This window comes from Lissotriton helveticus, chromosome 6, assembly GCF_964261635.1.
Source record: "Lissotriton helveticus chromosome 6, aLisHel1.1, whole genome shotgun sequence".
Lineage (NCBI taxonomy): Eukaryota > Metazoa > Chordata > Amphibia > Caudata > Salamandridae > Lissotriton > Lissotriton helveticus.
Window position 1 is genome coordinate 1,846,023,749 of NC_136067.1, and position 144,179 is coordinate 1,846,167,927.

Genomic DNA, 144,179 nt, shown 5'->3' on the forward strand with positions numbered 1-144,179 from the left:
ATTTTCCATCATTGGACCCCCCTCTAAGCATTTTAGCTGGAGTGTAATATAAATTAAAAATGGTCTTATAGTGTTGTGCACGTAGGTTAGCTGCCATAAATAATCTTCCAGCCATGTCGATAGAGGTTTCAATCCGCGTCCCAACACGGCCAAGCCGATTGTCCCATTATAAATTGTGGATCTCTAAATCATTGCCCTTAGTATTTAGTAATAATGAATACAAGTGACCAATGCGCAAATTCTTCCCCAGAGCTTCAATAACTGGGTTTTGATCTGTATTCCAGTGATGTTTACACAAATAGTCACGGATTTGAAGATATTTAAAAAACTTCAGAGCGGCGAAGTTGACATTTCTCAACTAGCATTGCAAAAGACATCAAATCCCTGTTACAGTATAGAACTCCTATTTTTGGACCCCTCTAATTCGTCAATTATCTACTATTCGATCCCAAAATATCGACGGGAGAAGTGCCGAAGCAGTTAGGGGAGTGTACCCGGATATTTTCCCAGTGCTATAATATTTTTTTACAGACCTCCACACCTTAAAGGCTGCTATCAAAACCTAAAACCGGGTCCTCTTATAATAATTCATGTCCACAATGATAAACAAGCGATTTTTAGCTTCACTACCCAGTACCATTTGAAAGATAGAAGGAGCTTCAGCTACATTACACGATTCTATCCCTGTTAGCAAGATGTTCATGTGCTGTAAAATACATAAAATGTACTATAGGGTGAAATCAGGGACAGCCCAACCACCTTGTTTGCGCGATAAATCATAAATCGCATAGCTCTCCGCGATTTCCCCTGTGCCCACACAAATCTAGCACAAACAGATTGTAGCAGCGCAAGAGTAGCCCGAGATATCTCACGTGGAACGGCTCTCAGGAAGTAAAGAATTTTAGGTAGGACTAACATTTTCAAGACGTTACATCGCCCTATCATGGATAGATGTAAACATTCAAATCTGTCCAGTTGCTTCTTTACATCACTTAAAAGAGATAGCCAATTAACCTCTACCGATGCATATAGGCAGGCCCGCAATTTGATCCCTAGATACGTCACTTCATTAACTACCCTTTGATCCACGCAGGTTGTTATATTAACACATAATATTTGAGTCTTGGTAGTGTTAAGTTTATAGCCTGAGACGGCTATCAACTGGGATGCCAAACGCTCTATTTCTGGCATAGCAGTAGAAGGATTCGGTGTTACAACGGCCACATCATCTGCATATGCCAGAACCCGATAATGTTCTTGTTGCCATATCATAGGTTCAGTCATAGAGCTGAATTCAAGCATTTTTATGAATGGGTCAACAAAGGGGAACAGGGACACCCCTGCCTTGTTCCACGAGTAATATGCACCGGGCTAGATTCTAAACCCATAATGCAGATTCTTGCTGTGGGTTGACAATAAAGCATTTGTATAGCTAGAATAAAATTAGGCTGAAACCCCCGTCGCTGTAGCACTGCCCACAAGAATCCCCATGCGACCCGGTCAAAAGCCTTTTTCGGCATCGAGTAATATAAGACTGAGCGCACCCCCGTGGTATTAGCAATATTCATTAAGGTCACCACCCTGTCAATATGGTTAGTCATCCCCCTCTGAGGAATAAAACCATGTTGTCTTATAGATACAAACGGAGTTATAACCCCAGCTAACCGGGTCGCAAGGATTTTCGAGTAGATCTTACTATCTGTATTCAACAGAGATATAGGATGGTATGAGGCCGGGTATTCCGCAGGCTTATCTTTTTTTTTTTAAACAATAATGCTCGCCTCATCCCAAGACCGAGGAGGGGAGCCCATCTGCGCCTGCCCGAATGTACTCAGCATATCCAATTTCAAGCAATCGAAAAAGATTTTATATATTTCAAGTGGGAGCTTATCCGGCCTGGCTGCCTTTCCCAGTGCCAAACTATTAATGGCCCGCTCCAACTCCTCCAAAGTTATAGGGGTCTCGAGAAGATCAGCCTCTTGCTTGCTTAGGTTGTTATCGGAAAAGCGCAGGGCCAAAGCCTCCCCCGCTTGTATATCATAATCTTCCCTTTTGTATAGAGTCTCATAAAAATCATGAAATACATCCAGAATCCCCGCCTCTGTTTCGATAAGATCACCCCGCACATCTCTAATTGCATTGATCCGCTGGGCCGCCTCTTTAGATCTTAATTTCTGAGCAAGGCACCGTCCACTTGCCTCCCCATACTCATAATTCAAATGCTTTTTAGTCACATATTGATTAGCGATTTCTGTACTCCAATAAAGATTAATTTTAGCCTTACACCGGGCTACTTCAGTCAGAGAGTCAGTAATATCCAAGCCCCCTTGTATGTCTATCACAAGCTTCTCTTCTGCAAGCGTTAACGCGGCATATAATCCCTGTAATACACTACGTAGTTGCTTTTGCTTATATAAACCATAGCTGAGTACCTCACCCCTAAAAGCAGCTTTAAAGGCATGCCAAACACATCTGATCCCTGCAGTATTCCGATTGATTTAAAAAAAGTGTTTAATCCCAATCTTAATCTTGTTTACAAACAATGTATCACACGACAGTTTCCTATCAAATGAGAAAGTGTATGGTTTGGTTCCCGTTCTAACAAGGGTTAAGCTTAGTCCAAGAGGGCCATGATCCGAGGTAATACGTGGATACACCTGAATTCTAGCCACGATCAACATTGAGCGCGACACCAAAAAATAATCAAGCCTTACTAGTTTTCAATGGGGACAGGAGTAACAGGTATACCCCGGTCCATCGCATTTCAATGTGGCCCATGCATCTACCAGGCCATGATCAGCCAGAAGTGACTGAAGTGCCTTGTAAACTTTAGGTTTCCTCCCGTTATAGCTATAACTATTATCCCGTAACCCGGAAGGCTCAAGATGTATATTTAAGTCACCACAGATTAATAATGGGGTGGGCCACTGGGCTAGCTCTACATTAAGCCCTTCTATTATTAGAGCCTCATCACAATCTGACCCGTATATAGAGCACACAGTGCACTTCTGCTACTGCTTCCCAGTGACACATTCGGCAATGGCCCATCTCCCTTGCTTATCTGCTAGTACCCTGCCCGTCCCTTGAATATGGTTTTTAGCTAAAATTGCAACACCTCTCGTAGTAGTGGACTGCTGTGTACATACCAAAACTTTGAGGCCAAGCTACAAAAGCAGATTTCTTTTAGCCCATGCAATATGGGTTTCCTGAAGACAGATCAGATCACTTTGAAGCATTGCCAATTGCCTTGCAACCCGTCGCCTTTTATTATGATTATTAAGACCTCTGACATTCAGAGAACAACATTGGATACCATTGAATATTGCACTACCCGACATCAAGCCCCAATGTTTATGAATTTACAACCTATACTAAAAAAATTGTTGAATATCCTGCTCAACTTCCCTGCACGATCATGGATTCTTTTTTTTTTTTACCCTCCACCCCAACCCTCCCCAGCCCAACCCCCCTAAAAACCCCCCGCCCTCTACCTCCCATCCCACTAGGGGCGTAAGGACCATGTCCTCAGTGATGGAAAGTGATTGTGAATGCTACCCTCCTGTCACCCCCTTCACTTCACCAACCCTCTTAAAGTGCACACCAACTAATTACAATACCCAACAAGAACAGAAATATAGGAGCCCAGAACTCCATCTTAATTAATCAGAGAGATTTCACATTGTATCCAAAAACTCCTGTGCCTCAATTTCTGACAAAAAGTAGAGGGTCTTTCCTTTGTGGATTACTTTTAGCTTGGCAGGGTTTAATAGAAATGCTTGCGCCCCCCTCCCCTTAGCTTGAAAAGCTGAGATCAACTGACGTAGCCACCACCTATGCTGTACAGTCACCTGGCAAAAATCAGGGTGCACGACAAAGTCACAACCCTTGCCTTTTCGCCGCCTATCTGGCCTAGCCAAATCGTATAATGCTTCCCGAAGCAGATAATTGTTTAGACGTATAAGAATTGCTCTTGGCTTTTCCGCAGCACCCCCAGGTTTCCGTTTCTGCACAAAAGGAAATCTGTGTACCCTCACGATTTCAGTATCTCAGTTCCAGTTCTTCAAGTCCGGGAAGGCCTCGGCAAACAGTTCAACAACAAATCATCGAGTATCTTTCCCCTCACTCCTTTCAGGCACTCCTAAGACTCGGAGGTTATTCCTACGTGCTCGATTTTCGAGATCTATCAGCTTCCAATCAATAGCTTCCTTTGTTTTCTGTAGTGAAGTGATTGAAGATTTTTGTTGTACTAGCTGGTCCTCTACTGCAGAAATCTGCTCCTCTGCTTCACGCACCCTGGTTGCTACCTCCGTGCAAGACTTAGCAATGCGGCACACAGTATTTTCTAGCTTGCGCACCGCCCCCTGGATCCGTAACCCTTCGGCTTTAGTTTCTTCCCTATGTGCCATTATTACCTATAGATTGTCTTCAAAGTAATCTCACCCTCCGGTTCAGAATAGAAATTTCAACTTGGATCTCCTTGATCAGATTGGAGACTGGGTGAATTATCCTATAGGGGTTGATTAACCAGGCTCAGTTTATCCTTTGATGGCGGGTTTCCAGACTCATAGATTTTATGGACTGTTTCATGAGATTCTTGGTTCATCGTGGAGTCTAAGCTCAAAACATCTTCTTCTTGTTGCGAGCTACCATCATCTGCCCAGTCACCAATATTACTCTGTTTTTCAATGTCATTGTCATTCTCGTTCTCCGAGGTAATTGAGACATTGGACATAGAGTAAAACTGCCCCCCTGAACCAGCGGACTCCCCATCATTCTTTAAGTCCATTGCTGAGTCCGTAGCAAGATTTCCAGAGTTCAGGGGAAACTATAAATTTGGCCCTGATGGTATTGCATCTACTCCTCCCGGCACGAGGATCGTTTTTGGCACAGCTAGCACCCCCATATCAGAGCGGACTTCAGAACTGTCAGAAGATACTGTTGGAGAAACTTTTGCTTTACTTACAGCTTTACAAAGTTCAGCAATGTAATCCCCTTCTTCTCCTCCAGGAGCAACAGTTGCTGCTGCTGCAACATTCTTTCTTGTGAGCAAAGACAGAGCCTGCTTAGGAGGCTGAAGATCCGATGATTCTCCAGGATTGCAGCGTAATACAGACTTTTTTCTAAATATGTCTGGTGCTGTACGATCCTTCAGAGTGCTAGCTTGTTGCTGGCCTCCATGACCAGACTGTGCTCCTTCAGCCCTGTTTTCAAGCTCTCCTCTGCGTTGTTCGGAGTGGGCTTGGCATACGATGTTGCTTACGGTGTTGCTTACACTCGCCACCGGGGGGCCCGAGGGTGCCACCACCACTCCTCCTGTCGCCTCTGTCACCGCAGCAGCCGCTGCACCTCTAGTCTTTACCCCCTTTCCGCTCCTTTTTGGGGCCATTTGGACAATAGAATTCGGGGTGAGGAGAAGTTCCCCGACAGCCGTACTGCTCCCAGCAAGGCCGCCTCCTCCAATACAAACAGCGAGTAGCAAACCCAAGTCGTTGCTGCAGAGCGCGGCATGTGGGTGTCTGAGCGGGTTTTTGAGTAGCTGTGTGAGTGTCTTAGTGGGTCTCTCAGTGGGTACGTGAGTGTCTGAGTTGAAGTGTGAGTGGGTGCATGAATCTCTCAGTGGGTCTGTATGTGGGTGCATGAGTCTCTGAGTAGGTGCATGAGTGTTTGAGTGGGTCTGTGAATGGATGCATAAGTATCTTTCTGAGTGTCTGACTATTTTTTTATTATTTTTTGGTAGAATTTGCGAATTTATTGTGAAGTTACACTGGGGATCCATACTGAGCATTGTGGCGAGTTTGCAAATCTTTGCATGTGGGAAAATAAAAATTATGGGGCATTTTCTCCCACCCGGGGTCGCTCACAGACCCTTATATAGCTCCCAGGCCGTCAGGGAACCTTTACCCTGCCTCCTTCCACTACATCTCATAATTGTTTTGCTATTGGAGACCGTTCTTCGGTGTGTAAAATGGTGGCCGCGACTTTCTTCTCATGTTGTGACCAGCCAATCACAGCTGTGCTGTTGGCATGTGGATACACGAAGCGCCGCAAAGGATTCACGAAGGGTCCGTGTCCCTAGAGATACAAATTTGGTTTTCCTTACTACCACTAAAACTACTGAACAGATTTACACAAAATAACAAAAAGTATGCTTTCTGGACCAAAACCCACCTTTCTGCCAAATTTGGTGTAATTCCGTGTAATAGTTCGGGCTGTATTTATTTTCAAAATTCCCATGGGAATTAAAAGGGGAAACACACTTTTTTTTAACCCCCCACTTTTCTCTGACCCTGCTTGACGGATCACCCTGAAATTTCCCATACACAACTAGAATCACCGGAACCCTTTTTTGGGAGAAGTCTGTGAAGAGTCGTCAACCGGCGCCAAAGATATGGCTAAGTCAGAAAATGTATATATATATAGGAGTGCGACAGGCAGGTGCAAGTGGAGCGTGTATATATATATATATATATATATATATATATTGTCCACCAAATTGCCCTGAAGCAGCCCACTCGGGGTGAAAATTGCAAAAAACACAGTTGATGGACAGAATGTAGAACAATGGCATACATTCACCCCAGTACAAGGATCTGGGCCTAAATCCATCGTTTTTTTGCACTCCACACCACCCTGGGTTAGACACTGGCGATATGCAAATCAGCTCTGACCCTGTGCCTCATGGGAACAGTCCTGGCTTGGTAGTTCGGACTGGGGTGAATGTATTACATTGTTCTACATTCTGTCCATCAACTGTGTTTTTTGCAATTTTCACCCCGAGTGGGCTGGGTATGCTCAGACGTGAGTCCCATGCTCTCCACACCACTGGAGTCAAGCTATTCAGGCTGATGAAGGCTGATAGCCAGAAACCGGTCCTTGGATGCTTGATTCCGGTCTGGGAAAGACATGGATTGGTAGTTCGGACTGGACTGTTCCCATGAGGCACAGGGTCAGAGCTGATTTGCATATAGCCAGTGTCTAACCCAGGGTGGTGTGGAGTGCAAAAAAACGATGGATTTAGGCCCAGATCCTTGTACTGGGGGTGAATGTATGACATTGTTCTACATTCTGTCCATCAACTGTGTTTTTTGCAATTTTCACCCCGAGTGGGCTGGGTATGCTCAGACGTGAGTCCCAGGCTCTCCACACCACTGGAGTCAAGCTATTCAGGCTGATGAAGGCTGATAGCCAGAAACCGGTCCTTGGATGCTTGATTCCGGTCTGGGAAAGACATGGCTTGGTAGTTCAGTCTGGACTGTTCCCATGAGGCACAGGGTCAGAGCTGATTTGCATATAGGCAGTGTCTAACCCAGGGTGGTGAGGAGTACAAAAAAACGATGGATTTAGGCCCAGATCCTTGTACTGGGGTGAATGTATGACATTGTTCTACATTCTGTCCATCAACTGTGTTTTTTGCAATTTTCACCCCGAGTGGGCTGGGTATGCTCAGACGTGAGTCCCAGGCTCTCCACACCACTGGAGTCAAGCTATTCAGGCTGATGAAGGCTGATAGCCAGAAACCGGTCCTTGGATGCTTGATTCCGGTCTGGGAAAGACATGGCTTGGAAGTTCGGACTGGACTGTTCCCATGAGGCACAGGGTCAGAGCTGATTTGCATATAGCCAGTGTCTAACCCAGGGTGGTGTGGAGTGCAAAAAATCGATGGATTTAGGCCCAGATCCTTGTACTGGGGTGAATGTATGACATTGTTCTAAATTCTGTCCATCAACTGTGTTTTTTGCAATTTTCACCCCGAGTGGGCTGGGTATGCTCAGACATGAGTCCCAGGCTCTCCACACCACTGGAGTCAAGCTATTCAGGCTGATGAAGGCTGATAGCCAGAAACCGGTCCTTGGATGCTTGATTCCGGTCTGGGAAAGACATGGCTTGGTAGTTCGGACTGGACTGTTCCCATGAGGCACAGGGTCAGAGCTGATTTGCATATAGCCAGTGTCTAACCCAGGGTGGTGTGGAGTGCAAAACAACGATGGATTTAGGCCCAGTTCCTTGTACTGGGGTGAATGTATGACATTGTTCTACATTCTGTCCATCAACTGTGTTTTTTGCAATTTTCACCCCGAGTGGGCTGGGTATGCTCAGACGTGAGTCCCAGGCTCTCCACACCACTGGAGTCAAGCTATTCAGGCTGATGAAGGCTGATAGCCAGAAACCGGTCCTTGGATGCTTGATTCCGGTCTGGGAAAGACATGGCTTGGTAGTTCGGACCGGACTGTTCCCATGAGGCACAGGGTCAGAGCTGATTTGCATATAGCCAGTGTCTAACCCAGGGTGGTTTGGAGTGCAAAAAAACGATGGATTTAGGCCCAGATCCTTGTACTGGGGTGAATGTATGACATTGTTCTACATTCTGTCCATCAACTGTGTTTTTTGCAATGAATTACACTGCGGCGTGGAGGGGTGGGGGGTGAGCGCGGCACTTCCATGCTCGTGACGGAACCACGCCGTCGTGAGTCACGAGCGGCATGTGCTCATGACGGCGTGATTCTGTCACAGCCCCGCCCGCTCGCTAATTCGCCTGCACAGGCTGGGAATTAACCCCGCATGGGCGGAGCAGCAGCCGCCTGACGGAACCACGCCGTCATGAGCACACACTGCCTGTGGCTCATGACGGCGTGGTTCTGTCATGCGTACGCAAGGGGTTAATAAATAATTAAAAAAATAATCTTAATTTTATTTAATATATTTAACTCAAGTAAATATTCAATTCAAAATTAAGTTGATGGTGCTGAAGCATTTTTTATTTTGTTCTAATATTAAATTAAATATATCAAATGAATTTACATTAACATTTTCTTAAAAATATTTTGATTTTTTTTTTAATTAAAGATCTTCACCCTGGTCGCAGAGATCTAAGCCTACACGTGTACTCTGAGCACATCTACCAAACTCTATGCCCATCATTGTCATATCCCCTCTTCAATACAAAAAACATATATGTAAATCAAATAAGTAAATACATTTCATTGAGTGTAAATACATTTCCTTGACTACATTTATTTCCATTTTATTGAATGGAAATAAAGTTTGTATTTCATTATTCGTTTTTCTTTAAACTAGCCTTTGCAGTGAATAAAGTAGGTGCATATTCACTTCTCTTCACCTTGAGAGCTCCCAGTTTGTATTATAAAGCCTGTCCTGGCAGTAGGTCATGGCTAATACCGAATATCAAGACCCAAGAATCAAAAATCAGATTTTTTGTTTTTTGGCACAGTGTGCTCGTGTGCAACTTATTTTATGGACACATCCCCTTGGAGCTGGATACTCGAGCGGCCGTCCTGCCATTGAGTCTGCACCACCCCAGGGCGTGGGGGCCACTAGGTTCCTCAAATAGGAGCTCTAGATGTGGGACACAGGTGATGGATTAATGGCAGCTATGTTTTCCGGGGCTCATGGAGAGCTTTAATCAGCGTTTAATTTTTAGTGAATCCATTCAAGGTAAATCATGTACTTCATTACCCATAAAGCAACGTAATAGTCCAATTCATGGCATACGATATGGTATAAAGGGGGAAAGTAAAGACGGACATTCACTTCTGACTGCCGAGCCCCTGGAAGAAGAGGAACTCGAAACGCGTCGGGCTGTGGTCGAACGTTGCATTTGCTGGGAAATGTAACTGCCTGTGCCGAATAAAGCTTTTGGGGAAAAGCTCACCTGCTCGTGTGCAACTTATTTTATGGACACATCCCCTTGGAGCTGGATATATATATATACCTTCGAGCATTGATTTATACGCGGCCGTCCAGCCGTGGAGTATGCACCACCCCGGTACCCTGGGGGTCACGAAAGCGAAGCAGCAGTCGTACTTGGAATCGAGGACGGGCTCACTTGTGGAGTCCATACAGGACTTGATTGTGTGCTTCCCGGACCACACTTCCAGAATGCACAGTCTCATTTGAGCCTCCCATCGGTGGGTGTGTTACATATAAAATGGAGAAGTGGGTCGGCGGTTGTGCACACCGCTTCCGTTAAAGCCCCTGAAGAGAAGCATATGGAGCTTCGAAACGCGTCGGGCAGATCCCGTACGGAGCGGCGTCTACGAGTGGATCCCCGTCCTCACCTATACATAAACCAAGCTGCTGTTCGCGTGCTACTCAAAGGTGGACACCTTCGAGCATTGATTTATACGCGGCCGTCCAGCCGCGGAGTATGCACCACCCCGGTACCCTGGGGGTCACGAAAGTGAAGCTGCAGTCGTACTTGGAATCGAGGACGGGCCCACTTGTGGAGTCCATACAGGACTTGATTGTGTGCTTCCCGGACCACACTTCCCAGAATGCACAGTCTCATTTGAGCCTCCCATCGGTGGGTGTGTTACATATAAAATGGAGAAGTGGGTCGGCGGTTGCGCACACCGTTTCCGTTAAAGCCCCTGAAGAGAAGCATATGGAGCTTCGAAACGCGTCGGGCAGATCCCGTACGGAGCGGCGTCTACGAGTGGATCCCCGTCCTCACCTATACATAAACCAAGCTGCTGTTCGCGTGCTACTCAAAGGTGGACACCTTCGAGCATTGATAATTTTATATATATATATATATATATATAAAGATGAAGTGGCCTCGGTGAGGGGCCCGCCTCGACTGCAGAGAAGAACACAACGCAGCCAGAGTCGGCGACGGAGACTGTCTCCAAGCCCGTTGTGCTGATAGATGCTTTTTGGAGGACAATTGAAAACAACAGAACATAACGTGGATGGTAGCGAGATAACCTTCGGAACACATCACTGCTGGGAAATACAAGCCACACATGGAATTGTTCCTTTAAAGGCATTTTTTATAAAGCTGCTGATTAACCCGAAGGAGAAAGTCTTGCCAAAAACTACATTGGGGGACATTACTCACGAAGAGACAGCAATGGTGCATTCTGGTCACTGTGGTTCAAAGGACACAGGGAGAAAACAGTAAGGAAAAATAGTATCGGGAAACATGTATAAAGAATACTATATTTCTATGGAACTGTCCAGAGGTAATTGCGGAGTACTTCCCTGCACTATGCCATAAAATGATGAATTACAAGAACCTTGCTGTCACTTTAATTTTGAACTGTTGGGCACTAGTCCCTTCTCGATGTTTAGAGTCACGTTTATTTAAAGAAAGCTAACAAACCCATCCCCTGCAAAGCTGCATATGATTAAGCCTCATGACACAGTGGCTGACCGCCTGCGCCGACGACCTTGCGCCACTAAAGAACGCTCCCAGCAGACCCAGAAGCAAGAAGGCATTCTGGTTCACCGACGACCTCAAGGACTCGAAGAAGATCTGCCGCACCCTCGAGAAAGCCTGGCTCCTCGACCGGACCACCGACAACATGACCGCCCTCAAACACGCTACCCGCAAGCACCACCAGCTCATCCACACCACCAAGAAGAAATCCCTGAAGGAACGACTGGACAACAACGCCCACGACAGCAAAGAGCTCTTCACTATCGTCAAGGAGTTCTCCAACCCCAGCACCGACACCAACGACATCACTCCGTCACAAGACCTCTGCGACTCCCTCGCCTCATTTTTCCACCGCAAGATCGCCGACATTCACAACAGCTTCAGCGCCCCACCCACGCACCCAACCGTCGAACCAACGCCCCCCACCGCCACCCTTCGCACCTGGACCACGGTGACCACCGAAGACACAGCCCGCACGATGAACACCATCCACTCCGGATCACCGACCGACCCCTGCCCACACCACGTCTTCAACAAGGCCGACTCCACCATCGCACCCCAACTCCGGAACATCATCAACGCCTCCTTCAACACCGCCACCTTCCCGGAGAGCTGGAAGCACGCCGAGATCAGCGCCCTCCTGAAGAAACCTACAGCGGACCCCACCGATCTCAAAAACTTCCGCCCCATCTCGCTCCTCCCTTTTCCTGCTAAAGTCATCGAGAAGATCGTCAACAGACAGCTGACCACCTTCCTCGAGACGAACGGATCCCTCGACCCCTCGCAGTCCGGCTTCAGAGCCAACCACAGCACCGAGACCGCCCTCATCGCAGCCACCGACGACATCCGGACCCTGCTCTACAAGGGGGAAACAGTGGCCCTCATCCTCCTGGACCTCTCCGCTGCGTTCGACACGGTCTGCCACCACACCCTAGTCCAGCGCCTCAGCAACATCGGTATCCAAGAGAAGGCACTGGAGTGGATCATCTCGTTCCTCGCCGGAAGAACACAAAGAGTCCGCCTCCCCCCGTTTCGCTCCGAGGCCACCGAAGTCATCTGCGGCGTCCCGCAAGGATCTTCACTCAGCCCCACCCTCTTCAACATCTACATGAAACCTCTCGCAGCCATCGCACGCCAGCACAACCTCAACATCATCTCTTACGCCGACGACACCCAGCTGATCCTCTCCCTCGCCAGAGACCCCGACACCGCAAGAACCTGCCTACACGAAGGGATGAAAGACGTCGCCGAGTGGATGAAGGACAGCCGCCTGAAACTGAACTCGGACAAGACGGAAGTCCTCATCCTGGGATCTTCGCCCTCCGCCTGGGATGACTCCTGGTGGCCCCCAGCCCTGGGCACCGCACCCAAGCCAACCGACCACGCACGCAACCTGGGCTTCATCCTGGACCCTTCCCTCTCGATGACCAGACAAGTCAACGCCGTCTCCTCATCGTGCTTCAACACCCTGCGTATGCTTCGCAAGATCTTCCGCTGGATCCCGACCGAGACCAGGAAGACTGTCACCCAGGCACTCGTCACCAGCCGACTGGACTACGGAAATGCCCTCTACGCCGGAACCACAGCCAAGCTCCAGAAAAGACTCCAGCGCATCCAGAACGCCTCCGCCCGACTCATCCTGGATGTCCCCCGACGCAGCCACATCTCCAGCCACCTGAGGAACCTGCACTGGCTCCCCGTCGACAAGAGGATCACGTTCCGGCTCCTCACCCACGCACACAAGTCTCTCCACGACCTGGGCCCCAAGTACCTCAACGACCGCCTGACCTTCTACACGCCTACCCGCCAGCTACGGTCCACCAGCCTCCCCCTCGCAGCCGTACCACGCATCCGAAGAGCCACCGCCGGAGGAAGATCCTTCTCTTACCTGGCTGCCAAGACTTGGAACTCCCTTCCCATCCACCTTCGGCTGACCCAGGACCATCTCGCCTTCAGGAAACAACGCAAGACCTGGCTGTTCGAGCAGTAGCATACCCATCCCCCAAGCGCCTTGAGACCCTCCCGGGTGAGTAGTGCGCTATACAAATGGCATGATTGATTGATTGATTGATGGAGGCGAAACGCCTCGTGCAATGCTGTCTCCATTAAAGAAACTGCAAACAGCACATTTGGAGTGGCTGTCATTGAGTTACTTTTCGTAACTTACAGGTGGAGATATATATATATATATATATATATATATCAATCCTGTGAACAAAAGGGTCCTTCCGGGATCCTTGCTCCCGTAGTCAGGTGGCGCGTAGTTCGGCGAACCCAGCCGAAAAGATTGATAGTAAATCCACAGTGCGCTTCAAAGCAACACGCGCACTCGGTAGTAAAGATGCTCAGGTTTCTTTATTTCTCAGACAACGTTACGCGTTTCGACACCAAAGTGTGTCTTGGTCACCACGATGCAGGCTTTCCAAGTTGGGTGCTTTGTTTTTTGGATGTTAATTGGGGCCTACCCGGGTCACGGAAAGCCCTCCCGCGGATGAGCGGGTCCTGTCGTCGATGATTCACGGCGCAATACGGAAAGTGGTGTCTTCTGTGAGGATATTACAAGGCTTGCTACACACCCTCTTGTGTCTCAGTAACCCACTGTGGTATGGAAAATTCAATGTGACCTAAGGCAACCGCAAATACTCAATATGTTAAAGATAAAGAACTCATTATACCAGCATGCACTATGCAGAGACACGCCCACTAGATGGAAACAAGAATGCTGGGTATATGAGAAGCGGTATACAGCCAGTCCTCATTGCCAGCACCTGTGAACAAGGGCGCAAGGACGCCCGAAACGCGTAAGGAACTGTTGGCGAGTTGAACTCTGTGCGCATGAAGGCTGTTTACAGGTCTGCCTTACAGATTAAGAAGGACACCACAATGCAGGCTTTCCAAGTTGGGTGCTTTGTTTTTTGGATATATATATAAATATATATATATATATATCTATCTATCTATATATATATATAGATAGATAGATATATATATATATATATAATCCCAAATTGCCTAAGCTTGTGAGAGGCACACTACAGGATTCTTCCCTCCGGGCTGGTAGGCTTTGCGTGACTCGTTGCTTCACTTTTCATTAGTGTGCCCGGCGCGTTTCGGGGAACCACCCCCTTCCTCATGGGCTGCAACAAAAAGCACACGAGATTTGCATCAATTTCATCTGGACTTGATTTTATTCATGACAAGCCCCTCTGTGGGCGTATGCTAAGTGCACTTTGCTTACAGCGTATTATGGGACTTGTGGTCCGTTGATGCAATACAATTTTCAAGTCTTTAAGTAAGTTCATGTGTCCATTTGTAAAATAGTGCATGTCTTTATACTGCCTTGAGTAGGCTGCGTTGCAAACCTGTCACGCTGTGTCATAAGCAGATTCCTGTGCTTTGTGCCTCTCACAAGCTTAGGCAATTTGGGATTATATATATATATATATATATATATATATATATATATATATATATATATATATATATATATATATATATATATATATATGTGTGTGCCACAGAAGATAATTTTGGTAGAAAGAACCGGAGGGATACAGCGGGTATTCCAGGTAAGTTCTTTATTTCATTACAGCATCGGCATGACGCGTTTCGGACTGTACCTTTATCAAATGCCTGCTACAACAACAAATTATCACCAGTTGACTTAAATACTCCCAGTCGTTCTGCTAATTGATGGCCATCGAGGGGGGGCCGGGTCAGAGTCTCTAAACCAGCTGCATTCGCGAACTGCGGATCCCACATGCACCTCTCACGGCATCTCAGGTGAGTCTCTCCCCATGGCTCCAATATATCCCTTCTCGGGTCCTAGATGAAGTTAGGAAAGTGGTAAAGTTTTGGGTAAATGTTGTTGTTGAAACAATCTTCGCTCCTGGATCCCCACAACGCCTCAACCGCATGGGTCCAATTCCAACCAGGTCTAAAACCACAGATACAGTGATCCTGGTTCCTCCGTGCAATCACGAACTGCTGTCTGCAGCAACACTATTGCTAGGCGTGGATGCGGTGGATAAGAGCATTTCCAATACCTTGGAACATTGTATGGTGCCGAAGCTGCCCTTGTGGCTCTGTCCACTTGTGAGGCGGGTCTCTTCCAGGGTGCCCGGGGCGTGTGCGTACAATATGCCACAGAACATTCTTTTGTTAGAAAGAACCGAGGGACACAGCGGGGATTCCAGATAAGTTGCTTATTTCATTACAGCATCGGCATGACGCGTTTCGGACTGTGCCTTTATCAAATGCCTGCTAATTCAACAAATTATTGCCAGTTCACTTAAATACTCCCAGTCATTCTGACTAATATATAGTTTTGGGATGAGTAACGAGGGGTCACGAGATGGGTAGGTAGGGGCTTGCACCCACCCACAAAAGAGTTTATCCATTCCTTCTCACAAGCAGCACTGCTAAAGTTGCTAAAGCCAAAATGAAGAAACTGTACTCCAGCTCAGTACCATGCATGTCAACCACTAGTTGCCATAGAAAATAATGGCTATAGGGATTATAAATAGAACCTCATAGGAACTAATGTTAAAATAAGTGAATTTATGTAGGCTTCTTAAAACATTTACAAATGTAATAACATTTTTAGAAATTATACATAATTAAAAATAAGTTGTTTTATATTTTATCTTATTGTAATATTTTTTAATGCAACTTTCTTGTAGCTACATTTTTTTAATTAATTATATATAACTTTAAATAATTTTAATACCTAATAAATGAATAAAACATGTAACTTTAGATGGGGTTTTGTTAACCTCTTCACCGTGGCACGAATTACACTGCAGCTTGGAGGGGTGGGGGGGTGAGTGCAGTGCTTCCATACTCGTAATGGAACCACGCCGTCGTGAGTCACGAGCGGCGTATGCTCATGACGGCGTGATTCCGTCACGGCCCCGCCGGCATGGGCGGAGCAGCAGCCGCCTGACGGACCCACGCCGTCATGTGGCTCATGACGGCGTGGTTCTGTCATGCGCTCGCAAGGGGTTAATAAATCTTTTTTTAAATAATCTTAATTTTATTTAATATATTTAACTCAAGTAAATATTAAATTCAAAATTAGGTTGATGGTGCTGAAGCATTTTCTTATTTTGTTCTAAAATTAAATAAAATATATCAAATGAATTTACAATAACATTTGTCTTAAAAATATTTTGAACATTTTTTTTTATTTAAGAAACGTTACCCTATGCTTTAGCATAGGGATATCTTCACCCTGGTCGCAGAGATCTAAGCCTACACGTGTACTCTGAGCACATCTACCAAACACAATGCCCATCATTGCCATATCCCCTCTTCAATATAAAAAACATATATGTAAATCAAATAAGTAAATACATTTCATTGAGTGTAAATACATTTCCTTGACTACATTTATTTCCATTTTATTGAATGGAAATAAAGTTTGTATTTCATTATTCGTTTTTCTTTAAACTAGCCTTTGCAGTGATTAATGTAGATGCATATTCACTTCTCTTCACCTTGAGAGCTCCCCGTTTGTATTATAAAGCCTGTCCTGGCAGTAGGTCATTGCTAATACCGAATATCAAGACCCAAGAATCAAAAATCAGATTTTTCAGAAAAGGCTACATTAACTGAAATAGACGCCTTTCCTTTATTTCTCTCGTGTAATTAGAGCGTCTGAGATTAAATGAGTCATTTTACAAGATTGAAGAAGCGGTCCTTTCCCCGCAAGGTAATAGCTAACAACCTGCAGTAATTACATATTAGCTATCATGTAATGACTGAGAGGACTCTGGGCAAGTGCTGTATTTTGCTCTTAAAAGCAGGTTACATGCCTTAGTGAGCCCCGTGCATGTGTAAAGTATAGGTATCATTAGTTAACACCATTTAAATACTTCTGTCATAAAAGGCCATGAATTTCCCTCAGACTTGTAAGGGACTGCTGTAGGAAACTAGCCTCCGGTGTTGCATTGCATGAGCCTTGTACATTCAGAGAAGTTCCAGGATAGCTGGGGAGAGAGAGCGACAGACAGCTGCTGCAAGGATGTCTCTGGTATGTCTGAGGAGCAGAGTGTGTCAGCACAAGACAAAGAGGTCTCCTCTGGCTCCTGGAACTCTACAGCAGGTCAGAATCTTCAGGCAAGTATCCCAGCTTTAGGATTGCCCTGTGTCACAGGAAACTACAAGCACCAGCACTGGCAAAGTAAACAGGTTTTGCTGTCTTATGATACTCACACGCATGAACACTACAGAGACAAATGTGCATAGAGGGATCGTTCTTGCAAACACAAGCAAAGCGTACAGATACATATGCGTATATGCAAACACACATGAGCAATTAACATACACATGGTCATAGATGCACATCGACACCACAAATACCCACACGCAAGCACACAAATGCATGCATTGAAATCAATAGCTATATAACCCAAATGAGGGGTGAAGAGTCGTTTTGCCAACATCTCCTATAAATCATATGGCATCCCAGGCATTTCTGCACTGGCTCACCCTTCCCATGGACGCTCGTGGTGTCGTAATTCCAACACTAATAGTACTTACACTTCTCTGCTATCACAATTTGTATACTCAGTGCGATGCTGTCTGCAGCATCTAGTGTCTTATTTATGATAAGTGAGCAAGGTACTCACTCATCTGTTTTTTCTTCTAGTGGGGCAAGAATAAACAATAACATTCTTTCCGAACACTTAAGAGATTCGGAAATTCTCACATGGTGGTCTGAGAGGTAACAGTAAGAATTTCCAAGTAACTCCAATACAGGGGTGCCAGATATCCCTGGGGCAGAATACGAATGTTCCATAGGCTTTAATGCTGGTTTATGCGATTGACACAGAGTTGCAGAGAGGATTATGTTATTTAATGATTCATTTTTTAAATATCTACATCAGGTAATGTAAAATCCTCATTATGCCATTTGGAATCCCTCCGAGAAGCCGAATACAATACACTTGGAGGCAGAAGAGACAAGGGGACAGACTTTTCAGTGCTTCTCGCCTCTGAACATACAGAGGATACCTCCAGATTACAAGACATTGGGGCAAGCCCACCACATTCCACGTCCTCTTTTTGAAAAAAAATAAAAATAGGGTTCAAGCCCATCATCGCATTTAGGTGCACAGCCTTATTCCTGAGAGGATTAAATGTAGTATTTTTACAAGCACTTATAGGAATCAATCTTCCTGAGTATAACTTCCTTATTGTCATATTACTTGCTCTAAAAAAATCAAAATAACCTGAGCTTTGAACAGGGCTTACAGGTGCAACAGCATTAAGCTGGCAAGCTCTTGCTATAGTCTACAATCACCGTAACCAGTGAGCGCAGGCACTCTAGCTGCTCCACTGTGCTCTGCTCCACTCATGTTGGGTTATGTCCCGGCATCACTCCCTGAACCCTCCATGAAATTGTTATTATCATCTACCACAAATAGTGGTGGCTGATATTGTAAACACACAAGGTACTGGCTAGAGGAGGCAGTAAACCGATATCAAGACTCCAATCCAATCGAGTCCTGACCCTGTTGTTGCCTTACTAGGGAGCTTCCCTTAGACTTTTGCAATTAGATAATGTAATTAATTGTAGGTAATGCATTAGAGTTAAATTGGTTAAGCTAAGTTAATTGCTTGGAAATACAGCCAAAAAGTGGAAGGCTAGTCTGTGGGTGCCGCCTCACCTTCCCTTAGATGGCACTATACGAACCAATTCAGCAACTGGTAAGTGGCAAAAACATGCTAATATATCCCACTTATGGGTTGTCAGGTCCCTATGTATGCGGGCAGCTCTACCATCTTTAAAAGAGTCCTTTAGAGGGGTGGCAGCATAGTGGCAGGGTGGCAGTAATGGTAGTCGCGAGCTGCAGTCTCAATGCTCCCCTGTGTGGTGACAAGTATGCCAACGCGAAAAGATATTATATATAAGAACAGAGGCAAAGCAAAGATACTCAGGTGCAGAGACAATCAGGCAAAAGCAAAAACAGCAGGCCACTATGAGACAATTCGAAGACAAGTGTGGACGGCAAACGGTGGTACCAGGCGAAGGAACAGCCCGGAAGGCTCCTCCGTGTGAACAGGCCCCACCGACCTAATGCTGGTTGCCTCCGCTCTACCACGGAATGCCACCTGGTGCCTATGAACCTACCACTGGTCATCTGGTTGCCCTCCAACCCTGTGACCTTAGCCCCTCTGCTGCTCCACTTCTGCTCCGCTGTCCACTGGGAGCACTTAGGAGGAATGAGGCCCGTCAACACACATGGCAACCACGTGGGCTCCGAGCAGTGCCGCTTGCTCACAGTTGCTGCGTCCCTCGTGCATCCCTGAACTGAATGAGTCTTTGGCGATGCAGTCCCACCAGTGGCTGGTGCTCACCTGTAGGTTGTGAACCAGGTGTTGCTACGTGGCCCTCCCGCATTTTTATCATCCCCGCCATTTTCATTATTAAATCAGTAATTCCATTAGGGTAGATAAGATTATCTCTGGTTGAACCTCTAAACCTTACGACTAGTGGCACCTTCCCACATTTCTAATTATTTATAATATTTGGTAAAAATTGTCCCATGGTCAACACTAACTCAGCAACAGTGGTTTATAGTGTGGCACAAGACAATTACACTCACCAGTAACCAGTGACTACCACAAGTCGTGTATTAACCATTGGTTCAAATGGAAATTCTGCATGGCTTCTCTAGCAACCAAAAGGTGAGAATTCCTAGGAGTTGCGTTGTATAACCAGCCTCCTAGTGTTATTACCATATCTTCTGGTAATTCTGTAAATATTTAATAATGGTGCGAAGCAGAAAAACTGACTGGCATACCTATTAATGGATATTTTTTCCCTCCTGCACATTTACCAACAGGCACATAATTGGGACCTTATCTGTCTTTATCACTTCATCAGAATCCTCTTTATGGACTTATAGTAGCCAATTCTTGTAACAAATATTATTAAAAACGAATGCCTTTTCCTATTACAAAATGCAATCCTCCTATTGTGATTGTGTCAATAATCAGGCTGGAATCTCTCCAAAGTGTATTTTTGGCACCATTAGAGCAAGCTTAAGGATTCGTTCTAAAAGGACGCATCCCACCAAGTCTGTCATAAAGTAAGAGCAGATGGTCCTATCAGACTTGAGCCCTAGATTGAAATGAATTGGACTGGAAGCTCTTTTAACTGGGCCATGTCAACCAATCCATGGGATGTTGCACCCGGAATTACTTCATCTTCCACTTTGTGCATCTATTCTTTAAAACTTCTACAGTCCAGCAAAGCTCAATCTTCAGAAAGAACCAAGAGGATCCCCTACTTACATGTGGACATGTTTGCAGAACTCATTTGCCAACTGTTGAATTTTAGTGACTCAGTTCAAAAATTTGTTCAGAATCACAGAACACAAATGTTGAGATAGTTTACAAGTCTGTCCCTGGCCTGTGGAATGGCTTTACCCAAATAGGTTGACTCACAAAGCTCGAGTTGTATATGATGTCACCTGGAACCCTGAGGTGGAAAATGAGGGGTTCCCTGGCTACGTTCCTGGCTTATTTCCCCCCTGCCGAACCTGAGCACCACCTCTTGTTCTCTACAGCACGATTATTCTCTGAGCTCCATCTGCACCCTTCCCAACAAAATCTAGTTTTTTAGCTGAGCTTAAGAAAACCTCCTTCGCCCCAGCCCCGGCCGCTCCACTGTCCACATCCCTCACTGTAATGAAGGTTGCCGCTCCCACCAACACATAGTCTGAGTTTCATAGGTGGGTCATCCTGCATCTTAAAGTCAACGAAATGTACGTCATTAGCAGGTAAAACTTTGCCTACCGTGACCGAAGGTGACTTTCCCTGATGTCACGAGGGATAGGATGGTAAGATTTTTTAAAGCCAAAAACTGGGACAGTTCATTATTAATAGAATAAGGACTGCAATTTTACATTAAACGAGCACAGGCGGTGCTCTTCAGCATAGAATCATAGAAGTGGTGGTAGGAAAATAAAAAAATAAAACATTTTTAAGCCAGTGTCATGCCTGTTAATGAAATTGCTTTCTTATGTTAGCTGCTAACTATCTCTGCTTGGTAAAATATAAAATTGCACCTCCCACTCTTTAAAGTTGATCCTCTCTAAAAACCGGGACAAAAGCTAAATTTCCTGAATTCTGTCAGGATAGATGGTGAAAAAACAGGACTGTCCCGGCAACTCTGGGACGCCTGGTCACCCTAGAAAGGGAGACCTTTGCCTGCCTACAGCAGTTGACAATAACTGACAAAAGTACGTATTTCTTGTCTACATGGCTTCCAACAAAAGCCATAGGCTCTGTTTATGAGTGGACCGGTAAATTCTGACTCATGTGTAAACACCTGTTTTATGAATTTTCCTGTATTTAACGTATCCCGTAATTAGCGGAAACATTAAATATGTCAGCTGTTGTTAAAATTCTGCTGGTTTAACCAGCTGAAATTTAACAAGGGAAATTGCACGATATTTACAGTACCATGCGGATTTTGGTGCGTTAAACACCATACAATAAACAACGTACCCCGTCGTATTGTTTTTTGTCCTGTGTGATAAATAACACCTAAACCCGTAATCAGGGCCATAGAGAGCAAAATGTTATTTAATGCATAATGTGTTTGCATTCACTCCTCACAGATCACATCTAGTTTTCAGCTGCCTGTGAATTTAATTTCTTGCAAACATTTTTTATCTTTCACAAGCATTTCTATAAAAAAGCTGCCTATCACTCCTGCTGCCATTTTTTTCATGCAGCCGCTAATATTACCACTTGCTGCGGAAGTAGTATATAGTAAAGAGGTCCACGCAGGAAGGTTGTAATTAAAGATAATTTATTCAAGCAGGTAACATGTTGAATAGTTGCATAGAACAGGTAGTTGAGTTGTGAAGGGGAGCCCCACCAGGAGCAGCCTGCCTGCTGCTCAGCCCATGCTCAACTGTCACTTCACCGCTCAGTCTTTCAACATTCCGAGACATATCTTGACTCCAACATTCTATTAAGCACACAGCACAAACACTGGCTGCGCAGTAGGTGTAAAATGACATTACATTAACAAGAGCGGTTTACTACATATCCCCTTTCCTTATACAAGAGAAGCACAAGTCCTGTATTTGAATAATATGCAACGAGAGTAACCTAAGAAAAGAATATATAGGAAGAACAACGATGTAACAAAATAACGTCAAGGAAAGAGCCAGCAAAGCAGAGCGAAGAGATAGGTGGAAGAAGACAAGGAGGAAGCAATGAGAAGAATACAAATGGAATGAACCCATACTCTCCAACAACGAATTACAACGGAACAGAAAAGATTAAAAAGGTGAAAGAAACAACAAGAAGCAGAAAAACATAGATGCACCTGTTAAAATCTAGAGCGTGGCATAAACATTATCGGCGCCATCTTGTCCTTTTCAGATCTATAAGTGCGCGTAAGCAGCAGCCATTTTGAATGCCATGGCTTCCTTGCCCACTGCTGATAGCCAGCGCGTCTCTCCCCCTCCCTCTCCGGCCTCGCAAGCACCCCCGCGCTCTGATAGCCCCCGATCTCTCCTGCCTGGGCCATAAACGCACCTCCAGCGCGACCCTGCCTCAGAGCCACATCCCGTGCGGAGCCCTCACACTCCTTTCATCTCTCTCACGCGAGCAGGCCTTTTGATAACCTCTCCCTCCTCGCCCATTGTCCGAACCGTTCCCAGGCCACCACCTAGCCTTGCAGCTGCAGTTTATTGCCCCTACAGTAGGAACTCACCCCACATCAAAGGATCGGGGGTTAATCAATACCCTCACACCTCCAGATCCGACCGATCGCCCACTTTCCCGTTCCCAGCGGAATGTCCAGCTGCGCGATAACCACCACATGCTGAGATCGGGGTGGGAACTCTACTGTAGATGTGTGTGGGAACGGGCCTGGACCGGGGATTCCGAGGATGTCTTTTCTGGCCTTCAAAGAAACATTATGGATGCAATGTATGTAATAAAGCCATAAACCTGTGTATAAGAGGCCAGGCCTCAGAGATGCGGTTAGAGCACCTCGAGAAGATACCCTGTTGTCTGATTTGACGTGTTCTGCTCCGTCGGAATAAACTCCTGTTTCTTGCCTTCCAGTCTCCAGCGCCTGCCTCTTTGTTTGGTAATATTGAATGGTATGAGAGGCGGCTATCGCAGGGCAAACCTTGAAAAGGGGTAATCGAGCTGACCTTTGCGCCCTTTTTAACAATTGGCGTCCCAAACGTGGGGCCCATCAGCGACACGTGGATCCAGTGGGAGAGGTCCCGACGACAGTGTGAACGACTGCAACGATCGGGAAGAGCTCCTGCCCGATAGACCCTCGTCTGGCAGCCGATCATCCGAACTTCACCGGTTCCGAGCAGACCTCTCTCGAGTGATCTACGGTCCTGACTGGGAACCATCAGGAGTGTCACAGCAATTATGGAGAATAGAGGACGATCGGGCGCTGGAAGCGGAAGACAAGAAACCGTCCATGCGGTCCGGGTAAGGTCGTGTAACACGACGAATTGCGAATTGATTGTTTGATTGTTTGAAAATACTAGTATTACTCATTTGATTGTTTCTGAGAGATTCTCTGTCTGCAAACAGGGAAGAATAGGAGTATTCTCTCTTTGCAGATAGTGAAGGGTAGGTAACGCAGGCCTTTGCCCCCGTTGTAATCCGTCGTGCCTGCTTCCCTCTCCATTTGATTGATTGTTATCCAAGCATTTACTGCTTTGGAATTGGTTCTCTTTGGATCATTCTCTATTTGCAAACAAGCACAGAGTCGCAATACTCTGTTTAGTCTTTGCAGATAGTGAAGGATAGGTAACGCAGGCTTTTGCCCCCCTTGTAATCCGTCGTGCCTATTTTTATCCCTCATTTGATTGATTGTTTATCCGAACATTGATCGTTCGGAATTGGTTCTCTTTGGGTTATTCTCTATTTACAAATAAGCACAGAGTCGCAATACTCTGTTTAGTCTTTGTGAATAGTGAAGGATAGGTAGTGCAGACTTTTGTCCCCATTGTAACCCGTCATGCCTATCTTTGCCCCGTTTGTTGGTAGTTGGTTCAGCTCGGACCGCTTATTAGAGGTGAACCATCCGGCTCCACTGGAGGGCACCCCTAATAAGGACATGTTTACTAAATATGGACTAGTCACCGTGGCTTATAGTAAGCTGTGGCATAAATACACGAGAAAGGATCGGGAAAGTCAGTGGCCACTGATAGGATCCTTTGATAACGATAAAATAAACGCGCTGGGAACAGCCCTTTATAACAATAAGACAACGCCCACTATGCTCGATAGCTTCGGCATGTGGCGCAAAGAAACAGAACAGCGGAAAAAGAGAAATGAGGTCAGGTTAGAAAAGGAATTACGCAAAGCAGCTCACCTAGCCGCTAACAAATTGAAGGAAGAAATAAAAGAAAGAGAGGAAACCAAGATAAAACAAGATTCCCAATCATCGGGCCAGTGTCCCGTCAGGACACCCTCTACACTTTACCCCGAGCTACCTTCGAAACAGCGAACGAACGATGATTTACTACTAGGTCCCCCGATCATCTACATGCCCCCTCCATATGCCCCTTCCCAACCCTTAGCGCAGCGCCCACAACCCCCAACGACAGACGAGAATAGTGCCGGAGCCTCGGTCCTCATGGCCTCTGCGCTGACCGAACCCCTTCGCACTCAGCGCAGCGCGAGCAGCGACTTCAGATGATCCCGAAGCTGGGAGGAAAGACCCTGCTAGGTCGAATAGATTAAGTAAGGATGAACGAGCTGGGATCGATAAGATTGTAAAGACACTGGTGGTGCGAAAGGAAAGTGAGGATTATGTAACGGATATGTACAATACATATGCCAATAGCCACAGACGACACTTTGTCGTACGCCTTTGTTACCATACCCTTAATGCCTATGAAGACCGATACCAAGGAAAAGGCCCTGAAAACCTAACAACTCTGTATAGGAAAGTTGATGTCGGAGATGGAGGCGAGTGTGATGTGACGAACCTCTTCACGCGTACGCTTGAAGTTTTCCGCCACCTCACGGAACAGAAACCAGAGACTAACACCACGACTCCCGTAGCGACTGAAGCCAGAGTAGAAAAAATTGACACGATGATGCCCATAAAGGAGGCCGCTCCCTATTGGGTTCCCCCACGAGGACAGGGAACACACGACGATATTAACCCCCAAGATGCGAAAGGGAGGGTAGTTTACAACTGGGTTTACCAACCATGGGATCGGCAAGACATCCTGACTTTCCGAAAGTCCTTGCCTGATCTGCGAAAGAACCCCACAGCCTTCTATACCGAATTAGCCACCGCTTTAGGTTCAACGATTATGACCCTAGCGGATATCGATTTGTTTTTCGGGCTATGTCTACCAGCTGATGTGTGGAAGCAAATCCGGAAAGTCGACCACCTTGAGCTGTTCGGACATACCTGGATACAACTCGGTGATGTAGACAAACAGCGAGAGCCGGGACAGAAACCTTTGAAAGCCATTCTAGACCTACCAGATAAGATCGTGCAGAAATTAAAAACCCTAGTCCCAGAAAGGAAGGTGGACTGGTCGATAGTAACGGCCTGTCGCCAGAAACCCCAGGAAGACGTATCAGAATACTTCTCCCGGTTTGAAACGGTGTTCTCCGATTACAGCGGCCAGGACATGACCACTGCCACCGGACATCACTTGTTTGTCCAGAACTATGTGAAAGGCCTGACACTAGAAGTCTCACAGAAACTACAGACTAGGGAGAGTAGTTGGGCGGCCTCCAAGCCCGCAGCTATCCTTCAGATGGCTCAATACTATGAGCGACAAAAGAACGAGAACGATCGAGCGACTGAGAAAAAGAAAAAGGACTTGAAAGAGAGGGTGATGATTGCTCAGTTGCAAGGGGTGACTATAGGAAGGGAACAGTATAGAGGAAACTACCAGTCGAATGCTTCTAGAAGCACACCCGCACCTGGCGTTCCACGAACAGACCTCGATGAGAACCAGTGTGCGTTTTGCAAAGGATTTGGCCACTGGAAGTCTCAATGTCCAGTTCTGCAAGAAGCACTCAGAAATAAAGACACGAGAGACGTAGCGGGCGGGCCGAGAAATAGAGGACAGGGACGAGGGCACACAAACGACACCAACAACGACAGACCTGGCAGACCGAACACGTTTGACCGTCCCCGACAGAATCAGTGCCAACAGTGTGACTGCGACAATGCCCACGACTTTGCATAGGACTGCCAAGGGCAAGGAAGGGATCCAGTCGAGCTCTATGTTGACCAGCAAGGTCCTTATGTCACCGCTAAGGTCCTAGGTACGAAGTCTCCATTTCTGGTAGATACTGGTGCAACACGTAGTGCGTTGTCTAAACGATTGATTCCCAGGGCACCCTTGTCTGGCTCACATGTGACATCAATAGGTTTTGATGGAACGCCCTCCACTAATCCCTTGTCCACACCGATCTCTTTTAACTCGGACAATAACACCACTGACACGACGTTGTTGCTCTCCTCCAACACCCCTGACGCCATTATGGGACTTGACTTGTTGAAACATTTTCGAGCCACTATTAGGTGTTCACAAGACGGAGTTCGAGTCATTCTGTACGACAACCCAACGCTGCTCAGATCTTGTCGCACACAACGCATGTTTTCCATCACTGTCGCTGACTTGTCCTTACTCGACACCCTACCTCTGTACCTATGGGCAAAGACTGACTCGGACGTAGGACGCATGATGATAGACCCTGTACACATAACTGTTCGACAGGACGCAGTGCTCCCAAAACTCCCACAGTATCGGATATCGCCCGAAGTCGAGAAGGCATTGGTAAAAATCATCCAGTCCCTGGTAGACGCAGGAGTGGTAGAAGAAGTAGTTAGCAATGTTTGCAACAGCCCTATCCTACCCATTGTGAAGAAGCAGGGTGAGGGAGATGAAAAAGCGTACCGCTTCATCATCGACCTACGAGAAGTCAACAAAGTAGTTGTACCTCAGTACCCTGTAGTCTCGGACATCACCACCATTCTGACCCTGATTCCTTCCACTGCCACCACCTTCACGGTAATCGATCTCAAGAACGCATTCTTCTCCATCCCCATCCACACAGACAGCCGCTACCTTTTCGGCTTCACTTTAAAATCCCGCTCATATAGATTTTGCAGAGCACCCCAGGGCTACACTGAAAGTCCAAGCATCTACAGCCAGGCCCTCAAGAGACAGCTGGATGCAGTCCAGTTACCGGATGGAGTGGTGTTGATACAGTACGTCGATGATATCCTTTTGGCGGCCGACACCACTCCACTTGCAGTCACAGCCACCATCCAACTCCTGCACTTCCTCGCGGAAAATGGCCACAAGGTCTCCAAGAAGAAGTTGCAATTCTGCCAACCTCAAGTCACTTACCTAGGCCACCTCTTGTCCAAAGATGGGAGAAAACTCACACCCGATCGAATTCAGGCTATTCTAGAGACCCCTATCCCTAAAACCCCAAAGCAAGTCCGCTCTTTGGTAGGCCTCGCCTCCTTCTGTCGACAATGGTTGCCAAATTTCAGCCTCATTGTGAAACCACTACTTTCCCTACTGGCTAAAGATGTCCCCTTCCCGCTCCCTTGGACCCCTGAATGCCAATCCGCCTTCAAGGAACTACGAGACGCCCTTTGTTCAGCACCAGTCCTAGGAACCCCTGATTATACTAAACCCTTCTCTCTCTACACTCACGAAAGGGAGGGATGCGCTTTGTCTGTCCTGACTCAAACCATCGGCCCCAAACAACGACCATGTGCCTATTTTTCTGCCACTCTTGACCCTGTAGCAAGAGCTTTGCCTGCCTGCCTTCGAGCATTAGCTGCTGCTGCTGTCTCTATCCGACAAAGTGAGGGGATCGTACTCTCGAATTCCCTCACGGTACTAGTGCCTCATGCTGTTGACACCCTCCTAAACCAGACCAAGACACAACACCTGACCAGCGCACGACTGACTGGGTGCGAACTGACACTGCTCTCACCTCACATCACGTTGAAACGATGCACCACACTGAACCCAGCCACCTTGTTGCCTCTGCCTGAGAATGATCCTGATGTGCCCCCTATACATGACTGTGTGACCCTTACGGACGAACAGACTAGGAGTAGAGTGGACCTTCGAGACACAGCTTTCCCAGATCCTGATGGAGAGCTATGGGTGGATGGCTCTTGCATCAAACTCACCGATGGCACCACCTCAGCTGCGTATGCAGTTACCACAGCCCGAACCATAGTTGAGACTGCCCGCATCACACAGAAATCTGCACAGGCAGCAGAACTGATTGCCCTCACACGAGCATGTATCCTAGCAAAGGGGACGACAGCAAACATTTACACGGACATCCAGTATGCCTTCGGGGTGGTTCATCATTTTGGGCTCTTATGGAAGGAGAGAGGATTTCTGACATCTCATGGCACACCCATCCTGCACGGAGATCTAGTCTCCGCTCTGACTGAAGCGGTTCTCCTCCCCAAACGACTTGCCGTAATCAAATGCCAAGCACACAAAAAGGTGACAGACATCATTGGACAGGGAAATGCACTGGCCGACATCACTGCCCGAACCACAGCTGAGAATAGGATGATGACTCACATGTACGTGACTAGGTCACAAGCAGAAAAATGGACAGACGCTAGGGAAACTATTAGGGACATCCAAATGGCCAGCTCACCACACGAATTGACTGAATGGGCACGGGTGGGATTAAAAGACGATGAAGGCTGCTGGCGGACAAAAGACACGAACAAATGGTTGCTACCCAACTCGTATCTGATCCCCATACTGACTATGGCTCATTCCCCTGCACACATAGGATCTGCCCCTATGACCGAACTTGTCTCCCGAGTTTGGCATAACGATAGAATTGCAGACTCAGCCAAACGATTAGTCCAGCAATGTCTAGTCTGCCTGCAACACAACCCTGGGAAAGGAACTGTCGTACCCCGGGGAGGGTTTGGGGTCCCCAACCATCCATTTGAAGTCCTACAGATGGACTATATTCAGTTAGAGAGATGTCAAGGACTGAAGTATGTACTTGTTGTTGTATGCGCTTTTAGCAAATGGGTGGAAGCCTACCCGACGCGTGACAACACTGCCATTGCCACTGCAAAGGTACTACTGAAAGAGTTCTTCCCTCGCTACGGCCTTTGCCGTATTTTATGGAGTGACAATGGCCCCCATTTCATAGCCGAGGTTATCCAGCTTATCCTGAAAGGACTGGGGGTACGACAGAAATTCCACGCAGTTTTTCACCCCCAATCTTCTGGTCTGGTCGAGCGGCACAATGCCACATTGAAACTAAAACTGGCGAAAATAGTGGCCTCCACAGGCCTAAAATGGCCAGACGATCTTCCCCTGGCATTGCTGTCAATGCGTTCCACCCCCACCAAACACCACTTGACCCCTTACGAGGTCGTTTTCGGCCGACCCATGAGTATCTGGTCTGCACCCAAACCGACATCTATTCACGACGTCCCGGACGTCCTAATGTCAGACTATCTGTATAACCTAACTAAAACACTGTCTGTTATTCATCATCAGGTGTTGCAGGCCATCCCCGATGCTTCCAGGGGCCCCGGACATACCATCCAGCCTGGAGATTTCATCCTAATTCGGAACTTCCAGCGGGAGAAGAGTCTGGAACCCCGCTGGACGGGCCCCTGGCAAGTCTTGATCACCACCCGAACAGCTCTTCGAGTGGAGGGGAAGCGAAATTGGCTGCATGCACATCATTGCAAGAAAATCTCTCCGACCCTGACGTCGACCGAAGACGTGACCACCCAAGAAGAGCTCCTGAACAAAGGCCGACCATCCCTGGGCTGCTACCCTGAAACAGAGACACTTGAATTGGCGAAATTCCCTGATCCCACTGTGCCATCCAGAGAAGGGTATAACCTGCGACGAAAGGAGGGAGCTTCGGCTAAGCAGACCACTGACTAAGTTACAATTCTCAGACCGGTGGCCTAACACTACTAAGGCTGCCAGGAGAGAAGCCCAACGAAGTTTGTGGTTCTGCCCACTACCGAGCACCTTGAAGATGATGGAAGCGCCCGATACGAAGATGATGGAAGCAACCGGACATCCGAAGACCCACTACAGAAACCCAAAAACTGACAGGTTGCACAGCTCAAAGACTATTGCTCTTCTTATCACTCTTCTCTTTTGCCTCCTCCTCATGACTACCTTCTGGATCGTGGAAGAGAACGCAGCAGCTCATAAGACATTTCTAACAACTGCACGGCCTACCACCATGAAAGAACACTACCTGGTCTCTCTTTCACCTCAAATCCAAGAAAGGCGTAAGGAGTTCTGGAACAACTCCTTCGTACAGTTGCTGCACCAACACAACCTTGCTGCCAATGCCATGAATTGCTGGATCTGTGGGTTGATACCACATGCCACCGGACATTCCATCCCCTTCATCCCTTCACCTTTCTCTGTTCATGGCTCCTGCATTGCTTGGCTGATCCTCTTGCAAGAGAGCTACAGAGACAATGCCACTTCCAGCGAAACTATGTCACACTTTTATCATGGAGTCTGGTTGAACAAAACCGGAAGAACTGCGGCTCCCTTTTGCCCTCTATCCTCCAATGCTTCTGTTCACATGGACATCCCCGCCAAAGAAATGGTGGAGATGCAAATATTCAACAATCCAGCCAGACCCACCTTCTCCTACCTCCGGAAACGAACAGCTGCCACCCTGACTGTGGCCCTATCTGTCGTCAATGTCTCGGGCCTTGTATGCATCACAGGCCATAGGACACAAATGGTGGGCCACAGCACTTGCCGCATCACCAGAACTTTGGACTCAACCGACCCACCCTCTTTTGTCACCTCTCCAAACATGTACTTCGTCTGTGGTACAAAAGCCTACACCTGGCTCCCAAAGGGTTGGAGAGGTACCTGCTACATTCCCTTCATCCTTCCTCCAACCTATGTGGCTCCGGTAAACCATCACCGACAGAGACGAGCAAAGGACATTGAGCAGGCCGACTCCACTGGAGCGCAATTCTTGAATGCAATGAAAGGACTTGTTCCGCTTTGGGGTCCGATGGCGAACAGTCGTGCCATTCGACATTTATCCCAGGCAGTCGAGACAACGATGAACATTACAGCTGGTATCCTCACAAACAATACAGCCGAGCTTCAGGCGGTCCGTCTGGTGGCTCTTCAAAACCGCCTTGTTCTAGATGTGGTTCTGGCGGACCGTGGAGGAGCATGTCGTATCATCGGGTCCAGCTGTTGTACCTACATACCAGACAATTCACCCTCAGTCTACAAGGCCATTGAACACCTCCACAGACTCTCCTCAGAAGTTCATCAGGAACAAGAAGGATGGTCGCTTGGGGGTTGGTTCTTGAGTGCTGTAAAGGACTGGGGATGGAGGTTGTTCATGATCATACTGATACCAATCGTCGTAATATGTGGACTCTGCCTGGGTATTCAATGCTTGCCACCTCTGTGTTCACTATTTGCTAACTGTATTTGCCCTAAGACTCCGAACTTCGAAGCTGAGCGCATGAAAGCTTCGTATGATATCGAAATACGTAACATAATGGGGATAGACATAAATTGACAAGCTGGCTAGGTATGTTGAAAAGGGAGGACTGTTAAAATCTAGAGCGTGGCATAAACATTATCGGCGCCATCTTGTCCTTTTCAGATCTATACGTGCGCGTAAGCAGCAGCCATTTTGAATGCCATGGCTTCCTTGCCCACTGCTGATAGCCAGCGCGTCTCTCCCCCTCCCTCTCCGGCCTCGCAAGCACCCCCTGCGCTCTGATAGCCCCCGATCTCTCCTGCCTGGGCCATAAACGCACCTCCAGCGCGACACTGTCTCAGAGCCACATCCCGTGCGGAACCCTCACACTCCTTTCATCTCTCTCACGCGAGCGGGCCTTTTGATAACCTCTCCCTCCTCGCCCATTGTCCGAACCGTTCCCAGGCCACCAATTAGCCTTGCAGCTGCAGTTTATTGCCCCTACAGTAGGAACTCACCCCACATCAAAGGATCGGGGGTTAATCAATACCCTCACACCTCCAGATCCGACCGATCGCCCACTTTCCCGTTCCCAGCGGAATGTCCAGCTGCGCGATAACCACCACATGCTGAGATCGGGGTGGGAACTCTACTGTAGATGTGTGTGGGAACGGGCCTGGACCGGGGGTTCCAAGGATGTCTTTTCTGGCCTTCAAAGAAACATTATGGATTCAATGTATGTAATAAAGCCATAAACCTGTGTATAAGAGGCCAGGCCTCAGAGATGCGGTTAGAGCACCTCGAGAAGATACCCTGTTGTCTGATTTGATGTGTTCTGCTCCGTCGGAATAAACTCCTGTTTCTTGCCTTCCAGTCTCCAGCGCCTGCCTCTTTGTTTGGTAATATTGAATGGTATGAGAGGCGGCTATCGCCGGGCAAACCTTGAAAAGGGGTAATCGAGCTGACCTTTGCGCCCTTTTTAACACACCAAAGACTACCCTGAACGCAGCCACTGGCCAGGCAGGCAAGCAAAGAAGGAAGAACAAGGCACAACACGACCTATACACCAGACTACCCCGAGATACATGAAATGGACATCGAAGAATCTCCTCCAAAACAAGGAAGAAATAGGAGGAAACTACAATGAGGGACAGACTGGAGACAAGGGATGACAACAACCAAATGTAGTCCAGATACCAAGGATGCAAAGAATGTGTAACATCACGAGGAGAACTGAACAGGCGAGAAAACAGAGAAAGAGAGGATAAAATAGAAAACAGTATAATTCTAACTTCCCCCACTTTCATAATGATCAAATGATTAAGAGAATAACGTATTATGTTCAACAATGTAAAATTACATAAGCATGTCATTTTAAGAAAATGACAGCAAATGGGACTAAGACCCATAATGTGATAGCGCGTGTAGGGACAACCCCCGTGGAGAAGTCACATACTGTGAAATGTGGTAATGGGACTATAACCCATAAGACACACCCTGTGTGAGGGTAACGGTGTAAATGTAAATGGGACTGAGACCCATGCACTGGTGCCCTGTGTAAGGGTGAAGACGGTAAGTAGCCCATGTAGGCACATGTATGTGAGCAAATGGGGCAAGAACCCATTGTCATCCCTGTGTAGGGAAGAATAAAGTGTACCGTAGTACACATGTAAAAACAAACAATGAACCCCTGAAGGTGTGCACCCAGAGTCCATTACCATAAAATGTAGCCCATATAGGCAAGTGTATGTAAGCAAACGGGGCTAGAACCCATTGCCATCCCTATGGAGGGAAAGAAACAAAGTGTAAAAACGTACACATGTAAAATGAGCGGTAAACCCATAAATGTGTATGGCATGTGAGGAAGTAGCGAAGAGTTCGAACGGGTGCCACCATACAATACCATGTAGTATATCTGGAGAGCAAACAAAATCCATGATGTAGTGTTCCTTAAACGACAAATGGATGAACGTTAAATTGCTTGGCCGCGATGAACCATTGGCAGTTCTACATGCCGCTGCACAAGTTGTGGATAAGACCAAATGTAAAGCATTCAATAGGCATCAATACTGAACACATTAACATGTGCTGACTGTCCAAGATAAATATGTGCGTGTCACCGAAGACCTGTGTCACACACACTGGAGTTCGTAAGCAGACAGGGTTTCCTGGGGTAGCAAACGGCTGACAAAAACTTGAAAGCCACGGTTAAAGTTTAGGATGTGCTTGTCACCATAATGCTGTGTCACACACCAGCGTTTGTGAGCAAGCACACTTTGCAGAGATAGCCAGGAGCTGACGATGTCTTATAACACCCTCGTGCACTGGCAGAAAGAGCGCAATGTGTCGTTGGAACACTCATGCACTGCCAACTGAAATAAGAGATCCAAAGGGCACGTAGGGTCCTGTGGACGGCATGTAACATGAAATAATGGGATGCACAAAATGTACTTACAGACTACAGCACTCGAGCGTGTAAGTACCATTTTCTTGGTCCTGAGATATGCCAGTGTTCACGACAGTAAACAGAGAACACCCACAAACGTGGATGACCTCCATGGACGAGGACAATCAAAAGGAACTGTGCGTGGGGGTTAGGAGAGAAATGTCTTGAAAGGCCTATAATGTACAGAAAAAAGCTCTCACAATCCGGGCACATGATGCCACGCTAGAAAAATAAATGTTTGGAATCCCAAGTATTATGCCTGCTGCACCGTAGAGATCAGACTTTATAATGCAAGTTTTAAACGCTGATTAATCCTCCGGGGAACTAGAAGCCTTGGCCTGCGTTCAAGTCTATTTTTCAAAGGGCGCAGATCACTTCCATTATTCAGAATATTAATTGAACAACATTATAACGAGGGACACAAAGCAAGACTTAAAGCGTGGTGCATCTGTCACTCGCTTACAACTATATAAGTCGTGGCAAACTCAAGCATAGGGGAAAAACAGTTAAAAATCTCTTTTATGGAAAATCGCAGCTTCTCTCCACCGTGTCTCCCTGTGCACTCAAAGGATGTGCGGCAAGCCGGCTATGTTTAATGTTACAGACCCAAGGCGGGGGTGTGATGCGTATTCACTAACAAACATCTTCCCTCAGAAATGTTGTGCCAGTTCCAGGTATGTTCGGCGCCTTCCCCAAAGGGCCGGATGTGGTATGTGTGTGGAAGACAGAGAAAGTAGAGTTGGTTGAAACTGGGGGAGGCTAAAAGTGCTAGGGCAGTATTAGTATCAAAAGTGAAGAAAACGTGTTCCTATAAATATCACACATAATAAAAACAAAAGTATCACACATAGCAGAAAATCTACACTTCAATAAAGCATTACACAGAGAAAAAATATAACATACAGTTATCTTAAAAGCTGGGGTTTTTGAAACAGGGTTTAATCTAATTATCCACAGGGACATAGATTTTATTAAAAAGAAGCTCCGAGGTAATTTAATGTTGAACTCTGCAAATTGCACACCCTTACATATCATCCACGGTTTTTGATAGAAGGCAATATATTTACCTTTCGTATTCTGAAGTGAATGGGCAATTTAAAGGGCACACATTATAAACTGCAACAACTTTATAGGGAATATGTAAATATACTTGGGAAAAAAACAACTTAATTTAAAGAGACCACTCAAAGTTGCCGTATAGTCCTCCATCCAAATGTGGCACAATTTGCTCTATTTGTGGCCGTTCCGGTGATCACACAGCCCCTGATATCAACACGTTCATGCTGTTTCTTTCCACGCCCAGACATTTCACCAGCTAAAATATAAATCTAAATAAATGATAAGTGTGTGCACATAAAAGACGCATGACGCTGGAGATTATTTGAATTTAGACGTGGTCAATAAAGTCTATGTATCGTCTGTTGTTGTGTTGTTGATGGTGTTTCGATCTGTACCAGGTCATCATCAGGACAGAAGTGTTAGTTGAGCACCGGTTAAGAATCAAAACTCGAGGGCTTCAGCTGGAGGAAAAGAATAATGGGACACACTGGGTAATTCAATATGGGCAGCAGTCATTCAAAACCTCTCAAATGGTAAGGATGAACAGACCAAAGCAAAACACTCACTCCCAGTCAACTGATCTGGGTTTAATCCATCATCATTCTTTAGCTCACTCCGCCATTCAAGTTCAGACATGGCAATATGCAAATCAGTCTGACCCTGTGCCTCATGGGAACGGTCCAGCCCGAACTGCCAAGCCATGTCTTCTCTGGACCGGAAACAAGCATCCTGGGACCAGTTGCTGGCTTTTCATCCGTCATCAGCCAGGCTAGCTTGAATCCACTGGCAAAGTGAGCAAGGGATCTACGTCTGGGCATACCCTGCCAACTTAGGGTGAACAAAGCAAAACCAAAGGGGAAGATGGACTGAGTGTTGAAAATTGCAAGCACTCACCCCCAGTCAACTGATCTGGGTTTAATCCATCATCATTCTTTAGCTCACTCGGCCACCCCAGTTCAGACATGGCCATATGCAAATCAGTCTGACCCTGTGCCGTTTGCGCATGCTAAATACCATCATACATCTGGCCCCTAGTGTGGATCCCTGGATACCTGATGGAGTGGAAATGACATTGGCACTATGCTGGCATCTGATAGGAGAAGGCAGGCCATAAGAGTTGAATGAGGACTGGATATGCAACAGTAACATTTAATAAAGGTTAATTAGAATGCATTTAAAGTAATATTTTTATATTTCAATTCATTTCAATTAATGTTACATTCATTTATAAATTCGAAATAATGGTTAAAGTATTTAATAATTAAATAGGAAATATGTTTCATTTTTAGATTTTTTAACATTAAATTATATTTATTTATATTTTTATTAGTGTCAATAATTTTAATTTTTATTGAATGTAACATTATTTCTTTCCTGTGGTATTTTATTTTAAGTCCCTAACTCTATTATTTTCTATGGAAGGATGTTGCATTATCAGTGGTTGGCCATATAAGATGCTGAACTTACTACTGTTGCTATTTTTTGCAGAAGTAATTTAGACTTGTAAATTTGGCTCCACACCCTTTGCAGGAGATGGTGATCTGTAAGCCTAGCTGTTTTAATAACTTTACACTCAGATTTTGCAAATAGCCAAAAGTATTAAAGTTACCCAAAAGTCTAAGAGTAAATTACACATGTATATTACTCACAAATGTAAGTTACCTTTGTTAACAGCTCCGTCAGTGTTCCCGACATTCTTTTAGTCCAAAGGTCACGGATGCAATCATAGTTTTAGCGTCTGAGTCCAAGACCATCAAAGCTAGACGACTGTAAATCTGGCATCCTCATAATTTGGTGTCCTCTGAAACCTGAAGTCTCATTGCCTGAGGAATCTGTGTTGAACCTCACCACCATTCCTTTACTTTGTAGCTGATATAACATATTTTTACAATGCTTTATACCAGACTACTTCAGAAATGTGTTTCATGGTATTATATTGCAATTGAACACTATTACCAAATATATTTCAGGAATACCCTGATTGACAAAAAACGTCTGGATAAATTTGATAGCTTCACAGGTAATGGAGTCATGAATTTCACTTTGACCCGCTTTACCAAGTGGTTATAATTAATCACATGTAGCTCAGATAGTCTGCCTAAAAGTGAAATGGGCCTAAAAATCAATGCCATAATTCTTTCATGCCCTTTCAAAAAATACACAGTAATTAAGTCTGTCACTAACACTACACTGCACACATCACCTCACTACCCTTTCCTTTCATCATATAGAGAGTTGATCAATAAAACTCTTCCTAACTCTCTTCCTGGTGATAATAATATCCAAGTTACCTACACGTCACAATACCCATTTTATATCTTAATACTATAAACTTTCTACTAACCACAAGTCAATAAAGAACTGACACTAACAATTGATGGTCCCTCCTGACCGATTGATGGCCTTCTAAGGTTTGCATACAAGGGCACCAAGATAGAGAATATTACATGATTCTCAAACAATGGTCACCATACAAATGCAAATGGTGTAAGCATATTATATTAAGATACATAATAACCATGCCCCCTCCAGTTTTGAAAATCTACAGAAATAAACTCTTACATTGTTGGCTTGAAACAACACACAGCTGGACAAGCACTACACTGGACCTGATCATCCTCACCTAAAGCTGAAGACCCTACTGCAAAACTCTTTTCCTTTCATCTCGTTTGTCATCTACTTCGTCTTCTGTGCTCTCATCATTAAAGCCTCACACAATCACCCAAAACATACATATTCTCCACTAAAGACCTGAAAAAATATCCACACAATGATGTTTGAAAACGAAAATTGGCAAAACCTATGGATTTTGCTTTAATGAGATAACACCCGCAAAAACAAGCCTGCACAAAATGCACACAGAATATTTCTGACATGTCTCTGTGCCACATGCCTATCACATGCCTATCACATGCCTATCACCCTCAGCTTGCAGCCATGACTCCCTGAAGATCTTCTGCTTCAAGAACAGTATCTAAGTTCAAAAGCAAATTTAGTAACCATGACAAGCAATCAATTTTTTTCCAGCTGTCGGGCATCACCTGTCAGCTGCAAAGGGTGTCTGAATTACTGGACTCCATAGACCAACTCTGAAGTTTTTTTTATTTTGTTTGTTTTCTACTGCGTTTTTTAATGGAACAGTTGTTTTTACTATCAAGGTGTATCCTCAGGTATGATTTTCTTAATCCTTGTAGCATATTCCACATTATAAGTTAAAATCTCCTCTTTTTGCCTAACTTGGGGGCCGATTAGGATGGCGGACGGATCGCCACCGCCATGCAGGCGGTGGCGATCCGTCCACCATCCGTGCCCGTCGCCACCTATTTCCCCCACCATATTACAATGGAGGGAGGAACCGCGGAGGACAAGAAGACCGTCCGCCGCTTTTCCGCCGCAGTCGCCTTGCGACCACGGCGGAAAAGGTCTAACATGGTGGCGGTGTCTATCAGACAACGCCAGCCATATTAGGATGTGCTGTGGGCAATGCCTTTCTGTGGCGGCAATGCCACCACGAAAAGGCATACGGTCTTTGCTTTGGGGGCCCGTTGCGGGCCCCCAGGGTGAAGGGGTGGGGGTGCACATGGGGGGTACCTATGGTACCCCCCTGCGTTTCAAAATACAACATGGCAGGCACCGCGCGGTGCCTGTCATGTTGTGCTTTGAAACGCACAACATGCATTTTTAGCATTGCGGAGGGCGGTGCTTTCAGCACCGCCCGCCGCAATGTTAAAAATGCGGGATGCACCCACCACTGTGGCGGGTGCATCCTAATTCGAGGCACGGGACCTCCGCCCCTGTGGCGGACGGTCCCGTCCTCCAACAGGATGGCGGTCAGACTTTGTCCGTCCGCCATCCTAATTGACCCCTTGGTTTGGAAGTGCATTTTTTCGAAACTTCATTGCAGTTTTGGTTAGTTTTTGCATTTTTAGCACAGAATTATCTTAGGTCAGCCTTGTTGATTGTGTCAAGAGTGAGTCTAGGAAACGGAACAGAAACTAGTTTACCTTCTCGGATGAGTTTGTTTGAGCCTTGTGGGAGCTCAGTCCCTGCTCACATTAAAGCTACAGCCTCTCGTTGCAGTAGTTCAACAATGTGATTTCTGCACTCACTTGGAGTTGTAGTGTTTTGTATCAGATGAAAACGGTACAAGATGTTAGTGTGTGCTGAATGTTTTTGGATGTTTCATGCAGCACAGACATGCATGCGCAATAACATTTACGCATGTGGTAAGTTACTTCTTTTACAAACACAATGAATGCTTCAGAATTTTTTTTATGGGTTGTATTTTCTATGGGCAATACGCAAAAGACATGAAAAATACGCCTGTTTCAAGTTGACCAGATATTTTGCACAAATCCATAAATGCGTTTTTTAAAGTACAAACAAATGTGTGCTCAAACTGCTGCTCCCTCTCACAAAGCACTTTACATCACAAACTGTCCCTCTCCACCTCATTATCTTCACATTACTCCTACCACACCACACATTGCATCTTCCACTTACCATTACCTGTGACCTAACACCCCCGCATCGCTACGACACTCTGCCTTTGCTGCAATCCATTCATACACCCATCAAGGCACTTTTTTTCATTCTCCTTTCATTCACTCATTTACCTTTGAGCTCATTGCCTCACTAATTCATCCATCAACTTACTTAGTAATCAATCACTTCATCTAATTATCGACTCGTTTTTGTGTTTACATATATGTAGGTAACTAGTCAAAGAAGTATGCAATTAAAAAAGGCCTTTCATTTGTAAAAAAGAAAAAAAGAAAAAGTCAGACTTATTGGCTTTGTCCTTGTTTAAAATCTCGGGGCATATTACCAAGGGTGGCGATAGGCAATTATCGCCTGTTTAGCGGCCGTTTTCGGCCGCTAAGCGGTGATAATTCTATCGCTCTATTAGCAAGCTGTCGCTAACTGATGTTAGCGACAGCTTTTAGGCGATAGTGAGCGGTTTGGGGCCCACTTTGCATGTCAGCGATATTTATCGCTAATGACATGCAAAGTGGGCGTACCCAACCTGTTAGCGACTGAAAGCAAGGCAGGTGCAGCGATGGAAATATTCCCGCTATCGCCAAAAACCAACGCCTGCTCAGACCAGTTCTTAGCCATGTTATCCAATGGGAGGTGGATAACATGGCTAAGAGCATTTTGTCGCTAATAAGTGAATATTGCTGTATTCTCAGCGATATTCACGCATTTCGCCGCTATCGCTGGATATTTTAGCACAATGGAGAAAATCGTTGCTAATAGCATGTTTTCTCCGCTAACATATCCAGCGATAGGCAGCGATAAAAAAATCATCGTTAAGCCTATTTAGCGATAAATATCGCTACTTGTTGGTAATATGCCCCCTCGTCTTCTGTGTGGGTCATGCATGGCCTGTACCATATCTAACACCTTCATTCACCCCCAGTCTTTTGAATTATTTCTTGGCCTGTTAAGGCAATTTAATGAGTGATGGACAGAGCCGAGGTTGACTCAAGTGTTGTGAAACTGCTTTACTAGTCAATTGGGTGTTGGCCAAATACTATTTATACCCAGAGCAAGCATCATCAAGACAAACATATGCATGAATCGTGCAGTTAAAAGGAACATGGGGAAGCTGATTAGTATCTGGTCTTAGGGCATCTCAGTGTGCCTCAGGTATGAGCCTCAGCTGCTATCTCATGCAGCCTACCTAATGGTGTGACAAATAACATCCTTCCAGAAGTGATGTGTGTTAAATAGCATGTAAGAGTCCTGGTTATCTAGTATAGGGAGTCATCCCTGGATGTTAGTAATTGACTGCGAACAAACTAGTTGTGCCTAGTCGTTTCATGGCACTAGTTTTTGGTTTACTCCACTTCAAATTAGTTCCAGCGGAGAGAGTGTGCCACATTTGTTAGTTGCTGGGGGGGTTCTGTTCCTCATCTCGGCTGACCATCAGCTAAACATCCTTCACAATTCTGCCCAACAGTGGTGCCTGTCCAGACCAGAGCGATATGTAACAGTTAATGACACTTACTCTGTATGGTATCAGGGTCACAAATTGCTTTCCTACGGTCGTGTTCTTTCAGCAAAACCAATGCAGCGATTTTTAAGTTGTCTGTCCCTTACCCTCTACTCAGGACATGTTTGGTGGTGTGTGATCGGCTGGCTGAATATCACAGACTGTTTTGTGTGACTCTGAGGCAAATTCTGTGCCGGTTCTGTGTTTTCTAACCCATTAAATTGCCATCTACGTAAGCTGCGGATGCTAGTGTGCAAAATTGTGATGTCACATCATCATGTTTGACATCAGCAGAAAATCCTTATGTTGTTAATAGATGCATTTCTCCTCCAAAAATGCAATTGCTAAAGTTTATACAACGAATATGTATGGACAAAGAGCAGTCAACAAAATAGCAAAACAGATAGATAGGTAGATAAGTAGATAGATAGATAGATAGATAAATAGATAGATAGATAGATAGATAGATAGATAGATAGATAGATAGATAGATAGATAGATAGATAGATAGATAGATAGATAGATAGATAGATAGATAGATAGATAGATAGATAGATAGATAGATAGATAGATAGATAGATAGATAGATAGATAGATAGATAGATAGATAGATAGATAGATAGATATTAAAAAGCACGGGATGCGAGGTCGATGCACAGAGAGAAAACTACACATATGCACGGTTACATTCTGATCGGCAGGAATATATAGGAATGAAGCTTAACCATTACTAAAGTTGAGAAATTTCATTTGCTCGAATGTTATCTATTTGTCTGATATTCTATGCACTGACATGCAGCCAGGCTGTCATTCATCTGGCCACGCATTCTAGCCATCCGATCATTCAAATTAGTCAAACTGCTGTACAAATGGAGAATTAAAAATGTATGGCCCGATTTAGCAAATTTATTTGTCAGCCATAAAAATGCTGCATCTTGCACAACACGAAGGCATTAGGCCCTAATGATGAGAAAGACATAAAGCGATAATGGTGCAATCATAACACATCTCATGGTTTGCGCATCCAGGCTGCAGTTTGGCACCCGCCTTAATTGTGTTGTGCCAAACTGGCAGCAAACCACAATATGTTGTTGAAGAGGGTCCGCAGTTTCGAAGGAAAGTGTTAACTACACACTGTCTAATGATGCAACCTTGCTGTCTCACAGAGCGCCTCCTGCACCGCTCCCGACATATGGGGACGAGGGGAACAGCTGGTCATTAAGGCTTCCTCAAGACTGTTTAGTGGCACTCTTGAATGTGATTAAAGACTGCACCAAACACTGCACTTGTGTACAATGTATTTTTAATAGTTATGACATGTTGTAAAAACAAATCTAGGAAGTGGATGAGACCCCGTGATTCATATTTTGAGCTGCCTGCCACAGGCTGTTCGATGGCTCCCTAAGATGGCTGTCGCAGGGCCATGAAGGAGGGATCTTGCTGCTCGCAGGCAGAGCTGAAGCTGTGGGTAATCCCGGGGCACAGCTCAATTCTTGATCAAGAAATGCCACTTAAGAAGCTGTGCCTCTGAATGATTGCAGCCTGTCCCGCCTCGGTGTCAGGGGAGGGCGCGTGCTCAGAGTTTCATTATGAGTAAAGCACCATCGGCCTAGAAGACGCTGACAATAACACGGATGGAGACTGGCATGTGATGTAAAGCTTAACTACTCGGGAAACTATGCGCACATCTCATTATAGTAAAAAAAACAACAGACCGTCATCTTCGCGGAAAGCATCTCACACAAAAAAAACAGCCGACTCGAGCCCGTTCGAAAGAATCCGAAAATGTTATCAGCATCTCAACCCCTTTTGCATGGGGGAAAATGTTTTTACCACGCTCGCTTCACTGGCAAAGCCCAGAATCAGTACGCGCGCACACATACACACGCATGCACGCACGCACAGGCACTAGCAGCGGTGCAGTTTTCGCATAGGCATACACACAGAACTGATGTGGAAGGCAGAAGTGCAGGTTCTTTAAGGCAAATAACAGGTACAGAATTGGAAGTGGAAGCAATAGTGTACGTTCCCCTCACCATTTTCTCCCCCACACACAGATCTTGTAAAGCATGGACATTGGCAGTGCAAAGTTCCCATGACCCCTCACACACACACTAAGTGCAAGCTTCCCTTTCTTGTAAGCAGAAGAGTGAATCCTACTCTCTACCATTCTAACTTGCCACAAAGTGACAAAATAAATCCTAGGTAGCTCATTTTACTTCTACTCTCAACATCATTTGTTAGAAGTTTTATTTCACACAGAACCTTATCAGATACACTTGTATGGATACTGTTTCCAGAATTATTGTGGGTTCACCACTGTGGGGGGTAGGCACTAAACGAATCACGGTGTTTAGGCACAATCTCTGATCTGACAAATGCTGCTTAGATGAGTAACCACTGTTGTTAGACCTGTCAGCCTTACGGCGGCTTACCTCCAAAATTTGCCTCTATTCCTCCTGTTTTGCTAAATTCCTTATTGTTGGCCTTAGGACACTGCACCCTTTACCACTGCGAATCAGTGCTAGAGTGATTGTCCTCTCTCTTTTAAACATGGTAATATTGGCTTGCAATTAGCCCATTTAATTTACTTGTAAGTCCCTAGTAAAGGGGTACTACAGGTACCCAGAGCATGCCAATTAAATGCTACTAGTGGTCCTGCAGCACCGATTGTGCCACCGACTTAAGTAGCCCTTTAAACATATCTCAGGTTTGCCATTGCAGCCTGAGTGCGTAGCTGTAAAATGTCATTTCGACATGGTTAAATCAAGTTTTTGCCTGATCTAAATTTTCCTTTTAATACATACCCCTAGGGTAGGCCCTGAATAGCCAATAGGGCAGGGGCCAGTGTATTTAAAAAGTTGGACATGTGTTTTAACATTTTATATGTTGTGATAGATAAAAACTCTCACATTTGTTTTTTACTATTGCAACAATTAACTCTAACAATTAATGTTAGGATAACATTGAATTACCTTATTACATTTAATAATTGACAACGATTAATTGGGATCAGGGAAGTATTGTTGGTGTCTGAGGAATTGTACTTTAAAACCCTCTATGATGGTAAAGTCAGATTTTAAGTCACAATTCTTTTAGAAAGTTGGCATTTTCTTGTCCTAACCATTTGGTGCCTGCAACATGTTCCTGGGCTACATGACTGGGTGGTCCAGTTAGAGTCTGTGCATTTCTCCAAGACAGTGTTACAATAGAGGGTCTGCGTGCTGACAGGATGGGACATCTCTAGAAGGATGAGGGGGCGGAGCTGTCACTTACCACATTTGCACTTTAAATGCACTAGCTCTGCTCACACACAAAGGACTACGCACTAGCCCCTTGTGCCCCCAGACAGACTGGGATCAGGGCAGGGAGGCAGGAATTTCCAGACACTTCTGTAGGGGGAGTGGCAATTAATGTATTATATTTTACTCTATTTTTTTAAATTGGTGTGGTATTATTCTTGTGTTTTCACTTTATAACTGTTTGTGTGCTGCATAAATACTTTACACATTGCCTCTAACTTAAGCCTGGTATCAACTTATGAAGTCAATCCAGTAATCCTAAGAACCAGGGTAATTATATAGATCAACTGACTATGGTTCACTTGGGATAGCATCAGCCACCAGGAGTGATGCTATATAATTGAATTAGAACACATATACAATAAAACAGTAAAACCAAAGGTCTAACACACAAGACAAATACAAACTTAAGAAAAACTAATAATGTAATCTAAAAACAAATTCTAATTTTACCAATTAATCCCTACTAAGATAGTATTGACCACTGAAATTTACATACACAATATCAAATGCTGGTCAAAAGTTGTTTTTAACAGAAAAAGCAATTCTAAAGCAACCCACATAATACTGATTTAAAATATACAGGGTAATTGGCTGCCACTGATTCAACAACAAAGTCACCGGGATAGTGGAATCTGATAACAAATCAACTGAGTTACACAACCACAAACCATTCATAGACTTTCAGCAGTCCATATTAGCTGAATATAGGTTTAAATATTCAATTATATAGCATCACTCCTGGGGGCTGATGCTATCCCAAGTGTACCATAGTCATTTGATGTATCTAACGGAAGCCTGACTGTTTTTGTGCAATGCTACAAGAGTGTTAACCACAGATTAAATAAGTGTTAAGTGACTATGGTGATTCACTGTGATAAGGATTGTGGCTATTACTTGAGAAGAGCTCACATCACCCTCAACCAACAACCCAATTTCTCACAACTGTCTTCATGAAAACAGAGCAACAACTATTAGAAATGTCTGTCTTTAAATGTGGGTGTCATATATATCTATCTCGGGGCTATAGCTCTTGTTGTATCACTCAAATGTTTGTTAGGTCAAGCCAAATAAACAGCACAATCAGTCTGGTTACAAAATAATGATAACCCGTAATTTGTAAAGCGCGAGCTAATGACCCCTAAGGGTCTCAAGGCACTGGGGGCTTTTGAGGAGATTAAGTGAGCTATTGCCCAGAGTCACATGAAGCTGAGTCGAGCTGCCTCCGGCACTGGGGATGGCACCATTAACCGCGCGCTCCGGAGACAGACGCCCTGGGTGCTGCTCCACACCTCTCCCTAAAAACCTCCTGTGGGCTTACTATGAACTTCCTGGGGCTTACAGAAAGCCCATTGGATCCTGTTTGTTGCCTTTTTATCACTCTTATTGTTGCTTCTTATTTGATGACTTTCCTTGTACTAGCTTGACCATGTGTTGTTTGTTTCTTCCATGGAACATATCTTCTCTTTACCATCTCTCAGACTGGCTGGCTACTATCCTTTAGCTGCTCACTTTTAGGGAACTGCTTTTTTCTTTTTGCTTAAGTTCTCCATGAGAGTGCATGGGTTTCCAGCTCTCTCCATTGTGTGCCTGTCCACCCTGCCAGGTTCATGTTGCAAGCACTCCCTCATATGATACTTCTACCCTGCCCTTGTGTTTCGATCCCTCATATGCTGCTCCCCCCCCTCGCCCACTACCCATTCCTTCCCCAACCTGCTCTTCCATTGGCCCCCATGGCCAATGTTTTAAAAAAAATAGCCACATCATCCCTACTTTTTTCCCTTTGCTCTTTTTGCCATGCTACACAGCATTTAGTGATTGGCAATAATACACTGCTATGAGTTCTCCACCTGTCAACCTCCCTAATGAAGATTTTCTGTTGGCTGGCATGGCACCGTTAACAGAAACAACGGTACTTCTTTTGTCATATACTTTTCCTAGCATCAAACATCTGAAACCTACTGAAAATGTGCTTAATCTTTCTATTGCTTGAACCTTTTCCCAAGACTGTAATGTTTCATGAAAGGAGATACAGGTCTTCCAGAGGCAAGAGCCAAGCCACTGTTTACTGTTAGAAGGGCACCAAGGTGCAGTAGGGTGCTTAATTTGCACAGGTAGCTGAAGGAGGTGGACATTGGCACTTACTTTTGAGGATTATTTTTTTTATAAAAACACTTTGATTCCGAACAAGAGAGAGAGAGATGTCGAAATGTGGGAAAGAAGGAGGAAGAGAAAAATAGAAAAATAATGGTAACAGGAGATAGCAGAGATGCAAAATTACTAGGGATGGGCAAAACTCGGGTAATTCGGTGTGATGTAACCACACAGAATTACATAAGAATTCTGCTAGATTAAGCTTGATTCACACAAGAAGAAGAATTATGCATGTATCACTTATTTCTGAGCGCAAAAATGATCCTTCACATCCAAAACGGGTATACAGTGCATTTTGTGCTATGAAATAGCGTTAAATTAAACAGAACATAAATAGCAAGTGCAAGCAGCCACTGAAGCTCGCTAATTTGCTCTTGGGGTAGGATTTCTCCTCAATTTACTGCCAGCATTTGTACTATTTTCTTGGCGCAAAATGCTCACTGGTGTCCAAAATGGACGTGAGGATGCATTTTGTGCTAAGAAACTGTGCTGAATGCAGCAGAACACAAATATTGAGCATGAGAAGCCGCTTGCTAAATATTCTCTTGCTGTAGGATTTTTCCACACAATTTACTCTCATTTGCACCAGGAGGAGTAATTGCATGATTATTAGTAATTTTGAGTCAAAGAGTAACGCGGAATTACTGAAATTACTTTGATTACTCCGGTGTAATTGAAATTCCCCACAGACCTAACAATAACCTGTAAAATGTAGTATGTAGGGTGGTGAATGAAAGACCCAGGAGATCCGCTAAAAACTATGCAGCATTTGTATTCTGCAACCCCTCACGTGACAGATCTTTTGGCAGGCTCCCCCAAAAAATGTTTAGGCCACTGCACTTATTTTTTTGCAAATGATGCACTGGCTATGATTTTCTCATCGGTCTTTTTACTAGCTTGAACTGTCTTTGTATCATACTTCTGGATCATTGAATCTTCATTATTATCCTCCCCTTAGTATTCCAATTTATATCATAATGTGGATACTTTGTGGGGATTGTGGTGCGCCTGTATCTGAAAGTTTAACATATATTTTAAAATTGTTTGGCATAACAAGGGTTTAGCTTAGCTGAAAATGGGTAACAAATTTGAAGTTGTTCTGAACAAAGGATCAAAAACACAAGTTGCTTATATGGGCCCAAAAATCCTTAAGATGGCACCTACATAATGTAAAATAGGACATAGCTGTTTTCCCCACATACTCATTATCGCATCTTTGAAGTCGAAGGGCCCCAATTCCACCTCCAACTATAAACCAGTTGTTCCTTACAATAATGGATGATGTAAACCTTCATTCATTTTGCTGACCATATTTTGTACTTTATTTACAGACTAAGGTTTCTTTTTGCTCTCTGGAACAGTCTCCAAGTATTTTACTTGAGTGAGCTATACAGTGCCAGCAAGATGGGTTAGTGAGTTAAGAGCTGGATTCTCACATGCGCTGTGATTTGCAGATCACACCTTCAAATCTCAACAAAGTCATCTCCGCCATCCATCCTTCTAAAGTAAGGAAACTGTGCACCAATCAACTAGGTAACAGTGGCCCTGTTTTTTCAACACTTAGAAATGGCAGAAGTCTAATTTAAATCACTATATACAAAGTTACTTTTCTGAGGTGCAAAGTTGTTTTTTTATTGTTCATAGAGAGGTCAACTCCATTTATGTTGTTTTCGCAGAAAATCTAATTTTTGCCAGCCTTACTGTGTTTTATTTTTCAAGAGTTCACCCTAACTCTCAACACCTTGCAGCTACCAGGGAAAAAGAGGTGGCCCAATTAGCCAACTATCTAGGAACTGGTATAGCAAAGAGTTCAATCAATCAATCAATCATATCATTTGTAAAGCACACTACTCACCCCTGAGGGTCTCAAGGCACTGGGATGGAGAAGCTGCTACTGCTCGAAAAGCCAGGTCTTGAGGAGTTTTCTGAAGGTCAGCAGGTCTTGGGTCTGCCGTAGGTGGATGGGAGGGGGTTCCAGGTCTTGGCGGCGAGGTGGGAGAACGATCTGCTGCCTGAGGTTGCTCTTCAGAAGCGGGGGACTGTAGAGAGGGCGAGGTCAGCGGAGGGAAGCTGGAGGGTGGGGGTGTAGAAGCTGAGTCGTCTGTTGAGGTACGTTGGTCCGGTGTTGTGGAGTGCCTTGTGTGCATGGGTGAGGAGCTTGAAGGTTATCCTCTTGTTGACCGGGAGCCAGTGCAGTTCTCTCAGGTGGGGTGTGATGTGGCTGCGGCGAGGAATGTCGAGGATCAGGCGTGCAGAGGCGTTCTGGATGCATTGGAGCCGTCCCAGGAGTTTGGCCGAGGCTCCGGGGTAGAGGGCGTTTCCATAGTCCAACCTGCTGCTGACAAGGGCCTGGGTGACTGTTTTTCTCGTTTCAGTGGGGATCCACTTGTACATCCTACGGAGCATGCGGAGGGTGTTGAAGCAGGAGGAGGAGACGGCGTTGACCTGTTTAGTCATGGAGAGGGTATAAAATGCTACTCTTTCCATTTTGGGTAAATAAAGTCTGTTTTGGAGGGACCTAAACCACTTCCTCCAAATTTAAAACATCATCTTCATCAACTGCCTTTTCAATAAGCTAAATTTCAAATCCATTCAAGACATTTTGTTTCACTGAAGGTTTCTGCTGTCTTTACAGGATCTGTTTCTGCCTTTCCATCCAGCATCTCTGTGGAAGGCACAGCAAGTTCATCTATTACACTCAACACACGCAAGGTGATGGGAGGAATGCTGGCAATATGTATAACCACTGGCAGTCGCTTGGGGTACCATTCCAACCAACCATTCTTTCGCCGACAATGCCACCTCACGTTTGACCCAGCCATATGCAAATCAATTTTGACTCAGTTTCAATAAGAACAGTCCAACCCTAACTGCCACGTTGGGTCCTCCCTGAACTGGAACAAAAGCAACCCAAGACCAATTTTGCCCTGATTGAAGCTCATCAGTTGGGTGTAGCTTGGTTTCAGTGGCACAGTGAGTACGGGACTCACGTCTGGGCATATCCTTAGGTCCCCTCAAGGTGTAATATCTAGCACAAAAGGTGATGGGAGAAATGCTTGCAATAAGACCAACCACTGGCCGTCACTCTGGGTAGCATTCCAACATATTGTTCTTTTGCCCACAATCCCACATCAACTTTGACCCAGCCATAGGCAAATCAGGCTTGATCCCAATAGGAACAGTCCTGCCCAAACTGTGAGGCCAGGCCCTTACTAAACCGGAACACAAGTAACCCAAGACCAGTTTAATCCTACTTGGGGCTCATCAGCCGAAAGTAGCTTAGTTCCGGTGACACAGTGTGCAATAGACCCTCCTCTGGGCATACTCTTTCTACTCAGAGCTATGCATTAAACACACAAAAGGTGATGGAAGAAGGATTGCAATTAGTCTAGCAACTGAAAGTCACTCTGAGTAGCATTTCAACCCTTTGGTCTTTTGCCCACTAAGCTACCCCCGTTTGGACCCAACCATATGCAAATCAGTGTTGACATTGTTCCAATATTGAACAGTCCACCACAAACTGCCAGTCCGGGTCCTCCATGAACACAAGCAAGCCAAGGCAAATTTCTCCCTAATTGGAACTCATCAGTCAGGTATATCTTTTATACAGGGTCACAGTGAGCCCTGGACCCAAGTCTAGGCATACCCTTGCCATTGAGGGCAGTACATCAAACACACAAAAGGTGATGGGAGGAATGACACCCAACACACTGCAGCTATTGAATCCTGCTATTCCCTCTTAATAAAAGTACCCTGCATTCCCCCTGGCTCATCCTGAAGTTCCCATCCCATTTGGCTGGTAAGTTGCCCCAGCTCCATATTTTAAGATGACAACTTGTTTAGGAGTTCTGTTACCATGCAAGGATGCCATTGCCCCATGCTCCCCTACATTCTCTGCCTCTACTAAGTGACGATAAAGGAGATCAGTTGACCCTCAGCTACCAATTGCATACTTTCACGTCAGTAAACACTGTGTTTAGATTGTTAGTAAGACCCCCTCTCTAGATCTTGCTGGCACATGCATCAACAATGCCATTTGCGATTCCTTATTAGCGAAAAATAAGGATTCGCTAATAAGGAATAGCAAAAGGCTATGCATGTAGAAATCACTTAAAAAGTAGCGATTTCTAAACATTCCTTAATTGAGACTCTGAAATTGCGAGTCGCAATTAAGGAATACCTCCTCATTCATTCCTATGGGCCTGAAGGCCCATAGGAATGAATGAGAAGACATTCTCAATGTGCGATTCTCAATTAGAGAATCACAAAGGGCCTTAGTCACCATCAGATACCTACTGGATGAGCACCATTAACATCTCTCTACACCAAAGAGAATTCCATGCATGTTTTAAAAATGGAGAAGTCACTCCCCTTTTAAAAAGGCAACAGGATTTACCAAAGGCTTATACAACACCCAGTCTCCAGCGCTTGCATTTTCTAGCAAAAATCATGGAAACCTGCCTGGTGCCCAAAATCCTATATTTTGCCTCTTCTCACTACATATCTCACAAACTAAAATCTCCTGCACCCTTTATTCTATCTGTAGCTCAGAAACACTCCTATTTGAACACCCTGTTTTAAAAAATGCTATTCAGAGTCTTAATAGTTCTCTGCCTGCACTCCTAAAATCTCGAATTCTAAACCCCAATCCAGCACAAATATCCATTACTGCTTTCATCTATAAAATCAACAGCGTGTCCCGTCTGGGAGACGTCCCCTAGTCACAGCTCATCCATCCCAAATGGGTAATCCAATTAGTAATGAGTTACAACGTAGTAAAGTTCACATTGATTTTAATTTTTCATTGTTTTCAAGAATTCCTTCATTCTTTATGTTTATCAATCCAAATTGAAAGTATTAAATCTCATTCTTCAAACAAATCCATCATCCAATGCATTTCGGCTAGCAAAAAGCCTTCATGAGGGATATAGGTCTATAATCAAAAGAACATGATACATGAGAAAACAGAAGCTGATGTGACTTATTCAATGAAGTAAGTGAAATGGTGAGAAGGTCAACGCCACAAGATTAAGATGTTCAGAATCGTGAAACTAAGTAAAACAATGGATCGTGAACCTGAATTAAACAAAATCACCCGTGAATACGAGAAAAAAATGTGTTTACACAATTCTAAGCTGTAAGCAATCGTAGGTGATTCCCCTACGTGTGTCATAAAGTAAGAAGTTAAACCCTCATATCTGCATATAATAACGCCTGTACTTCAGAGATGATCAAATTATAATCCAGTGTAACCCCTTCTTAGACATTGCAAACATTTAGAGCTCGAACAAAATAATTACGCGCCATCTTCATTACCGTAATGCGTTTCGAAAACACACAGAGAATCCGTGGTAAACAATAATAAACTAATTTGAAAAAGAGGAACCGAGTGTTCCTGTCATCCTGGTTATACATTACTAAAAGTGAACTTACTTGAGAGCCGAATGATACAACTCCGAGTATACACTCGTCAAGTCACTTGCGTCTAAAGACCGCGGGCAGTGGTGCCGGTTAAATTATCATTGATAAAGATAAACAAAGGACTATGGTTCCATCGTGAAAAGTGGGTGCCACATTGGAACGGTAAACAAAAAACCATCACAGTGTACTAACGAATATAAATAACAGGTCAACACTATAATCGAATTAAAAATAAATGATAAAAAATGAAAATAAAATCATGTTAGGATAAGCGTGAAAAAACATTATCTCAAAATTGATTGGCGGAGAACATTCTTGTGCAGATCAATCAATGGCATACATAGCAAGTACAATATCAATAAGGTAGTTCTATAGGTAACAGCTAAATTCAACCCTATCATTCATCCCGTTGGGCTTAAGAGTATCAAGTTTGTAAATCCAAAAGTTTTCACGTTTCAAGAGGAGCTTATTATTGTCAACTCCCTCTTGTTTTGAGACTCCAGAAGAACAAATAGTAATGTGCAGTATGGATGTCAAATCTTTATACACATCGATACCTCACCAAAAAGGAATAGATGCCATTGAACGTGCCCTTTTGGAAACTGAACTTGAAGATCAATTCAAAGTGTTTCTTATGGAACTTCTTTATTTTACCCTATATCACAGTTATTTTCGTTGGAAAAATCAATTTTACCTTCAACAAACAGGGACAGCCATGGGAAATTCAGCAGCCCCAGTGTATGCTAATATCTTTATGGAATCTTTCGAGACAGAACACATATTGAACCAAGAACCCTGGAAATCACAAGCGAGACTGATACTACGATATATTGATGATATTTTCATCATTTGGACTGGAACTGAAGAAACATTACTGGATGCAATTGCTATTCTCAATTCTAAAGATGAGCAAATTCAATTTACCTCAGAGACAAACAAAGAAACAATCACATTTTTGGATGTGCAGATATCAAGAACACACTCTGGGTTTGAAACTGACATTTACAGGAAAGCCACTGATCGTAATAATCTTCTTCACCACAAAAGTTTCCACCCGGATTCTCTTAAAAAACACTTGCCATATTCTCAAATGCTTAGGGTTAAGCGAATAGTTTCCCCTGTAAATAAATCCAAAATCAGAATTCAAGAAATGGCTACAAGATTCAAAGAAAGAGACTACCCTACGAAAATTTTGGAGGAAGCACAAACACGTTGTGCAACTAAAAGCAGAAGAGAACGTCTTCAAAAAACACACAAGGAAAAAGAAACTACCAAGATGGTTGTGGTGTCAAAATATACTACCAAAAGTAACATCTTTAAAAAAATTGTGAAAAAACACTGGATTTTGTTATCCCAAGAACCGATTTTAATAACATATTCATTGACTTTCCACTTTTTGCTTATCAACGTGCTCCTAACTTAGGCAGTTTAATTAAAACTAGAGAATTAAGCACAACCCAAAACTTCAGAGGAACACTGCCTTGTTTGAACTGCAGTCATTGTAACTGCATAATAAAAGGAAACACCATGACTCATCCAAGTAAAGGATTCAACATAAAATTGAGAGTAACGGCAACATGTGACAGTTCCAACATAATTTATCTCTTGAAATGTCCTTGGGGTCAAGGATATGTGGGTAAAACTGAAAGGAAAATGAAGGTTCACCTAAATGAACATAAGTCGAATATTCGTAACAAATCTACTAAATCCACAGTAGCCACACACTTTCAAGAAGCTTCACATAACATCAGCCAATTGAGGTTTTTAATTTTGGAGTCAGTCTCAAAACAAGAGGGAGTTGACAATAATAAGCTCCTCTTGAAACGTGAAAACGTTTGTATTTACAAACTTGATACTCTTAAGCCCAACGGGATGAATGATAGGGTTGAATTTAGCTGTTACCTATAGAACTACCTTATTGATATTGTACTTGCTATGTATGCCATTGATTGATCTGCACAAGAATGTTCTCCGCCAATCAATTTTGAGATAATGTTTTTTCACGCTTATCCTAACATGATTTTATTTTCATTTTTTATCATTTATTTTTATTTTTAATTCGATTATAGTGTTGACCTGTTATTTATATTCGTTAGTACCTGTGATGGTTTTTTGTTTACCGTTCCAATATGGCACCCACTTTTCACGAGGGAACCATAGTGCTTTGTTTATCTTTATCAATGATAGTTTAACCGGCACCACTGCCCGCGGTCTTTAGACGCAAGTGACTTGTCGAGTATATACTCGGAGTTGTATCATTCCGCTCTCAAGTAAGTTCACTTTTAGTAATGTATAACCAGGATGACAGGAACACTCGGTTCCTCTTTTTCAAATTAGTTTATTATTGTTTACCACGGATTCTCCGTGTGTTTTCGAAACGCATTACGGTAATGAAGATGGCGCGTAATTATTTTGTTCGAGCTCTAAATGTTTGCAATGTCTAAGAAGGGGTTACACTGGATTATAATTTGATCATCTCTGAAGTACAGGCGTTATTATATGCAGATATGAGGGTTTAACTTCTTACTTTATGACACACGTAGGGGAATCACCTACGATTGCTTACAGCTTAGAATTGTGTAAACACATTTTTTTCTCGTATTCACGGGTGATTTTGTTTAATTCAGGTTCACGATCCATTGTTTTACTTAGTTTCACGATTCTGAACATCTTAATCTTGTGGCGTTGACCTTCTCACCATTTCACTTACTTCATTGAATAAGTCACATCAGCTTCTGTTTTCTCATGTATCATGTTCTTTTGATTATAGACCTATATCCCTCATGAAGGCTTTTTGCTAGCCGAAATGCATTGGATGATGGATTTGTTTGAAGAATGAGATTTAATACTTTCAATTTGGATTGATAAACATAAAGAATGAAGGAATTCTTGAAAACAATGAAAAATTAAAATCAATGTGAACTTTACTACGTTGTAACTCATTACTAATTGGATTACCCATTTGGGATGGATGAGCTGTGACTAGGGGACGTCTCCCAGACGGGACACGCTGTTGGTTTATATTTGACGCACCCAAGCACGGAGGGTGCACGCTAGAGCACGCCTGAACTGATAAAATAAGAGGACACAGTGTGGGTGCAAGTGGGATATATACTTGACTTCATCTATAAAATAACACTTCTCCTATCCACTAGGTTTTTTGCATCCTATGCCTAAACCCCTTAACCTCTGTATTTACCCAAATTCCTCCTTTTTCCTTAAAATGAAAATTACTTTTTTCTCTCAACTTCCTAAAAATTTTAGTATTGCCCCCTCCGCTATCGCTCCTCTGGATTTTGAATTTCTCTTTGTATTCTTGCATTACTTTCCTGTATTTATCTATTATTACTGTGCATGTGAACTGTGTTAATGCTATCTGTATTTTGCTTGCATAATGTAATTACCTCTTCATTTGACCTCTAGATGTTTGTATTTATGCCTGTCCTGTTTCTAGGCAAAGTTCTCTGACGGCCTTAAATGCGGTTTATAAAACTTCATAATTAAAGTGAAAAATAAAATGTGTGATTAATTAGTTCCATGTAAGTGCTCATCAGTTTTGTGTGAGAAGATAGGAGAAGAAAGTTTAATAGTATGATAAGAGAATAGATAAGGGCCTAAACACAGAATACTGAGTAATCCTATAGTGAGAGGGGTAGAGCCTTTTAAGGAAAAAGAAAATTGTGAGCAGAAAGGTTGATATTAAACCACTTCAATGCAAAGGCAGAAATAACCATCAAACAATCAGGTCCATGCATCAATGTAGGCTTTTGCGTTTCCTTAATTGCGATTATTAAGGAAACGCAAATAAGGAATTGCAGGTCCATAGGAATGAATGGCCTGCATGCCCATAGGAATGAATGGGAGATTAAATGCGCAATTTGCGAGTACCAATAGGTGCTTGCAAATTGCGCATGCAATTTCAAGGGTGTAAGGGTGTCATAAAGACACCCTGTTGCACCCCTGAAATTGCTCTGTGCACACATGTTGCGCACATAGATGCCCAAAGGGCATATGTGTGTGTAACCTACAACTTTGAAAAAGGCACTTTAGTGTATTTTTCAAAGTTTTTCCAAATTACCATCAAGTTCAACTTGATGGTAATTTGCGCCCCCTAGTAGCAAAATTGCTATTCTAAAGTTTTTCTTGCATTGCATTTAAAGAATCGCAAATTGCGATTCCTTAAATGCAATCGCAATTTGAGAAATCACAATTAATTGCGAATTCTCAAATTGCAAGTGCCTTGAACCTAGATGCATCGCAAATGCCCTTTTTGCAGGCACAAACTGCAGATTTTTGCGAATCGCACTGTTTGCACTCGCAAAAATGCTTGATGCATGTGCCTGTAAGAGTAGAAAGGACTGAATACTTTATTGTGTCTGATAAGTCAAGCAAGATAAGTATTGTAAAATTCTACTCAAAGTGTTAGAAGGAGAAAGTTTGAAACTTGGTTTAGTATTTCAGATGCATACTTTTTAAGAGAATGTGGATAATAGTTTACTAGAAAGTACAGTACTGTCTGCATTTGTGCATATTTAGGTGCCCATCCCCTTGTATTTCACTCTCCAGTGTGGGCGTCCACTCGACAAAAGAGGGTACAGATCCAGAATATTGACTCAAGTATATTAATGGGTTATTGAGTTCAAAATAAAATGGTACTAAAATATCAAAGAATGGAATATAAGAGTAAGTATTTTGTTTTTTGTAACAACGTTTAAAATGTTGAATATTGAAATATTGTTGTATCTTAACTTTTTTGCACTGTTTAGCAAACCTTTTCTATGAGTTAATTGTGGTGAGTAATATTAAATGTTTTTTTTAAATAATTGATAACTGTTTTGAGTTTATTGGTATATTGGCTGGTAGTGTTTTTAAAAAAAGTACGTATTTTTTTCATTTTTCATTAGAACCAATATCAACTTTAACTTATTTTGTACATTTAGGGAACTAAACAAAATTCTAAAATCTGAAAGATGGAAAAAAGTTAGAATCCTAATGTTTGTATATTTTGGAGCCCATCTGCACTCCCTCAAATATGTACTGTTACCACAATGTTTGTAGTTCTAGGGGCTAGAATAATTTAAATGTACTCCCAAAATATTACACTACTTATTATATACCTTGGAGCTAGAGTACTAAATATCTGCCATCAAATATATGTGCACTTACCCCATATGTGTAGGTCTTAGAATTATAATGAAATATTTGCAATAGTTCCAAAGTATGTGGGCCTTGTAGTTAGAAGTGTTTGTAGGATTTGGAACTAGAAGAGTAGATCTTCATGCCCACCAACAATTTTGTGTTACCTCAATCTCTGTAGGTGTATGAGTTAAAAATTGTAAATCTGGACTCCTTCTCAAATATTTTGTGTTAATCCAAAGTTCTTAGGTTTGAAGTTAGAACATGAAATATAAAAATATGTATTAACGCCAATGTTTGTATGCCTATACATATACATGTATATACATGCATATTTGTAGGTTTGGAACTAGTATAGCAAATAGAATAGCAAACATGCACACCCCCTAATATGTTGTGCTCCCCTAATGTTTATAGTCCTTAGAGATTGAATAGTAAATCTACTCTTCAAATACATTTACTAACGCTAATGTGTGGAGGACCTAGAGTTAGAAAACTGTAGCTGTGCAATACCAAATATTTGAAATAACCCCAGTGTTTGTAGGTCTTGGAGGTAGAATAGTGAATCTGCAGTACTACAATAGTCATTGGTGTACTTATAGAGCAAATCATCACTCTACAAAGTATCGAACATGATCAATCATTGTGGTCTTGGTGTTCTAAAAGTAAATGTATAAAACTAACATAAATCATTTTATATATATTTCAAAAGTTTGTATAACATTAAAAGAAAGGCATTTTAAACTTTAATGAAACGTTTAGAAAAAATGTTAAATTTCAATAATCATTAATAACAAAATAAAAACATTGAATTTTATTTTAGCAAAAAGTAGCAGTTGGCATATTATTTTTTATAAGAAACTGGATTATTAGTTGAGAGGGGTGGAAATCCCACTAAAATAATAAACAAAATCCTTGTCATGGTGAACCATAAAAGTGCTGAACCCACTGGTAGCTTGGCACAAAGCAGTCAGTCTTAACTTCGAGGCACAGTATTTATGCAGCACACAGGCAGTAATATAGTGAAATCACAACAGAAGAAAAATTCCAAACACAAAAAAGTAATTTTTAATCAATAAAATGATACCAAATGACAAACCTTCAATCAGTAGAACAGGGGTTATTATTTTTTAACGTTTTATGTGAAGATAGCACCAAGAAGCAAAAAGTTCCACTCATGGTTTCCTGGTTGCTCTGGATCAGGGGAAAGTCACAAGTTTAGGCCTACCCTGATGGAGTGTAGCTCTGATACAGGGAACAGGTTAGTTCAGCTGAAGAGTTACATTCTCAAAGCCCACACAAAGAGTGACAGGGCCCATGGAGAGGAGTGTGTTGGCATGAGGTTTGCGCAGTGTTGTTTTGCGGAGCTCTGTGCCACATGGTTTCAGCCTTCAGCTGCATGGCAAGGTCCTGTGGGAGCTTTGCGGTTTTGCTTCAGAGCTGGGAAAGAGTTCGGTAAGGAACTGAGCAGCTCTGTGGACCTAGTATTGTTCAAAATTGGATCTGGTATAGCTTTCAGATGGGATCGGAATGGCGTGACTCTGCCAGGATTTGAATCGCTCATCATAGGATCTGGTGAAGCCTTCGAGTAGAAGCTGAGAGGCTTGATTTGCATCAGAACTAATGAAGCCTTCAGTTAGACAGGGTGGAGTGCTCTCTGATGTTAGCCAATAGGACGAGGAACTGGGGCAGAGGGACTCCTTGGCGATCAGGACCCCCTCAAGAAAAGGCAAGCAGCAGGGCTCAGGCTGGTTCAGGCAGGGCCAGTTGTTGCTAATCAGATGGGCAGTTTCAGGGAGGCTTCTGGACGCTTGTTGTCTCCCTGTAGCTCACACAGGAGTCAGCCAACTGACACCTTGGAGTCACTCTGGGTCACCTGGATTCAAGGCAAGCAGATCCAATCTTCCTTCTTCATTGGGCAGGGTAGTCCCTTTTCCTCAGACAGCAGGGCAGTCCTTCTTCTGAATCTTTCACAGGTCCAGGAGTGTTCTGATGAGATGTTCTGAAGGTCCCAATTTTATGGTGCCAGTCTTTGTGTGGGGAACTTCCCTGACCTCCCCGCAAAACTGTTTCTGGTCAGTTCTTCCTGTTCCCCTGGGATTGGTTCCAAACTGTCTAGGGTGACAAAGGCACAGGCAGGCTTGGTGTCAGGTTACTTTGTGTGTGCTGCAGTCAGGGCCCTTTGAAGTGTAATTAGATCAGGGTGCAGCTCCCCCAGCCATCCAGTCAGAAAGGCTCACACCTTGGCCTTCTTTGCACTCCTACCTTGAAGCAATACACAACCCACAGCAGCCTTTACAGGGAAAATCAACTTTAGGAGCTTTTCACTACTAGCACAGATACAACTTAAACCCCAGCCATCAAGGGGCCAACTTGGCAGCCGAACCTATTGATTATAAAAGCCTAGTGCAGTCACCTATTATTTATTGATTGTTTTCCCTGAGGTTTGTGTGTACTGGTGGTTTTTCAAGCGCTCCATGTAACCCCTTTTTTGCCACATCAAGGGACCTATTGAAGTGTGGTCACTTTAATGTCGTTTCACCTTGCTTTTTTTATATAGGAAGTTTTCCCTTACCTTACAGAGTTGCATTGCTTCCAACTCATTTACCCCTTTGTATGATATGCCTCCAGCCCTTTGAATATGTTAATTTAACAACAGATTGTTTCCAGTATGTTGGGAACCACCTTGTTTCCTGAGTTGTCCTTTCTACGTTTGTTAGATTTATCCTGCCACTGCGAGGGATCTTTTGACCCACAGGTGGAATACAAAAGCTCATGCGTGCACGTTTGGCCATACTTTTTCCAGAATTTAGTAAGTGTTCTGTGAATACCGGGATAGACATTCATTGTGCCTACTTGACAAAACAGCACGCATTTTGATTCTGTCTCTTCTCTGCATTTAGGAGCTCTGTTGAGCCCACTCTCTTTGACCGCCCAGCCGGAATGGACATGCTGGTGGAATAACTAGGTAATCCTCATCTTCTAATATGAGCATTCACTACTTACCTTTCCTAATCATACCCCCATAACACGGGATATCCAATTGCCTCTAAGTGCTCCTTGTTCACACAGTCCTGATGAAGACCCCACTCTAAGGCTTTAATCACCTTGAACATTTTAGGGGTCAAAACGTTGACTCCTACTACTGCACAAGCCAGACGTCTGAAATTCACTGTCAGTGTCTTCGAAATACTGTGTGTTATAATTGGAACAAATGACCTTTGATAGGCCGGATTGGTCTTACCATGTGAATTTGATGTATATATGTTACATCACCTTTCCCTTGTCTGCCAACCTCACACACTCACTTTGAGCCCATACACCCTGACCTTTCCCTTCCCAACACCAGAGCCCCTTTTTTCAAAAATACTTTAATTGACTCTAAATGAAAGAGCAACTGTGTTGCCAAAACTGAAGTGAATATTGCTTTGAAAATAAATTACATTCACTGCAGACTATGCTACATGGCTATTGTGAATGCTGTTTTCGATTACTTTTGTTTTAAAAATGTTTTGCTACTGTGACCTAGTGTTTATTGTACTGCAATGTTGACCCCGGTCTAGTAGCATTTCGGATAACCTTATTGATACTTAACGCACTTATGTTGTTAGGCAGCGTGACAGTTGTTATTGGTCTTTGGTTACAGTGCAGGCAAAATTATAGCTTGGCATTTCTTCTAGGTATACTGTTTTATTGAATACTAGTTGGTTCTGATTTCTTAACTGTTTTATTTTGAATGTGACTTATTTTCTTGTCCTTTTGTTGCAGTCTTTTCTTTGCCATTTTCCTTTAATGAGAAATGCTCATTTAGATGTAATGTGTTTTTTTGGTGCTGTATGTTTTTAAAAAGTAAGTTAAAGCATTTTACATCTATATGTATATATATATATATATATGTGTCACGAAGGTTTCCTTATAGAAGAGAAACGGAGAGCCACAGCGGGGAATGCCAGGAGGAAGATTTATTATCGCAGGAGAAAAGTGGCATGACGCGTTTCGGCATGTGCCTCATCAGATGCCTGCTCCTTAACAACAGCTCCCAACAGGCATCGCAAAGTAGTCCCATTCGGTCTCCCATTGGTGGATGCTCAGGTGGGTGGAGTGAAGTCTCAAACAGTACTGTAGTTGCGTCGGCAAACTACAAGTACCAGCATGCACCACTCTCGGCCAGCAGGTAAGTGGCTTCATTCCGACCCTGTGTCCTCATGGGGGCCCTGAGCTGAATATGAGCGTGGGTTGCGGTGCTTGGCAGGCAGGTGTTGATGATGTAAACCGTCCTCCCGGGTCCCCAACGCTTCAACCGCATTGAGTCCAATCTCAGTTGCAGCCTGAGACCACGGATGCAGTGGTCCTAATCCCTCCGTGAAGTCACGGACTGCGAATGATGCAGCGGCACTTGGCTGGGACTGGATGCGGCGGGTAAAGAGCTTGTCCAATACCTTGGAAAGTGAAAGTTTTGTCGCCGAAGCTGTCCTTATGGCTCCAACCCAAAACGAAGCGGGACTCTCCAAAGCGCCCAGGACTAGCGCTGTAATGTGTCACGAAGGTTTCCTTATAGAAGAGAAACGGAGAGCCACAGCGGGGAATGCCAGGAGGAAGATTTATTATCGCAGGAGAAAAGTGGCATGACGCGTTTCGGCATGTGCCTCATCAGATGCCTGCTCCTTAACAACAGCTCCCAACAGGCATCGCAAAGTAGTCCCATTCGGTCTCCCATTGGTGGATGCTCAGGTGGGTGGAGTGAAGTCTCAAACAGTACTGTAGTTGCGTCGGCAAACTACAAGTACCAGCATGCACCACTCTCGGCCAGCAGGTAAGTGGCTTCATTCCGACCCTGTGTCCTCATGGGGGCCCTGAGCTGAATATGAGCGTGGGTTGCGGTGCTTGGCAGGCAGGTGTTGATGATGTAAACCGTCCTCCCGGGTCCCCAACGCTTCAACCGCATTGAGTCCAATCTCAGTTGCAGCCTGAGACCACGGATGCAGTGGTCCTAATCCCTCCGTGAAGTCACGGACTGCGAATGATGCAGCGGCACTTGGCTGGGACTGGATGCGGCGGGTAAAGAGCTTGTCCAATACCTTGGAAAGTGAAAGTTTTGTCGCCGAAGCTGTCCTTATGGCTCCAACCCAAAACGAAGCGGGACTCTCCAAAGCGCCCAGGACTAGCGCTGTAATGTGTCACGAAGGTTTCCTTATAGAAGAGAAACGGAGAGCCACAGCGGGGAATGCCAGGAGGAAGATTTATTATCGCAGGAGAAAAGTGGCATGACGCGTTTCGGCATGTGCCTCATCAGATGCCTGCTCCTTAACAACAGCTCCCAACAGGCATCGCAAAGTAGTCCCATTCGGTCTCCCATTGGTGGATGCTCAGGTGGGTGGAGTGAAGTCTCAAACAGTACTGTAGTTGCGTCGGCAAACTACAAGTACCAGCATGCACCACTCTCGGCCAGCAGGTAAGTGGCTTCATTCCGACCCTGTGTCCTCATGGGGGCCCTGAGCTGAATATGAGCGTGGGTTGCGGTGCTTGGCAGGCAGGTGTTGATGATGTAAACCGTCCTCCCGGGTCCCCAACGCTTCAACCGCATTGAGTCCAATCTCAGTTGCAGCCTGAGACCACGGATGCAGTGGTCCTAATCCCTCCGTGAAGTCACGGACTGCGAATGATGCAGCGGCACTTGGCTGGGACTGGATGCGGCGGGTAAAGAGCTTGTCCAATACCTTGGAAAGTGAAAGTTTTGTCGCCGAAGCTGTCCTTATGGCTCCAACCCAAAACGAAGCGGGACTCTCCAAAGCGCCCAGGACTAGCGCAGTAATGTGTCACGAAGGTTTCCTTATAGAAGAGAAACGGAGAGCCACAGCGGGGAATGCCAGGAGGAAGATTTATTATCGCAGGAGAAAAGTGGCATGACGCGTTTCGGCATGTGCCTCATCAGATGCCTGCTCCTTAACAACAGCTCCCAACAGGCATCGCAAAGTAGTCCCATTCGGTCTCCCATTGGTGGATGCTCAGGTGGGTGGAGTGAAGTCTCAAACAATACTGTAGTTGCGTCGGCAAACTACAAGTACCAGCATGCACCACTCTCGGCCAGCAGGTAAGTGGCTTCATTCCGACCCTGTGTCCTCATGGGGGCCCTGAGCTGAATATGAGCGTGGGTTGCGGTGCTTGGCAGGCAGGTGTTGATGATGTAAACCGTCCTCCCGGGTCCCCAACGCTTCAACCGCATTGAGTCCAATCTCAGTTGCAGCCTGAGACCACGGATGCAGTGGTCCTAATCCCTCCGTGAAGTCACGGACTGCGAATGATGCAGCGGCACTTGGCTGGGACTGGATGCGGCGGGTAAAGAGCTTGTCCAATACCTTGGAAAGTGAAAGTTTTGTCGCCGAAGCTGTCCTTATGGCTCCAACCCAAAACGAAGCGGGACTCTCCAAAGCGCCCAGGACTAGCGCTGTAATGTGTCACGAAGGTTTCCTTATAGAAGAGAAACGGAGAGCCACAGCGGGGAATGCCAGGAGGAAGATTTATTATCGCAGGAGAAAAGTGGCATGACGCGTTTCGGCATGTGCCTCATCAGATGCCTGCTCCTTAACAACAGCTCCCAACAGGCATCGCAAAGTAGTCCCATTCGGTCTCCCATTGGTGGATGCTCAGGTGGGTGGAGTGAAGTCTCAAACAGTACTGTAGTTGCGTCGGCAAACTACAAGTACTAGCATGCACCACTCTCGGCCAGCAGGTAAGTGGCTTCATTCCGACCCTGTGTCCTCATGGGGGCCCTGAGCTGAATATGAGCGTGGGTTGCGGTGCTTGGCAGGCAGGTGTTGATGATGTAAACCGTCCTCCCGGGTCCCCAACGCTTCAACCACATTGAGTCCAATCTCAGTTGCAGCCTGAGACCACGGATGCAGTGGTCCTAATCCCTCCGTGAAGTCACGGACTGCGAATGATGCAGCGGCACTTGGCTGGGACTGGATGCGGCGGGTAAAGAGCTTGTCCAATACCTTGGAAAGTGAAAGTTTTGTCGCCGAAGCTGTCCTTATGGCTCCAACCCAAAACGAAGCGGGACTCTCCAAAGCGCCCAGGACTAGCGCTGTAATGTGTCACGAAGGTTTCCTTATAGAAGAGAAACGGAGAGCCACAGCGGGGAATGCCAGGAGGAAGATTTATTATCGCAGGAGAAAAGTGGCATGACGCGTTTCGGCATGTGCCTCATCAGATGCCTGCTCCTTAACAACAGCTCCCAACAGGCATCGCAAAGTAGTCCCATTCGGTCTCCCATTGGTGGATGCTCAGGTGGGTGGAGTGAAGTCTCAAACAGTACTGTAGTTGCGTCGGCAAACTACAAGTACCAGCATGCACCACTCTCGGCCAGCAGGTAAGTGGCTTCATTCCGACCCTGTGTCCTCATGGGGGCCCTGAGCTGAATATGAGCGTGGGTTGCGGTGCTTGGCAGGCAGGTGTTGATGATGTAAACCGTCCTCCCGGGTCCCCAACGCTTCAACCGCATTGAGTCCAATCTCAGTTGCAGCCTGAGACCACGGATGCAGTGGTCCTAATCCCTCCGTGAAGTCACGGACTGCGAATGATGCAGCGGCACTTGGCTGGGACTGGATGCGGCGGGTAAAGAGCTTGTCCAATACCTTGGAAAGTGAAAGTTTTGTCGCCGAAGCTGTCCTTATGGCTCCAACCCAAAACGAAGCGGGACTCTCCAAAGCGCCCAGGACTAGCGCTGTAATGTGTCACGAAGGTTTCCTTATAGAAGAGAAACGGAGAGCCACAGCGGGGAATGCCAGGAGGAAGATTTATTATCGCAGGAGAAAAGTGGCATGACGCGTTTCGGCATGTGCCTCATCAGATGCCTGCTCCTTAACAACAGCTCCCAACAGGCATCGCAAAGTAGTCCCATTCGGTCTCCCATTGGTGGATGCTCAGGTGGGTGGAGTGAAGTCTCAAACAGTACTGTAGTTGCGTCGGCAAACTACAAGTACCAGCATGCACCACTCTCGGCCAGCAGGTAAGTGGCTTCATTCCGACCCTGTGTCCTCATGGGGGCCCTGAGCTGAATATGAGCGTGGGTTGCGGTGCTTGGCAGGCAGGTGTTGATGATGTAAACCGTCCTCCCGGGTCCCCAACGCTTCAACCACATTGAGTCCAATCTCAGTTGCAGCCTGAGACCACGGATGCAGTGGTCCTAATCCCTCCGTGAAGTCACGGACTGCGAATGATGCAGCGGCACTTGGCTGGGACTGGATGCGGCGGGTAAAGAGCTTGTCCAATACCTTGGAAAGTGAAAGTTTTGTCGCCGAAGCTGTCCTTATGGCTCCAACCCAAAACGAAGCGGGACTCTCCAAAGCGCCCAGGACTAGCGCTGTAATGTGTCACGAAGGTTTCCTTATAGAAGAGAAACGGAGAGCCACAGCGGGGAATGCCAGGAGGAAGATTTATTATCGCAGGAGAAAAGTGGCATGACGCGTTTCGGCATGTGCCTCATCAGATGCCTGCTCCTTAACAACAGCTCCCAACAGGCATCGCAAAGTAGTCCCATTCGGTCTCCCATTGGTGGATGCTCAGGTGGGTGGAGTGAAGTCTCAAACAATACTGTAGTTGCGTCGGCAAACTACAAGTACCAGCATGCACCACTCTCGGCCAGCAGGTAAGTGGCTTCATTCCGACCCTGTGTCCTCATGGGGGCCCTGAGCTGAATATGAGCGTGGGTTGCGGTGCTTGGCAGGCAGGTGTTGATGATGTAAACCGTCCTCCCGGGTCCCCAACGCTTCAACCGCATTGAGTCCAATCTCAGTTGCAGCCTGAGACCACGGATGCAGTGGTCCTAATCCCTCCGTGAAGTCACGGACTGCGAATGATGCAGCGGCACTTGGCTGGGACTGGATGCGGCGGGTAAAGAGCTTGTCCAATACCTTGGAAAGTGAAAGTTTTGTCGCCGAAGCTGTCCTTATGTCTCCAACCCAAAACGAAGCGGGACTCTCCAAAGCGCCCAGGACTAGCGCTGTAATGTGTCACGAAGGTTTCCTTATAGAAGAGAAACGGAGAGCCACAGCGGGGAATGCCAGGAGGAAGATTTATTATCGCAGGAGAAAAGTGGCATGACGCGTTTCGGCATGTGCCTCATCAGATGCCTGCTCCTTAACAACAGCTCCCAACAGGCATCGCAAAGTAGTCCCATTCGGTCTCCCATTGGTGGATGCTCAGGTGGGTGGAGTGAAGTCTCAAACAGTACTGTAGTTGCGTCGGCAAACTACAAGTACCAGCATGCACCACTCTCGGCCAGCAGGTAAGTGGCTTCATTCCGACCCTGTGTCCTCATGGGGGCCCTGAGCTGAATATGAGCGTGGGTTGCGGTGCTTGGCAGGCAGGTGTTGATGATGTAAACCGTCCTCCCGGGTCCCCAACGCTTCAACCGCATTGAGTCCAATCTCAGTTGCAGCCTGAGACCACGGATGCAGTGGTCCTAATCCCTCCGTGAAGTCACGGACTGCGAATGATGCAGCGGCACTTGGCTGGGACTGGATGCGGCGGGTAAAGAGCTTGTCCAATACCTTGGAAAGTGAAAGTTTTGTCGCCGAAGCTGTCCTTATGGCTCCAACCCAAAACGAAGCGGGACTCTCCAAAGCGCCCAGGACTAGCGCTGTAATGTGTCACGAAGGTTTCCTTATAGAAGAGAAACGGAGAGCCACAGCGGGGAATGCCAGGAGGAAGATTTATTATCGCAGGAGAAAAGTGGCATGACGCGTTTCGGCATGTGCCTCATCAGATGCCTGCTCCTTAACAACAGCTCCCAACAGGCATCGCAAAGTAGTCCCATTCGGTCTCCCATTGGTGGATGCTCAGGTGGGTGGAGTGAAGTCTCAAACAGTACTGTAGTTGCGTCGGCAAACTACAAGTACCAGCATGCACCACTCTCGGCCAGCAGGTAAGTGGCTTCATTCCGACCCTGTGTCCTCATGGGGGCCCTGAGCTGAATATGAGCGTGGGTTGCGGTGCTTGGCAGGCAGGTGTTGATGATGTAAACCGTCCTCCCGGGTCCCCAACGCTTCAACCGTATTGAGTCCAATCTCAGTTGCAGCCTGAGACCACGGATGCAGTGGTCCTAATCCCTCCGTGAAGTCACGGACTGCGAATGATGCAGCGGCACTTGGCTGGGACTGGATGCGGCGGGTAAAGAGCTTGTCCAATACCTTGGAAAGTGAAAGTTTTGTCACCGAAGCTGTCCTTATGGCTCCAACCCAAAACGAAGCGGGACTCTCCAAAGCGCCCAGGACTAGCGCTGTAATGTGTCACGAAGGTTTCCTTATAGAAGAGAAACGGAGAGCCACAGCGGGGAATGCCAGGAGGAAGATTTATTATCGCAGGAGAAAAGTGGCATGACGCGTTTCGGCATGTGCCTCATCAGATGCCTGCTCCTTAACAACAGCTCCCAACAGGCATCGCAAAGTAGTCCCATTCGGTCTCCCATTGGTGGATGCTCAGGTGGGTGGAGTGAAGTCTCAAACAGTACTGTAGTTGCGTCGGCAAACTACAAGTACCAGCATGCACCACTCTCGGCCAGCAGGTAAGTGGCTTCATTCCGACCCTGTGTCCTCATGGGGGCCCTGAGCTGAATATGAGCGTGGGTTGCGGTGCTTGGCAGGCAGGTGTTGATGATGTAAACCGTCCTCCCGGGTCCCCAACGCTTCAACCACATTGAGTCCAATCTCAGTTGCAGCCTGAGACCACAGATGCAGTGGTCCTAATCCCTCCGTGAAGTCACGGACTGCGAATGATGCAGCGGCACTTGGCTGGGACTGGATGCGGCGGGTAAAGAGCTTGTCCAATACCTTGGAAAGTGAAAGTTTTGTCGCCGAAGCTGTCCTTATGGCTCCAACCCAAAACGAAGCGGGACTCTCCAAAGCGCCCAGGACTAGCGCTGTAATGTGTCACGAAGGTTTCCTTATAGAAGAGAAACGGAGAGCCACAGCGGGGAATGCCAGGAGGAAGATTTATTATCGCAGGAGAAAAGTGGCATGACGCGTTTCGGCATGTGCCTCATCAGATGCCTGCTCCTTAACAACAGCTCCCAACAGGCATCGCAAAGTAGTCCCATTCGGTCTCCCATTGGTGGATGCTCAGGTGGGTGGAGTGAAGTCTCAAACAGTACTGTAGTTGCGTCGGCAAACTACAAGTACCAGCATGCACCACTCTCGGCCAGCAGGTAAGTGGCTTCATTCCGACCCTGTGTCCTCATGGGGGCCCTGAGCTGAATATGAGCGTGGGTTGCGGTGCTTGGCAGGCAGGTGTTGATGATGTAAACCGTCCTCCCGGGTCCCCAACGCTTCAACCGCATTGAGTCCAATCTCAGTTGCAGCCTGAGACCACGGATGCAGTGGTCCTAATCCCTCCGTGAAGTCACGGACTGCGAATGATGCAGCGGCACTTGGCCGGGACTGGATGCGGCGGGTAAAGAGCTTGTCCAATACCTTGGAAAGTGAAAGTTTTGTCGCCGAAGCTGTCCTTATGGCTCCAACCCAAAACGAAGCGGGACTCTCCAAAGCGCCCAGGACTAGCGCTGTAATGTGTCACGAAGGTTTCCTTATAGAAGAGAAACGGAGAGCCACAGCGGGGAATGCCAGGAGGAAGATTTATTATCGCAGGAGAAAAGTGGCATGACGCGTTTCGGCATGTGCCTCATCAGATGCCTGCTCCTTAACAACAGCTCCCAACAGGCATCGCAAAGTAGTCCCATTCGGTCTCCCATTGGTGGATGCTCAGGTGGGTGGAGTGAAGTCTCAAACAGTACTGTAGTTGCGTCGGCAAACTACAAGTACCAGCATGCACCACTCTCGGCCAGCAGGTATATATGCGTGTGACGCTCCCCAGAAGCACCGAACAAACAGCACTGCCAGGCAGAGAAACGGACACCACTCCGGTAATTTCAGCAGCAAATTCTTTTTTATTTTTTCATTTTAATGCAGTGTCAAGGGTATGTAAAATATATATATATATGTAGGTAGTGTAGTGATTTTATTAAATTAAATTAAAATGTTGGCTATTGACGATTTGATATTTTTGTATGTTTTTATAATTTCCATGGAAAATTGATATTGTTTTTACCTATACTTTGCGCTATAATATTTTGTCAAATTTAATATTGTAACAACAATATTTTTGTTGTCAATATTTTGTTATTTGCTTCAACACTATTCAAACTCAATATTTTGCTAGCCAATGGTTTTGAGATGATATTTATCTATGAAGATGTTTTATGGTCAATATTCCACAGTTCAACCCAAAAGACAAACCTATTAGTGTTTTCTATGCAATTGATCAAGGAAATTCTACTAAAGTCATGATGTTGGATAATGTCACTTTCCTATGACTATTGTATCAGTATAGCAAATCTGAGCTAGTGAAGCAGTCACTATGATATTCTGCCATCAATGTATCTGTAAAAGAATGGTTAAAGTAGTTAGTTATATGTGGTAGATGTCAGAGGCCTGCTCTCATCGCCCCAACACACTTCAGCACACAAGTTGCAATATTGTTGCAAAGACTTGGGAGTATAAAATAAGCATGCAATCATTGCTCTCCATGAGCTTTTGTCTGAAATATGGTTATGTTTCTTATGCGTTTAGTATTTTCTCAACTCTGTATCACTAGTTTGGCTCAGTAATTGGTTTTGCATATGCTGGTTGCCCTGTAACTCTGTTTTGCACATGTCATGACCAATGCCCAAGAAACTGCTGAGTAAGGCCATGTGCCAACCACTAACATAGCTATTGGAGATCCTCGTGCTACACATACGCGGATGGCTCCCGCTGGGAGTCGTGTGCCAAACACACGCGGAGATCTCCAATAATGAGTCTGAGGTCTGTCAGCGGTTTTCTATTTAAACCAGGCCTGACTCAAGAAAATTGCTGTGCCTTGAGGAATTCTCCATCAGCGGTTTCCTGCCCATAGCATTTTCTGCTTCTCTGGTTCTGCCCGCTTCATTGGAGCTTCTGAAGATCTCTCAGCCTTCTGAGCACACAGCATCCGACAGAGACCAGCGCAGACACTCATGCTTAATAAGCATTACTCACCTCGCCTGGGATCTGTTCCCTGCCCGCATCACCACAGGTACCTGCAACAATAAAAAAAGGAGAAACAAGAGAGTTTAAGATACATGACAAAATTTAAGTTAAAGACAAAGGCCCCGATTCACAAAGGTAAACTAAGACGAAAGACTAACTTTACGACTTTTGGTATTCACAAAGGGCATTTACCAGTAGTAAAGTTAGACTTTTGTCTCATTTAATTTGAGTTTTGTCTCACTTAGACTTAAGACCAAAACTTAAGTTAAACTGAGAAAAAAGTCTAACTTTATTACTCAAAAATGTCCTTTGTGAATACCGAAAGTCGTAAAAAGTCAGACTTTAATCTCAGTTTCGCTTTGTGAATTGGGCACAAAGAGAAAACGTGTTAAAATGTTTCCATAGAACTGTTTTGCGCTATTGAGTTTAGCATTTGAATTCATCTCTTTAGAACTTTTACAGACAAAAGGCATTCTAACAAAGCCAAGTATACAAAAACTCCATAATGCATCAAGAATACTGTTATGCTTCAAGAGTAATGTGAAGAAACATTAGTAATTGATGTGCCACAAGCTAAAGACTCTTTTCCGGTACTTGAAAGAGTTGTTCAGTGTTACCTGTATGTTATATTTGATACCAAGTACAGTACAGTGTCCTGATGTTTTAATGTTCTGGGTGTAACATCTATTTTGTTTACGCTCGATATGAAGCTACAGATCCTTACGTTGGCCATTCATCTGTGGAAAAGTAAATTTTGTCATGTTCTGTGTCCCTACGTGTCATCCATCATATGTTATGTGTGCATGACCAATATGCATATGTACTCCCCATGTCCGATTAATGACGCAATTATAGTTGTGTCCACCTCCGGTATGTCATTTTCCAGTCCCCGTGAATACTACGAATATCAGGCTTATGTAAAGTAATGTTGCCACGCTTCTCAGTGTGCACGTTATTTCATTATAAAGTCCCCGTTTCCAGGCCTCAACAGGGCCCGGACATCAGATTCAGCTCCTGTCTCCTGAACCCTTGCTGAGGAGCGATTCAGCCCCCACCTGTATCCTCGACCTTTCACTTACTTCCTGCCTCGCAGTGCCCGGTGCAGCTTGGCTCAGTCTCTGAGTCTGCCAAGACTATGTTATGATTCCCGTTATCAGTTTAGTCCTCCTTCTCTGCATTCCTAAGCTACTGAACTGCATCAATAGTTTCCGTCATTGTCTAGCCTATGCGGCTCCATATTAAGAGAAATACTGTATTTAATGGTCATTTAATATTCTTCATCACGCACTACATGTAGAATAAATGCATGCTCTAGTCTTAGAGTCAATTAGCTTTTCCCCTCATGACTTCTAGTTTATATCAACATGTTCCCTAAACATCAGATACTAGATAGGGTTTAGGTACATGTCGCTCCGACCCTCTAGACTTTAGTCTCTGCTCCTAGCACAGAGTTCATAGCCCCCAGCTTCTCCTCGTAACACGTCATTACCAGTTTGCGCGCACCACCAGGTTAGAGGTCCCGGCTCCTTAGGTAGCCCCCTCCTATGTTCCCGCCCATTCATGACATATTCTGTTACGTTTGCATCACATGTCTGAGTTACACCTTCTTTTTACTCTTATCTTTCGCGACTGCTACGCGTCACGCCTTCTGCTCCACCCACTGCTACGCCTACTGCAATGTAATGCTATGTGTTTGCGCTATGTATATATGCTCATGTATTGTTATTAAAAGTCAGCGCGCTCATCCCAGCCCCAGCAGCTGCTGGGCCCTGTCATCCTATTCCTATGCAGGTTGTCCTGTTCCTGTCCTTATGCTGTATTAAACCTGCAAAACTCCTACTACCTCGAATCTTGACTCTTATTTATTGAGCTATCTGTTATGATATATGTCTAGTCTAAAATAGGGTATTATATTATTTATTTACCACATAATGGCGCCCGAACAGGGACTTGCCCTTTCCCCACGCGTCGGTGAAGCCACGCCGACCCCCTGACCCTCTGCAGTCGTGACGGAACTCTTCTGCGCAGTGGCAGATATTTCTGCTCAAGTATCCCTCAGGCCCACGGAGGAGACGGAGGAGGCGGTCCAGCATCCAGACGAGACGGTGGAGGAACGCGGCGAGTCCCGACCAGAGCCCAAGCCAAGAGTCCAAGGTCCGAGGTATCCGGAGGTCCACCCGTAACTGAAGTCCGAAGTCCGAAGTTCGTCGTCGTAGCAGTCCAGTCCAGTCCGAGGCTTTCCGTTCTTGCTGCCCGGTGAGTACCGTTACTGGGGTGGTATCTAGACAGGGTCAATTTGATTGACTCTGGTCTGTGGGTTGGTGGTACACAGTCCCACAAACGAAGTGTCCACTTCGGTGGATGCGGGTCCTGACGTGTCTCTTTAAAGAGACCGGTAAGTTTCGTGCTGTTTCAGCAGTGCATCTAGTTTCTGTTCTAGTCAGTTCTGTTCTCGAGAAATTTCAAGTATTTCCAGGTAGTATTCTGTCCGAACTGTTATTTTAAATGTTTTTCATGTATTCTAATGTCGTGGTATGAATGGGAAATAAGTATCGTGTTTATTGTGTATTGTATTGTGTCTAGATTACAGTTCAGTCATGCCTATATTTTCCAAGTTACGTCAGTTAAAGACTAGAAAGGGTCTGCTGGAAGCAGCAGTTCCCGTCCCGCCCAGCGACAGTCCAGGTCACTTTATGTATCAGAAACATGGCATAAGTGCCATATTGTATCTAGATTTATGGGTAGAGTATACCAAACAGTTAGAAGAAAAGTATAGATGGCCCGTATCGGGTACATGGGATGCCGAATGCATCATGCGAGTAGAGGAGGCATTATGGAAAAAGAAAGCCAGACAATCACAGAAAGATGCCATCGAGTTATGGCGCAAAGAAGCTCATAAAAGAACCGAAAGAGAAATCAGAAAGTCAGAACTAAGTAGAGAATCCCAAGAACGAGCCCAAGAAAGAGAATTAATCGAGATAGGTGAACGAGTTAGAACTGAGCAATCAGACAGACAGAGGAATGCCCTCATTAAGGGTATGTATCCTCTTCTTGCTGAGGGCTTGCCAAAAGCGACCCCAGAGGCATCCAGTAATTTCCCGCCACCATTAGTTCCGACCAAGCTACGTCACAAACCGACCGCAGCTGATATTTTTATTTCGTCCTATCTGGACGACACAGTCCCCGAATATGCAAATCCTGTTCGCACTCCGCCAGTCCCTGTAAACCAGGTAATTCCTGCTCCTCCAGACACCGGGGTGCCCTTAACAGCCCCCCCGGGTCAGCCCGCCATACAAGTCCAGCCCACGTTACAATTACCCACCCTGCCAGGACGAAAAGCATCAGTTGATGATTCCAGTTTAGGGGCCGCAGGAGGAGGTCTTCCTCAAACTCCGCCGCCATACAAGCGTTTATCAGCACTCGAATTACATGCTCAAGCATCACAGCGTACTCCCAAGAGTAATAAGTCTGTTGCAGAGATCAGGCAAACCCTTGGCGAATGTGTCTATGACCCAGTTCCAGGCGAGTTTAATATGGTTTTATATTCCGTACGCGTAAGGAGAGTGACCGAGTATCTAGTCACCCTGCCGAATATGAAAGAAGATCTAGACAGGATATATCGTTTCATCCGTACAGGGGATGACCCACAAAGTATTAGTGATGCCATGTCTCAAAGGAAAGCCGAGATTCAGCGCATGATATTAAAGTTCTTAATTAACTGTCTAATAAGAGAACAGGATTACCCGTCTAAAGACCCGGAAGAAATGAAAACTCTAACAAAGTGGAGTGATAATATAGCCGAAGGAAAGCACAATACCATTGGTGCCATGGAAAGTATGTACAAGAAAATCCGTAGAGAGATAATAAAGATACACGAACAGCGTAAAGCAGCACAAGTAAGCGAGAAAGAAAGTACCTCTGATCCTGAAGAGGAAGACGACGAGAATACTGCCAGAATAGCGTATGTAGGAAAATCTAGATTTCCAGATCGCCATTTACGTCTAGAACACAAGCCAATTTTCCATCATCCAGCACCAGAACAAGGTTCCCTAGAACAAGTATTTCAAGCTACCGATCACATTCTGAAATCACGAATCGGTTATAGTGAGTTAAGTACTATGCATGAACAGGAACTAGCCCGATCGGCAGTCAGATGGATTACTGATTCTACCACTTTTCCAGACGAAATAGTGGCACAAATGTTTCTGAAAATGCCCCCAGCCGAGCAGCGACTGGTGGGTATGTATATGATTCAGCACCTCATTACTCTGTATGAGGGTCAACATTCTGATCCAGGCCCGTTACATGATATCCTGAACGAGTTACTCCAGTACAGATGGAGAGGTCTAGGTACCGATTTAATTAGTGTCATTCTAGAACAACGCCACAAATATAGAACATTCTTGAACCCGCATTTTGTCCATGTCTCACCCCCAGAAAGTAAATCATTCTACATAGACAGACAGAATCCGTTACGAGAAGTCCACCCAGTCAGAGGAGCGGGTGGCGAAATGCAGCGAGTGTTTGTATACACTCCGATCACAAAGATGGAACTCCTCGAAATGAAGAAATTAATTCCCTGTCATGACAAAGATCCAGCAGGGTTCCATAGAGAATTAAAAGACATGCTCCGTATGGGAGAATACACTTACCCAGATATCATTAAAATGTTAAAGGTTCTGCTACCCGCAGGGGTGTATGAAAAGCTAAAGGAAAAAGAATGGGAGGTGGGAGAGAAAAAGATAGATTGGGCAGTCCTAGAAGCAGAAGATAAGATACGTGTACCAGGTACTGGTCTTGGAGAGAAATGTAAAGAATTACCAGAATTATTAATTCAAGTTTTACCCAGATTATTAACAACTAGAAAAGAAGACTGGGATGCAATCTCAGCCTGTAAACAGAAACAAGATGAAGATATTAGTGATTTTTATTCTAGGTTTGAAAAATGCTTTAGTATCAACAGTGGCCTCAAGACAAGTAGTGAATCATACCCTCACCTTTTCGTTACCAAATTAGTCGAGAATTCAAGTCCACCAATTAAAAACCGAGTTCTGAAAGTCGAAAGTACCTGGCAAGCAAATACTCCGTCCCAGATGCTCCAGATGCTCCAGTACCACCAGAATAGAATCAGGGAAGAGCAAGAACACGAGAGAAAACGTATGAAAGACACGAAAATGAAAGTACTAGTTGCACAATCTGTTCCTCAAGACAGTCAGAAGAGGGGTCAGAATCAAGCCAGTCATCCTGCAGCTCCCGTTAAAGGGAACTGCAATTATTGTAAACAGCCAGGTCATTTTATAAATGAGTGTGCAGTTCTGAAACACAACATAGCTACTGGTAAGACTAAAGAAAGACCACGTCCGCCTAGACAGGAACAAGTTTCACAGATTCCTCAGCCACAGAATGCACAACAGACAGTTACAGTACCGCAGCCTATTGCTGCAACACAGCATGTTACATCGCAGATGTACCAGTATGCACAGTCTGAGTATCCAGAGTACCAGCCATATTCATGAAACAGCCTAGAGAGGGAGGTAGGCTTGCCTCTCATCGAGATACCTGTAGATCAAGAAGGTCCCTATGTTCACAGTCAAGTATTAGGGAAAGACAGAAAGTTTTTGATTGATACAGGGGCAAGTAGGACCACAATTAGTCATGCCGAAGTTCCAGGGGCTCCGCTCTCAGGCTCAAGAAATGTTTCCCTTGGATTTTCAGGAAAGCCTATCGTTAATGAGATTTCAAAGCCAGTCACTCTAGAAGTAGGTCCATTGTCCCGCACTACTGATCTGTTACTTACTAAGTCATGTCCAGAAAATCTATTAGGCATTAAAACACTGAAAGAGTTAGGTGCAGTTATATGTTGTTCCCCAGAGGGAATACGATTGTTCCTACGTGACTTTAAGGGTCACTATGTATTACGAGATTTTGATTCCAGACTGTCTAAAGTTCCGCAGCATTTATGGGCGCAAGGTCCAACTGATGTAGGTTATATGCAAATCACACCCCATCGTGTGACTCTCAAACCAGGTGTAGTGTTACCACGAATCAGGCAGTATAGATTGCCACCTGAGGCTGTAGCAGCCTTATCCAAAATTATAGACGAGCTCATGGCTCAAGGAGTAGTTGTAGAAACCGACTCCAATGTATGTAACTCTCCGATCATTCCAGTCATGAAACGTACTGATCCAAATGCACCCCCAGTATATCGATTAGTGATTGATTTACGGGAACTTAACAAATGTATTATTCCTCAGTACCCAGTTGTCCCAGATATCTCTTCCCTATTGACAGCCATTGATTCCGAAGCCACGTTCTTCACTGTCATAGACCTCAAGAACGCATTTTTTAGTGTTCCCATCCATCCAGACAGCCAGTTTCTTTTCGGATTTTGTTTAAATGGAAGGAGCTATATGTTTACACGAGCTCCTCAAGGTTTCACAGAAAGCCCTAGTATTTACAGTCAAGCACTTAAGAGACAACTAGATAATATTCACATGCCAACTGACACTGCGCTGCTCCAGTATGTTGATGATCTACTGATCACAGCCCGTTCTGAACGTGACTGCGAGCGAGCGTCACTGACGGTTCTGTATTTCCTAGCCGAGATGGGGCACAAGGTGTCCCCTTCGAAGCTTCAATTCTGTGTCCAGCAAGTGGTCTACTTAGGACACTTACTGTCCAAGAGGGGTAGGCAGTTGACACCAGACCGTATCCAGTTAATAGCGAGTCTTCCTCAGCCCAGGACCCAGAAGGAGGTACGTGCCTTTATCGGCCTTACTTCTTATTGCAGACAATGGATTCCTCAGTATGCATTTCTAGCCAAGCCACTGATACAGTTAACGACACAGGAGGCAGCCGCATCGACTGTTCTCCCTTGGACATCTGAACATACACTTAGTTTCAACGAGTTAAAGAAAGCTTTATGCCAAGCTCCAGTTCTAGCTACACCGAACTACAGTAAGCCTTTTACACTTTTCGTTACTGAACGTGAAGGTACAGCATTATCTGTTCTTACACAAGATCAAGCAGGACAATACAAGCCGTGTGCTTATTTTTCGAGCACACTAGATCCTGTAGCCCAGGCTCTGCCTGCGTGCCTCAAGTCAGTTGCAGCCACAGCCCTAGCTATCAGACAAAGTGATTCCATAGTTTTAGGACACTCCCTGACAGTACAAGTCCCACACTCCGTGGAAGTTCTTTTAAACCGAACACAAACACAGCACTTGACAATTGCACGTTTAACAGGTTATGAATTGACACTGTTTCAGCCACACATAGAAATTAGACGCTGCAACGTCCTGAATCCTGCTACACTGTTACCATCAGCTAGTTCAAATTCTGCCACACATGATTGTGTGGAAGTAGTCAACATTACGACAAAGCCAAGACAAGACCTGACAGACATTCCGTTACCAGATCCTGACCTGACACTTTATGTGGATGGTTCATGTATGAGAACTAGTACAGGAGAACTAGTCGCCGCGTATGCAGTGACTACTGACACCGAAGTTATTGAAACACACCGTATTGATACCCTGTCCGCTCAAGCAGCAGAGCTAGTTGCTCTGACACAAGCCTGTATACACGCCAAGAACCTGAAAGTTAATGTTTACACAGATTCACGTTACGCATTTGGAGTTGTACACGACTTTGGAGTGCTCTGGCAGGAGAGAGGTTTCATGACTTCTCATGGAACCAAGATTCAGCATGGTATCCTTATCCAAGCTCTGTTAGATGCAATACATTTACCGACATCTATCGCTATCATGAAATGCAAAGCACATACGAAAGCTACTGACATTATTTCCCAAGGTAATGATCTAGCAGATCGCACAGCCAAGCTTACAGCACAGACTCTAGACAGTCCAGTTAACATGACACACACTCCAGATCTGACTACATGTATGACAGTTAAGGACCCTACTCAAGATGTCATAGATATCCAGTTACATGCTACTCCCGATGAAACCAAGAAGTGGTCTGAACAAGGAGGGGTCCAGACAGATCAAGGATGGGTGACGAAGGGTAGGACCGCATGGTTTCTCCCCGACTCTATGGTTCAAGTCATCATTAATACCGCACATAGTCCAGCACATTTAGGAGAAAAAGCAATGTTAGACAGTATCCAGAACATTTGGTTCAACAAGCATTTACGAGCTGCAGCCAAGCAGAAAGTCCGTACCTGTATGATATGTTGTCAGTTTAATCCAGGTAAAAGCGTCCCGGTGGAACAAGGGGGATTCCAGCCCCCTGACCACCCCTTTGAAGTCCTCCAGATGGATTATATTCAGATGGAGCGATGTCGAGGTTTCAAGTATGTCCTTGTAGTTGTATGCGCTTTGTCCAGATGGACAGAAGCATATCCAGTCCCAGATTACACAGCCGCGACCACTGCCAAGCAGTTGGTTCGTGAGTTTTTCCCTCGATATGGACTCCCTAGAGTCGTATATTCTGATAACGGTCAGCCATTCTCATCTGAGTTGATGAAGCACGTTTCCCTGTTGTTAGGGTACCAGTGGAAGTTCCATTGTGTACGCCATCCTGAAGCAGCCGGTCTAGTCGAGAGACATAATCAGACTCTGAAAATTCGAATTGCCAAAATATGTAAAGATAAGGGTGTGGACTGGCTAGTAGCTCTGCCAGTTGCTTTGTTTTATATGCGCATGGTCGCACATTCCAGATCAGGTCTGTCCCCGTATGAGGTCGTATTCGGCCGCCCCCCTAACATGTGGGGTACTCCTAGACCCCGAAGTATTACTGATGTTTCATGTAATATGCTGACAGATTACCTAGCTTCCTTGATGTCTGCCCTCAACTCATGTCGTTCACAGGTTGCCGCCACATTTCCAGACAATACCGAGGTGGCACCGCATGAAATCGTTCCAGGTTCGATGGTGCTCGTACGCAACTTTGACAGATCAAGTCCGCTGGAGCCACGTTGGAAGGAGCCCCGTCAGGTCCTCCTCACCACCCGTACAGCTGTGAAATTGGAAGGACGCCGCGGCTGGGTGCACCTTTCGCACGTCAAGAAATTCTACGGATTAAAACCGGTCTCCAAGAACATTTCCCAGGATATCAAGACTTGTCAAAACATTGTTCCTAAGGACTGTCCCGCAAATGACATTGACACAACCCCTCCCCTGTTAGAGAAAACTCCGCAACAGGAGTATAAACAGAAATTAAGGTCTAGTAAAATAAGTCAGCCAGTTTGATTGTCTAAGTCCTCCCCTAGGTGAAACGGTTAGACTGTTTCTGACATGTATAAAATAGACCCCCATAGTGAGAGAGTTAGTCCAAACTCAATCCGATGTATCGTTTTTCTAAGTTTCATATTATTTCTCAGCCTTTTGATATCCTGCACTAGTTACGCATTTTTCCTGTGTTTTCCAGTTCCTCATGTAAATAAGCCTTCTAATGTTACAGTAGAGCACACGTTTAGTGATCTGCCTCCTCACGAATATTCATACCGCCTCGCTATGCGTAACAATACATTTATCCGCATGTTGCATTATTCACATCAAACCAGCAATGCCACTAATTGCTGGGTGTGTGGTCGACTGCCCCCTTTCCAGACGTCAAAGGGAGTTCTGCCACTTTTTCCTTATCCTTTTTCACATAATGGTTCGTGTGGAGCATGGTCCACGTTAACGTCATCCTTAACAGATATGTCTTTTCTTAACAGCACATGTTTCCCAGACAAGCAAGGTTTCCCCCACAGAACAGGTTTAGATCTAGAAAATGAAGTGTATAATTTAGGTAACTATTCTTCGAATTTCATGGTTCTGAATGTTCAGTCTGATACTACTCCAGACTCACCTGCTATTTCAGTACTACCAGTCAAAGGCGAATTATGTGTCCGTAATTATGGTTCTGTACACGTAGGACATAGTGATTGTACTACTATTATCCAGTATAGTGACAGTGGGAAATCTATTTTTAAAGCTTCACGTCATTCTTATTTTGTTTGTGGTCAAACTGCATATGTTCGTCTGCCCCTCGATTGGGAGGGAACCTGTTACATTGCCTTCCTACTGCCACCTGTTTTCCTAGCCCCACCTGAATACCATAGGAATTCCTTCCTAGTACATACTAGACACAAGAGAAATCTCCCGATTGTCGATTATACTGAAACTGCTGCAGAACAATTCATTGATATTGATAAAGGTGTGTTCCCTTATTTAGGTACAGTTGTAAACAGTAAGCTAATCCGTAGGTTAACAAGAACCCTTGAAGCAGTAGTAGATGAGACTGCCTCCGCTCTAGGTAACTTAACCGAAGAGCAATCCTTTATGAGAATTGTTGTGCTCCAGAATCGTCTCGTCCTTGACGTCATACTGGCCGATAGGGGCGGGGCCTGTAGAGTCATCGGATCCAGTTGTTGCATTTTCATTCCAAATAACGCGCCGTCTGTTTATTCAGCTATAACCAGACTCCATAAAATAGCCCATCTATTACACCAGGATCCAGGCACCTGGACATGGTCCGGTTGGTTCTGGAATATAATTTCCGCCTGGGGTTCGAAAGTCCTGTCCTTTCTAGGTATCGCAGTAGCGATCATATTCAGCTGCTGTCTCTGTATACAATGTGGCCCTGCGATTTGCGGCATGTGTGCTACCTCTTGTATTCCTAGTCCCAAGCCCCGTTCTAAATCCCGTTCCAAGACAATTAGAGATGAACAAATGGTACTGTATGAAATGATAGATGGTATCATGAATATTGATGTTTCCTGATGGAAACGTAGTGACAAGGAGGGAATGTGGAAAAGTAAATTTTGTCATGTTCTGTGTCCCTACGTGTCATCCATCATATGTTATGTGTGCATGACCAATATGCATATGTACTCCCCATGTCCGATTAATGACGCAATTATAGTTGTGTCCACCTCTGGTATGTCATTTTCCAGTCCCCGTGAATACTACGAATATCAGGCTTATGTAAAGTAATGTTGCCACGCTTCTCAGTGTGCACGTTATTTCATTATAAAGTCCCCGTTTCCAGGCCTCAACAGGGCCCGGACATCAGATTCAGCTCCTGTCTCCTGAACCCTTGCTGAGGAGCGATTCAGCCCCCACCTGTATCCTCGACCTTTCACTTACTTCCTGCCTCGCAGTGCCCGGTGCAGCTTGGCTCAGTCTCTGAGTCTGCCAAGACTATGTTATGATTCCCGTTATCAGTTTAGTCCTCCTTCTCTGCATTCCTAAGCTACTGAACTGCATCAATAGTTTCCGTCATTGTCTAGCCTATGCGGCTCCATATTAAGAGAAATACTGTATTTAATGGTCATTTAATATTCTTCATCACGCACTACATGTAGAATAAATGCATGCTCTAGTCTTAGAGTCAATTAGCTTTTCCCCTCATGACTTCTAGTTTATATCAACATGTTCCCTAAACATCAGATACTAGATAGGGTTTAGGTACATGTCGCTCCGACCCTCTAGACTTTAGTCTCTGCTCCTAGCACAGAGTTCATAGCCCCCAGCTTCTCCTCGTAACACGTCATTACCAGTTTGCGCGCACCACCAGGTTAGAGGTCCCGGCTCCTTAGGTAGCCCCCTCCTATGTTCCCGCCCATTCATGACATATTCTGTTACGTTTGCATCACATGTCTGAGTTACACCTTCTTTTTACTCTTATCTTTCGCGACTGCTACGCGTCACGCCTTCTGCTCCACCCACTGCTACGCCTACTGCAATGTAATGCTATGTGTTTGCGCTATGTATATATGCTCATGTATTGTTATTAAAAGTCAGCGCGCTCATCCCAGCCCCAGCAGCTGCTGGGCCCTGTCATCCTATTCCTATGCAGGTTGTCCTGTTCCTGTCCTTATGCTGTATTAAACCTGCAAAACTCCTACTACCTCGAATCTTGACTCTTATTTATTGAGCTATCTGTTATGATATATGTCTAGTCTAAAATAGGGTATTATATTATTTATTTACCACACATCTACCAGATGAACCTTTGCTACCACCTACATTCAGGGTATCACAGCATTCCTTCCAGGTGCACAATTTCCAAGTAGCCTTCCAGGTATTCAGGGAATACTGGGGATCGGGTTGGATCATGGTAAGGGATAGGAAAGATTACTAAGGAGAAATAAAACTCAAAAACAATTTAATATCTTTTATGTCATCATAGGTCAACAACTTGGCAGTGGACAAAGCACCAAACCCCAAGGGTCCACCTCCCCTCTTTTAAGGTCTCTAGTTGTGCGTTCCTAAAAACTGGTACGTAATGTCAGAAGGAGGGATGTGTTTCCATATTGTCTGTGCAAGTCTGTTGCAACTCTTAAAGGTAAGAGACTGAGGGAAACACCATTGTCAGGAGGTAGCTTCTTTAGTTGCTTTCATCACTCAGCTTTAAAACTGTTTGGAACTCACCTCCAAAGAAATTCTGTAGGGAAAGTTAGATTCCGATGCCATTCAGCCTTACATAATACAAACACTGAAGAAGGCCACACAGTCTCACCAACAGCTCATCAGGAAAAAAATAATACAAATAAAATCTATCAAACCAATTCAAGCACTACATCTTCTCTGAGGTTTCAATCTATGCAATCAAGGGCAAGATTTGATATAAAGTGTTTTTCCTCAATTCACAAATCTACCGCTTCATCTAACAAAACAGAATTACAATTACTGCTGAACTTCGAATACCTGCACTTTTCTCAGTCCAGGAGATCTCTGTCTGAATTGCTTTAACCTTGCCAGCCAGCCTCTCTGATGTTAACTACAATCGATAAACAAGGATAGCAAAATCACATTGCGCTGTGGCAAGAAATAGGGATGGATACGTTAAATAAATGATTCTTAAAGATGTAATTTAAAAACATTGAAAAATCAAGCAAATAACTCATAACCTTTTGCAATTAAAAATTATAAAAATGAAAAAAATATGTTTTAGGGCCTGCAACTAAAGCTAAGAGGATGGCATTGAAAGAAAGAAGTGGATGTCATGGCTCAGCTAAGTGTTTGTGTGTGTTGTTACAGATTAATTTCCCAGTGGTCCATTAAATGTTTCATATTTACGAGGCAGCTTGAGTTGGGTCACAAGACCCGTGCCCTAGCAGTCACGGTGAATGACCGCTTTACAGAATCGACTTTTATGTTTGGCAAAACTGCATTGCTATGTCAATAATTAGCAAAATACGACATTTTGTTAAAACAATGTGATTGTATTAGTGTTAAGATGCCTGTTATTGGCACCTTCGTGTTTAATTTTTGTAAACAAGGTACTACAAAGATTAATTTTTTATATTGGCGCTAAAGCAGTGAAGGTGTCATGGATGTCAGAGGCATACTGTGGCTTCTTTCATTTCACTTAGTAGCAAAGGAAAGGTAGGGAGGGCAAAGGAAGGCTACATAACGTAAATATGAAAGTGAAAATTCCACAATACAGTGTTTGCAGTGCTTCATGGGCATAACAAAGCATAGACGTATGTCTGTACTTGTGACAGAACTAGCCTGCATTGCAGTGGTTACCGAGCCTAAGATCCTAGTAGAGGTTCAGTTTCCCTCTAAATTGTGTGAGGTTGGGGGTGTTGGACATGAGTAGCAGGAAACTGTCCCAGAGTGGGGGTTAATTCATTATGATTGCATGATCCTGTGTAACTTTGGGCCAGATGTATCAAGGGTTTTTCCCGTTCGCAAACGGGCCGTTTGCGAACGGGAAAAATCTTTTTGGGATGTATCATCCCAAAAGGCATTCACAAAATAGGGATTTGCAAAAATTTCGATTCCCTATTTTGCAAATGCATTCAAGGAAAAAATTGCGATTCCTTAAATGAAATGCAGGAAGCAAAAGAAAATTCTGATCTGCCTTGAAGGAATCGCAAATTACCAGCAACTTCAAGTTGGTGGTAATATGCAAATTCCATGAAAAATGCACGTTTTTTGCATTTTTCAAGGTGCCATGTGGTGTACATACATGCCCTTAGGGAATGTATGCGCGCCACATGTGCACACATGCATATTCCAGGGGTGCAACAGGGTGTCCATTTCGCACCCTTGCACCTTTGACATTGCTTGCGCAATTTGCGAGTACCTATTGGGTACTCCCAAATTGGGCATGCAATTCCCATTCATTCCTATGGGCCTATAGGCCCATAGGAATGAATGGGAAGCCATTGCTTATTTGCGACTCACAATTTACGAGTCGCAAAAAAGAAATATGACGGAATCGCAATTATTATTGCAAAACCTACATACATTGCATTTTGCGATTCCATAATAGCGAATCGGTAAAATTCGCTATTAAGGAATCGCAAAATCCAATATTGATACATCTGGGCCTTTGATCCTAAAGAATTTTCTATGCTTATCAAAGGTAACCTGACCTTTTCCTAGAAGTATGGGTATAAAGAAAACTGGGCTTTTGTATACGAGGCAACGCTTCTTAAAGATGAATATTCCTGGTGCAAGGCAAAAGCATAACCTTCTTAATTGGGATGCAACGGGTTATCGTTTTATGTAAAAATCTAAGGCCCAGATTTATTAATCTTTCATGCAGTGCAGCAACGGAACTTGTTCTGCTGCGTTGCATAAAAGGGAGGGAGCAGAAATGTCTCATACTGATTAAGATACAGTGCACTTCTGTTTTCTCCTTGCCCTGGAGCACTTATGTCAACACGGGGCTAACGCAGGTACCATAGAGCCATGGTGCAAGGGTTCCTCCATTATGGTCAGGATTATTCTGTGCATGAAGGGCTCCCTTCCTGCACAAAAAACATTTTTAGAGGCTTATTCTTCTTTGCATGCTTGCTGACATAATATCATGAACATTAATATCGAGAGGCAAAAATATTGTGTCAAAAATATTGTCAGTTAGATAATGTGATCCTATACGAATAATTTAAAATACAAATATATTGTGTCAAAAATATCATTGACAAGAATATCGACCAAAAATAAGCAACAATATTGTTTTTTCGAATAAATAGAATCTTTAGTGCAATGTATTTTAGGTAGATTAAAATTTTAAAGTAATATATTGGTTATTTAATACATTTAGGGGGGCATTACAATGTCGGGCGGATGACCCTTGCGGTCTCGGGACAGACAGACCTCCAGTCCACGGTCCCAACACCGCAATTACAATGCAATCGCACATGGTGTGGTCGCAAGCTTTCATTTCTCTATGGGAGCTGCTTGTGTGCGGTTCGAAACCGGACGCAGCACAAGCTACCATGGAGAAATGTGAGGTTCTGGTAATCCTTGCACCGCATGGCAGACACCTCACGGCGCTTGCCACATGGTGTTGGGATAAACAGGAGAGCATCATAGGTGCCCCTCTGCACCCAACAAGAGGCCACTTAGGGATGGGGGCCCTGTTAGGGGCCCCCAAAGATGCTTTACGACAGGCGTTTAATGTCAGAAAGCCCGACATGAAAAGTCTGTCAGAAACCGACATCATAATCCCTTGGGAGGAAGCGCCGTCCATAGGGGATTAATAAAGGTTTCTGACTGCCCGTCGCAAGCCAGTCTGAAAGACCGGCCTGTTTGAACTCAGACCGCCTACATTATAATTGGGCAGTCCGACTGTAAATCTACCATGTCGGTCGGTAAGCCTCCGACGAGCGGTCGGAGGCTCGGGGAGAGGACGTAGCCTTACGTCTAGAGCGGTCGACCTTGAAGCTGGGGAACCAGGTTCTAGTCTCGGCAACAATGCTCAACATCCTGTGATTCTAGCCAAATCTCCCTGTGCCTAACAAAAATGAATGTGTTCATCTGTAACGAAACTGATGCTCATGTAAAGCCAGTGGCGGCTGGTGACATTTGAAAGTGGTATGGCATAAAATTATTGCCGTACTGCACTACGGCGAGTGAAAAAAGAGTGGATGAATGGTGCATTTTCAAGCAAATTTGAGGAAGTAGGTAGGTTAATAAAGCAATACAATTTAATTATTTATCATTTAAAAAATTGCCAATATCTATGAGCTATAGAGGACAATCTTTGCATATGCTGATGTGATCATTTGCCCATATTAACTTTTGAACTCTCTGATAGATTGTATTGGTGTTAACTATACAATAAATACATTCATTGACTGTCCAGTGAAACATACAAACATAACAGGCATCACGCAGAGAGAATGTCATGATAAAACAGATATCTGATAATTAACTTAATTTATAGTGCAGAGATAAAACAGTTCTTTGTATTTGCATTTTGAAAATTAGTTTAAGTCGACCATCCAATTCATAAATCATTTAAACTGATGAGTAAGACAGTGTGTGTGTGTGTGGGGGGGGCTAGACCCCTTTCACGAGGAGAGTCCTTCTCTTGGAAGCAGAACTGCAGGGTGGGCTTTTTTTGGTGGGAAAGTCTGAAGAGCAATCTCCCCTGACTGATTATTCTGTGGAGAGAGACCGCACCAATGGAGTAGGAGATGGAATTGCCATCGTCCACAAGAACAACCTCAGAGTCTCGATCAACACTGACGACACCCTCAGCACCGCCGAACACCTGCACTTCCAGATCCACACCGACCCCGACACCACTCTCAGAGGAACCCTCATCTACAGACCCCCTGGACCGAGACCACAGTTCAGCGATTCCATCGCTGACCTCATCAGCTTCCACGCCCTCGCCTCCACAGACTACATCCTCCTCGGAGACCTGAACTTCCACCTCGAGAACAACAACGACGCCAACACCGCCACCCTGATCGACACCCTCACCAACCTCGGACTCAAACAGCTTGTGACAACACCCACCCACGCCGCCGGTCACACGCTTGACCCCATCTTCTCCGCAGGCCCCCACGTCTCCTTCAACCACACCACCGAACCCCACTGAACCGACGACCGCTGTGTCCATTTCACCTTCAAAAAGCCCACCACACACCACCACACCCAACAGAGGAGAAGAGCAGCTAGCCACTACCCTCGCCCAGAGCCCACTAGCCGACCCCAACAAACCTGACACCGCCGGCCTCAAACTCCAACAGTGGATCGACGACTGCGCCAACACTCTCGCCCTGCTCAAGACACCCTCCAACAGCCACACCAGCAAGAAAGCCACCTGGTTCACTGATGACCTCCAGGCCTCCAAGCGTACTTGCCGGAAACTGGAGAAGAACTGGTTACATGAACGATCACCAGACAACCACACGGCCCTCAAGAACGCCACCCGCAGACACCATCAACTCATCAGAACCGCCAAGAGGACCGCATTAAAGGACCGCCTAGATAATAACGCACACAACAGCAAAGAGCTCTTCAGCATCGCAAAGGAACTCTCCAACCCCAGCTCCAACACCAACGACATCCTCCTTTCGCAGAAGCTGTGTGTTTCACTGGCCACATTCTTCCACCGCAAGATCGCCGACATCCACGACAGCTTCAACGCCATGACCGCCCCGCCGACCACCGAGACCCCCACTCCCGCGACCACCAGCCGCCTGATCGCCTGGTCCAACGTCAACGACGATGACACCATCAAGATCATGAACTCGGTCCACTCCGGATCCCCATCTGACCCATGCCCACACCACGTCTTCTACAAAGCCAGCAGAATCATCGCCCCCCAACACCGGAAAGTTATCAACATCTCCTTCGAGACAGCAACCTTCCCGGAGAGCTGGAAGCACGCCGAGATCAACGCCTTACTCAAAAAGCCCAAGGCGGACTCCAAGGACCTCAAGAACTTCCGCCCCATCTCCCTGCTCCCATTCCCGGCGAAGGTAACTGAGAAAATCGTCAACAAACAACTGACCCGCCACCTCGAGGACAATAACATCCTGGACCCATCCCAGTCTGGTTTCCGCAGCAACCACAGCACCGAAACCGCCCACTTCGCCGCCACCGATGGCATCAAGTCCCTGCTCAACAACAGAGAAACAGCAGCCCTCATCCTCCTGGACCTGTCAGCCGCCTTCGACACGGTCTGCCACCGCACACTACGAACATGCCTGCACGACGCCGGGATCCAAGAGAAGGCCCTGGACTGGACCACATCCTTCCTCTCCGGCAGAACTCGAAGCGTCCGCCTCCCACCCTTCCGCTCCACCGCCACCGAGATCATTTGCGGCGTACCCCAGGGCTATTCCCTCAGCCCAACGCTGTTCAACATCTACATGGCACCCCTCGCCCACGTCGCCCGACAGCACGACCTCAACATCATCTCCTAAGCCGATAACACCCAGCTAATCATCTCCCTCACCAAGGACCCTCACACTGCCAAAACCAACCTCCACGAAGGAATGAAGGCCGTCGCCGAATGGATGAAGAAAAGATGACTGAAGCTGAACTCGGACAAGACGGAGGTCCTCATCCTCGGCTCTACCCCCTCAGCCTGGGACGATTCCTGGTGGCCTACATCACTGGGAACAGCCCCGACACCCACCGACCACGCACGCAACCTGGGGATCATCCTCGACTCCACCCTCTCCATGACTAAGCAGTTCAACGACATCTCCTCATCCTGCTTCAACACCCTATGAATGCTCCACAGGATCTTCAAGTGGATCCCCACCGAAACAAGAAGAACAGTCACCCAGGCCCTCGTCTCCAGCAGGCTGGACTACGGAAATGCCCTCTACGCAGGAACGTCATCCAAGCTCCTGAGACGGCTACAACGCATCCAGAACGCCTCGGCACGACTAATCCTCGACATCCACCGCCGCAGCCACATCACCCCCACCTGAGAAACCTTCATTGGCTCCCCGTCAACAAGAGGATAACCTTCAAGCTCCTCATCCACGCACACAAGGCCCTCCACAACGCCGGCCCAGCGTACCTCAACAGACGACTCAGCTTCTACATCCCTACCAGCAAGCTCCGCTCCGCTGGCCTCGCCCTCACCATAGTCCCCCGCATCCGAAGAACAACCGCTGGCAGCAGATCCTTCTCCCACCTCGCCGCCAAGACCTGGAACACTCTTCCCACCAACCTTCGGCAGACCCAAGATATACTGGCCTTCAGAAGACTTCTCAAGACCTGGCTCTTCGATCAGTAGCAGGACCCCCAGGAGCTGTGTGGTATATGCTGTGCATCAGGGTGCATCGTTAGCTGTTATGTGGTGAATGCGATGGTGCTGTCTATGGGCCTGGCATTACAGTGCATTGGTAGGTGGTATGTGGTGAAGGCCACAGTGAGTATAAGGCTAACACTGCGAGGTGAATACAAGTCAAATGTGATGGTCAAGTATCAGACAGTGTGGTCAAGGCAAGCCGTTGCCAGGGCGTTTCAGTGCAGTGCCAGGCAGTGTGGAGATGGCAGGCCATGCCCTGGAGTTGCAGTGCAATGCCAGGCAGTGTTGTGTTGGCAAACCATGGTCCGGACTTCTTAGTGCAGTGTGGTGAAGGCAGTCAGTGGCCTGGAAGTCACACAGCAGTGCCAGGCAGTGTGGTGTTGGCAAGCCATGGTCCGGCCGTCACCAAGCAGTGACAGGCAATGTGTGATGGCAAATCATGACCCGGATGTTGCAGTACAGTGTGGCAATGTCAGTCAATGGCCTGGGAGTCACAGAGCAGTGCAGACAGTGTGGTCATGGCAAGCCGTACCCCAGCCCTCACAGAGCAGTGCCAGACAGGGTGTCATGGCAGCCAAGGACCGGCCGTCACAGACCAGTGGCAGGCAGGGTGTCATGGCAGCCATGGCCTGGCCGTCACAGACCAGTGCCAGGCCAGGCAGTGTGGTGATGGCAGGCCATGGCCCGGACATTGCAGTGTAGTGTCATGCACTGCATGATGAACGCTGTGCTGGCTCATCATGTCCAGGGACTCACAGTGCTGTGCCCTTAAAACAATGGAGCGGGCTATGTCATTTGGGCATTTGCAATGCATTATTTGCTGCTGTGCACTGCGTGCTCACTCTAGAACGCCGTGAGGGCTTCTAAATAGGATGCTGTTTTGCGTGTGAGAGGCTGATAAGAAATTGCGAGCTGACGAGAAATGGCGCGAAAAATGCAGTGCGGCAAACCCGCTGAGCGTGTACAGTACCATGTATGAGAGATCAGAAAGTGCTTGGAGGTCTTTACGCTGACTCCGTGATAATGTTTACGTGTTATAAACATGACCATGCAATTATATATAACTTAATTGTGTAATTTGGTGGATATGAAGAAAACTGACATGTATAGAACCATAACACGGTAGTCGTTTCTTTTTCATGATTTAGCAAGTAGTACCAATCTCCTCTCAACTAATCCTGTTGTCTGATCTATGCACCTAACATGGATATCCTCCCTTTCCTTTAGTACACCCTTTGCCGAATACCCCAGCCCACTGATTTCGTTGCACTGGTTTCTGCAACCCCTGTCGACTTTGCCGAATTATGCCACAAAGAAAGATCAAACCAGGTGGCACATCCGTAGCTGCTCGCAATACACGGATGGGAGGTAAAACAAAAAAACAAAAAAACTTACCTGACCGGCGGTGACCGGGTCCCGCGCCGCCTCTGCCCCTGGACAGGAATAGGCATGCTCCCTCCCCTCCTCTAAGTCAATCACAATGCTGCAATGGCAGCGTTGTGATTGGTGCGGAGTCCCGGACGTCCCGGAGTCCCGTGGGCGCCTGTAGGGAGGCCATATTCTCTATGTAGGCTGCATGCAGCCTACATAGAGAAAATGTAGAGTGCGCATGACTGCTTTGGTCGGCCCCCAAGGTCGACCAAACAGTCAGGGCACTCAGAGTGGTGCAAGCCACTCCTCTCCACCCCGCCCACCCGCCCGCCCACCCCCAACCAGGCATACTCTCCTGCCCGCCCCAACCAGGCATATCCCTGCCTTCTGCTGTCTCGCAGCGCGAGAAGCAGAAAATAAAATGGTATTTAAAATACCATTTTATTTCCTGCCTCTCGCACTGTGAGAAAGCAGTGAGGCGGCGCTCCAACGCCCTAATGGAGCGGCCGGTAAAGCGCTCTGATGCCTTTTATATGAGTCATTTTCCCTACTGTTGCACAGACTGGAGTAGGAATAGTAAATTTAACCCCATCCAAAGTCCAACACTTTCCCTAATGTTGCACCAACTGGAGTGGGAATAGTAAATTTAACCCCTCTGAAGTCCAAAACGTTCTCTACTGTTGCATAGACTACAGTGGGAATAGTACATTTAGCCCCTCCAAAGCCCAATGATTCACCTACGGACTGCGAAGATATGGAGGAGGAACGAAACCTCGGAAACTCACGTAAATCTGTTGTCAAAGCACACCTCCTCCTCCTGAAAACCACCAAGAAAACAGCCCTCCAAGACAGAATCAATGCCAACACACACAACAGGAAAGAATTCTTCGCCATCGACAATATGTTTGGCAGGCCCAACAGCGAGATCACAGACGTTCCCCCTCTCCCAAGACCTCACAACAAACTCAGCACCTTCTTCCACCACAAGATCAGGAAGATCTATAACAGCTTCGGCAACCTAGACCGTGTCGCCATGCCAACCACCATCGCACACTGCCCAGCCGCCTCGCAACAAACCATGATCTGATGGACCCCTCTCACTACAGAGGACACGGTCAAGACCACGAAGAGCATCCACTCAGGAGCCCAAACGGGCCAAAGCCTGCATCACATCTTCCACAGAGCAGCCACTCATCACCCACCCTGCTCCGCTGCACCATAAACTCACATGCCACGTATCCACCAGACAACTCCGATCCTCCCAAATCACCCTCGCCTCTATCTCCAGGATCCACAAGACCAAAACTTGAGGAAGATCGTTCTCCTACCTCTCTGCCAAGACCTGAAACACTGTACCCATGCACCTGAGGCAATCAACATCACTGACCCAATTCAGGAAGGACCTCAAGACCTGGTTCTTCAAATGTTCCTCCATCCCAGACTGACCAGCACCCCCGCTTCCCCAGCACCTTGAGACCCTCACGGGTGAATAGCCGTGCTTTACAAGCCCTTGATTGATTGATTGACCTACTGTTGCACAGACTGGAGTGGGACTAGTAAATCTTACCCCTCTGAAGTCCAACACTTTCTCTACTGTTGCACAGACTGGAGTGGGAATATTATATCTAATATACCCAGACTCCAAAACATTTCTTAATATTGGTTTAATATTTGTTATTACTATTTGTTTATAATTTATATTTTACAGTATTTATTGACATTTTTTTTACATTCTTAAATTTTTTTTGTAAATGTGTTTTTTATGTCTTTATTTTATTTGTTTGAAATGTATATATATGTGACCAAGACAACGGACGTGGTTGAAATGCGTCTTTCTCTGCTACTGAATTAAATACCTTCTATACTCGATCAGTACGCTCATGGAGATTTTTCTTCTGATAGTCCTCGCATCGCGACATATATATTTATATATATATATATATATATATATATATATATATATATATATATATATATATATATATATATATATATATAATGTCCTTTTTATAAAAGTCAATCTAAAGAATTAAACAAAACATTTTTTTATAATTTCGCTACATTATATATAAATATTTTTTATGTTTTTTATTGCATTACATAATACAGACAACTTAATAAAACCTGTTGTATCATGTGCGGGAATAACAGTATGACAGTGCAAAAGACCTGTTACAATCTAACACTTAACAAAGCAGGCATCAGGGTGGTGTACTTTATACATGTATTGCACCTGGAACGAATCATGCACCCACGCACTATCTCCCAACTGCTGTCTGAAAACCCATTCAAGGTCAATCAATTTCTGAATAGCTCTACCTACTAGGCTGCATTGCAGCCCCCATGTACTGTAGTCTCCTACACATGCGACTCCTGAGATGAGGTAATGGTAATTGCCATTTGGGTCTAACTCTGTAAATGCAGTTTTACTCAGGAGATGTGTTTGATATGCACCCCCAACAACTTTTGGGCCGGTTCGTGGGAGGGAGCAGTTCATTATATACATCTGCGTGCATATTACAATACAACATGTCAGCATGCCATTCTTGTAAAGCTTGTACCGGGCTACCTGCCCAGCATATTGCCAAAGTATGCTTTGCTAAAAGTAGACCAATAGCTAGTAGAGGGTGCAGTGTTTTTTCCACTGATAAATCCCACCTTAGCAATGCCATCTTGGGGCCTGGCTCTAAGTCTGCACTGATAATAGTCCTTAGCTCCTGGAACACAGTGTTCCAGAATATTTGGATCCCAGGACACTGCCGAGCCAGGTGCCAGAAGCCTGCTCCCTCCACCCTACATCTTGGACAACAGGAGTTCTCTGATAACCCACATCGGAACTGCCACTCTGGGTTAAAATCCCCGCCCCACACCTGCGGGATACCCTCCCATTGTGCCAGTTTTGTGGTTAACAAGCGATAAAAATAAGGATCATCATGGTTCAGTCCATATACACTGACTACGAGGAATTTAAGGTCCCCCTTAGTGCATAGGGCTACTGCGAACCTGCCCTGAGGGTCTTTCATGCGAGGCTGGGAAGAGGTCGGTGAACCTCGGTGCTTCAAAAGCTGATCCTTGTCTTTAAGAAAATGCAGGACTGCTTTGGGGTCTGTGAAGAAATGTACCTTACCGTCCATTCTGACCCTAAGTTTGGCGGGATATAGTATACTATATTTCAGGTTCAGCTCTTGTAATCTCTTTTAAGTGGGAGTGAAGAGCCGTCTCGCCTCCTGCACCTACATTGTGAAGTCCGGGAATAGCGATATGTCCATGCCCTTATGTCGGAGGGTCCCTAGTTCTTGCGCCTTTCGCAAAGCTGCATCTCGGTCCCTGTAGTTTAACAACCTTGTAATTATAGGTCTAGGGGGTGAACCAGGGACCGGGCGAGGTGCTAGGGATCGATGCACTAGCTCCATGACAAATATTTCTGAGAAAGTTTCCCGACCTACAAGTGTGATGAGCAGCTGCTCCACATGTTGTTCCATGTTTCCGATGATGGATGACTCTGGTTCTCCCAAAATATGAATATTGTTCCATCTCGATCTTGCTTCGAGATCCTCCGCCTTGGCTTGTAGAGTAAGCAGGATCTTATCTCTTTCCTTTTCAGTCTCAGCATCCGCTTGCACGACATCCTCCATGTCAGATATTCACTGCTACGCAGAGTCAAGCCTGTCCCCATGCTTATCAAGATGCTCTGACATCCAATCCATATGGCACGACAGTGCGTCCATTTTTCTATCGATTTTAGAGAAACTGTGCTGAGTAATACGCAACGCCTGTTTCACGTCTATGTCTGCTGTTGGTCATCAGATACAGCAACTTGCTCAGCAGCTGTGGGATCCACGATCTTGGGGTTTTGCGGAGCTCGAATGGCAGTTTTGACTGGAGCTTGTCTGATTTACCCATTCTGCAGTGGGGGAATTCACAGCAGGGGCACTCTTTCAAGGCTATTGCACTGGCACCACACAATATATTCACTGGGGAGATTCAATCAACCTGCCAGCAGTAATATGTGCTCTGAGGCAGCCCACTTGATCAAGCCTCCAGTTTACAGCGTCAGCTACTCACTCGTGGAAATTTAGATCACAGTTCTCGCCACACCAGGCCGTGCAAGCACCATGGTGGCCCTATAATAAATGAGGACCATCCCAACAGTAAGCAGCATTAATATAGAGGCACAGCGCTCCTCAGGGCCCCACCAGCAGCACATGTATGCCATACCGTCACGCTAGAATGCTAGTATGAGGTGCAGGCAGGGTAACAGGAGGCAACGAGTAGCAGCCTCAGCAAGGAGAAGCTAATTTAAAAGTCTGAGGAGGGGCCGCTCAGGGGATCTCAATCGCGGGCACGGAGGGCGCCGCTCACATCACCAGATCACCGATTCCCACGCTCCTAATATGGCAGGTCCCTGCACTGTTGTGATCTTAAAAGTCGCCTGATCCCCGCGCCTCAATTATGGTCGGGCCGTGTCCCCTGGGAGCGAGGGCGCTCACGGGTCAGTGAAGCGAAACCACCCACAGCCCTGATGGCTCTCATCTGGGGGCGCCACATCGCCGACTCCAGCCTCCACAGAAAGCACCAGACCACGGCCCCTTCTGATGTCCACGGCCCAGCAAGCCTCGGCTCCATCCAGTGTAGCGCAGCACCCACGCACCTCGAGCCGCAGCGTGCGGGGGATTGTCAGCATTCCCTTTACCCAAGCTCAGGAAGAAAGCAACAAATGGGGGTGGGGTCGCACACTACTCACACACCGGCGGTGTCTCCCCTAAGGACTCCATCGTCAGCAGGGATAGGCCATGTTCTGGGGTTGCCGATGGCTGCCAATATCTGCCAGGTATAGTACCACTCAGGCGCGTAGGTGCGGGATCCCAGGCTCGTCAGCCCGCTGCTCAAGGGAGCTTTAAAGTTACAAATGGGGGTGGGGTCGCACACTACTCACACACCGGCGGTGTCGCCCCCAAGGACTCTGGTCAATGTAGTAACGTGTTCGCGATGCATCATCTTTCGATCTTCTGCTGTCCTCGCTGTCTTCGCCATCCCTGGACTCGTGTTTCGGGGTATCACCCCTCGTCAGCAGGGATAGGCCATGTTCTGGGGTTGCCGATGGCTGCCAATATCTGCCAGGTATAGTACCACTCCGGCGCGTAGGTGCGGGATCCCAGGCTCGTCAGCCCGCTGCTCAAGGGAGCTTTAAAGTTACAAATGGGGTGGGGTCGCACACTACTCACACACCGGCGGTGTTGCCCCTAAGGACTCTGGTCAATGTAGTAACGTGTTCGCGATGCATCATCTTTCGATCTTCTGCTATCCTCGCTGTCTTCGCCATCCCTGGACACGTGTTTTGGGGTATCACCCCTCGTCAGCAGGGATAGGCCATGGTCTGGGGTTGCCGATGGCTGCCAACATCTGCCAGGTATAGTGCCACTCCGGCGCGTAGGTTCGGGATCCCAGGCACGTCAGCCTGCTGCTCAAGGGAGCTTTAAAGTTACAAATGGGGGTGGGGTCGCACACTACTCACACACCGGCGGTGTCGCCCCTAAGGACTCTGGTCAATGTAGTAACGTGTTCGCGATGCATCATCTTTCGATCTTCTGCTATCCTCGCTGTCTTCGCCATCCCTGGACACGTGTTTCGGGGTATCACCCCTCGTCAGCAGGGATAGGCCATGTTCTGGGGTTGCCGATGGCTGCCAATATCTGCCAGGTATAGTACCACTCCGGCGCGTAGGTGCGGGATCCCAGGCTCGTCAGCCCGCTGCTCAAGGGAGCTTTAAAGTTACAAATGGGGTGGGGTCGCACACTACTCACACACCGGCGGTGTTGCCCCTAAGGACTCTGGTCAATGTAGTAACGTGTTCGCGATGCATCATCTTTCGATCTTCTGCTATCCTCGCTGTCTTCGCCATCCCTGGACACGTGTTTTGGGGTATCACCCCTCGTCAGCAGGGATAGGCCATGGTCTGGGGTTGCCGATGGCTGCCAACATCTGCCAGGTATAGTGCCACTCCGGCGCGTAGGTTCGGGATCCCAGGCACGTCAGCCTGCTGCTCAAGGGAGCTTTAAAGTTACAAATGGGGGTGGGGTCGCACACTACTCACACACCGGCGGTGTCGCCCCTAAGGACTCTGGTCAATGTAGTAACGTGTTCGCGATGCATCATCTTTCGATCTTCTGCTATCCTCGCTGTCTTCGCCATCCCTGGACACGTGTTTCGGGGTATCACCCCTCGTCAGCAGGGATAGGCCATGTTCTGGGGTTGCCGATGGCTGCCAATATCTGCCAGGTATAGTACCACTCCGGCGCGTAGGTGCGGGATCCCAGGCTCGTCAGCCCGCTGCTCAAGGGAGCTTTAAAGTTACAAATGGGGTGGGGTCGCACACTACTCACACACCGGCGGTGTTGCCCCTAAGGACTCTGGTCAATGTAGTAACGTGTTCGCGATGCATCATCTTTCGATCTTCTGCTATCCTCGCTGTCTTCGCCATCCCTGGACACGTGTTTTGGGGTATCACCCCTCGTCAGCAGGGATAGGCCATGGTCTGGGGTTGCCGATGGCTGCCAACATCTGCCAGGTATAGTGCCACTCCGGCGCGTAGGTTCGGGATCCCAGGCACGTCAGCCTGCTGCTCAAGGGAGCTTTAAAGTTACAAATGGGGGTGGGGGCGCACACTACTCACACACCGGCGGTGTCGCCCCTAAGGACTCTGGTCAATGTAGTAACGTGTTCGCGATGCATCATCTTTCGATCTTCTGCTATCCTCGCTGTCTTCGCCATCCCTGGACACGTGTTTCGGGGTATCACCCCTCGTCAGCAGGGATAGGCCATGTTCTGGGGTTGCCGATGGCTGCCAATATCTGCCAGGTATAGTACCACTCCGGCGCGTAAGTGCGGGATCCAGGGCTCGTCAGCCCGCTGCTCAAGGGAGCTTTAAAGTTACAAATGGGGTTAGGGTCGCACACTACTTACACACCGGCGGTGTCGCCCCTAAGGACTCTGGTCAATGTAGTAACGTGTTTGCGATACATCATCTTTCGATCTTCTGCTATCCTCGCTGTCTTCGCCACCCCTGGACACGTGTTTCGGGGTATCACCCCTCGTCAGCAGGGATAGGCCATGTTCTGGGCTTGCCGAGGCTGCCAATATCTGCCAGGTATAGTACCACTCTGGCGCGTAGGTGCGGGATCCCAGGCTCGTCAGCCCGCTGCTCAAGGGATCTTTAAAGTTACAAATGGGGGTGGGGTCGCACACTACTCACACACCGGCGGTGTCGCCCCTAAGGACTCTGGTCAATGTAGTAACGTGTTCGCGATGCATCATCTTTCGATCTTCTGCTATCCTCGCTGTCAGGAAGAAAGCAATTGCTGCGTAGGACAGAGGCAGCACTCTCAGGTGCGCCACCGCATCCTTTGCCGCTGGAGGGTTTCACCACATGGATTCAATCTTAGGACTGCTTACGTTTACCGAAAGCCCTCATCAGCAGCAAACTAGCAACCTCTCTTGCGAGGGCCCCAGGGAGGATTTATGGCAAGATTTTGCCAGATTATTGGTGGCGATCCGGGGAGCCGGGCTAACTCGCGACCATTTTCAAGTCAGGCATGCTCCACCCCCCTGCAATATATATATATATATATATATATATATATATATATATATATATGTTTATATTACCTAGTGGTGGTTGCCAGTAGGTAGTTATAGTTAGGACCTAGTTTCTATAGTAAGAGCATTTTTTGTTTTTCCAATAAGTTTGGGGCCGCTTGACCAATCTTAACAAAATCTTCACAAAATCTCCAAAACAAATTCTTTAGTCGGTTTAGCTGTTGTGTTGAAAGTTTCGGGGTGATCCATCAAGCTGGGGCCGAGAAAAAGGGGGTCCCAAAACACAATTTCCTCATGCATTTTCCCAAAAGGATTTTAAACACTAATACAGCCCAAACTGCTGAATGGAATGAAACTAAATTTGGCAGAAATCTAGTCGTTGGTCTGGAAAGCCTGCTTTTTGTAATTTGGTGAAAATCCGTTTAGTAGTTTTAAAGATATTGAAGGTAAATGAATATAGATATATATAAGAACGTGGATACTCTTTGTATCCACCGCGGGTCAATCCACGGATCCACACACCAAGGAAAGGATCTCATTGGCTGGCCGTAACTTGACAGAGAAGATGTAGCAACCATTGTCTTTTTTCAATAGACGGGCCCGGGGTTGAAATTTCAGCTGTAATGTTTATGAAGGGCCAGGCTAGAGATTCCCTGACCCCATGGGGCAAATAAATGTGGGCTGTAAGCATAAATTGTTAACTTAAAATGTGTGTAAAATTTTAGTTTTTTGTTTCCGAGATCCGCTGATCCGTCCCCAGGGTTCAGCGCAGTCCACAGTGTAAATCTGCAGGCGGATCTGTGGATTTCAGCAAATGTCAACAAAACATATATATATATAATACAAACACTCTCGCAGTCACTCTCACAGCCAGAAAAAAAACTCTTTTGCACATTCTCACAGCCAGACTGAGGAGACAGACAGCCTCACAGTCACAGCCAGTGACACCTTCTCACACCCAGTGTCACAAACAGACACACTCTGACCCTGACTCTGACAGACACTCTCATATCCAGAGAGATACTCTCCTATTCAATTTTACACTCAAGCATACACTCTCACACCCAGCACACAGTCTTACTCCTACTGTCACACCAATACAGACACTGTGTGACACATTGTGGAAGTGGTGTGGTGCAGCGACCAGGGTGCCTGACTCCGGACCACAGGCTTTATGGTTCGGGCTCCGGCGGAAGGTTAGCCCAGCACCATGTGACTCTGGGCAATAGCTTGCTTAATTTTCCCAATGGCCCCTAGCGCCGGGGCACCTCTCCGGAGGTAGCTGTGCATTTACATTTACACTGTCACACCCATTTACAAACCAATGCAGATACTGTCATACATATTCACAAACCTATACAGAAACTCTCACACCCACACCTTTGCCTAACAGACACTCTCACACCCACTGACATACCCATTGAGACACTCTCACACCCATTCACGAACCCATACAGACACGGTCACACTCATTCACAATCCTATACAGACTTTCATACCCCCACTTACACATATAGACATACTCTCGTACCCACTCATATGGGCATACAAACACTGTTACACACATTCACATACTATACAGACACTGTTACACCCATACACAAACCCATATACTTATACTTACACCCATACTGACACTTTCAAACCCACTCATATACCCATAGAGAACTTCTGAAACCCAGTGTTACACCCATACAGGCACTTTCACACCCATTCACAGTGTAACTCAGATCTTCTATCAACTTTGAATATTAGAAGTGGCAAGTATATCATCCTAATGCTACAGCAATGCACTGCAGTTGGAACTAAATTGGAAACACAAATTACACATTTTAAATCTGCACAAACATATACCTGTATACACCTTATTTTTCATGAAGGAGTAAATGATACATCTGGACACTGCATCATCTACTTAAAAAATGCAACTGGATGGACAGAGTGTTACAACAGCAACCTTATATCCAAGCAGAGACTACCATATAAAGTACCAAATTCATGCTTCTCCTTCTTTAACCAAAGTTCTAAGGGGGATTACTATTAAAAGAATTGAAATAATTGAATACTACTTTTCTGGGACTTCTGATACAACAAGTTAAGATATCATTCGGCCTAACAAGGGTGATGTCTTGATATGGGAATCCAAATCTTGTTATGTAGTTACTCGTGGAAGAAAATAACAGACATAGCACTAAATTGGAAACAAAGATCACAAACTACAATTCAGGACAAACATGTACTGAAGAGAAAATGAAATATTGCTAAAAGTATTGATCTTAAAAAAAAAATTGGGATATTGTATTTATTTTTAAATACCTACAGTGGATCCACTGAATATTATATGAAGAACATCATAATTAACCGTATATTTGAAGAACAGCTGGAAATCTATACAAAGAATTAGACCATTGATATACTCTACCCTCATTAATGGATTACCAGATATTATGACATCATGCGGCCTACCAGGAGTAATGTCCTTATATGCCTTTTCAACTGCCATTATTATTCATACACATTCATTGTAATATAAAACTATACTATATATTATATTATTTAACAAGTATAAGTAAAACAGGTAAATATTTGCAGTGAGTAAGATGCATAGTAATGTTAATTTGAAATAATGTGCTATGTTTTTTTACAGTCTATTTTACTGTTTTCCCCCCTCTGTTTAGAGATCAGAATTTATAAACACTTTATTTATAGTGTAGAAGTATAGAAGCTGAGAACAGTGAAAGTAGGGCATATTAGATAATTAAATAATATGTATAATTGCTGTGCAATTACATACATTTCTTGTGTTTTATTATTAACAATATCGTTTTTATTACAGATTATCAATGTTTAATAGAGAAACTTATCATATAAAACTTTAACTTAAATGTATCTTTTGTCTGTTTCTACACAGATTAAAGGACCTCATTTTTACAGTATTATAAGAAACAAATTAAATTTTTCAACATTCATACACCATCTATAATTATGCCAGCTACATGTAATTAATTATACTAAAACAGCAACACACACTAATGAAAACACACCATAGCAATAGCATACACATATGCATACACTGACAAATCCAGGGACACACTTATACATACACTAGCTTACCCAGGAACACACTCATGCATAGAGTGAAACACCCAGACACACATTGAAGCATAGACTAAGACATCCAGGCACACACTCATTCACACAGTGAGACACCCAAGCACACACTGATACATACACTGACACACCAGGCACACACTGATGCATACACTGACACACCCAGGCACACACTGATACATACACTGACACACTGTGACACATACTGAGGTATACACTGGCATATCCAGGGAAACACTGATTCATACTCCACACTCCCAAGAACACACTGAAATATACACTGACTCATCCGCGCACACACAGATCCATACACTGATATACCCTGGTACTCACTCATTGATACACTAACACACCCAAATACACACAGATCCATATACCAACACACCCAGGCAAACACCTATTCATACAATGACACACTCAAGTGCACACTTTAACATACATTAACATACCCAAGCACACACATGTATACACTGACACACCCAGGGAAACAATGACGCATACACCAACTCGCTCAAGTACACATTGAAGCATACACTGACACACCCAATCACACTCTGATGTATAGGCTGACACACCTAGGCACACACTGATGAATACAATAACACACCCAAGCACACACTGATGCATGCTTAGAAACACCCAGACACATACTGATGCATAGAATAACACACCCAGGCACTCACTTATTCACACACTAACACACCCAAACACACACTGGTACATACACTCACTAACAGGCACACACTGAATCATACACTGACATACCTATGCACACACTGATGCATATACTAACACACCCATACACACACTGATGTATACAGTGACACATCCCGTAAAACACTGATGCATACACCAACACACCCAAGTACACATTGAGGCATACACTGACACACTCAGATACACTCTTATATATGCTGACAAACCGAGGCACACATAGATGTATACACTGACACACCCAGGCATACACTGATGCATGCACAGAAAGACACACACTAAAGCATAGGCTAGCACATCCAGGCACACACTTATTCACAATCTAACACACCCAAACACACACTGATACATACACTGACACATCCAGGGACATACTGATGCAAACACTGACACACACTGATGTATAGACTGTAACACCCAGCCAAACACTGATGCATACACTATCACACTCAGGCACACACTAATTGATACATTGAGACATTCAAACACACACTGATACATTTACTGACCCACCCAGGCACCCATTGATGCATGCACTGACACAGCTAGGCAGACACTGATACATACACTAACATTCTGAAATACACACTACTGAGCACAATGAAACAATCGTACACACTGAAGTACACTCTATGACATATCGTAACAAAAAAACACAGATACAGCTTTTTTTGAGTGAATTGAATGTTTTTTACGAGAACCTTTTTTTCTTGAAGCTTTTTTTTAACAATTTTTTTTGTTAACGGGCTCTATAGCAGATGAGCACAACAACAGAGAAAGAAGCAGTGCTTAGCAGAGAAAATTCACTGTGTGAACATAAAAAGCATGGTTTCAAAATTGTTTTAAAAAACTTACAACAGTGGTTGCGAATGGCAGCAAAAAAGTCAGTGACAGAGGACACTTTGGCAGAAAGGAGCACATGAAAATTTGCACAGTTAGTTACTGTTCCTCCCAATTCTTGGCATACAGGTGTTACTGCAATAGTGGATGGCGACTGTCCTTCAGGAGCACTAGAATTTGAAGAACATTGTCTGCTTACCTTTTCACGCATCATCCTCCTGTACACCTTGTCAAGGATGGTTCTCAGGCGCTTCCACATGGAACTAGTTCCATGGGAATACTTTTTTGCTGTTCCACAAGACAGTTGTTTGCCACAATTGTTGCAAGTGACAAACTTAGTTGTGACTTTTTTCTCCCCTGAAGCTATACTGAAGTGTTTTTCACTCTAGTTCTTTGTATATATATATATCAGTGATGTCATCAGTGATGTCACTGATCATGTCATGAATGATGTAATATGTGATGTCATAAGCAGTGCATTGCGGGGGTGCAAGTTATAGTTAGGACTGATAACTATAACTGCTGAATTTCTATGGTTTTGTGCAAGTAAATTCAGTACCTAACTATAACGTCCCTGTAACCTTTATTTTTTCAGTGAATATATATATAGATATATTATTGTATAGAAGGGGGCTCCCCAAGTGGTAAATATGGGCGGCAGGAAAGGGGACAAATAACATAGAAATTGAAATAGAACCCTGCCGGTACTATATAGCGAAGGTCCTACAGTAAGATCCTATAGTTTTCAAATGAGCAACATCTAGTACAGTCAAAACCACACAATGTATTTAGCGACGGGCGCTTCTGGTGTTCCGGCCCACTTAGGCCACACCTTCGTCAGAGCGATGAGGAATCAAACGGTATTGGACAAAACAACATCTGAAACGATACAAGGTGGTGCAAACATATATAAAACTAACATTACCTAGATATTCGATAAAAATACAGAGAATATACATTGTTTTAATGGCTATTGTGTGGCTTTGAGTACACTCTGTTGCTTCTCACGATACAGGATATAGGCTTTTTAACAAATAGCAGCGGGCCATACGGGGGCAGACACAGCTCCTCCATAAACATTCACACCAACTTCAACCACTCCAGCGTATTTTAGTCTGGGCAACTTAAAGGATAGGTGTCACATCATGCTTCACTCGCTGACAAACAGCCACAGGGTCCCATGGGGATACATTCTCTCTCAGGGGCATGATATTGCGCATCCCGGGATAACAGGGATAAAACGACTCCATGTGGATGCGCCCCCACCGGAGATCAAAACAGGGGAAAGCAGTACGCATGGTCCATAGATTTCCCAGAGGGTAATACTAAAGGATTATTCACAAAGAGATACACAAAGCGTCTCAGATGGACTTACCGAAATAGGATATATATGGAGATGTCTTCTAATGGGTTCACAGGCGTGCGCAGATTCACGGTGTGGATCTCCAGGGGTTATGAATCTGGTAGACACCCGCTTAGGCAAAAAAGAAGAGAAAAGCAATATAATTTGCATGAGTGATGGACAATGATGATCAAGCGCCTCAAACAGGTGCCTCTCTACATCTCTGCCGTCACAGAAACAGTAGCAGTCATGCCGGAGGGTAAATTACCTCAGGCATTTTTAAAGAGATGTTATTCTCTCATATGATGCATAACATACCTATATTGGATCGAGCCCTCGGCTGGTCCAGGTCACAATGAGACGGAAGAAATGCGAAGATTAGATATATAGTTCCTTCAGGCAAAGGGCGGCATCTGATAATTTGTCACGTGTTGGAATGCAAAGATAGCCAAGACGTTAGCGATCCAAATCTGATTTACGCTTAAAAAATAATAAGAGGCATACTTTAGCACGGAATACATCTAGATTCCCACCTGTCATCGTGATCTAATCATCTACCAAGAGAGGGGGCACATATAGTTGTAGGGAGACAAGATTTTACATGGAGGGCCTCATCAGTTGCCGGTTAGTAGCCTACTCATTTGAAAACGCAATGTTAACTCCTCCCCATACACGGGACATAAACAGAGCCAATCCCACTCAGGTTGTTACGATATAGTTTGGCTCAAGGTGTCCTAGTTAGGGTTTAAAGGGTCACAGAGGGGATATCGCATTTATTAAGCGACACAGGACCAAAAGGCAAAACCTGCCTTCTCGTACCTGGCAGATTAATAACTTCCTGTTCGGGTTTTCTCTCGCTTTCAGCAATTAGTAGGTGGCGAGCGGGGGGAGGGAACAGGCAAACGCTCAGAGTTCCTAAAGGTATCTGAAAATAAAACAACAGTGGCCTGATAGTAAGATAAACAAGTGGACTTCAAACGTTTAAGTTGGGACAGAGCTTTAACTCTGGGCTTCAGCTTGGATGGGAACGCACTTACCAGAAGGCAGGAGCATAGCGTGATGACAGGCGGGGGTCCGTGGAATAAGACGCCTCGGCTCCAAAGAGTCATACGGAATCTAGCAGCCTTCCCTTTCTCCTTTTGAAGGGACGTTAATTGGTAACCTCCCATTACATGGTTAACACCTGAGGGAGCACTAGAACTAAAAAGTGGGCTGCAGAAGGTTTGACACTGCGTTCAAATGATAGAACCAAACAACGGACTGCCAGTTATTTAACACGTGAATCCAATGAAGCGGCCATACAGGGGAGGTGCTCAAAGGCAAGCCTCCAGGGTGGTAAACTGTGCCCCGAGGGTTTATTTGCCCTCCCAGTGCTCCCAGTGGGGATATCGTTATGCACATAGCGGGTTGGCAGATGGATCCCCAATGAGTAGATATGGGAAACCCCGTCATCTCCAATAGCCGTGACGGGTCACAGTGTTGAGTCGGAGGGTCTATGTACAAACTACAGTCCGTGACGAGAGAACACTCCTCGTATATACACAGGATGAGCATAGAAAATATGGTAACTAAGTCAGGGGCACAATGGCAGGAAAGGTCCGACAAAGGCCTGCTTACGGGCCACTCATAATCACGAAAGGGCAACCCTAGCTGAAAATTCATGTGATCGCATTGGACCAGGGGCATTCTTCATTTAGTCCTTTCCTGACGGCATTCAAAAAGAAGATCCAAAAGACCTCCCTTTTTTTGCGGAGGGCAGTGGGATCCACTCCAGGTTGGGCTTGGATTTTTTCCAATATGAACCATCTGAGTTCCTTCTCCAGATGTTTCTTTTCTAGCCAATGAGCTACCAAAGGGGCATTCAGTTTTCCATTCCTAATATTCGATCGATGTTCGCCTATTCTTAGGCGACATTCTCTCCCTGTTTCACCTACATACGGTAGCTCGCACGGGCATAGGATGACATAAATAATTTTGCCCGTGCGGCAGTTGGTCAGCCTTTTATTGCGTGCCACTGAGACGGTGCGTTCGGTGGTTCTGATGGTATCTCCAACAATGGCGTGAGGGCATGCTTGACAATGTCCACACCTGTGGTTCCCAAAGATAGGGCTAGCCTTGTCAATAGCCGTTTGTTCGGGGATAGGGCCCTCAAAGACTTTGCCTCTCACAAGGTGATTCTTGAGGTTCTGTTTCTTTTAAACGCAAAACTGGGTCTGGGTTGGTTAGTTTTTCTGCCTTCCAAGTTGAGAAGGTGCCAGTTGGAGTTGACAATTTGCCTCAGTTTATGGTCCAGATTAGAGTGCCTGGTGATGCAACCTTTATTTTTTTCAGTGAATATATATATATATATATATATATATATATATATATATATATATATATGAACATGCACATAAATATATGTGTGTTTATATAAGTATTGTATTTATATACAGTATTAAATATTAGTGAGATTTATTTAATTAACATTCTATTAATGGTATATATTAAAATATTTGAGATTTACTACTTTCAAGTATGAATATATTCAGAAATGATATGTTTGTATGTTTTTAACAATATTACTGTGAGAAACAATATTTTTGTACTTACCATTATAAAGATAGGAAATCGATATTACTGTAAACAATATTTTTGACGCAATATTTCTGTTACATGATATTGCTGATTCCGATATTTTGTCAGTGATCCCAAAAAAAGTTTCAGATCACCCATCTGTTTTACTATGTCGGAAGACTGGCCTGCGCTGTATCCTGGATTTCCATTGATAAAGTCACTCGACTATAAGGAAAGGAGCAAAGGAACCGAGAGGGATACTTTATCACCTCTTGTGATGTGGTGAAAGGACATTGCTACGGTATTGCGGCAACACTATCAAAGCAGCGATGATTTTTAACTTGCACCATGAAAATATTGTATGCACTTTGCCTGGATTGATACTTACCGAGTTGGTGCATTATGGGACATTGAGACTGTTATAAGGCTGCAAATGTTTATCTATGATTAAGACTAATGAGTTGAAACGCGTCAGATTGAAAACACGTGCTGCCGCCCAAAGGCATATTAAATGCTCTTATCCACGCTACCGGTGCCTCTGTATTTTCTTTACTTTGCTGGTTGCTTTACAGCGGGATGCTTCGTTCCCGTGGTTCACCGAGGCTGCCTTGCAGGGCCATGAGCTTCCGCATAACACGAAGTGCTGGTAATGTGATATTGAGGTCGGAAGACTGGCCTGCTCTGTATCCTGGATTTCCATTGATAAAGTCACTCGACTATAAGGAAAGGAGCAAAGGAACCGAGAGGGATACTTTATCACCTCTTGTGATGTGGTGAAAGGACATTGCTACGGTATTGCGGCAACACTATCAAAGCAGCGATGATTTTTAACTTGCACCATGAAAATATTGTATGCACTTTGCCTGGATTGATACTTACCGAGTTGGTGCATTATGGGACATTGAGACTGTTATAAGGCTGCAAATGTTTATCTATGATTAAGACTAATGAGTTGAAACGCGTCAGATTGAAAACACGTGCTGCCGCCCAAAGGCATATTAAATGCTCTTATCCACGCTACCGGTGCCTCTGTATTTTCTTTACTTTGCTGGTTGCTTTACAGCGGGATGCTTCGTTCCCGTGGTTCACCGAGGCTGCCTTGCAGGGCCATGAGCTTCGGCATAACACGATGTGCTGGTAATGTGATATATATATATATATATATATATATATATATATATATATATATATATATATATATATATATATATATATATATGAACATGCACATAAATATATGTGTGTTTATATAAGTATTGTATTTATATACAGTATTAAATATTAGTGAGATTTATTTAATTAACATTCTATTAATGGTATATATTAAAATATTTGAGATTTACTACTTTCAAGTATGAATATATTCAGAAATGATATGTTTGTATGTTTTTAACAATATTACTGTGAGAAACAATATTTTTGTACTTACCATTATAAAGATAGGAAACAATATTTTTGACGCAATATTTCTGTTACATGATATTGCTGATTCCGATATTTTGTCAGTGATCCCCAAAAAAGTTTCAGATCACCCATCTGTTTTACTATGTCTGGAATTTCCAGGTACATATCACTCTTAGTTTGCTTGACGGTTGTGTCTTGATGCACAGGTAGATAAAGTGTTCTATGATGAAATTAGCAAAGAGTTGTAGAATATTTCAACAAGAATAGATGAACAGTAAACAGTATGAGCACACTGGGGGAAGCTTTTAAGGTAGTCATTATGGTGGCTTGTACAGTAAAGCAAGTAGAGACCTTAGAACACTGAGAGTGCACTTACCAAATGAGAACAGGAGATACAAAACTTTGAGGCTAGATATTTGACAGTCTTTGACCGACGTCTCCTAGCTGTTAGTCAACTAAAAATAAGTGAGTATATTGGCACAGCTGAAAGGGAAGTCAAGCACCTAAAAACGTGAAGGCACAGTCATTTTGCAAGTGAGAAAAAACACCTAAAGCACTAACAGATATGCTTCAAATTACACCAGAGAGAAATTTGTATTACACTGGCTTAATTAGTGTAATTTTGTGTCACTCTGGTTATGCACAAATCCTGAAAATACAGTATTATGCCACATCATGTAATTATGCAGCATTTAAGGTAAAAATTTACCACAAATATGCCATTCATGGTAATAATTTTTGGCAAGCGCACAGGAACTACACAAATGAAAGACCGAGAATCGCTATTATTCATAATACTTGTGTTTCTTTGTACTATTTTTTAGTGCAAAATGCATCCTTGCGTTCACGGTGGATACAAGGCTACATTTTATGCATTTTGTGCAAAAATACATTACAGAATGACAGCTTTGTATTTTGCATTAATATGTTTCATTTTCGTTTTCAGAAATTTCATATAATAAAACATGCACCCCGATTTAAGAGGTTCTGGGCCTCTCATGACCTTATCACATTAGCATTAGACGACGGCCATAAACGACGCTGTAAGGAGAGTATAGTCCAAGCCATCACCAACTTTCATGTTAACCTCTACACATCCAAATCTCATACTAATGATAGCAAGTAACTTGAATATCTGGATAACACATGCTTGCATGGTTGGGTGATCAACATGTGAATTCTTAATGCAACCCATTAACACAGAAGGGATCACAGCTTTTGTGCAAAGCATGTCTGGGAGTTAGGCACACAGTGCTGATGTGCTCCTAAGTGAATTATACAAGACATACATCTCCATAATTGACTCACATCCATTGCTGCTTTTGAGGAAGCTCCCCCCACCACTTCCATAAGAGAGGACCTCATTATCAATCTCCTCAAGCCGGGCAAACAGCCACATAGCTGATAGCCTTTCAGACTACTATTGCTTATTAACACAGATGCCAAAATACTGGCTAAGAACAAGTGCTAATAGGTTACTCCTGCTTGTAACTGACTTAGTATTGACTGCCCAGTCTGGCATTGTACTTAGTAGATCCATGTCACATAAGCTGCATGCGTTATTCACCTTGATACACCTAATGAATCCAGATCTGGAGTCAGTGGCTGTACCTTTGGACACAACCAAGGCGTTCGACTCCCTGGAGTGGGCCTTCCTTTTCACTATACTCCTGGATGATGTAGTCATTGCCCTTCATTGACTTGACTAAATTACTCTGCGCCACTGCATGCATATGCATAATTGGGCTGGTGACTGTCCCAATGACAATAATACAGAGCACCGCACAGGGGTGTCCTTTGTTTTCTAGACTGTTTGCTCTAAGAATGGAGCCACTTAAATTAAGCCAACACTAATCAGTCCCAGTACCAAGAAATACCCCCTTGACACGCCACTTGAACGGAATAGTGAATCAGTGAAATATCTTGGAGTATGAACCAATCAGAGCCCAGATGCCGGGGGGGGGGGGCATGGCCAGCCGGGCACAATGGCGGACGCGACTTCTTAGAGCTCCGTCCGTAGGGCCCTGCAGCAGTTGGCATTTATCCTGGGCGCATCTTCAATTTTCCCCTGTATCGGGCGGAACTGTTGCGGAATGACGGGAGAGCCTGCTGGCGCGTGCCGCAGTGGGATTGAGGCGGCAGGGGCACTGAAGCGGCCATCGGCCCTGGAGTGACATGGAGGGGCTGAAAGGGCGCGAAATCCGCCCGGGCTGCGGCGCGAAGGAAACGTCCCGTCAAACGGGAGGAGAGGCCAGGAAGCGCCGATCCCTGAATTGAGCCTGCAACGGCTGTGGCACCTCGGGGGATAAGCAGCGGAGACCCCGGAGACCACAGGAAGGTACTCGGCGGCTCCTGGGGAGGCTGCGGAGTAGAGGGGCCTGCGACGGGCGCCCGAGGCGGCTGGCAACATGGCGGTGTGGCCCGGGATGGGGGAAACCGCCAAAGGTGAGCTGCGATAGCCCCTCGCTGTAGTGAGGCGAAGGAGGGTGTCCCCACGCACAGCGCGCCCACGGGACTGTGTCAGCGGTGGTGAGGGGGGTTGCAGCGACGACCTGGGGACCGGCGGACCCTGTCCCTGACGGCAGCAAGAGGGAGGCTGGAACGCTGGCCGCAGCGAGTCCATCTTGGTGGCCCTACGTCCTGGAGTCGGAGGCGCGGCTTGGCGTGCAGTAGTGGCCTGGCTGTCCCTGCGAAGCACTGCGACCACTTAAAGCTGAGTCGCGGGGGCGCACCTCGACCCTGGTGAATACCTGCTGGCCGGTTCGCACGGCTGTGGTGTGGTGTTGTTGGTGCTGCTCGCCACCACTGCGTGGGTCACTGGACAGGCGACCTGTGCACGTTCGCCATCTGCCAGGCTGCGGGGGCGCCGGATGCTAAAACTGGCTCTGAGTGGGACAGGGGGACAACGGAGGCTGTGGTTTGCGGAGTGGACTGACTGCAACTAGGCACAACATCGGGCGTGAAGACGCCATTTTGCCTGGGGCGCCACGTTGCCGGTCTCTGCCATTAACCCTGGGACGCGCTGACCGCTCCCTTCCTCGCAGATAACACGGCGCCTGTGCTGCACAGGCAGGGAAGAGTCACAAGAGGGGGTCCCCAGTGCTACTGGAACGAGGGTGGACCTAAGATAGGGAGACCGTCCTTCTTCATACGTTTGTGCGGGCGGGTGTGACTTGGCGCCATCTGGATAGAGCCAGTTGGAGGCGAGGACCAGACCCGGCTGTTGCCCCCTGCGCCTAGCACGCACCATTGCCCATTAGGGCAGAAAGTCCCCCCCCTCACAGCCACTAACGACTGCATAGACAGGCGCACTGATGCCCACGGCGCTGCAACTAACAATGGTCAGGCTCCGAGACAAAACTCAGGCGAAACGGCAGGAGGCGGGAGGCCATGACACCGCGCAGGAGCAGAGGCAAGAGACCATGGAACCTGCAGCCTCCCTGGCGGCCAAAATGGACACGGTTCTGGCGGCGGTCGAATGCATCGGAGCCACCCTAATGCAGACCAATACCTCTTTGGAAGGAAGGATCAATAAGGTCACATCTGACTTCACACTGCTGCATGCGGACCACCGTAAACTGTCGGAGTCAGTCACGGCGCAGCGCAAAACGGTCCAACAACTGCAGCCTGTGGTGCACAGCCATGCCTCAGCCGTACAAGACCTGATCGATAGAGTCCACGTGCTGGAGGACCGGGCAGAGGACGCGGAAGGGCGTTCTCGCCGCAACAATGTCCGAGTGGTTGGCCTGTGGTTGGGAAGAGGGGAAGAACCCCGAGCAGTAGACGGAGGCCTGGCTGCGGACACTCCTGCTGACCGGAATATTGTCCCCGCACTTCATGGTGGAGAGGGCGCACAGAGTGCCGGCACAAGCCCGTCGGCCCGGTACCCGACCTCGCCCGTTCCTCTTCAAACTCCTCAATTACCGGGAGCGGGATGCGGTGCTCCGCGAGACTCGGAAGATGAGAGACCTCAAAGTAGGTAATAGTCACGTGATGTTTTTCACAGACTACACAGCAACAGTCCAGAAGAGACGCGGCTCCTACTTGGCAGAGAAGAATCGGTTGCGAGAATTGGAGCTGCCGTACTCGCTGTTGTTCCCCTCCCGTCTGCGGGTGGTCGCCAAGGAGGGCACCCGCTTTTTCGAGGATCCATCGGAGGTCTGGGATTGGCTTGAGGAGACGGGGCAGTGGTCGGGGTCGAGGCCAGTGGGACCGGAGGAGGGCGGATGGCATGAGCAGCGCTCTAGAAGTCGACGACAGAGGGGAGGGGCCCGGCAAGCCGCGGGTCCGGGACGAGCTGCGCCCAGCTCAGAAAAGATGCAACGGGAATGGCAGGAGGCAATTGAGGTGGACGCGACTTCTTAGAGCTCCGTCCGTAGGGCCCTGCAGCAGTTGGCATTTATCCTGGGCGCATCTTCAATTTTCCCCTGCATCGGGCGGAACTGGTGCGGAACGACGGGAGAGCCTGCTGACGCGCGCCGCAGTGGGATTGAGGCTCCAGGGGCACTGAAGCGGCCATCGGCCCTGGAGTGACATGGAGGGGCTGAAAGGGCGCAAAATCCGCCCGGGCCGTGGCACGAAGGAAGAGTCCCGTCAAACGGGAGGAGAGGCCAGGAAGCGCCGATCCCTGAGTTGAGCCTGCAACGGCTGTGGCACCTCGGGGGATAAGCAGCGGAGACCCCGGAGACCACAGGAAGGTACTCGGCGGCTCCTGGGGAGGCTGCGGAGTAGAGGGGCCTGCGACGGGCGCCCGAGGTGGCTGGCAACATGGCGGTGTGGCCCGGGATGGGGGAAACCGCCAAAGGTGAGCTGCGATAGCCCCTCGCTGTAGTGAGGTGAAGGAGGGTGTCCCCACGCACAGCGCACCCACGGGACTGTGTCAGCGGTGGCGAGGGGGGTTGCAGCGACGACCTGGGGACCGGCGGACCGTGTCCCTGACAGCGGCAAGAGGGAGGCTGGAACGCTGGCCGCGGCGAGTCCATCTTGGTGGCCTTACGTCCTGGAGTCGAAGGCGTGGCTTGGCGCGCAGTAGTGGCCTGGCTGTCCCTGCGAAGCACTGCGACCACTTGAAGCTGAGTCGCGGGGGCGCACCTCGACCCTGGTGAATACCTGCTGGCCGGTTCGCACGGCTGTGGTGTGGTGTTGTTGGTGCTGCTCGCTGCCACTGCGTGTGTCACTGGACAGGTGACCTGTGCACGTTCGCCATCTGCCAGGCTGCGGGGGCGCCGGACGCTGAAACTGGCTCTGAGTGGGACAGGGGGACAACGGAGGCTGTGGTTTGCGGAGTGGACTGACTGCAACTAGGCACGACATTGGGCGTGAAGACGCCATTTTGCCTGGGGCGCCATCTTGCCGGTCTCTGCCATTAACCCTGGGCCGCGCTGACCGCTCCCTTCCTCGCAGATAACATGGCGCCTTTGCTGCACAGGCAGGGAAGAGTCACAAGAGGGGGTCCCTAGTGCTACTGGAACCAGGGTGGACCTCAGATAGGGAGACCGTCCTTCTTCATACGTTTGTGCGGGCGGGTGTGACTTGGCACCATCTGGATAGAGCCGGTTGGAGGCGAGGACCAGACCCGGCTGTTGCCCCCTGCGCCTAGAACGCACCATTGCCCATTAGGGCAGAAAGTCCCCCCCCTCACAGCCACTAACGACTGCATAGACAGGCGCACTGATGCCCACGGCGCTGCAACTAACAATGGTCAGGCTCCGAGACAAATATCAGGCGAAACGGCAGGAGGCCGGAGGCCATGACACCGCGCAGGAGCAGAGGCAAGAGACCATGGAACCTGCAGCCTCCCTGGCGGCCAAAATGGACACGGTTCTGGCGGCGGTCGAATGCATCGGAGCCACCCTAATGCAGACCAAGACCTCTTTGAAAGCAAGGATCGATAAGGTCACATCTGACTTCACACTGCTGCATGCGGACCACCGTAAACTGTCGGAGTCAGTCTCGGCGCAGCGCCAAACGGTCCAAGAACTGCAGCCTGTGGTGCACAGCCATGCGTCAGCCCTACAAGACCTGATCGATAGAGTCCACGTGCTGGAGGACCGGGCAGAGGACGCGGAAGGGCGTTCTCGCCGCAACAATGTCCGAGTGGTTGGCCTGTGGTTGGGAAGAGGGGAAGAACCCCGAGCAGTAGTCGGAGGTCTGGCTGCGGACACTCCTGCTGACCGGAATATTGTCCCCGCACTTCATGGTGGAGAGGGTGCACAGAGTGCCGGCACAAGCCCGTCGGCCCGGTACCCGACATCGCCCGTTCCTCTTCAAACTCCTCAATTACCGGGATCGGGATGCGGTGCTCCGCGAGACTCGGAAGATGAGTGACCTCAAAGTAGGTAATAGTCACGTGATGTTTTTCACAGACTACACAGCAACAGTCCAGAAGAGACGCGGCTCCTACTTGGCAGTGAAGAAGCAGTTGCGAGAATTGGAGCTGCCGTACTCGCTGTTGTTCCCCTCCCGTCTGCGGGTGGTCGCCAAGGAGGGCACCCGGTTTTTCGAGGATCCATCGGAGGCCTGGGATTGGCTTGAGGAGACGGGGCAGTGGTCGGGGTCGAGGCCAGTGGGCCCAGAGGAGGGCGGATGGCATGAGCAGCGCTCTAGAAGACAACGACGGAGGGGAGGGGCCCGGCGAGCCGTGGGTCCGGGACGAGCTGCGCCCAGCTCGGAAAAGATGCAACGGGAATGGCAGGAGGCAATTGAGGCGGTCGCGACGATGGGAGCAGAGAACGCTGGCGGCGACCCGGGGCCCGGGCTTCGAAGTGATACTGACGCAAGCAGCCCAACCTCACCATCCACCGAGATGTCGGATGACACCATCGTGCCTGTGGTGACGCCTCAAACAGCTGACTTTTTAATGTGAACAATGATGGACCCGAGATAACTAATGGACCCGCTGTATGCAGTGAACTGTTAGCTGTATCCTTTGTGTGGCTGCTGTGGTGCGGCGTTGGGGGTTTGTCGCCGGCCCTGGCGCCTTGCGCAGGCCAGGTGTTGGGCACCATTGGCGCGATGCATGTGCGCCACGTGCCTTAGCCTAGATGAGATAGGGCGCCTGGCGCATGGGGTGGCTTTCAAGGTCGACCCAGGCTGACTCAGCGCGCTTCTTTCCACAGTTATCTTATGCGCCTCACAAGCACCTTAAGGGCCCTGGGTAAGGGAGTACCCTGAAGTGACTGCTGGCTGCGCGCTCCACCGCACACGCTTGAGTTGTGGACACGTTACACTAAGAGGTAGCCACATCGTCTAGTTTGGACGTATGCCCCGTTGGGAACTCGCCCATAGCGTTACACTGTTAGTTCTTGTTCATATGTTCCAGGCACGACACTTAGGTCCCCCCACTCGTGAGTCCACCCCCTGGCCTGCCATGGCAAACCCCCTGACCCCTCGGGTAGCTACACTACGACCCAGACTACGGCATGCACCAATATCATGACGTGGAACATCCGCGGCATGCACTCCCCGTCAAGCCGGTACTCCGACTTCGCCTACATGCAGAGACATGCGGTGGGGATAGCGCTCCTGCAGGAGACTCACATGTCCCGAGTGGAGCTGGATCACCTCCATAGACGTTGGAGAGGGCAGGTACACGGTATGACTTACTCAGCGCACGCGCGGGGTACCCTGGTTTGGGTAAGGGCAGGTGTCCCATTTATATGCATTGACACTCGGATAGACCCAGAGGGGAGATACTCTCTAGTACGGGGAACGATTAACGGGCAGGAGGTGCTGCTAGGTTCCATATAGGCTTCCAACACGGATCAGCCCGCCTTTTTGGCGTCCTTGAATCATGTCCTCCAGCAGTATGTGGGCCTTCCTTGGCTGCTGGACGGAGACTTTAACATGGTCCTTGACTCGCATTTAGACCGATCATTCCCGCCCCTCCGCGCAGCGACAGTGGCATCAACAGCGCAGGCTCTGCGGGACTGGTTAACGCACTGGGACATACACGACCTCTGGCGTGCGCAGCACCCCACTGACAAAATATACTCCTACTACTCGTCAGTACACGACCTCCATGTCGCCTGGACCGAATAGTGGGCTCCCAGTCTCTACTTCCGCTTCTGACTGAGTCGGAATACCTAGGCAGAACACATTCAGATCACAACCCCCTGCGGTTCCAGCTCAGCTGGGGAGCGGACCGACCTCCGGTACCCACGTGGCGGTTGCAGCCAGCGGCACTGGAGGATGCTGAGTTTAGGTCCTCGTTGGGATCGGTTATACTGGCCTACTTTGAGGAAAACGAAGACTCGGCAAGCGACCCCCTGGTGGAGTGGGATGCCCACAAGGCGACTATCCGCGGGCACTGCATAGGTGCCACGTGGAACATTCGCGAGCAGGTATCGACCTCTTTGGCCCGCATAGAGTCTGAGCTACTACGCTATGAGAGGGAAGGGGAGGGGACTGGCAGGCATGCGATCAAACTCGGGGACCTTCGCGGAGATCACGCGGCTCTTATCGAGCGTCTGAGATGACACAACTATGCAGCGCATACCGCCAAGACACACGCCAAAGCGGATAGAGCTGGTCGCCTACTGGCCTGGCTGACGTGGACAGCGGAGCGCGATGCCCTGATTGGTGCCATCCGTACTGGGGGAGGAACGGTGATATACACGCAACGCGAGATTCATCACACGATGACAGCCCACTACCGAGACCTCTATACAGCCAGGGGCATTGGCCACGCGCACGCGCTGGCTGACTTTCTGGAGTCGAGTGGAACTACAAATGTCCACAGACAGACAGAATACAGACCTTGGTGCCCCACTCACAGTGGAGGAGGTGGGAGATGCAATCCAGGCACTGGTGGCCGGGACAACGCCGGGACCTGACGGTCTGCCAGCCGAATACTATAAGGCAAACTTCTGGTCCACGCTCCCCCTGACATCTACAGGCAGAGTGGCTCTCGCCACAATGGTGATGCTACCTCGCCTTCTGTACCACTTCGCAAATCTACCCTTATTTGAGCCTGCGTCCTTATTCTCCAAGCTCAATAAGGTCCTGCGCGACTTTATCTGGGGAACGTCCCGCCATCGATTGGCGTACGGGAAACTATTTCTGCCCACGGACAAAAGCGGATTGGCCGCTCCCTGCTTCGAGCATTACTATCTGGCGGCGCAGCTACAGTGGATCGCCCGATGGTTAGCGGACAGGGGACGAGACGACACTGCCACGAATGAGCCGCCCTACACCCTGGAGCGGATCACCGCACTGTTTCACCCGCTGGCGGCGCCGTGTGTCCCACCCCGCTGTTGCTGATGGTGGCGTTCCGATGCTTCCGCAGGGCGTTGCGGCTCACGAGAACAGTACTGCCGTATGCGCCAGCGGTGCCACTGGAGGGCTCGTCGGGAGGCGAGGGCATCATCACGCACTGCATGCTGGCGCAGTGGCGGGAAGCGGACTTTCAATCGCTGGGTGACTTATACCAAGATGGAACATTGGTACCCTACGAAACGCTGGTCGCAGACGCCGGGCTTTCCCCCGGGGGGTTCCTCTTGCATCGCTCACTCACCGCCCGCATGGCGGCTAGGTGGGGTGATATTGCAGAGGAGCCACCACAGCACCTGACCATGCAATAGCTGCATGTCATGGGCAGAGGCAGGCACCTCATTAAGTGGTTCGTTGCATCTCTAAGGACGCACACAGAGTTAGACCTGACCCCACTCCGCGGAAAATGGGAACGAGACCTGGGACGAGCGCTTGCAGACAAGGAATGGGAGAGGATCCTCAAAAGCCCGACACGCATCCCCAGAAACATGCGCTTCCGCCAAATCCAGGTATATATCGTTCACAGGGCCTACCTCACCCCCGACCTAATAAATAAATATTTTCATAGGGCGGACGCGTCCTGCCATAGATGTGGTGCGGTGAACGCAGACCTCCTACATGTTCTGTGACACTGCCCCGGCCTGGGCACTTACTGGAGGGATGTTGGTGCACTGCTGGCACGGTGCACTGGCCGCGCCATTCCTTGTGACTGGCCTGAGTACCTCTTGCATCATTTTAGGCACCCACCCAAGGACAAGGCATCATCTCGATTCCTGGATCTGGGGATGGTAACAGCAACGTGCCTCCTCACCAGGAGATGGAAGGTGGATACAGCGCCTAGCGTGAGGGCATGGGCTCTGTCCCTCCAGTCGTGGGCCCGAGCAGAATGGACCACCATACGGAGGGAGGAGACAACGGGTCTTCGTAAGGAACAAATGGCAGAACACTGGGAGTGCATGCTTGGCGCCCTGCAGACAACAGACAATGCCACGGGCGATGGGGGAATGGGGGACTAGGCGGATACAGCTGCGGACGGGTGGGAAGTGAAGCGGACGACACACTTGACACACAGACTGGTGCATGACATGAATACACGAGGGTAAAGCAACTCGAGCAGAAGCATGCGAGCTGCGGGGGAGGGGGGAAGGAACGGACTTGGGGTTAGGTACGGGGTTAGATTGTAATATACCTTTGCGACAGTGCCGCAGTTTGTTGTTCTTGTTCCTGCATTGTTGTAAATGGCTTTTTGCAATTGTTGAATGCATATATGACTTGTCTCTCTATGTAGGACCAGGGCGCATTGTCTTCTTCAAGCCACGAGTATGTAAAGACGTCCGAGGTCTTTGCGCCTGCTACTTGTATTCAATGTTGTAATGCCCAATAGCGATGACGCACTGATTATGTACTAGACGCCGAACATGACAGGAGTACTGTATTTCTCGCAATGGCGCACATATTGTACTGCCGCAATGGTTTTTCTAAAATGTGGAAAACAAAAAAATGAAATGCCAATAAACAGAGTTGACAAAAAATCAGAGCCCAGATGCCATTATCACAGCAAAATATGGTGTGGTGGTAACTAACATGGAAACTCAAATAGGCTTCTGGTTGACTGTGCCTGTGAAGAATTGTATTGATGAACTTGGTTTTCTTGCTTAAATTCCTTTACTTATTTACTAATTTTCCTTTAACATTACCTAGTTAGGCCCATGCTAATCAAATGTGCTTGGGATGGCAAGGCTCAAAGGGGAAACCTTCACTCTAACGTATGAGCACGGCGTCTTGCTGCGCTGACCTGGGGTTGTACCAGCTCTGTGCTGGGACTCAATACATGCAATATTCAGCCACGGCCCGTGGAGGGAGTTACGGTGGGGCAGAGAGGTGGGGCGGGGGAGGGTGGTTAGGTGCTAAAAACCGGCATATGGATAATTGGAGGTAAGTAAACAATTTAATTAATAAAATGAATTTCATAGCGTGCCCTGCATCGCAAAATGCGATGCAGAGCGCACTACGAAATTCGTTTTATTAATTAAATTAATGCGATGCAGCGTGCACTACGAAATTCGTTTTATTAATTAAATTGTTTACTTACCTTCAATTATCCATATGCCGGTTTTTAGGACCCCCTAACCTGCCCCTACCCCGCCCCGCCTCTCTGCCCCACCGCAACTCCCTCCACGGTCCACGGCTGTCAATATTGGTATTGCCCCACAACTCTCACCCCCCCCATGTGAAAACAGAGAAGAATAATGCCTCATATCCCTTGTCATGCAAAACAAACAGATATGTGAAGGGGAGGGAAGCAGAACATGAGGGAGAGAGGAAGAAAACACATGGACTCTAAGGGAGTATTGTAAACAAACGAAAAAATAAATTCAATACCTTAGAGCAGTAGAAAGACTAAAGTCATAATGGCAAAAGGATGGCATAGAAGGTATGTTCCAGTAGAAAGACAAACATGTGAAGAAGAAGGAAGGCTATCCAACAGGATGAAAGCAAATGAGATAAACAAGACAGCCAAGCAAAGGTAGGTTTTGGTATGGTCCACAATAGGTGTTTCAACACATACAGATAACATCTGTCTGTAGATGAGACCTAAAATGAACCACTTTCTGTACCACATCACCTGCCCACTAACATGATGCTCGAAGATCAAATCAGAACTAAGTGATATGAGGCCATTTTTAAAATGTAAAAGTACTGAAGGAGCGACAATGTCAGCCAGGCCAGACATTAATGTACACGTCTCAATATATTTTCTGATCTAAAATGTGTGTGTTTAAGCGTGCGTGTGTGTGTGTCCCCGCGTGTTTGAATAGAGAGGGTGCTTCATGTAACGATATTCGATAAAAAAAATACGATGTGTTAAAATCACCCAAGTTAATGATGTTCAAGTTATCGACCTCAGAAGGGTAAACGCCGCTAAGGGCTCTTACTGAGGAACCATTTCAATTTGATGAGTGCTTCTATAACTACTCTCTCAAATATTAATCCCCGCCCAATCACTACAATATGCTTATTTAGTTAAACTATCGTTATCTGTTCCTTCCCGAAATACATGCAGCGCTCACTTGATTTTATCATTCCTTTTCACACTTACTTGTTTGCTGTGAACAGCCACTGCCAACGCCGCTGCTTGTACCACTTTTACTTGTTTCTTTTGTTTTCTCTTGAGGGCAGTTCTAGTGTCAATCATACACAGTCATTAACGCTCAAAACCAACAAACAGGCGGACGTCTGCTCTTCCGGTATCTACGGATCAATCGGCAGCTTGCTGATGACTTAATCTGACGTCGAACATCCTCTGCCCCTATTGTACAGGGTTAGTTTAGGGTCATCTTCAGAGACTCCTAAACCCACTGGCAGGAAGGCCCGCGTGCTGTAAACAACCAGACAGCTACCAAATGACCCTTGCCACATCTGTAGGTCAGTGCAGCTGAACAATATTGAATCACTGCAGCTTGTTCAACAAACGCAATAGTTACAGCTGCTTCTCTGCAATGTACTGGGCTCAATGGCCATTAGTACCAGAGTGTCAGTGCCCCCAGTGAACATTAAGGCAAACCCAGCCGTCCCAATTTCTCATCATCGGAGTGACAGTAGCCCCAGTGACAGCATCTACAGATGAGCGTTCACATTCACCATTAGAGTGAGGTCTCATTTGTTGCAGAATCCCTAGTGCTAAGAGTGAACGTGACCATCACCCAATGTGTGCCTTGCGCATCTATGCCGGGGTGCTTCTTGCCCACTAGTTCCTTCATTTTCATTTCCCACGTGTGTGGGCCTATAAGTGCACGGTTCATCACTTCCACTGGGTACCCCTGAGCGCCCTCACTTGCAGAGTCCTCAGTGTGTGCAAAAAAAGGTAAAGACATGTCCGATGATGCTCACAAACATATCTTTAGGTTTTGGTGTCGCTTGGAGGTGAGTGACCTAAATACCATCAGTTGCTGAAATGATAAATGTCCAGTCTACTCAAAAAATGCATAGAATGCTAAATCACCGGCCTAGGAAGGATCCAACTGGAACATCTCCAACAGAATTCTACCATAGAAGACAACACGCCGGAGGAGGAAGAGGGGCTTCCCCAGGGCTTAGAAAGTGATTCACGACACTATCAATCAATCAGGGGTTTGTTAAAGCGCGACTACTCACCCGTAAGGGTCTCAAGGCGCTAGGGGTGGGGGGGGGTGCAGGTTCCATTCCATCGAGGAGGGGGTCTGTCGAAGAGCCAGGTTTTGAGGTTTCTTGCGAAGATGGGGAGCGATGTTGTCTGTCTGAGGTGGAGCGGAAGGGCGTTCCATGCTTTGGCAGCGAGGAAGGAGAAGGAGCGGCCTCCCGATCTGGTCTTTCTGGTGCGGGGGACCACGGCGTAGGAGAGCTGGGCTGATCGTAGGGTCCTTTGGGGTGCGTGGAATTTGAGTTGGCTGTTCAGGTATGCTGGTCCGGTGCCGTGGAGGGCCTTGTGTGCGTGGGTGAGCATCTTAAAGGTGATTCTCGCCTCGACGGGGAGCTAGTGGAGTGTGCGCAGGTGCTGGGAGATGTGGCAGTGTTTTGGCAGGTTGAGGACCAGTCTTGCGGCGGCGTTCTGGATGTTCTGTAGCTTGCGGATTAGGTTTTTGTTTATTCCGGCGTAGAGTGCGTTGCCGTAGTCGAGTCTGCTGGTGACCAGGGTGTGAGTGACTGTCTTTCGGTGTTCGAGGGGGATCCATTTGAAGGTCTTACGAAGGAGGCAGAGGGTGTGGAAGCAGGAAGATGAGACAGAGTTGATCTGGCGGTCCATTTTGAGCTCGGAGTCCAGGATGATTCCCAGGTTGCGTGCGTGGTCTGTGGGGGTTGGCGGGTTTCCGAGGGCGGTGGGCCACCAGGTGTCGGGGTTTAGGCCCATGATGAGTACTTCTGTTTTGTTGGTGTTTAGTTGTAGGCAGCTGTTTTTCATCCATTTGGCGACGGCTTCCATGCCTTCTCGAAAGTTGCGTCTGGCGGTGTTGGGCTCGTTGGATAGGGAAAGGATGAGCTGGGTGTCGTCTGCGTATGACACGATGTTGAGTCCGTAGGTTCTGACGATGGGGCAAGTGGAGCCATGTAGACGTTGAAGAGCGTCGGGCTGAGGGAGGAGCCCTGGGGGACTCCGCAGGTGGTAGGTGTGGGGTCTGAGAGGAAAGGGGGGAGTCTGACCCTCTGCGTCCTGCCGGAGAGGAAGGAGCAGATCCAGTCGAGGGCCTTGTCCTGGATTCCTGCGTCATAGAGTCTGCGTATTAGGGTACGGTGGGAGACTGTGTTGAACGCCGCTGATAGGTCGAGGAGGATGAGGGCTACTGTTTCTCCTTTGTCCAGTAGGGTGCGGATGTCGTCTGTTGCGGCGAGGAGGGCAGTTTCCGTACTGTGGTTTTTTCTGAAGCCGGATTGGGAGGAGTCGAGGATGTTGTGTTCTTCAATGAATGTGGCGAGTTGGCTGTTGATGGCTTTCTCGATGACTTTCGCTGGGAACGGGAGCAGGGAGATGGGTCAGTAGTTTTTGAGGTCGGTGGGGTCCGCTGAGGGTTTCTTTAGGAGGGGGTTCACCTCGGCGTGTTTCCAGTCGTCGGGGAACGAGGCAGTCGCCAGGGAGCGGTTGATGGTGTGGCGGAGCATGGGTGCGATGGTGTCGGCGGCTCTGTTGAAGATGTGGTGGGGGCAGGGGTCCGTGAGGGCCCCTGAGTGGATTGACTTCATTGTCTTCAGTGTGTTTTCGGTGGTGAGGGCTGTCCAGTCATCAATCGCTGGTTTCCGGGTGTCGGGGGTGGTTGGTGAGGGTTCAGTGTGTTGGTTGTCTTTGTCGAAGTTGTCGTAGATGCTCTTGATTTTGTGGTGGAAAAAGGTGCTGAGTTTGTCGCAGAGGTCTTGTGAGGGAGGGATGTCGGTAGTCTCGCTGGTGGGTTGGGCGAACTCCTTGGTGATGCTGAAGAGTTCCTTACTGTTGTGTGCGTGGGTGGAGATTCTGTCTTCAATCGCTTTTTTCCTCGTTTCTCTGATGAGTTGATGGTGGGCGTTGGTGGCGGCTCTGAAGTTGTTGTGGGCTTCTGTGGATTTGGTGTTTCTCCAGGCCTTTTCGAGGCGGCGGCATGTGCGCCTGGATTCTCGAAGTTCGGTGGTAAACCATCTGGCTTTCATGGCACGGGTATTGTTGTTTTTCTTGAAGGGGCTATGGTGTTGGTGCTGTCCGAGATCCATCTATGCAGGGTTCGGGCTGCGGTGTTGGGGTCGTCGTTTTCCGCGATGGTTGGGGTGGAGTTGTTGAGTGAGGAGGTGAGCTGGTCGTCGGTGATTTTGGTCCAGTTTCTTTGTGGAAGCAGGTGCTGGTGTCTGTGGATGGTGGGTGTTCTGAAGGTGAAGTGGACGCAACGATGGTCGGTCCATGGGAGTTCGGTGGTGTGGCTGAAGGTGATGGAGTTTCCTGTAGTGAAGAGGGGGTTGAGGGTGTGTCCCGCTGAGTGCGTGGGCTCGGTCACGATCTGGCGGAGTCCAATGTTTTGGAGGTTGTCCAGGAGGCATGTGGTGTTGGGGTCCAGTTGATTGTCGAGGTGGAAGTTGAGGTCTCCCAGCAGGGTGTGGTTGGTGGATGCGATGGTGTAGGAGAGTAGGGTCTGCTATCCTATGGTCACCCCAAATTTTTGCTTTTTGCTTCACTGGTTTTCGACTACTGAGGCTGTGGGCCTGCTGATCAGACCCCCAGCCTGCTGTTCTCTCACTAAATTACTGACACATGTGCTATAGGCACATACCAATTGGAAATGGACTCCTTGTCAGCCCCTGTATAATGCACTATAGGTGCCCAGGGCATAGGGGCCACCAAGGCCTACCAGGGGCTGCAGCATATCTTTTGCCACCCCTGGCTGGTTCTTAAATTGACACAACTGGCTGATCACTCAGCTGGGGTAAGGTGGTGTAAGCACCCCTTGCTTAGATATAGTATACCTATATCTAAACCTATATCTGGACACATGTAAACCTGTGAGCCACTCCTATGGAAGGCCTCATCAATCCTGGAGGCAGAGTGCGTGGTTTTATGTGAGATGGAGCTCTAGCATGAGCTGAGCCTGTCTGCAGCTGTCGGGAACAACTCCCTAAGCTGTTTCAGGATAATGCCATACCATATACTCTTAAGTGCCTTATAATCCTCGCGGTTAAATAGCAACTTTGGTTTGGCTTTATCAAAACATGTCGTGTAAGGTGTCATACGATTTGGAATACTATCCCCTCGCCAGTTCTGGCGACGGGGATAGCATTCCACCCCTCTAGAGGGGTAAGACATGTTCCTTTACTGTAATGCGGTTAATTTCTCCAAAGACCTTAGATCCACAAAATGGATGCCTCTGCCACAGACAAATGTCTGGACCCCTGCAGCTGACCGAAACTCGGCCAAATGGGTCCTGGACAAAGGGTTTCCTGTCACAGGAGGGTGTCACCGCCCTCCAGACAGGAGATAGTGGATTGTAGCAGGGAGGTCTGAAAGAAACCAGACACTGCCTGGGGCGCACAAGGCTGCCCCTTGCATAATCCGGCCAAACCGGTTCTGGGGCACTCCAGCCCTCGTGCCAGGGCGGCCTGGATCAAAGGAAAGGGGTGTATCCACCCCCTTCCTGGGTCCCACCCATAGGGGGGGACCTAGCAGGTAATCACGCCCCCCAGATTGGAATAAGAGTGGGAGCAGTGCCAATGCACATCAGATTTCCTGGAAGAAACATTAGAAACGAAACTCTGGACCCTTGGACCTCCATCTCAACGTGGAAGCCCGAAGAATCTCCCTTGTGGTCAAGGAGTGACCACCCTGCAGCAGCAGGCACCATCCAGCCCTCGACGTCTACTTAGTTGCAGTTCCCGCCGTAACTCGAGCGACTGAGATTGACGAGATCAAGCTTGCCTGCCTTCCAACAGCCCGATCCACAGTCCCTGCAGAGCTGAGACCCGTGGAGGCGACCGGAAGCGTGGGGCACGCCATCTTGAATTGACCACGAGACGCTGACCGTGCAGCCCACGAGTGACCCTCGAAGCTGTGCACCGGGGTTTGAGAAGCCCCCACCCTGAGCTACTCCTGAGCCGAAGTTCAGCCCTCCACACTCGACGAGTGCTGCGTGGGGCCCTTCTGTTCCATTTGGCTCAACGCGTTGGCCCGGTCACTTGCCCGCTGGCTAGTGACCCCTGTGCCGATGAAACTACAAAGAAGACTCGTGAATCTGGTTGCTCCAGATCCACACCAGCTCCCCTGAAAAGGAGCCCCGACTCTGACCTTCCTGGTCCGAGTGAGAAGCAATCTTCCGATCCCGCGTGGATTGCTCTTGCCAAGTGCTGGTTGCTCCAAACTTGAAGCCGGCTGCACCGACGGTGAGAGCCTGCATGGGACAGATCGTGACCTGCTCCTGGACGTCGCAGATGCCCCAGAGCCCACGTCACAGCGGAGAGAAGCTCCTCGACGACCACCTGATTGCGCCCGACATTGCCTGGTTCCGTCCTGGTTCCGCCCTGGTCACTGCTGAGTGACCCAGACTCTGTCCCCTCTGCTTTCAGGTACCCTTCGACTTGAGTCCACCCTTGGACTCCACCGGACACTTCATCTTCAACCCGCCTGCAGCCCTTTCAGCTTCAAGCACCAAGAGCCTGCGTGTCAAAACCCGACGCCACTTCGACCCTGTGCACCCACTTCCTGTGGGTGAGGTAACTTTGCTCCGCCGGTGTTCCCACACTGGTGCACATCTCTAGGGTCTGTGTGTTAAGTTTTGTTCCTCTAGGTCCAGCGGAAGTGTCCTTAAACTTTAACTTTATGACTTTTACGCACCATTGGTTAACATTGGTGCATGCGTGCGCTTTCCGCACATCTCCCGAATCCCGAGGGCCATTCCCGACTTCAGCATTGCTTGTCCTGACTGCTCCCAGCGATTCCCTAGGCCCTAGGCCTAACCACTGCTCGAGTGGCATCTCTTATACCACTTGTTTAGTATATGGTTTGAGTGGCCACCCGCCCTCATCCATAATTGTGCAACTTTGTATGTTTAAACTGTGCTTTTGATTTAACGCTTGTGCCCCTTTATTCATAAAGAATACTGGGGATTGTTTTTAGTAATAAACACATATATTTTTATAATATATACTTGTGTGGTGTCCTTTCATTTGATATTACAGGATTGTATGTGGTAAAACAGCTCGCTTAACACGACCTCTTAAGTTAAGCCTTTAGGCTGCTTAGTCCATGCTACCCCTAGGATAGCTTGTCTAATAAGGTTGACTTACAACCAGACACCATAAGGGATTGTTTGGTCTGATAATAGGTGGTTCCAGAATTGGAAACATCACCTATCAGGCCAACTTCTCACATTGGTGAGCAGCGGTGCGGATTTGAGCTTGCTGTTGTTTTACCATTGCAATCTTTGTATCAAATTGAAAGATCACATCAAGTACCTCTAGGTACATATAAATCAAAAGCGTAGCATATTAAGTTCTACTGAACTTAGTAGTTGTAGATTAAAGGGATTAGCACACCCTGACTACAACTCACTAGCAAGGTACAGTAGGAAAACACTTAGTGTAGGTAAGTGCACCACTTACACCTCTCTAGCAGCCATGTCTGACACAGGAAAAGCCTCAGGGTCTACTCCTGTGACAGTTGACCTTACCCAGGCAACTTTTGGATATGACAAACTAACCCGAAGAGACTTGATTGCCTTGTGCAAAGCAAGAGGGTTAAAAAGGGGCAGAAGCCCCACCTGCCAAATCCTGGTAGAAATCCTAGAGCAGGATGACTTAGAAAGGGCAAAGGTAGCTTCCCTAGAAACAGGAAATGGAGGGAACCCCCCTGTAACTGATCCCCCTCAGGAGGAAGATGAGGAAGAAGAAGAAGAGGAGGAAGAGGACTCAGAAGTTGAGGACTTAGAAGATCAGGATCAGAGGGGTAGCCAGGTTCCAGTTGCCAGGCTTAGCCAGGCCAACCTGGACCTACTGGGGAATGGAGAGGGCCAGCACCTCCCCAGAACCCACAATGGGATTCTCCCAGGCAACAGAAGAGTGAGATCTCCCTCAGGGGACTCTCATATTTCTAGTGCCTCCAGAGAATCAGAGAGAGGCATGACTGCTTCTCAGAAAGCTGAGCATAGGGCTAGAATGAGGGCTGTCAAACTCCAAATAGAGAGAGAGGAGGTAGCCCTGAGTCAAGCTAGACTTACCTTAGCTCAAGCTAAACTTGCCTTGGCAAGGGAGCAGAAATTAAGTGGCTTAGATGCCACTGGTGGCAGCAAATTTCCAAGAGAAAAAGACAGGGGCTATGACAATAGAAACCTGACAAAAATTGTGCCCCCCTTTAAAGAAGGGGATGACATCCACAAATGGATGACTGCTCTTGAGAGAGCCTGCATGGTACAGCAGGTTCCTGAGGATCAGTGGGCTGCAATTTTATGGTACTCCTTTTCTGAGAAAGGGAGGGACAGGCTCCTCACAGTTAGACCTGAGGATGCCAAAAATTACACTGTCTTGAAGAGTGCTCTGATTGAAGGGTTTGGCCTAACCACTGAGCAATACAGGTTGTTGTTCAGAGACACCCAAAAAGCACAGACTCAAGACTGGACTGATTTCGTTGAGTGTGCCACTAAGGCTTTGGAGGGTTGGTTGCAGGGAAGTAAAGTTTCAGACTATACAGGATTGTACAATCTTATGATGAGAGAACAGATCCTTAATAACTGCACAAACCAGCTGTTGCATCAATACCTTATTGACTCTGATCTGACCTCTCCCCAAGAATTGGGAAAGAAGGCAGACAAATGGGTCAGAACAAGGATTAAGCAGAAACCCCAGAACCAAGGTGGTGACCAGAAGAAAACAGACCAGAAGGGTGGTAATCAGAATCAGAAAGATAAAGAAAAAGACCAGAAGTCTTCAGGCCCCCAAACTAATAGTAAGGAGGGTGGTTCCCAAAATGGAAACAAGAAGAAGAAGAACAAAGGTCCAAAGACACCTTGGTGTAATACCTGCAAATCAGTTTCACACTGGGGCAGTGAGTGCACCAAGGCAAATCCAGTTCCCACCACTACAGCTCCTAAAGCAACTGCAACCCCAAGTACAGTAAGCAGTGGTGGAACACAGTCCAAGGGTGTAGCTGGGTTGACCCTGGGTATTGAAGTAGGATCTGGCCTAGTCAGAATCCCTACACAGGCAGTTCTCCTGTATGATGTGGACATTGAGTTGCCCACTGCAGTAAGCCCCAGTAACCTGGGCAAATACAGGCAGACTCCCTTAATTAATGAGAAACTGGCTCAAGCCTACAGGGACACATGTGCCAGTGTCACAATGGTGACACCTGGCTTTGTGGACCCTGGACAGATTGTACTAGGTGAGAGCTACCTAGTGACCAATGCCAGCAACTCCACTACTTCCCATAGTGTGGCAGTTGTGAACTTCTCCTGGGGAGGGGTTGATGGCCTAAAGAAAGTTGTGGTGAGTGCAGACCTACCAGTAGACTGTCTGTTAGGCAATGACCTTGAAAGCTCAGCATGGTCAGAAGTGGAGTACAGGACTCATGCAGAAATGCTAGGGATTTCAGAGCATGTCCTTGCCATGACAAGGGCTCAGGCTAAGAAGTGCCTTCCTGAACCAGTGGTGGATCTTGAAACAATAGACCAACCACAACCCAAGAGAAGGAGCAAGAGAGGAAAGGCTCAGCCTTCCACCTTGCCCCAGGTTGAGGATCAAGTTTCAGAGGAAACTGATTCTGCAGTCCAAGAGGAGACTGTCTCTGAGGAGCTTGAACCTGACCAGGTTGAGTTTCTGGGGACAGGGGGACCCTCAAGGGCAGACCTGAGGCAGGCTCAATTAGATTGCCCTTCCCTTGAACCCCTCAGACAGCAGGCTGCTGCTGAGGCTGCTGGGGATGCCCAAGGTACCCATACTGTGTATTGGGATGATGGACTCCTTTACTCAGAGGCTAGAGACCCCAAGCCTGGCATGACCAGGAGGTTGGTCATACCTCTGCAGTTTAGGGGGTTCCTTCTTACCTTGGCCCATGATATTCCCCTTGCAGGACACTTAGGCCAGAACAAGACGTGGGACAGGCTTGTTTCACACTTTTACTGGCCTCACATGTCAGAGGATGTCAAGGAGTTTTGTCGCTCCTGTGTCACTTGCCAAGCCAGTGGTAAGTCAGGTGGCACAACAAAGGCCCCCCTAATACCACTACCTGTGGTGGGGGTCCCCTTTGAAAGAGTTGGAATTGATATTGTGGGTCCAATGGACCCCCAAACAGCATCTGGGAACAGGTTTATACTGGTGGTAGTGGATCATGCCACCAGGTATCCAGAGGCTATTCCCCTGAGGACCACCACAGCACCTGTGGTGGCAAAAGCCCTCATTGCAGTTTTCTCAAGAGTGGGCTTCCCAAAGGAAGTGTTATCAGATAGGGGCACCAATTTTATGTCCAGCTATCTGAAAGCAATGTGGAAGGAATGTGGAGTAAACTATAAGTTTACCACCCCATATCATCCACAATGCAATGGGCTTGTGGAGAGATTTAACAAGACCCTTAAAGGCATGATAAAAGGATTACCAGAGAAGCTCAGGCGGAAATGGGACATTCTTTTACCCTGCCTGCTCTTTGCTTACAGAGAGGTCCCACAGAAGGGGGTTGGCTACAGCCCTTTTGAACTTTTGTTTGGCCACCCTGTGAGAGGTCCATTGTGTTTGGTGAAGGAAGGATGGGAGTTACCTCTCAAAAAGCCCAAACTAGACATAGTGGACTATGTACTTGGTCTCCGCTCCAGGATGGCTGAATACATGGAAAGAGCATCCAAAAACCTGGAGGCCAGCCAAGAATTGCAGAAAGCTTGGCATGACCAAAAGGCTGTACTGGTAGAGTTCCAACCAGGACAGAAGGTGTGGGTACTGGAGCCAGTGGCTCCAGCAGCACTCCAGGACAAATGGAGTGGACCCTATCCTATCATTGAAAAGAAGGGAGAAGTCACCTACTTGGTGGACTTTGGAACACCCAGGAGCCCTCACAGGGTAATCCATGTGAATCGCTTGAAAGCATTTGTGGACAGGGAGGACATGAGCTTGCTCATGGCCACAGATGGGGATCAGGAGGAAGAGAGTGACCCTCTCCCAGACCTGCTTTCTCAGAACCCTGATGATGGTTCAGTTGATGGAGTAGCCTTGGCAGGCAGCCTCACTGACCAGCAACAGATGGACTGCAGACAAGTTTTGCAGGCCCACAGGCATTTGTTTTCACTCACACCCAGCCAGACTGACTGGTATACCCATGTAGTGGACACTGGTGACAGTCTGCCTGTGAAGAATAAGATCTACAGGCAACCTGACCATGTCAGGGATTGCATCAAGGCTGAGGTGCAAAAGATGTTGGAGCTTGGAGTGATTGAGCCATCAGAGAGCCCATGGGCCAGCCCAGTAGTCCTGGTGCCAAAACCTCATACCCAAGATGGAAAGAGAGAAATGAGGTTTTGCGTGGACTACAGGGGTCTCAATGCTGTCACTAGGACAGATGCTCACCCCATTCCAAGAGCAGATGAGCTCATTGACAGATTGGCTTCTGCCAAGTTTCTGAGCACATTTGATCTGACAGCTGGCTACTGGCAAATCAGATTAGCTGAGGAGTCAAAAGCCAAAACAGCATTCTCTACCCCTAGTGGACATTATCAATTTGTGGTAATGCCCTTTGGTTTGAAGAATGCACCTGCCACTTTCCAAAGGTTGGTGAACCAAGTCCTTACTGGGTTGGATGACTTTTGTGCAGCATATCTAGATGATATTGCTGTCTTTAGCTCCACCTGGGAGGATCACCTGATCCACCTGAAGAAAGTTTTGGAGGCCCTGCAAAAGGCAGGCCTAACTATCAAGGCCACTAAGTGCCAGATAGGGCAGAGTAAGGTTGTATACCTGGGCCACCTAGTAGGTGGAGGCCAGGTTCAGCCACTGGAGAGCAAAATCCAGGCCATACAGGACTGGGCTCCTCCAGTTACCCAGACACAAGTCAGAGCCTTCTTGGGCCTGACTGGGTATTACAGAAAGTTTGTGAAAAACTATGGGTCTATAGTGACACCATTAAATGACTTGACATCCAAGAAGATGCCAAAAAAGGTTCAGTGGACAGTTAGCTGTCAAAAGGCATTTGATGACCTGAAGAAGGCCATGTGCTCTGCACCTATCCTGAAGAGTCCTGACTACTCCAAACAGTTCATTGTTCAGACAGATGCTTCTGAGTTGGGGGTGGGAGCTGTGCTCTCACAACTTAATCAAGATGGTCAAGACCAGCCTATTGCTTTCATTAGCAGGAGGCTGACTCCCAGAGAGAAACGTTGGTCAGCCATTGAGAGGGAGGCCTTTGCTGTGGTTTGGGCATTAAAGAAGTTGAGGTCCTACTTGTTTGGAACTCACTTCCTGGTGCAGACAGACCATAAGCCCCTCTTATGGCTTAATCAGATGAAGGGTGAAAATCCCAAACTGCTCAGGTGGTCCATTTCCCTACAGGGGATGGACTTTACAGTGGAGCACCGCCCAGGGACTGACCATGGTAATGCAGATGGTCTCTCCAGGTACTTCCACTTAGAACATGAAGACTTATCTGGTCAAGGTTAGTTTAATGTCCCTGCGTTTGGGGGGGGGGGGGTTGTGTAGGAGAGTAGGGTCTGCTATCCTATGGTCACCCCACATTTTTGCTTTTTGCTTCACTGGTTTTCGACTACTGGGGCTGTGGGCCTGCTGATCAGACCCCCAGCCTGCTGTTCTCTCACTAAATTACTGACACATGTGCTATAGGCACATACCAATTGGAAATGGACTCCTTGTCAGCCCCTGTATAATGCACTATAGGTGCCCAGGGCATAGGGGCCACCAAGGCCTACCAGGGGCTGCAGCATATCTTTTGCCACCCCTGGCTGGTTCTTAAATTGACACAACTGGCTGATCACTCAGCTGGGGTAAGGTGGTGTAAGCACCCCTTGCTTAGATATAGTATACCTATATCTAAACCTATATCTGGACACATGTAAACCTGTGAGCCACTCCTATGGAAGGCCTCATCAATCCTGGAGGCAGAGTGCGTGGTTTTATGTGAGATAGAGCTCTAGCATGAGCTGAGCCTGTCTGCAGCTGTCGGGAACAACTCCCTAAGCTGTTTCAGGATAATGCCATACCATATACTCTTAAGTGCCTTATAATCCTCGCGGTTAAATAGCAACTTTGGTTTGGCTTTATCAAAACATGTCGTGTAAGGTGTCATACGATTTGGAATACTATCCCCTCGCCAGTTCTGGCGACGGGGATAGCATTCCACCCCTCTAGAGGGGTAAGACATGTTCCTTTACTGTAATGCGGTTAATTCCTCCAAAGACCTTAGATCCACAAAATGGATGCCTCTGCCACAGACAAATGTCTGGACCCCTGCAGCTGACCGAAACTCGGCCAAATGGGTCCTGGACAAAGGGTTTCCTGTCACAGGAGGGTGTCACCGCCCTCCAGACAGGAGATAGTGGATTGTAGCAGGGAGGTCTGAAAGAAACCAGACACTGCCTGGGGCGCACAAGGCTGCCCCTTGCATAATCCGGCCAAACCGGTTCTGGGGCACTCCAGCCCTCGTGCCAGGGTGGCCTGGATCAAAGGAAAGGGGTGTATCCACCCCCTTCCTGGGTCCCACCCATAGGGGGGGACCTAGCAGGTAATCACGCCCCCCAGATTGGAATAAGAGTGGGAGCAGTGCCAATGCACATCAGATTTCCTGGAAGAAACATTAGAAACGAAACTCTGGACCCTTGGACCTCCATCTCAACGTGGAAGCCCGAAGAATCTCCCTTGTGGTCAAGGAGTGACCACCCTGCAGCAGCAGGCACCATCCAGCCCTCGACGTCTACTTAGTTGCAGTTCCCGCCGGAACTCGAGCGACTGAGATCGACGAGATCAAGCTTGCCTGCCTTCCAACAGCCCGATCCACAGTCCCTGCAGAGCTGAGACCCGTGGAGGCGACCGGAAGCGTGGGGCACGCCATCTTGAATTGACCACGAGACGCTGACCGTGCAGCCCACGAGTGATCCTCGAAGCTGTGCACCGGGGTTTGAGAAGCCCCCACCCTGAGCTACTCCTGAGCCGAAGTTCAGCCCTCCACACTCGACGAGTGCTGCGTGGGGCCCTTCTGCTCCATTTGGCTCAACGCGTTGGCCCGGTCACTTGCCCGCTGGCTAGTGACCCCTGTGCCGACGAAACTACAAAGAAGACTCGTGAATCTGGTGGCTCCAGATCCACACCAGCTCCCCTGAAAAGGAGCCCCGACTCTGACCTTCCTGGTCCGAGTGAGAAGCAATCTTCCGATCCCGCGTGGATTGCTCTTGCCAAGTGCTGGTTGCTCCAAACTTGAAGCCGACTGCACCGACGGTGAGAGCCTGCGTGGGACAGATCGTGACCTGCTCCTGGACGTCGCAGATGCCCCAGAGCCCACGTGACAGCGGAGAGAAGCTCCTCGACGACCACCTGATTGCGCCCGACATTGCCTGGTTCCGTCCTGGTTCCACCCTGGTCACTGCTGAGTGACCCAGACTCTGTCCCCTCTGCTTTCAGGTACCCTTCGACTTGAGTCCACCCTTGGACTCCACCGGACACTTCATCTTCAACCCGCCTGCAGCCCTTTCAGCTTCAAGCACCAAGAGCCTGCGTGTCAAAACCCGACGCCACTTCGACCCTGTGCACCCACTTCCTGTGGGTGAGGTAACTTTGCTCCGCCGGTGTTCCCACACTGGTGCACATCTCTAGGGTCTGTGTGTTAAGTTTTGTTCCTCTAGGTCCAGCGGAAGTGTCCTTAAACTTTAACTTTATGACTTTTACGCACCATTGGTTAACATTGGTGCATGCGTGCGCTTTCCGCACATCTCCCGAATCCCGAGGGCCATTCCCGACTTCAGCATTGCTTGTCCTGACTGCTCCCAGCGATTCCCTAGGCCCTAGGCCTAACCACTGCTCGAGTGGCATCTCTTATACCACTTGTTTAGTATATGGTTTGAGTGGCCACCCGCCCTCATCCATAATTGTGCAACTTTGTATGTTTAAACTGTGCTTTTGATTTAACGCTTGTGCCCCTTTATTCATAAAGAATACTGGGGATTGTTTTTAGTAATAAACACATATATTTTTATAATATATACTTGTGTGGTGTCCTTTCATTTGATATTACAGGATTGTATGTGGTAAAACAGCTCGCTTAACACGACCTCTTAAGTTAAGCCTTTATGTTATGTTATGTTATGTGGTTTTTATTAGGCGCACAGATGCTCCAGCTAAGGAGCGTCCTGGCGCCCGACAAGGCAGCTACACAACACAACTAAATAAAACAACACAAACAAAATAACTAAGGGAATAAAAAGCTTTAGGCTGCTTAGTCCATGCTACCCCTAGGATAGCTTGTCTAATAAGGTTGACTTACAACCAGACACCATAAGGGATTGTTTGGTCTGATAATAGGTGGTTCCAGAATTGGAAACATCACCTATCAGGCCAACTTCTCACAGATGGCCTGCGGGGAGATAATGTCCGTGATGGAGTTGGCGAAGGGTCCGCGGGGTCCAGGGGGTCGGTAGATGAGGCTTCCTCGGAGGGCGGCGGTGGGGCTGGCCAGTATCTTGAAGTGAAGGTGTTCCATCAGTTCTGTGGACTCGTCGGGGAGTGTGCTCAGGCGGAGGCTGGATTTGTGGACGATGGCGATTCCTCCTCCTGGGTGGGTGGGGCGTTCCTTCCTGGAGATCTTGTATCCTTGGGGGATGGCGATGGCGATGTCCGGTCCCGAGGTGGTGTTGGTCCAGGTTTCGGTGGAGAATGCTACGTCCGGGGTTGTGCTGTCAAGTAGGTCCCAGATTTCTGTGGCGTGTTTGTGGAGGGATCGGACGTTGAGGAGGATGCATTGCAGGGTCTTCGGTTCGGTTGTGTTCTTGTGGGCGGGTTGTGCTGGATCCGTGTTCTTGGCGGTGCTGCAGGTGTGCCGGCAGCGGTGACAGCTGAAGGGTCCATGGGTGTCGGCTGGTGATGCTAGCTTGCAGTTGTTGTTGCAGCCTGGGTTGAGTGCGTGGAGTTCTGCTGGGTCATAGCGTTGGCGGGGCGGAGGTTCAGGGTTCCTGGTGCTGGTCGCGGACGGGTCGCAGACGGTCGCAGACGTGCTTGCCTTTGACGCGCCTTCGGTGCACCAGCATTGGCCGCCATTAAGTAGGGGTCGGGGAGGGCTGGACAGCTGGGAGGCGGGAGCGGGGGAGGGGAGCTGGATTGGGCCGGTCGCGCTGGGGGGGAGGGGCCGCGGGGGCAGCAGCGGCGGGGAAAGGTAAAGGGAGGAAAGAAGGGATAAAGAAAAAGGGAAAATAAGCAGAAATAAGGCACAAAAGAGCAGAGATGCAGAAAAGAGCAGAAAGGTGAAAGATAGAAAGGGTAGAAAAACGAGTGAAGGAGCAGAGGGAGAGAAAGGGAAAATGGGCAGAAATAAGGCACAAAAGAGCAGAGGTGCAGAAAGGTGAAAGATAGAAAGGGTAGAAAAACGAGAGAAAACGAGTGAAGGAGCAGAGGGAGAGAAAGGGAAAATGGGCAGAAATAAGGCACAAAAGAGCAGAGATGCAGAAAGGTGCAGAAAGGTGAAAGATAGAAAGAGTAGAAAACCGAGTGAAGGAGCAGAGTGAGAGAAAGGAGACAGAGGTCCACTGGACCACCAGGGATGAGGCGCAGGGAAACCTGCGGGTGGAGGAGGGCCTCGATCACCAACACTCAAGAGTGCAGGGGCAGGGGCACCTCACTTAATGGTGGAGCTGCGAGGGTGGGAGAGCAATTTCACTGACAATGAGTCAGTGGTCTTGCTCGCCTGTCCCCGCAGTGGCCGCCATTAAGTAGGGGTCGGGGAGGGCTGGACAGCTGGGAGGCGGGAGCGGGGAGGGGAGCTGGATTGGGCCGGTCGCGCTGGGGGGGAGGGGCCGCGGGGGCAGCAGGGGCGGGGAAAGGTAAAGGGAGGAAAGAAGGGATAAAGAAAAAGGGAAAATAAGCAGAAATAAGGCACAAAAGAGCAGAGATGCAGAAAAGAGCAGAAAGGTGAAAGATAGAAAGGGTAGAAAAACGAGTGAAGGAGCAGAGGGAGAGAAAGGGAAAATGGGCAGAAATAAGGCACAAAATAGCAGAGGTGCAGAAAGGTGATAGATAGAAAGGGTAGAAAAACGAGAGAAACGAGTGAAGGAGCAGAGGGAGAGAAAGGGAAAATGGGCAGAAATAAGGCACAAAAGAGCAGTAATGCAGAAAGGTGTAGAAAGGTGAAAGATAGAAAGAGTAGAAAACCGAGTGAAGGAGCAGAGTGAGAGAAAGGAGACAGAGGTCCACTGGATCACCAGGGATGAGGCGCAGGGAAACCTGCGGGTGGAGGAGGGCCTCGATCACCAACACCCAAGAGTGCAGGGGCAGGGGCACCTCACTTAATGGTGGAGCTGCGAGGTTGGGAGAGCAATTTCACTGACAATGAGTCAGTGGTCTTGCTCGCCTGTCCCCGCAGTGGCCGCCATTAAGTAGGGGTCGGGGAGGGCTGGACAGCTGGGAGGCGGGAGCGGGGAGGGGAGGGGAGCTGGATTGGGCCGGTCGCGCTGGGTGGGAGGGGCCGCGGGGGCAGCAGCAGCGGGGAAAGGTAAAGGGAGGAAAGAAGGGATAAAGAAAAAGGGAAAATAAGCAGAAATAAGGCACAAAACAGCAGAGATGCAGAAAGGTGAAAGATAGAAAGGGTAGAAAAACGAGTGAAGGAGCAGAGGGAGAGAAAGGGAAAATGGGCAGAAATAAGGCACAAAAGAGCAGAGGTGCAGAAAGGTGAAAGATAGAAAGGGTAGAAAAACGAGAGAAAACGAGTGAAGGAGCAGAGGGAGAGAAAGGGAAAATGGGCAGAAATAAGGCACAAAAGAGCAGAGATGCAGAAAGGTGCAGAAAGGTGAAAGATAGAAAGAGTAGAAAACCGAGTGAAGGAGCAGAGTGAGAGAAAGGAGACAGAGGTCCACTGGACCACCAGGGATGAGGCGCAGGGAAACCTGCGGGTGGAGGAGGGCCTCGATCACCAACACTCAAGAGTGCAGGGGCAGGGGCACCTCACTTAATGGTGGAGCTGCGAGGGTGGGAGAGCAATTTCACTGACAATGAGTCAGTGGTCTTGCTCGCCTGTCCCCGCAGTGGCCGCCATTAAGTAGGGGTCGGGGAGGGCTGGACAGCTGGGAGGCTAGAGCGGGGAGGGGAGCTGGATTGGGCCCGTCGCGCTGGGGGGGAGGGGCCGCGGGGGCAGCAGCGGCGGGGAAAGGTGAAGGGATAAAGAAAAAGGGAAAATAAGCAGAAATAAGGCACCAAAGAGCAGAGATGCAGAAAAGAGCAGAAAGGTGAAAGATAGAAAGGGTAGAAAAACGAGTGAAGGAGCAGAGGGAGAGAAAGGGAAAATGGGCAGAAATAAGGCACAAAAGAGCAGAGGTGCAGAAAAGTGAAAGATAGAAAGGGTAGAAAACCGAGTGAAGGAGCAGAGTGAGAGAAAGGAGACAGAGGTCCACTGGACCACCAGGGATGAGGCGCAGGGAAACCTGCGGGTTGAGGAGGGCCTCGATCACCAACACTCAAGAGTGCAGGGGCAGGGGCACCTCACTTAATGGTGGAGCTGCGAGGGTGGGAGAGCAATTTCACTGACAATGAGTCAGTGGTCTTGCTCTAAAGTTACAAGTTCAAAATCTCCGGAATTGATAGAGCAGATATCATATCTCATTTGTAGGGGTGCATCATAATTGTTCTTAGAGCGCACCCACCTATAATCATTTGTTATATTAACGTGAAGTGCTAGAATTGTGAAAAGTATTAACATTAAAAGTGATGTATTTTAGGCTTTTGGCAAGTAATATAAGGAATCAGTGCAGAAAATGAATGTAACTAACAGAACACGTTAACGTGAAAAACTTGTGTTGTGTAATTGACAGTTATTTACGTATTAAAATTGTCTGGTAATTTTGTTATTACATACGTAGGTCAATGTATTAGTCACATTTTGCATTAATATTGTGTGAATTTGTACAGTTTGTATGGTGTTTTTCTTATGTTAACCTAAACCGTAGGCCTGACACGCAAGTGCCTGAACACTCTCGCATTAGAATTAATACTGTGATTTCTTGTGCACTGTGGAATCTGCTCTCTCTCACGTTTGCATTGCAGGTGGAAAAGTTATTTGTTAGGCGAAAGTAATGTCTCTTTTAGGAGCTGGGAACAGAGAGAACTTACAGTTATACAGCTCGAAGATGATAGAGGCGAAGACGGTTTCACACAGGAGAAGGTCTGAGAACCAAGGACAAATTGATGCAAAATTGAGTAAGAAGAACATTGTGGAAGGTTTCCTGTGACTATGTCTATTGTCAACCAAGATGTGCGCTGTGCATTATGGGACAGACACCTGCAAATAATTGCTGTTTGGAACTAGTGAACGTAGCCCACTTTTCTCTTGCCTTCAGAGAGAGAGCATCCTAGAAAGAGCTCTGTCTTTGGTAGCCTATGTGACTTGACCCACTTATCATGGAGAGACAACTCAGGGAGACTCCACATACTGACACCTTTTATCCTTCCCTCTGAGAATGCTTAGTTAGGGATGTCACCTTACTGCTAGAGTAGGGACAAATTAATGCTTTGTGCTCATCAACCCTCGATGCAGGGGAATTTGGACTCATGTTTCCTGATTTTATGTATCTTACGTCTTGAACTAATCGTATTGCTTATGCTGAACTGTCTAAACTGGATGCGTAGATTTGGCTTTAGGCTGATTCCCTTGTAATTAAATACTCTCACTTTGAGGTGTCTCACGGTTCAGTTATTTTTGGTTCTGTAATAAATGAATCGGCCTTATATAGTTGCCCGTGAGTTATTATATATCCAACAAAATAATGGGCATTTGGCTGTGAGTAAATGGATTGTCTCCCCTTTACATTTTCATGCTGTGAAAAAGAACCATTGGATTGTGATTCTAGAATAGACCTAGAACTTATGGGCCTAGACCTTTCACACTGATGGCGGAATCTCCGCACTGGTGGCAGAATAACCGCACTGTAAAGCTCAATGCGGAGATTCCCCCATGAGTATGGAGACTCCGCACTTGTAACCTTACGAGTTGTAAATCCCTTCTTGAATCAGGCTCAGAGACTGGTCGAATCTGGGCAAAACCTCAACTAGAGAGAGGATTTGCCAAAAGTCTTAGCCGAGAGAAGTTGAATCTGAGAGACACTTTCTTCTATCCTGCCACAAGTACTAAGACGCTCGGGCACCTACTTCCCCTTATCCTACAAGCATAAGAGAGTTCTTGCCAGTAAAAACTGAAGAAAATGATTTGTTCATCATCCAAGGAGACCTGCCAGAAACATTCACTGAAAAGATATTGAGTTTAAAGCATAAACTCCAGAAGGGAAAGGAAATTGAAACAAAAACGACTGAAAATAATGCAAGTACGATCTAATGTATTCATTCTAATTGCTTAATCTGAATACACTTGACTAACTTGTCGCTGTAGTACATTGCATTGTACAGTCAGCATGGTAATTAAATAAAAAGTAAAACTCAAGGAAGTGTAAGCGAATGCCTCTATAAGAGTCAGTGACATGCAAAGAAAAAAGACAATTCACATCTCAAAACAAGTCATTTAAAGGTGAGCTAGCACAACTTAGCTGGGGTACTTTGTGATCATTTAAAAGCAAAAAGCTAAAATAGCTTCATCACATTTTACTGTTGATGGCTCTATTGCAGAATATGATGTACAGAAATGTGTGTGACATAAAAACATTGTGCTATCACTTAATAAATTATTGTCCCACGAAATTGTTTGTAGATGCTATTTAGAAAATAGTATTTATGACAGATAATATTGTGGCAGTGCTGGTATATGCCAAAGACCTCAGCGCATTCTGCACCGATCAAACATTACATTGTTGACCACTTAGGCCCTCAACAGCATCCTAGAAACCACCAAAAATAAACTGGGACTCCCAGATCTACATCTATTTTTCCCTGCTACTGCTTTGATCATTCCAGGCACCAATGGTGTCAAAGACAATGCTGGGGGCACCAAAGACCAAGCCAGGGAAATCAACCTCTACACTGTCTATCCTTAAATGACATCTAGAGCATTCTGCACAAGCATCCCGCAAATCAGCAAGGCTTAATAGAAGTCTTTATGTGCATGACTGCAAGTGTCAAAAAAGCTGTACATCTGTCTTCTAGTTCCACCAGTGCTCCCACTGCCTCGCTCACTGCCCATCAGATTTTAGAGTTGTGTAAGTGCCAGGATCCTCAGAGCCCAGCTGTGGTTGTGTCCACATTGCCTTTAAGTGCACGACCTCTCAGTTACCAAACACCGTCCTAGGGGTCTTAGAGCGTTCATCTTCAGTGCTCACAGTGCCCATGCAAGTAATTTTCCATAGGCTTGTGTTTACATTGCTGGTATCCTCATAGAGAACCTTCTGCTGCTGAGTGGTTCTAGATTACGTCATAGCTACAACTTGGTTCCCACTAGTTCTTTGGCACCATCCGTGAGGCGCTTTAACTGCTTCTATTGCTCCATATGTAGTAACATAAACATGAAGTCAGACAGGATTACCAGAAGTGGAGCATACGGGGTGGGACCATGGTAGAATACAGACATGTGAGGAAAAGGAGGAAGAGACGGAATCATAGAGAAAAGGAGATGGGGAAAGTGTGGAACTAAAGGCGAATGGTCATGTAGGGTCCAGCCCTTGATAATAAACATTTTAAAAGCCATCATGGTGTGTGAGCGAGCAAAGGAAAAGCGGGGTCTGCTACAGTCCGTGCGCATGCGCGCCCCTGGGGATGTGCTGTTAGCGCTCTGCAACAGCCAGGCCTGTAGCAGGTTCGTGGAGGAGGAACATGGGGATTGAGAGCAGCGGAGCACGGAAAAGCCATTTTCAGGAACAGCAAACATGAGCTGGTTAAAGGCAAGCATGAGCTGGTTGAGGCAAGTATGTCAAGCTTAACGTGAAAAAACGCAATTAATGCGCACACAGCGCCAGCCCCAGGAGCGCTCCGCCGGCTTCCACTGCATCAAATTAAAAGTCGTCCTCACCAAAACAAAGTCTATAGGGAAAACCAGCCACAGCTGAGCTATTTCACACGCAATCATCCCTAATAAAAACATTCAAACAGCTTAAAGATTAGGTCATACCTCTGGAAGGCCGAGGACCAAAACTGTGAAATGCGGCCCTCTCAGTCCACCAGATATTGAAACCAAACCAACTCCGGAATCTAAAGGAAGGCAAAGATTCCTCCTACTCACTGCAACCAGCGTAGTCTGCGGCCACGAAAGTTAGCAGAGAGCACGTTTGGCAGGAGAGGAGGAGGCAGCAGGGGGAGGGGGGAGAGAAGGGGGCCTCGCGAAGCGAGCATATGTTAATTACAAACACATGGTTTCAAAGCTCTCTCCCGCAAGGGAATCGCCAAACGTGCACACGTTGCATTCAAAGCAATGCAATGCGTGCACGTTTTTGCCTGAAAAACGCAATTGATTGCTAAAGGTCTTTTTCTAAGGGGCGGGTGCGCACTGCATAGGCAAGACCTAAAAAAGAAGAAAAGAAAAAGAAAACCTGACTACATACGCTTGCAAAAAATGTTAAATTAAAAAAATAACCTAATTTTATTAAACCCGAACTGGTGCTTTTAAGTTGCAAGTGTACTTCGGCATAGGATCTTTTTCAGGTTTAATGCACATACCAGGAAAATGTGACAAAAGGACGTTATAGTATTGAATTATTGTAACCTGGAGACATACGCTAGATTTTTTTAAGAATGGCACTCGCTTTTCTGTGGCCATGTACAATCTTGTGCTGCACCCACAGGCTTTTCTAATGGTAACTAAATTAAGAACGAATGTTCTGAACTGCTTTGCACTAAGTGAGTGCCTGTTCAAATCCTCAGTTTATAACCCCCAGACTTTAAACACAAGAAGCCTGATTCAGAACAGTAACTTACAAGTTGGCATAGGTTTACACTTTTGAGTAAGTTTAATACTATTCAGTATTCACAACCCCGAGTGAAAGTTACTACAAAAAAAAATAGTAGCAAGTCTAGCACTACACAGGGCCAACTACTGGTACTGCAACACCCTTTCACAGAAAAGAATGGAGATAGGGACTTAGTTACATTAAATTAACTCAATTAGTCAAATTAAAGTATTTAAAATAGTTTAAAAAAATACAAATAAATATAAATATTATAAACAAATATATGTAAGTAGCGCAATTGAAATTTACATTTTTAAAATATGTTCATAACTTATTTTCAATCTAAACAATACAGTAAAAATATATGTTATTAAAAAATATTGTAATTCATTTGAATTAATTCTATACCATAATTATTAATGCTCTTATTATTTCTTTAAGTGGGAAGTTATTTCTTAATTTAAACTTTAGAAAAATAAATGTAATTTCATTTTATATTTTTCTATTGATCAGTTTTAATTTAAATTTCATTTATTAGTGCTGTAATTTTTTATGTTGTTCTACATTTAAAGAAATAATAAATGAGTCCACATTGTTATTTAACAAAAAGTATGTTTTATATTTATTTTTGAGTTGAATAAATGTTTTATGCTTTACTATAGGGGACTCTGTGGTCATGGTGGAGACATCTGCATAGTAAATTACAGGGAAAAATAAAAAGCTTAGGTATTCTTCTCAACTGCTCACTTAAATGTCCCCTGACCTACCACGGCTCATTCATAAAAATTCTAGAGTTTTTTTTATACGGATCTATTGGTATCTCAGTTCAGAAGCATTATATCCACCTTTTTCTTCCATAAGAAATCACTGGAAGAAAATGCTCCGCTAGCTTACTTCCTAAGGGAACTCTTTATTTGTGACAGCCACGTTAACTCACAGAACCTGGGCTCCTTCAAGAGCCTATTTAAGCGAAAGCAACCAATATAAAACGTAATGGCAAAAACTGTGACAGAGTTACATAGGTTTTGTCATATTACACCATTTCTGCAGTTTTTCACTGGCTCTCCTTTACAGCCAGAGTCCAGTTTGCGGCTTTGTCCCTTGAACATGGGACACTATTTGGTCCTACCTTCTTGAAACAGCATCTGATGCCCTGCAAGTCGATCCACACACTCTGTTCTCAGAGTGCCCGCCTGTTGGTGGTACTATATTTCTTTCAGAAGTTGTTTGAGAGGGGCGATCCTTTTCTATGTGTGCTCCTTCACTTCACTGCTCTCTTTCAGAAGTACTTAACACTTCTCTCAGTTCCTTAGTTGGTTCCTTGCCACCTTATTGAACCCTCTCTTAATACCATTATGAACCATGATGCAGGAAAAGGAGTAGAACTATCAGTTAACATAACATAACTGTGCAAGCATTGATCCACGGCTGGTCACCATTTTTTCGAAAATGTCCACAACATATTGCAAATTTTGAAGGCCACCATTATCCCAAGAGCACCTGTGAATTATCAGAATTGCCATGATTGTGACTAAGCACGTATTATGTAGAAGTGAGCACTGCTATGGAAGGAATGATGGCGATATGTCATGAATTCCCACCACTGGGGCATGTTTAAATGTGCATCATAACTCAGTAATCCTCAGTGCACATTGAGATTTGCACCATCATTCTTAATTTTGAATGCATGTTCAGATTTTCACCAAGAAATCTTATGTGCCCAGATTTGCATATTCACTTAAAAGTCTTGACTGCATTGTTACATTTGCTC